General features: G+C 37.5%; 1 pseudogene; it reads right to left on the reverse strand.

The window, feature by feature from the left end:
- Positions 1 to 22,712: 22,712 nt before the first annotated feature.
- LOC149173631 (subtilisin-like protease SBT5.3) lies at positions 22,713 to 80,578 on the reverse strand (annotated as a pseudogene).
- Positions 80,579 to 144,179: the final 63,601 nt, after the last annotated feature.

Here is a 144,179-nt window from a genome sequence, read left to right on the forward strand (position 1 = left end):
TGTTTCCTTGATTCCTTATATTGTGGATATCTTGTTTTAATGTAGTGAAGGGACAATATTTATCTGGTTGTTCTTCTTATATGAGGTAGAGTTTATAGGAGAAAAATAACAAATTGCAAGAAAAATCCTATTGGTATTAGAGTCAGAGATTTCAATCCAAACATACTGACTAAGGGGTTCAATATTATGAAGATGAATGTGGGAAGCATTGTTATTTTTTATATAACAGGATATACCACTAATGCCTCTGCGAGAGGATTTCTTGTTCGAAGCAGAGCAAAGAATGAATCCATCGATGTGGGGGACCCTAGATTCGTCATGTTCCCGAGTTTCAACTAAGAGAATAAGATCAATATCACTCGGAATCTAACTTAACATAGGAACTTAACGCCATGGAAAATCAGGAAAATTCCAAAAGAGGACCTGAAATGTTCCTAATTCATATTTATAACTTTTATTTTGGACTCTATCTCTAATAATAGATTTCTCATTTCTAATCATTGCCCATTTTCCTTCCTTTCTTGCCCCTTTTACCTTTTGGACCTCATTTATTAGTTCAACTTGGTCTTCTTGAATAATATCTTCATTTATAAATATTCCTGACCCTTTTAGACTTGGATATTTTCTAATTATATCTAATTTGTGGTCACTACAACTTATCTTAACATGGATTAGTCTATGCTTATGTTCAAGAATCTTTCCCACCCTTTACGCTTATGTTAGATAAGTCGCTTGAATTTGTGAGTAAGTTTTCAGTTGTTATTTGATTAAGACTTATGCAAGAACACAACAATATACAAATATAAACATAAACATAGAGATGCCACAAAAATAAAACTTTATTTCATTAATATTAATGAACTGAAATATGCCTACATACAAAATAGAAATAAAATAGCTCGGGTGATGGTGGCTTATCTTTGAGAAGAGATGTGGTGGATACATGCCTGTTAACTGTGTTATAATCAAGGGCCTTTTTATTATTGAACAACAAAGGAAAACCATAAAAAACTAAAACCCTAACCCCAGGAGATGAAACACCAAGCTTTTGTAGGCCCCATTGGGGTTAGCTGGGCAACCAACTTCCCGGGGTTGTAACTTGGTCATATGATCTTTGTTTGGCGTATACGATACATTGTTGGAAATGTCTCTCCGAGTACTACAAGATTTGTCACATACCCCTACCTATGAATACAAGCCTGCTGCAGACCTAAAAAAAATGTTGTTTAGGGGGTCAAAATAGTTCTGGAAGGTAAGGACCCAAAAAACTACTAAAAATAGTAAATGTTGCTATAATCAAGGAAAATGATGAAACTGACTGGAGATCTAGGTGGAATAGCTGGGTGGCCACCAATATCCACCTGGATCATTCCTCCCCCCTTAGGAAGCAATGGTCTCCATTGCGTGCAAAGCCTCCATGAGGTGAGGAAATTTTTGTTGAATCTGGTCCCTGGTGAACCACTTGCACTCGTGAAGGATTTTGACTTCTTTGACAACTCGATATAGCTAGATCCTATGATGGTGAGTGTTATTGATCTATGTGTCCATGACCTTGTCAGTTGTGGCCTGTTTGATTTAACTTGGGTTGAGCTCTGTTGGTGTCAGTTGCTCAACAACATAGGATGTGTCCAACAATGGAGGAAAGTATGGTCGCAGCCAGTCCACATTGAATACTAGGTGTAGACCAAGGAACGGTGGAATGCTGAGCTCGAAGGAGTTGTCCCCTGTAGCCTTGGTGATGGTGTACAACCCATATCAGAGCAAGAAAATCTTACGGTGGGGCCCGATGAGACACTTTTTGCAATTGTAACCAAACTTTGTTGCTCACCTGGAACTTATGTGGCACACAATGTTGATCATGACACTTCTTGTACTTGGCATTGGATTTGTCCAATATTTTATGGACTCGCTGGTGGATGTGTTGAGTGTGCTCAATAAATTTGTTATCTCGGTCAACTTTAGACTTCACATGAGTCGAATTTGCTTGAGTAACTATAAATGGTATGGCAACATCGATGGGACATAGTGGATGGAATCCCAACCCCACCTGAAACGGGGTGTGGCCAGTTGAGCTATGGAGAGATTTGTTGTAGTTGTGCTAGACATAGGGAAGGCTCTCATCCCATGTGCATGGATTCTTTGAGTTGTACATGCGTAAAATGTGCATGATCATCTTGTTGACGACCTCTGTTTGGCCATTAGTTTGGGGGTGGAAGTCTGTGGACTTAGTGATCTTGGTATCCAACATTGACCAGAGGCTTGACCAAAATGTACTCAAGAACCTGCGATCCCAATTTGAGATAATGGATTGTGGGATCCCAAAATGTACCCACACTCATTCAAAGAAGAGCTTAGCAGTGGCTTTTGCTATGATACTCTTCTTGCATGCAACTAGAATGGAAAACTTAGAGAATCTATCGACGACCACAAACACACAGTCGTTGCCATGCTTTGTAGAAGGAAGGCTCGACATTTAATCCATGGAGATGGATTCCCAAGGCCAACTAGGATTAGGTAGAGGAGTATATAGGCCTTGCTTCTTGATTGTTGGTTTGGAAATGGCATAGGCAGTGCAAGATGTGATGTACTTCCCAACGTCCTGTCGAAGGTTCGAACAATAGAAATACTTCTACAACACTCCCATTGTTTTCTCTACTCTGAAATGTACAATGACTAGATTATAGTGCACCTCCCATATGATATTGGAACACTCTTTTGTAGGAACACAGAGGTGTCCCAACTGCCATAATAGTGCAGCCTAAAGGTGAAAATCTAGAATTTGATTTCCTTCCAGGAGCATCTGGTATGTGTTTCCAAATTATGGATTGCTCTTGTAAAGATGCGTCCACCCCGAAGTCTCATCTCCATAAGATTCGAGCACAATGGTTAGCACCATAACCAGTGGTCGACTGAGATAGTTTGCAACATTATTGGTGTTCCCATTCTTATACTTGATGTTCAAATGGAATTCTTGCAGATATGTGGACCATTTTTGATGGCAATCGTTTTGCAACTTCCCCTGTGTCTATATGAATTGCAGGGGTCGGTGGTTTGTGTGGATGACCATTTTCTTCCCCCAAATGTAATACTTCCATTGTCGGCATGCCTACACAATAGAATGCATCTCTCTGTCATAAGTGGGATCCTTTCATACTGTATCTAAAAGTGTCTCACTGTGATATTCCATCGGATGCCCCTACTGGGTAAGAACTGCACCAATATCATAGTTAGAGGTGTCTATCTCAATTTCAAATGGTTACTGTAGGTCTCGTAATGTGAGCACTGATGCAGAGTAGAGGTGGTGCTTCAACTCGACAAATGATTTCTGTCGGGATTTCGACCAAAATAACTTTATTTTTTCTCCACCCTTAGTGAGTTGACTCAAAAGGCCAAGTGATATGAGAGAATCCCAACATGAACATGTAATAGAACTTGGCAAGACCTAGAAAGCTACAAAGCTTTGTTAGAGTGATTTGGGTTGGCCAATATCAAATCACTTGTATCTTGGCTGGGACCAAATGCTCACCCCACTCATTAATGATGTACCCCATATATTAAACCTGGGTCATACCAAAAGTGATTTCTCCAAGTTGACACACAATTTGTGTTGTCGTGGGGTTTGGAGGACCTGTCGAATATGGTGTATGTTCTCTTCCCAACTCTGGCTGAAGATCAGGATGTCATCCAAGTACGCTACCACGAACGAGTTGGTAAATGGATGAAATATGTCATCTATTAACCACATGAAGGTTACGGGGCCATTTGTCAACCCGAAAAGCATAACCAACCATTTGAAATATCCCTTCTTGGATTTGACGACAGTATTCCACACATTGGAGGGTTCAATTGGTATCTGGTGATACCTAGAATTCAAGTCAATCTTGTTGAAATATTTGGCCCCCTTGACCTTGTCCAGAAGGTCATCAATCAGTGGCATTGGATACCTATTCCGTACAGTGATCTTATTCAAAGCCTGATAGTCAATATAGAGTCTCTAGGTGTCATCTTTCTTCTATACCAGCACGATCAAGCTCCCACAGGGTGATGAACTTGGCCTGATATACCCTTTATGTGACACCTCTTGAATCTGCCTCTTAATTTCATCATTCTCTAGAACATAGCACTGGTAGATTTGCTCGTTCAGTAGCAACATGCTCGGGGTCAGATAGATGGAGTGCTTGACTTGACAGTGTAGGGGTACCCTTGTGGGTGAGGTGAAGATGTCCCTGTACTCTTCCATGACCTTGTCCATCTGATACTACCATGTGGAGGAGCCCTATTTGGAGGTTGTGGATGTGGCCATAATCATCTTCTTTCCCTGAGGACAAATCATAAGGAAGAAAAATTTCCCAATATGGGAAATGATCTTACTGCATTTCTCCACAAAGATCAAAGAGATGGTGGTAGGCGGTGCTACCTCTGGTATCTTGTATAAATTGTTTCCCAAAAAAATAATGACAGTGCAAGGCCTAGACTCATACATAACATGGTGCTTCCACAAGTATGGTTGGCCTAATAATACATCATAAACTTTAAGAGGAGAAACATTACACAATACCTCATCTATGAAGGGCTTCATGTTGTAGGGAAGATGACATTGTTAGCTGATGCGGAGATCTCGCCCTTAGTGAAGCCACCCGATGGTGTACGACTACGAACTTTGTAAGGGTTAAAAATTCTTTGTATGGGTTAAAACAATCACCAAGGATGTGGTATCATAAATTTGATACATTTATATGGGGACTTGGCTTCCCCATAAGCAAAGCAGATCACTATGTGTATTTTAGATTAATTGGTGACCGTGTTATTTATTTGGTCTTGTATGTGGATGATATGTTGTTGATTGGAAATAACAAATAAACTATCTAGGATTTGAAGACCCAGTTATCCTCCAAATTCGACATGAAATATCTTGGTGCTGAAAACTATATTTTGGGCATGGAAATTAAATGAGATTGACCAAAGATGAAGCTCTGGTTAAACCAGAGGAAGTATGTCGAGACAATACTGCAGAGGTTTAATATGCAGGATATTAAACTGGTGAAGGTTCCTATTCATGTAGTTGTAAAGTTATTTGTTGAACAGTTTCCCAAGACACAAGAAGAGGAAGAGGACATGTCCCGTGTTCCATACACAAGTGTAGTGAGTAGCTTGACGTATGCAATGGTCTGTACTAAACCATACATTGCACATAGAGTGGGAGTATTGAGAAGGTTTATGTCAAAACCAGGGAAGGAGAATTGGATAGCAGTGAAGCAGTTTTTCAGGTTTTTTTCCTGGCACTAGTGATTATGGCCTATGCTACCAAGGAAGACTAGGATTGGACATAGTTTTGGACATACGTGGCTTTGTTGATGAAGACTGGGTTGAAGATCTAGATCAGCGAATATCTATAAGTGGATATGTGTTTAAACTATTTGGAGGTGCAGTTAGTTGGATGAGTAAAAGATAGTTTGTAGTGGCACTTTCAACTACAGAGGCAGAATACATGGCACCCACTCATGCAAGCAAGGAAGCAGTTTGGTTGCAGAGACTGTGTTCAAGTATGGGGTTATTACAACGAGCTATAAGGATAGACTTTGACATCCAAAGTGCAATTTTCTTGGCAAAGAACCCTGCTTATCATTTAAAGACAAAGCACATTGATGTTCAATATCACATTGTAGGGGCTATAGTTGAGGACAAAAAGGTGTTGCTAGTAAATGTGGACACTTTGAAGAATACTATAGATGCATCAACAAAGTTTGTGAGCATTGAGAATTTCTTTTAGTGTAGAACAATAATGTGCATTGTAGGGCTAGACTAGTGACTAAGCTCTCATGTGACCCCCTATGTGGAAAAGAAAACAACAAGTGGGAGAATGTTGGGTGTGTGTAATATTATTTCCACAACTAGCCCCATGCGTGAAGCAGAGGGGGTTAGAAGGGGGGTGACCACTGCCCCCTTCGTTGTGCGGGGCCTGGGGGGGTGGTCATAAGGGAGGCGGTAGCCCCCCCTGTCAGGGGTTTGCATGGGGGCAGTAGCCCCCCTGTGTGGGGTCCAGGGAAATGCCCCAAGAAAAGTTTTTTGGACCCTATATTAGGTGGGTGGACCTACCTATGGTTTTGTGCATGGATTTCACACATGATTTTGGGCATGATCGTTTTCTATCCATCGTATTTTATAGATCTGTTCAAGGGAACTATGGTTATGTTCTAATCTAGGGTTATTGGATTCTTTGGCATGTATATATATGTATTGTAACGTTGAAAGGAATATAATGAAAAATCAATTTGGTAGCCCCAATTTCAGGATCTAGGGGAAAATCTTTGTGTATATTTGTTTGATGTTTTATGCTCTTGCCATTATTTATTTTCTTGTTTTTAATATTCATATGTAGGTAATTTCTGTACAGTATTAAAATCGACACGTTCATTAATAAGAGCAATCACACATACACAAATATAATGGTTGCATTCTGTTCAGGAGATCACAACAATCTCCTATAAAATAAGATCTAAATATAAACTTAGAAAACAATCAAAACAATCAAAACAACCTTTCTCCATTATTTCTAAGTTTCCCCCTTAATGGAGAAACGATTAATCTCCACACCTAAGATCTCCCTAAACAATTCAAGTTTCATCTTCCCAAGGGGCTTTGTGAAAATATCAACACCATTTTCACAAGTATTACAATATTCAAGAAAGATTTCTTTAGATTGTATTTTCTCTCTAATAGAATGAAACTAGGCATCATCATGCCTTGTCCTTGCTTGAAAGATTGGATTATTTGCCAACTTGATTGAGCTCTGATTGTCACACTTTATCACTATAGCCTTCTTTTTTTCTTCTCCAACATCTTAAATAACTCGCATCAATCAAACAACTTCACAAGTTGTTGCACACAAATATTTATACTCTGCCTCTATAGATGACAAAGATACAGTATAATGCTTCTTTCTGCTCCATGAAACAATCCCGAATCCAATACTGAACGCATAACCTCTAGTAGATCTTCTATCATCCCAATTACCGACCCAATCTGAATCTGAGTAACCCGTCAGCTCAACATCAAATCAATCAGTATATTTAAGACCAAAATCAATTATTCCTTTAATTTAACCGAGTAATCCTTTTGTTTCTCTCCAATGGATTTCTAGAGGTCTCTCCATAAATTTACTTAACACACCAACAAAGTATGCTAAATCTGGTTTGGTTGTAGTAAGATAATTCAAGCTTCCCACTAGTTGTCTATATAATGCACCATCTACCTCCTTTGAGCCATCATCAAAATGTAGTTTCACATTCTGCTACATTGGAACAAAAGAAACTTTGTATTGATCCATATTAAACTTTTTGAGCACTTCTCTGACATACTTACCCTGAGTAACAAAAGTTTGACCAGCATCTCTCCACACTTCAAGACCTAGATAGTAATGTAACTCACCAAGATCTTTCATTTCAAATACTTGTGACATCTACACCTTAATTTCATCAATCAATTTGACTGAATTTCTTGTAATAATTAGATCATCAACATACAAAGAAATCAATATTACATGTCCCTTTGCATCAAACTTGGTATACAGATTTGGATCACTTTAACTCCTCATAAAATCCCGTTGACGAAAGAAGGAATATATATTTTCATACCATGACTTAGGGTCATGCTTTGGCCCATACGAAGCTTTGTTTAATATGTAAACTAAATGTTCCTGCCCCTTTTTCACAAACCCTTCACGTTGTATCAAATACACCTCCCCCTTTAAATCACCATTCAAAAGAGAATATTTTACATCTAATTGGTGCAAATTCCAATGGTACTTTGTAGCTAATGCAATTAACAATCTAATGGTATTAAATTTAGTACAGGTACAAATGTTTATGCATAATCAATGTCCTCCTTTTGTGCGTACCCTTTTGCCACAAGTCTAGCTTTATATTTATCTATACTACGATCTTCTTTAAATTTGGGTTTATACATCCATTTGCATCCTATGGGTTCTTTTCCTTTAGGCACTTCAGTCAATTCGCAGGTTTTGTTTTTAATTATAGATTCATATTCTTCCTCCATTTCTTTTCTCCACTCTTCATGTTCATTAGCCTCATTAAGACTCATGGGTTCTATTACATTCAAAACTCTAGTCATGAGGGCATAGTCCTTATACCTTTCAAGTAGTCGAATCTGCTGAGTAGATCTTCTTCTCACTTTATTGTTTTCACTTATGTTCTCTGAAAGTTCTTCTCCATTTTTGGGTGGGATCTGACTGTTGGTGATGTCCATATCACTCAATACTTCCTAAAGATTTTATTCATCACTATCTTCTTCTTTTGCTTCTACTGTATTTTCTCGAACTTTAGGAAGAATGTGTCATATTTCATAGTTGTTATCCTTGTTGCCTTCGTCTGTTTGCTCATGAAAAATTACATCTCTACTTCTAAACGCTTTGTAAGTAGAGGGATCAAAAATTTTATAATCTTTAAATTATGAACAATATCCTACAAATATGCATTTAATGGCTTTAGCATCAAGCTTCTTTCTATTCTCCTTCAGAATATGTGCAAAGGATTTACATCCAAACACCCTCAAATGATGAATTGCTAGTTTAAAACCATACAAGGCTTTGAATGGGGTCTTAAGATAAAGATAACTTATTGGACTTATATTCTTTAAATAAACAACAGTACTAATGGATTTTGCCTAAAAATCATTTGAGAGGTTCTTACCTTTGATTATGCTCCGTGCAAATTCCACCAATGTTCTATTTTTCCTTTATGCAACATCGTTCTGCTGTGGAGTGTAGGGTACTATGAAATCCTCCACTATTCCATAATCCTTGCAATACTTGGTGAAGTTCCCCATTTTTTACTCTCCCCCTTGATCTAAACGTAGGATCTTTATGAACTTACCTATTTTCTTCTCTTCCATGTTTTTGGATTCTTTGAGATACTAAAAAACACCACTCCTTTTCCTGAGGAAGTACACCCAAGTGTACGTTATGCAATAATCAATAAACAATAAAAAATAGTAGGCACCTCCTGGGTTTTGGTTTGCATGGATCCACAAACATCAGAGCGCACAAGTTCTAATACATCTCTTACTCTCCTATCAGAATTAGAGGGAAATTCATCTCTGTGAATTTTTCCTAATGCACAACCTTCTCAAGCAACATATTCATTTTTTAACATAGGGAGTCCTTCAACCATACTTTATTTCTGCAACAATAATAAATCATGATAATTGATGTGACCATACTTCTAATACCAAAGACTTTTTGTTAACATAGTTATAGAAGTCAGTGCTTGATGACTTTTGCTAGTAACATCAAGCTTGTACAAGCCTCCAACTCTGACTCCTGAAGCAACAAGTTTACAATGATCCAACAAATCTTTCACTATGCAATGTGTTTTGAAAAATTCAACCTTCAGATTTTGATCTATAATTGTAGACACAAAGATCAATTTTTTCTTGATCCCAGGCACATACATAACATTATGAATGTGTTTGACATTGCCATTTGGAAATGTTATAGGAATATCCCCACATCCCTTGATCTGATGTGGGTGATCGTCTCCAAGATAGATATTAGCACCATTGCATACCTCCTTGAAATTATCATACCAACTCTTGTTACATGTCATATGAATCGAAGTTTCAGAGTCCACAAAATATATATTTGCATCATCCATTTCAGCAACCAGCGTAACATTAGACACAAATAACTTTAAGATTTTTGAGATCAGAATTTAGGGCTTCTGTAGTATACCTAGGGGGTATATTATGGGGTATGGGGTATAAAGGGAGGTACCCAAGGGAATAAGGTAATGAGGTGATGGGCCATAGTTAATAAATAAAGTGGTTAACTCGCATCATGTAAGGGACCACTAGTAGTTAGGAATAGTGTAAGCCCATTATATTAGATATATGGTATTGAGAGACCCATGGTAATGACCCAGGGTATTGTATGTATGAATCCTATATAGAGGCTAGACACTCCCCATTGAAAGGGGTCAAAGACTATTGTATTGGCAAGCATATGGTTGTGGAGTGTTCTCCTTCCTTAAGGAGTAATTGTATGGTGTTACCCTACCTTAAGGGTTTTGATTAATAAAGAGAAGCACTTCTATATTCAGATCTTGTTATTTCTAGGCATATTTCTATTTTCATATATTTGCAGGTCAGATCTGCTACAAGTGGTATCAGAGCACTTTCTTGGGCAAAGATGAGAGATTTTTTATTTTTTGTAGGAATTTTTGGGGCGACACGTTTGCAAATCATATATGAAACTTCTGGTGAAAAATTTTTAGAAACAAATTGACGATCTGGATTCTTTCCGAAAAAATACCCAAATTCAAAAAAACAATCGGCCGAATCGGAGTCCGGATGAGGGAGATATCACTAATTTAAAAATTCGTTGTGTTGTAGAAATGTTTCTGACGACAATTCGTGAACGACCGATATCCAGTCAATTTTTGTGGGGAATTTTGAGAAACTAATTTCATATATGAGATCCTCTTGCAATATTTCCCAATTTGAAAAAAACAATCGGTCGATTCAGAGTCCAGATGAGGGAGATATCGCTGAATTAAAATCAGAGTTTTTTTTTTTTTTTTTTTTTTTTTTTTTTTTTTTTTTTTTTTTTTCAGAAATTTTGGACAGCGGGACAGCTGTAGAGGGAATTTTAATTTCCAGAGTGCCTAAATAGAGATTTATATCACATAGGAAGATGCAGAATGGTTGTTCCATTTCCAAAAATAGGTTATCATAAGGATTCTGAGCCATATTGATCGAGTTGTGTCCATTTTAAATTTTCACCAAAGTAAGTGATTTTCTTCAAAACCCTCTTCATGACTTCTAGCAAGGAATTTCTTTTTACAGGGAAAGGTAATGGTCCTACTATTGAAGAATTCATAAAATATCTTAAGAAAACCTCTCTGAAACATTGGAAAGGCTTAGTATGGCTTTTTGTGAAAGATGAGGTTGCCATATGGTGGAGCTCACTTGACAACAAGAAGTTGTCCAAACTTTCGGATGAAGAATTTGAAAAACTCCTTTTGGACAAATGGTCTCATGCTACACAATAGGAGAATGAAACACGGAAAGGGTTATTTTCTGATGATATCTCCTTATTACAAGTTCATGGATGTATTCATAAAGAGAAGATAATTGTGTCTATCAATCCTAATAGCAAGCATAATTTTATTAATATTCATTTGGCTAAAAGATTACAAGTCTCAGCCAAACAAATGGAGCACACACAGGTTAATAATGAGCATATGCAAGTTTATAAAGATTTGAATATTTCTATGGATAAGTATGTATTACATTCTGATTTTTATGCTTTAGATATAGCTAACGTGGATGTTGTTTTGGGATACCCTTGGATGGAATATGTTGGTACTATCAATATTAATGTGCAGAAAAAATTACTGAAGCTCTATTATAAAAAGAAGAAAATTACATTACAGGATATTTCCATCAATAAACAAGTAGATTCTAAAGAGGCTGAAGCAGAAAATGTTGCAGGTATTGATACATCATATGAGGAGTCTGTGGTTGAAGTAATACTGGAAGATAAGCAACAATTGCAGGTGCCACAACATGTACCAGATACCAATCAGGTTCCATTAGGTGGTGAATTAAAGAAAGATACACCATTGGTTAAAACTTCAGCATATCACCACCCACATCACCCAACAAGAAAACAACCAACAAGATGGCAACAAATTAGCAACAAGGACAACAACCCCCGCACAACAAATAGAGAGGTGCGAAGATCCAACCACAACACATCAACACAAAGGAACCGCTAGGATCAACTCCCATCTCAAGCGAGCGAGGCACCAGCTAGATCGAGTAATCACTTGTCTCTAGGATGGCTAGATGCACGTGCATGGTACTAGTGGACTACTCTTTTGAGTAGATCTTATTATTTGTGTTCTTCTTATGTTTCGGGGACGAAACATGTTTAAGGGGGTGGAATGTAGTATACCTAGGGGGGATATTATGGGGTATGGGGTACAAAGGGAGGTACCCAAGGGAATAAAGTAATGAGGTGATGGGCCATAGTTAATAAATAAAGTGGTTAACTCACATCATGCAGGGGACCACTAGTAGTTAGGAATAATGTAAGCCCATTGTATTAGATATATGGTATTGAGAGACCCATGGTAATGACCCTGGGTATTGTATATATGAAGCCTATATAGAGGCTAGAGACTCCCCACTGAGAGGGGTCAAGGATTATTATATTGGCAAGCATATGGCTTGTGGAGTGTTCTCCTTCATTAAGGAGTGATTGTATGGTGTTACCGTACCTTAAGGGTTTTGATTAATAAATATAAGCATTTCTATATTTAGATCTTGTTATGTCCAGGCATATTTCTATTTTCATATATTTGCAGGTCAGATCTACTACAACTTCTCATGAAAAATTTCCTTAGTGTCTTCTATGTTTATGCCTAGATTCATCACTTTTCTTCTTATAATAGTCTCTAGCAATATACCCACTTCTACCATAGTAAAATGTTTTTATTCCTAAATCATTTTTGACAGATGACATACCTTGATTTTATTTTGGAAACTGCTTTTTCTAAGATGAGCTTCCACCTTTGTTTGCTCCTCTTTGTTTCCCTTTGAATAATTTCTTCTTTGCTAGAATGTCCAACATAGATTTCGTGGCTTCAAATTCTTGTGCCTCTCTTCTTCCTGCAACAATATACTTGTCAATTCCTAAAAATTTGGTGCTTTCTCCCTTGCTACAAGACCTGTAATAAACATCTGATAGTCCTCTGACATTCCATTTAAAGTGATTGTCACAAGATCAATAGAAGGTATTGATTCTCCTATATTTCCAACTTATCTTTCAAATATTTAATTATGGAAATAAAGGCACTAACAAATTCATTCTCTTCCATTTTAATATACATGAGCTTACTCTTCAGAAACAAGACTCGATTTGTATTCTTAGTTTCATACAACTCCTTCAATGCATTCCAGGTCGCATTAGAGGTCTGACAATCACGAATATAAGGAATTACATTATATTTAACATACATCCATAATAATAATTTTGTTTTCTTCTCCCTCTTCTCCAAGTCCTGGATCATTGTAGCTGTCGATCCTGCAATAGGTTTTGCTTCTTCTCCCTTTGTGATAGTCCAAGAGCCATAAATTTACAACTTGAATTTCCAATTGATGTAATTTGTGCCATCCAAATTATTTGCTTCATTCAAGTATGCCTTTGCAAGTGGATTGACCATCTTCTCACAATGCCTTTCAGGAGGAGCTCAAACAACTTAAAAAAAAAAATTGGCACCCCTTTGCAATGGAGGGTGCCACTCCATGTGCCTTTTTAAAAAAAATATGTAAAAGCCCCTTTTTAAAGAAGAAAACAACTAATGTCCTTTTTTACTACTGTTGTTGACTAACTCCAATACATTTTTCGAAGGAGGAGGGGAGAATGTAGAAATTTCACCGTAGATTATACTGATTATGCAATGTACTAAAGAAAAATACTTAATCTACTTCTACAATCAAACTTGTGGAAGCTTAATAGATTATGAGCAAGATCAAATAGAACACATATAAATGAGATGAGAAAGCAATCACGCATGAACATAGAAGAATACTCCGAGGAAAGCCTCAGCTAAAAACCCCAATCTCTGTAATATCATACAAGTGGAAATATGTCTGGATTACACAAAGCTTTAGCTCACAAGCTATCCAGCTCTCAGTACAATCCCTCTGCTGCTTATAGACAGTCAAAGGCTTCTCACAAACCTTCTCCTCTACCCTCCAAGCCTCCTATTTCCTTGCGCAGTTTCTCTTGGGGTCCAATGTTGCCACCTGTGTGAATTTACCTCTCACACAACACATTAAACTCAAAAGTAACTGCGCAGTCCTGAAGGAGATAATTCCTTCTGCATGGATGAGTTTCCTATATAAGAAAAATCCTCCAACTGATAGTACATTGTCCCTTCCTCTGATCTCAGTTGAGTCTCTGACTGAATTGACATGCATGAGTTATTTATGAGAGAATATTTAGTTATCTGAAGTGCAACAGTTACATGCATGCATGCATTAACTAACTGAACTCACAATCAGTTCCACAAATTGTTGGAACTAATCTAACTAGACTTAACTTAGATAACTGAGCTAACCAATTACAACTCAAAGTACAACTCATCTTGATATCCTTAATCAAAGGATAACTTCCTCAATCAATGGAGAAACTGTTGCATGTCTTCACATAGACTTCATGTTTGATTTCCTACAACTAATTAACTCAAGATGAATTAATTAATTAATTTTCAAACAGATACTAAAATCAAATTCGAATTTTACTTCTCAATTTTAGTTCAGGGACTAACTAAAATTGGAATCCATCCCAAATTTCTATTTATAGCAATGCTATTTTTAGCACTTCCATTTTTCATTCCTTATTGCTATGTCCAACACTGGTACCTGAGATGCTATTTATAGCATTTCTTGTTGCTATTTTCAACATTCCCTCTCAACAAGAAAGGCATTCAACTCAAACCCAATCCTGAACCTTTGGAATGTTTTGCATGCAACACTTCTCCGAAGTGTTATTGTTCCAGCAACTCTAGAAACAAAAAAAACTCCCAACTGACCTCTTCGTTGGGCTAGAAATACCCTCTGATGCTGAAGCTCCCTCTGCCGCTGACAAGTGCTCCCTCTCTGACTTCTGAGCTGCTGTAACACTCCATGCATCTTGCACCGTTGCACACCTCTCTGTGCCATCCTGCACTGGTGCAACACTCCTGTGCTTCTCGCATTGTTGCATCTTGCTAGCTCTGCACAATCTTGGGACTCCTGCACTGTAGCTCTCTCTGCCGCTCCATCCACATCTGTCTCTACCCACTCAGTGAGTCATTCTGCTCCTCGTCGGGGCTCCCGTAGAAAGTTCTAATCAAAGAGGTTGGGTACCTCAATGATCCTGCCCCTATTCCAGCCTTCTTGGGACTGTCACTCCACATCGCCCCACCTCCTACTTGGAGGTATGGATGCATGTGATCCCTCTGCCCACTTGGCTCGAAATTTCCCCCTACTAGAGGTCTCTGCATGAATGGATGCCTCCACTCAGTCTCCTACCAGCTTCTCTAGTTTTGGCTACTCGACAACCAAGCTGCTTCACCAATTGTGAGCTCCTCCACAATTGTCTGAGACTTCTTCTAGCACTACATGTTGAGAGGTGATGTACTCTCCCTCTTTACCACCAAGTCTCCAATAGTTGCCTTGCTCCTCAAGGCTTTGCATGCATCTTGAACCTCAAGTGCATATAGGTTCTTGGCTAGCACACCAATATGTTTCATCTTTCCCGCCGTCACGAAATTTTTTGGAAAAAGAGCTGATTTTAAACCAGTGATATATCCCTCATCCGAACTCCGATTCAACCGATTTTTTTTTTTAATTTGGGTATTTTTTCGCAAGGAATCCACATCTGCTATTTGTTTCTGAAAATTTTGCACAAAAATTTTCAGATTTGCTCTGCAAACTCACGGCCCAATTATTTTTTTTTACTTCAATTTCTCTTCTTCATATACTGTTCACAGCTCTAATCACCATTGCTCCGAAACCATGTAGAAATTTCACCGTAGATTAAACTGATTATGCAATGTACTAAAGCAAAATACTTAATCTACTTCTACAATCAAACTTGCGAAATATTAATCGATTATGAGCAAGATCAAATAGAACACATATCACTGAGAATGAGAAAGCAATCACACATGAACACAGAGGAATACTCTGGGGAAAGCCTCAGCTGAAAACCTCGATCTCTGTAGTATCATACAAGTGGAAATATGTCCGGATTACATAAAGCTTTAGCTCACAAGCTATCCAACTCTCAGTACATTCTCTCTACTGCTCATAGACAGTTAAAGGCTTCTCACAAACCTTCTCCTCTTCCCTCCAAGCCTGCTATTTCCTTGCGTAGTTTCTCCTGGGGTCCAATGCTGCCACCTGTGTGAATTTACCTCTCACACAACACATTAAACTCAAAAGTAACTGCGCAGTCGTGAAGGAGATAATTCCTTCTACATGGATGAGTTTCCTATATAGGAAAAATCCTCCAATTGATAGTACACTATCCCTTCCTTTGATCTCAACTGGGTCTTTGACTGAACTAACATGCATGAGTTATTTATGAGAGAATATTCAATTATCTGAAGTGCAACAGTTACATGCATGCATGCATTAACTAACTAAACTCACAATTAGTTACACAAACTGTTGGAACTAATCTAACTGGACTTAACTCAGATAACTGAGCTAACTAATTACAACTCAAAGTACAACTCATCCTGATCTCCTTAATCAAGGGATAACTTCTTCAATCAATGGAGAAACTGTTGCATGTCTTCACATAGACTTCATGTTCAATTTCCTACAACTAATTAACTCAAGATGAATTAATTAATTATTTTTCAAACAGCTGCTAAAATCAAATTCGAATTTTACTTCTCAATTTTAGTTCAGGGACTAACTAAAATTTGAATCCATCCTGAAATGCTATTTATAGCAATGCTATTTTTAACACTTCCATTTTTCATTCCTTGTTGCTATGTCCAACACTGTTACCTAAAATGCTATTTATAGCATTTCTTGTTGCTATTTTCAACAGAGAGATGCAACCCAAAATATCTAAGATTCATAAGTTTACCCTTATCAACACATGAGCTCTTAGCTGTTGAATGTGTTGATAAAAAAATAAAAATCAGATCACATTTCTCTAGCTGATGCATTTAGCAGATCTCCATAGGGATTCGCTGGTGTTGTTGACCCATCACTGCATTCACTACACTACTCTCTTCCTTTCACCTGTGCGACCTGCCTGATTCTAATATGTAAATGAGCGTCTCAACACTGGCCACCAACAGATGGAACTGCAAAACAATTAATAGTAACACTCTCTGCAGTGAGCACTCTTCAAACAATTGAGAAAGACACATAGGTGTATGCACTTGTTTCCAAAGGTCGTCGACACTCCTTCTAAGGTATGAACTTCAACAACACTCCAACAACGATCAACACTAACTGCAGTTTCACTGCACCATCCAACTATGCTCTCCAAATTCTTCAAACACTCAGAAAACCGGCCTCTTAATCAACCTCACCAACCACAAATCGACTGTTGGAAATAGCAACAAGAAATATTAAAAATAGAATCCATGAATTCCAATTTAATTTTTCCTTGAATTAAATTGTGAATTAAAATTGTAATTCTTTTCTCATAGCAACTTGTAATAGTTAACTAAGTTAAGTTGACTTAGTTAACTTGGGAATTTCAAATTTGAAGTCTTTTGGAAGTCATGTAAGTGTTATCTCTAAATTTTAGGGGTCCAAGATGAGTTTAATTGTGAGTTGTAATTAGATAACTCAATTTATTGAGTTATGTTAAGTTAAATTAGTTCCAAAATGTTTGTGGAACTAAGAGAGAGTTAACAGTCAGCTGGTGCACTAGTGCATCCACAAGTGTCACTCTAGTTAACTAAAGATTCCCTCATCAGAAACTCATGCATGTCGGTTCTGAGAAAGACCAAGCTAAGACTAGAGTGTAGGGATAGTGTACTATCAGTTGTATGATTTACTGAGTTGTATAGATCATGCATGCAATCAGGAAGTCAACCTAGATTGAATTGCGCAGTTTTGGAAGCATTGGATTCCCATTAATATGGGTTATTCAACCATAGGAATTGCACAAGGAAATAGGGGCTTGGAGAGCAGCAGAATAGGCTAAGGTTTAGCTTGAGCTAGCTTATGAGTAGAGAGTTGATCATACTTGTGCGTGAATTGTTCTAGTGAGAACAAGCTTTGTATTTTCACTCAGATTTCTGATTAATGCAATATAGATAGTAGGGGTTTTGAGCAGTGGCTTTCCTCGGATAAATATTGCGTTATGTGCCATTGGGTTATCTTCTTATTGTTCATATTGTTTTCATCCATCTATTGGCTTCCTCTGGTTGAAATTAGATTCTTGTCCTGTGTTTTAGTACTTTGTATGAGCTTATGAATCTACAAGATTTTCTACATGGTATCGAAGCTGAAGACAATATACTAGAGGAGACTTTGAAGTTTTGGGTTTTGGGTTACATGTGAAATTCGAATTTGCAAAACATACTTCAAGATCAGCTAATGACATTCTACGGTTTGCGACTCGAGTATGCCTTGGATGGAAACTCAAATTACATAGCTTGGAAGGACAAGATGGAGGTCGTGTTGGAGGATAATGGCTTGAAGGAATTCATTGATCAATACATTCCTAAGCCACCAACAATATCTGGGAAAATGTAAGAAGTGTGTGGCAAGGTCGAGGTAGATAATCCTTGAGGGAGTTCGAGACCACATTGTCTCAAGTCTTCATGGGAAGGAGACTCCGTATGCTATGTGGAAAGCATTCACAGACCTTTTCCATAACAACAATGATCATTAAAGTTGGAATTGAAAGATAAACTTCGAAAAATCAAGATGGAGGCAGGTGACTCAATTCCAAATTACTTGACCAATTTCACTCATTGTTGAGATGAGATTGGAAGTGTTGGAATCACTAGAGTTGAGGATGATATGGTGAGTCTAGCTCTCCTAGGACTTCCCAAGAGTTGGCATAGTTATCAGGACTCTGTCAATGGGAGGGAGAAGTTTCCAGATTGGGAATGAGTGTGGTCAGATTTGGTACAAGAGGATTTTCGACGAAACACCAAAGATGGGACCTCTTCCAAGGAAGTGGAAGAGGATTTTGCCTTAGCAAGTAAGGAAAAGAAGGCCAAGGGAAAGAAGTCCCAAGGCAAGGCAGGCTGAAAGAAGATGGACTTGTCGAAATTCAAGTGTTTTCACTGTCATGAGCACAGGCACTATGCCACGAATTGCCCACAGAAAAAAGAAAGAAAGAAGGAGCCTGCAGTAGTTGCAACAAGTGAAGCTCTAGCTTCACAATTTGAACTTGATTTCACTCTCATTGCATGCATGGCCAACATTATCATGGGAGCTGTGTGGTATCTTGACAATGGTGCCTCGCTCCATATGACGGGGAATAAAGATCTCTTTAGTGATGTTGAGGAGAAAGACCTCAAGCAAAGCATAAAGTTTGGAGATGACGGGAGGTATAGAGCTACCGGGATTGGCACAGTTACCTTTCAGAGGGAATTTGGCTCCCCTATCAGGATCACAAATGTGATGTATGTTCTAGGACTAAAGAAGAATCTTGTTTCAGTTGCGATATTGGAAGACCATGGCTATGATGTGATTTTTAATAAGGGAAATGTTTTCCTTAGACACATCGCCATGGGACAGGTAAAACAAATCGGTGCATGGGTCAAGAACCTATATGCTCTTGAGGTACAAGATGCATGCAAAGCCTTGAGGAGCAAGGAAAATGTTAGAGACTTGGTGGTTGAGAGGGAGAGTGAATTAACTCTAAACATGCAGCCCTAGAAGTAGCCTTAGAAGCAATCTCGGACAATTATGGAGCAGCCACAATTGGAGAAGCAGGGAGAAGACTGAGTGGAGACATCCACTCATGCAGAGACCTATAGTAGGGAGAAATTTCGAGCCAAGTGGGTAGAGGGAGAACATGCAACCATACCTCCAGGTGTGAGGTGGGGCAATGTGAAGTGATAGTTCCAAGAGGGTTGAAATTGGGTAGGGTCCATTGAGAGTTTTTATCTCATGGATCATACCTTGCTATGGGAGCCCAAAGTACATAGTAGCAGGAGGAATCAGTGGCGGTTGATGTAGTCAGAGATGAAAGTGGCAGATGTTAGAGCAATCAGATACTGAAGAGCACATAGAAAGGTTGACAACAATGCAGAAAGCAGAGTTAGCAGAAGCACAGAGTTTTCAGTCGACAAAGGTAGTAGAAGTTAGAAAATTTGATGACAGATGCATCATACTGGTTCAGGTTGGATGCTTTTTTTAGTTTCAGGAGTTGTTGTAGAAACAACACTAGAGAGATGTGTTGCATGTAGAAAATTCCAAAGGTTTAGGATCGGGATAGAGTTGAAGTCCTTTCTTGTTGAAAGGGAGTGTTGGAAATAACAACAAGAAATGTTAAAAACAGAATCTAGAAATTCCAATTAAATTTGTCCTTGAATTAAATTGTGAATTAAAATTGTAATTCTTTTCTCATAGCCACTTGTAATAGTTAATTAAGTTAAGTTTACTTAGTTAACTTAGGAATTTCGAGTTGGAGGTATTTTGGAAGTCATGTAAGTGTTCTCCCTAAATTTTAGGGGTCCAGGATGGGTTTATTTGTGGGTTGTAATTAGGTAACTCAGTTTACCGAGTTATGCTCAGTTAAATTAGTTCCAAAATATTTGTGGAACTAATAGAGAGTTAACAGTTAATTGGTGCACTAGTGCATCCACAAGTGACACTCTAGTTAACTAAAGTTTCCCTCATCAGAAACTCATGCATGTCGATTATGAGAAAGACCCAATTGAGACTAGAGTGGAGGGACAATGTACTATCGATTGTATGATTTACTGAGTTGTATAGATCATGCATGCAATCAGGAAGTCAACCTAGACCCAATTGAGACTAGAGTGGAGGGACAATGTACTATCGGTTGTATGATTTACTGAGTTGTATAGATCATGCATGCAATCAGGAAGTCAACCTAGATTGGATTGTGCATTTTTTGAAGCACTAGATTCCCATTAATATGGGCTATTCAACCATAGGAATTGTGCAAGGAAATAGGGGCTTGGAGAGCAACATAAAAGGCTAAGGTTTGGCTTGAAATAGCTTGTGAGAAGAGAGTTGATCATACTTGTGCAGGAATTGTTCTAGTGAGAATAAGCTTTGTATTTTCACTTAGATTTCTGATTAATGCAATATAGCTAGTAGGGGTTTTGAGCAGTGTCTTTCCCGAATAAATATTGTTTTATGTACCATTGATTTATCTTCTTCCTTTTCATATTGTTTTCATCGATCTATTGGCTTCCACTGGTTGAAAGTAGAAGTAGATTCTTGTCTTGTGTTTTAGTACATTGCATGAGCTTGTGAATCTACAAGATTTCCTACATCGACCTCTCTGAAACTCGACCTCTGGTGCTCCACGACCTCTAGGCTCAAGACTGTGGCCCAAATAAATCGTGGCACAAATAATTTAATGGATAGGCTCTTCATTAGTAAGAACAACCTCCAATGCTTACACACAAATGTTATCTCCTGATGCCTCCATGGGCTTCACGAGGTGACTCTTCACTACACTCTTTCAGAATATTGAATCAGTGGCTTTACAGGTCTTGCAACAACTCAACACAATACTGACAACAACCTCGTGCAATAGAAATCTTAGCATAACAACAGCCTTCAGTGACTGCCTTTTGCATTTTCATAATTTCTATGCTGCCCCCACGCTAGTACTCACAAACGGCAACTCTCACAGCATGTGATGTGAATGAAAAATCAAGGATCGAATCTGGATCGAACATTGATCTCAACGATCTATTTCGACGAGCATTAACACAAATACATAGACTTCTCTACAAGCAGGCCGACCTACTCTTCGCACTCACAACAAGTAGTCAAAACACAACTTTATCTCCTGATGCTCTGATACCAACTAAAAATAATAGGAAGGCAAATTGAAAATGAAAATGAAACCCACCACACTCAGGTGAGGAACACCTGAGGCTACCACAATGTTGCTTTCATTAATTAGAGCAATAACATATACACAAATATAATGGTTACATTCTGTTTGGGAGATCAAAACAATCTCCTACAAAATAGGATCTAAATCTAAACTTAGAAAACAATCAAAACACCCTTTCTCCATTATTTCTATGTATCAAGTGTAGTTAAAAGCTCAACATGGATGGTTGTCGAGTTAGTTTGGCAGATGTGGATCTAGGGAAGGATACCTCATTTGTTGAAGACTCGAGAGTTGTCTTCTAGTGAAGTTATGCGACAGCGTGGGATGTGTTCAGTAATTGAATTCGGGAAATCCGAGATTTGGGAGTTCAAGAGTGGAACTCAGGAAGCCAACTTGCCAACTACACCTTTACGAGGCCTAAGAGACAACTCGATGGAGTTAGTAGTCTAGAATATTTTGAAATTATTAAGGGAAGTTGATGAAGACGTTACTTGATTGAGATCAAGAGAAGTACTTGGTAAGGGAGAGACTTGGAGATTAACTCTTACTTGTCTTGTGCATCTTGAGTGATATTCCTAGTCCTTAAATGTTATTGTTGTGTGAGTTGTGTAAGTGTTAATTAGTTAGATTGAGAAATCTAGTGTTTGGTTGAGATATTTTCTCAACTTATTGATTGTATAGTTAAGATAGAATTTCTATTTTCAACCAATGACTGATGTATTTATAGTGTGATTAATTTAATGTAATATAAATTTTGATGTGCAATCTGTTTTACAATTCTTGGAGATTCTATGCTGTTAGGTTTTATTTCATGCCAAAGTAATTAAAAAATGTAATTATCAAAAACTAATGTAATAACCTTTTATAAAAAAAATAAATTGGAATCAAGAAAGATTTGTAACAAATTGCATGTTTTAATGACACTCGATATGACGCTGTATACTTCAAAAACAAAAAACAAATTTAATTAATATAAATCATGCTTGAAATTTTATTAGGTTGCACGGCTTACCGATTCTACAAAAGAGAAACATTCAATGACCCTTTTACAAATTTTCCGTGAATAAATGAAAAGCAATAGCTGGTTAGTGAGATATTCACTATCTTAACTCACACTGCTTACCTTCACAACAATGGGACTTGCAACCCAATTCTTGGCATTTCTCCATGTAAGGTACCCAAATACGTACTGACCCTTAGAACTCTTCACGGCTTTCAGTGACACATTAAATGTTTTCCTTTCCCCGCTGGTAGAAAAGTGAAGCTCTGCAAGCTCAACTAAAACTGAAACTCCAACAGGAGACTGCACTTTTGCTTTATAAGTCACCGGTCCCTCTGCTACATTTGTCACAGTTCTTCTCACAGTTGCTGACCCTCTCAGTGCCGAGACAGTGATGGAAGGATAGTTGAGGTTATAGATGTTAGGGGGTCATTTAGGACAAGAGAATGCCCTTCCTGTTATGGCCTTGAGCTGGGTTGAATTATAATGCAAGCTGCAAAACAATTTGTTGTAGTCTCTGATTGATAGATCATAGACTAGGCCAGGATCTCCAGCCTTATTTAGATACACATGACCTGCACCATACTCGAAAGGACTTGCTATTTGCAGTGAGTCGTCTTTAATTGTCGTTTTGGTGTTGTCCAATTTTTGAGTTGTCATTTAAAAATATTAAAACATATTAAAATGGAAAGAAGGTTAGCAAATATATAAAATGTAGCAAAATAAAATATCTTTTATTTATTGGAAAATTTTATAAAACTTATCATGCTAAAAATTATAGTATTTAGATTAAGTATTATTTGTATTTGAATATCCAAGTTTTAACATTTTCAAAATTATAGTGTGTATAAAGTTTTCTTAAAACATATTAAAATGGAAAGAAGGTTAGCAAACATATAGAATATAGCAAAATAAAACATCTTTTATTTATTGGAAAACTTTATAAAACTTATCATGCTAAAAATTATAGTATTTAGATTAAGTATTATTGGTATTTGAGTATCCAAGTTTTAACATTTTTTAAAATTGTCATTAAAAACAAGTTTTAGTTATTTTTAATAGATAAATAAAATATCCATTAAAAATAAAAACAAAAACAATTAAAAGTATAATTTTAATTGTTCTTGATTCTAGATATTTATAGAGGTTTCGAAAACACCATATACAATTTAATTCCAAAAATGCTCAACTTAATTTCAAAACAATTTAAGTGCGTCAGTGCATCATTGATATTATTTTCCAAAATTTTAAAGAGAAATGTATTTTGAAGTTTAAAAATTTTGAGTATTTTAATGAGTTTTTACTATGTAAATTATAAAACGTTCGAGAATATTTTTGTAAAAAGTTAAATTTAATTTCTAATAATTTTGTATAATATTTGTAAAATTTTGAAAATTTTAATTAATATTATGTATGGAAAATTTTAAGAATAGAAGTTTATCTTAAAGTTTATAAACTTTGGTGAATTTTATTAGTCCTTAATATACAAAGTGTGAAATGTTTGGTGATATTTTGGTAGAAATATTAGTAGATGTAAAATTTTGACAATTTTTAAGGTAAAATAATTTTATACTATAAAATTTGAGGGAATTGGTTTTAGAAAAAAATGGAAACTACCGTAATATTAACCCTTTAAATTTTCCCTCATAATTTTTTATAAAATATTTGAAAATCCTTTTATAAAAGAAAATCAAATTTCTAAAAAAATATTTTATTAAAAAAAATAAATTCAAATTTCTAAAATTTTTATATGATATTTACGAAAATTTAAAATTTTAAAGATATAATAATTTTATAGTTTTTGGCAATATAATATTGGAGGTCCTGTCCTCATCCCCCACATCCACAAGCTTTTCAATCAAGTAGTCAAGCAAGGGTTCCCTAAACCTTGGACTGAGAGCCTCATTATCCCTATTTTTAAAAGTGGGGATACAAATAACCCCTCTAATTATCGGACAATTATGATCAGCCCTCTCTTAGCCAAGTTATATGGTAGTATTCTGGAAAAGAAGTTAAGCATATGGCTTGAAAGTGAAGGTAAGCGAGCTAAAGGCCAAGCAAGTTTCAGAAGGCATCACTCAACAACAGACCACCTTGTTACGCTTAGGATCATTGCGGAGGAATGTCGTAATGATAAATCCAATTTATTTTGTTGCTTTGTGAACTTTAGAAAGGCTTTCGATACGGTTCCTAGATACAACCTTTGGAATAGGTTAGAAGAGCTAAAGGTTCCTCTTGAGTTGAGAGCTGCTGCTATAAGGTTATACGAGAATGTAATTGCCAAGCTAAAGAGCAATGAGGGGTGGTCGAAAGATATTAAGTGTAACATCGGAGTTAAACAAGGTTGTCCCCTCTCCCCTACCCTATTTGGCATTTACATCGATAAGCTCGAAGGCTATTTAGAGGAAGCAAGATGTGATGGCACAATCTTAGCTGGGATAGTCGTTATCCTTCTTCTCTATGCTGACGATATTGTTCTTTTGGCAAGGTGCCCATCTGATCTTGATAAGCAACTCAAGCTTCTTAAGGATTTCTACTCTACCATGGGTATGACTGTTAACACTGACAAAACAAAAGTTATGATTATCAAATCCGAGAAGGACACTTACGCTAATTTTATGTATGACAATAATAACTTGGAGGAAGTGTATTCTTACAAGTACCTAGGAATTGATATCCATCACAAGCTCAACTAGAACCATAGCATTCAGAAAAGGATTAATGGGGGGTGGAAAGCTTATTTTGGTCTTGAAAATAATTGTAAAACAGCAAACCTCGTAATGTGGGATAAAAAGAAGTTCCTCTTTGAAACTTTAGTCACTCCTGTTATCTTATATGACTGTGAGGTTTGGGGTTGCAGCATCTCCAGAGAATCATGGAGAAAGATTGAGCAAATCCAGAAGCGTTTTATAACTTATAACCTGAAAATTAAAAGTAATACACCCTATCCTATTCTCTTTATAGAAGCAGGTCTTTCCCCTATTGAGAGCCTAGCTATGCTTAGGTTTCTGTTGTACAAGCACAAACTCAATAACATAGACGATCATAGACTTCCTAAGCTAGCTTTAAATTCCAGCCAAAACCACCTACGGCTCAATCGAGGGTGGCATAAAGACATGAGGCCCTGGTTAAACTATTGGGAGATCAACGAGAATGATGCATTGCAAAACATAAATAACATTAAAGATATTGTTACTTCTAAATTCAAAGAAAAATTGTGGTGTGAGAAAGATTTAGCGGCTAAAAGAAAATTAAGTTATTATAAGAAGGTCATCAACCCCACCCTAGAAGATCAAAAGTATCTCTCTATTTTAACTAGCTCAAAGAAGAAAATTAATATAGCAAAGATTAGAACGAATTCTCATGAGCTCCATAGTGAAACAGATCGGGCAGTTCCTAAAACGCCATGGATGGAAATGATCTGCCATATATGTGAGAATAGGAGCATCGAGGATGAAAACCACTTCCTCTTAGAGTGCCCCGCGTACAACCACATTAGATCTCAGTTTCACAATCTTTGTTACAATACTGACCTTCCTAGCCTTTTACAACGTCAAAATTATAGTGAGCTCGGGAGGCTTCTCTCCAAGCTTTTTGAGCATAGGAATAAAATTTTAAATCAAAATAAATAATTTGTTTATTTAGGTCCGATAGATCATTGTTTGGTCTCAGCGGACGTTAACCACCATTATCGTCATCAATATAATAATTTTAAACAATAAATCATTTGTTAAAAATAGAATGCAAATTGGCAAAAATATATTTATAGAAAACATGGAAAAATAGCGCCTCTACTCATGTTGGTCCCAAAATTTCGGCAGATTGGAATATATGCCCGCTCAAAATGAAAAATCTTTCAAAACTTTGTATGCATACGCATAAATAGATACAGATACCTGTAGTCATAATGGCAGCTGCTGAGCTCCAATGAGGATGTGCACTCTTCAATAAAGCTGCAACACCAGCAATATGCGGGCACGCCATAGACGTGCCAGAATCTAGAGCGAAAGGTACAGCTCTATTATCAAAGTTCAAATCAGTTAATGGTGCTGCTTCTGAAAATGCCGCAAGGATGCCCACCCCTGGAGCTGTAATATCAGGCTGCACCGGAGAAACAGTTAACAACTTTCTTTTCAAAATATTAAGGAAGATATCATACCAATGGAGTTGTGGGGATTGAATTATAAACCTTGAGTATGTCTGGAGTAAGAGAATTCGGACCCCTAGAGGAAAAGTTTGCCATAGTCGGAGCTGGCTCGGAGCTGGCTTTACATCTAATTGAGTTCTTGAATAAATGAAAGCGACAGGGGACCTGAATGAGCATAATTTAATTGGGCATTAGGGTTTTTCATGCAATAACCAGGTTTTACTACACGTTGAAAAGCTTTATATCTAATTGAGTTCTTGAATAAATGGAAGCGACAGGGGACCTGGATGAGCATAATTTAATTGGGCATTAGGGTTTACTACAAGATGAAAAGTCGCATTGAAATCCTACGCTGTTGATTTGATGTATTGAAAAACTGCCGCTCCATCAGTTGCATTCAAATGTGCAGCAGGAAGAAAATGAAAGTCTTCATCAACGTCTGTGTCGCCTCCGGGTGCATTGGCGAGAATCACGCCTACTCCTCCTGCTAATCGAACGGTTAAACCTTTCTCAATTCTTTCACTGATACCACGAAGGCAGGCAACGATTTTTCCTTTAACTTTGCTGGGATCTAATGATCCCGGGAAACAGAGTTGCCTGAAAATATTAGCGATTGAAACTGTTAAAACACAATATGACAAAGAAGTGTGACTTTGATGGATTGAAATACTATTCCTGTCCAAGTTTTTTCGCTGGTAATTGGGTAGTAGTATGTAGCATCATACCCAGCTGTCGTATTCACATGTGGGGCTTTCACTCTTGCTGATGATACCAGTGGATATAACTTTCCCTTTGGTAATTGGAACTGGGCTAGGCTTCGTCCCTGGCCTCAAACAAAAACACAGAGAGTAACAAAATGATTTTTCTAGCAAACTGCAAGGGATCCGAACACAGAGAGTAACAGAATGATTTTTCTAGCAAACTGCAAGGGATCCGATTTATTGAGAAACAAAGGGAAAATTTCAATATGCTTTATTGCCCTCTTGAAATTTTGTATGAAAAGATATCTCTACAGCACTCACAATTATCCTGATAATCAATAAACCGTTAAATCTTACAATGCTTTCGCAAAAACTTGCAACATAAACATAATGAAATATGTATAAGCCTCTCGGCCTATTTAGCGGTTCCATGTTCCAGGGATTAATTTCCACCCTTAGGGGAATACTGGTAAATCGAATTTCATAAAATGAATTCAGCGCTCTTCCATACTTAATTAGAGAAGAGGTTAGAGAGCACCAATAAGCCGGTAGTAGTGTAACTGTTCTACGTTTTGAGGTATTTTTTGGGTCAAATTTATTGAAAAATTGATAGAGATTTGTTGAAGTGACATAATTGAGTTGTGAATTTTTTTGAAAAAAATGAGTGTCAAGTTTTTTTTTCAGGGCACTGAATGTTGGGTTTACCTGCAGGTTTTAGTAAATTTTTAAACCCTTACCATTACTTTGAATGAGTGGTTAGTCCCATGTTCCAGGGTGATTGTTATTGATGTGTTGGGATCACAGATTTATGCTGTGAACTTTGGAAAATATGAATGTTATAGGGGTTTTCAAGGCGAGCCCTGAATGTTTTCAAGGCAGTTAGTCCCATGGTTCTGCAACACTCCCACTCTGACATGAAACAATGGAATCTCACTTTCAGCCAAGGCTATAATATCATGTTGGAGTTTGACATTAAACCAAAAATTGCAGGTCATAGTAAATTTCCAGACATCTATTTTGAGTGGGCAGTTAATCTCATGTTTCTAAAGTAGTTGTTAATCCATCACATCAATTCCTAAATATAATACAATTAGTTGAACACTAAATCAATTTTCACATTCAAAAATATATTTTAAATAACAAAAAAATATAATCTGAATCAAAAAATAATTTAACCATCTTAAAAAAATAAAAAAATAATGATTAAAAGATGCCAATAAGCCGTACTTACTATATATGTTATGTTGTTTCCAAGATGAACACTCGAAGAGTATGCGCTGTCGATGCTGCTTGCTCCCACCGATATGACCCTAGGTGCCACATTTGCAACCGTTGCCGGAAGTGGACCAGAATTTGAGGCGGAACAGACGACAACCCTCCCTCTTTGAACTGCATGGAACGATCCAATTGAAATTGCATCTTGAAAATAATCCCAAAGAGGAGGCTCACCTCCAAGAGAAACTGAGAACACATCAACTCCGTCATGTATCCCTGCATCGAAAGCTGCAAGAATATCTGCATCATAGCAACCATGGTACACTAAATCTATAGGCCAGCAAATTTTATAACTTGCAACTCTAGCATGAGGGGCTCCTCCTTTTGCAACCCCTTCTGCATGTCCATATATACTTGCTTTTTTCACGAAATTTCCCCATGCTGTAGACAGACTATGAGTTCCATGTCCAACTTTGTCTCGCGCAGAGAGAAATTCCCTTGTTTCAGAGAGATTCAAAGGGTTAATTTCAGCATCACGCCCCTTGATGAAATACCTTCCTCCAATCAATTTCCTGTTGCAAACAGCAATTTGGAGGGTGAAACTTTGCTTCCATTGTGAAGGGCTTGCTCTCCAATCAACTTGTTATTGCAAAACACTCGAGAGTGAACCATGATTCCAAGAATTGAATACTAACTGTTCCACTTTTCGGGCAGGGATATCTTACAATGCAGTTGGCTTCTATTATACACCAACAAACAAAGAAACAAATACAGAGATTGAGCATTCTCCAACAAGCAAGTTCAAAGTGTTTTTCTTCCCAGCAATGTCATGCAAGAAATAATAACTGCAATAGACTGCAAGCATTACAACAATATCAAATAAGAATGCAGGGGCACTTTACAAGCAAAAAACATGTATTATTCCGTTACAACCCATCAAGGTAAATATTGAGTATCTCTACAATTATCACTCAAAATTGTGTTTGCGTCAGTGAACTTCCAAACAGTTACCATTATCTTAAGTGGAAAATTAATCTCAATTTACCAAGGTGGATACTAGCGTGGCCGTTAATCCACATTATCGATTCTCAATGAAGTGTGTGTGAGAATCACTCCAACACTTGGCCAAAGCTCTTATTCCGTGTTGAGGTTCTGGGTTACACTAAAATCTCCAAACAATGTTAAACTTCTAAACCCTTACCACTATCTTAAGTGGGCAATTAATCTCATGTTCCCAAGTGAATCTCGGGATCATATGATCTATTCCCAATGAAGTGAGTGTGAGAATTACTCCAACATTACTTACCTCAAAAACATGCTTAAACATCAAAGTGCCAGATTACTTTAAATATAACATATTTACAAAGATCTAACCATTACTGTTCCAGGATTTCTGGCCTAAGTGCTTAAAACTGGCCATCAATAAACACTTACAAACCATACTACTCCAAAAGAATACAAAACTCAAACATACTTCTGGGAAATTGTAATGTTTTATAAAGAATTTGAATTACAAAACTCAAACATACTTCTGGGAAACTGTAATCTTTTATAAAGAATTTGAAATTCTTACTGTTCCAGGATTTCTGGCCTAAGTGCTTAAAACTGGCCATCAATAAACACTTACAAACCATACTACTCCTAAAGAATACAAAACTCAAACATACTTCTGGGAAATTGTAATGTTTTATAAAGAATTTGAAATTCTTCATCTTCTCTGGCCTTGTGTTTAACCTAGAGAGGTCATCCTTATTTAAATGGTAAATGCCAAAATATTCTTGAAATTTGATGTACATGAGAAACTGTTTAACTTCATTAATGTCTATCATATTATTGGAGAATCTACAATTTAATTACATAAAAACAAACTTCATATCTCAGTCTCTAGATGGATATAGATAGAATCCTTTATCACTAGCAAGAAAAACTTTGAGCTAAATATCTTAATTGAATGTTATCCGATATGCAAATATCGTTTAACAAATTGAAGGCTACTCCGACCCCTCATTAGCGCACCTGTTGCAGTGTTCTGGACCAAATTTTGTTCCCTTTTGGCAGAACCCCTTCCATCGAGAAGGAATAGGCCCTATATTTGTGTCATCAAAACTTGTAGATTCTGGCCATACCCCTGAATGCAAAAGAAAAATAGTATCAGAATCAAATAACATATAAAATGAACTCACCTAAAGGAACACACAGAGAACTATTTCGAAGGCTACTGAGGTGGCTTGCTACCAGTATCTGTTAAAATAAGATAATTACTCCTGCATGAGGAGTTGGCTAAACATAGAGAATCAGTTAACTGAGTGATTGAGTGGTTGAGTGTTTGAGTGTTGAGTCGAGTTAAGTGATAGACGACTTTGAGTGTGTGATTGCATGTGGTTGCATGTCAAGATATTTTAGGCAAATAGTTAGTTGGAAAAGGTTTAAATACCCTTCACCGGGTTCATTGTAATCATCAAGTTTTGTGTGATCAATAAAAGAGCAACAACTCGTGTTTTGTGTGAATTCATGCTTTGTCTCCTCCGCCTTTCCAACAAATTGGTATCAGAGCAAGGTTTAAGACAGAGAGATTCTACAACCGCACCATGCATGTGCGAGTAATAAGATAGTCGGAAGTTTCTCAGCCGTTGTAGCCAAACTCGTTTGGTTTGTAAACAACATAGATAGAGTTTCTTGAAAAAGCAGCCGCAGCTGCCGTGAACACCTGTCGCCTGGGAAATTGATTAGTCAACGAGCAAGCCGTCGTTTAGCAGAAAAATTAGCGTTTGTCGCAACTCAATACACAGTCAACATATTTGAAAGTCGAAAGGCATAATCACGTAGGCTTTAAAAGTCACGTGATCTTTTAAAGTGAAGTGGAGAAATTTTTGGAGAAAGATGGCTTTCTCAAATTTCCAGCCCCAGTTCCCATTGTTTACAGGGAAAGATTATGATGTGTGGGCCATTAAGATGGCGACCATGTTGCAGGCACATGATGTTTGGGATTATGTCAAGTTTGGGTTTTCAGAACCTAAGAACGAAGAAGAAGAACAAGCTCTCAGTAATACAGAGAGGGAACAATGGAAGAAAGACAAGAAGAAGAATGCACATGCGTTGCAGCTTATTCAGCAGGGAGTGGACCGAGCAGTGTTCCAGAAGATTATGATCACATCTTCAGCAAAAGTAGCATGGGATACTTTGGCAACAAACTATAAAGGTATGGCCAAAGTCAATATTGTTAAGTTGCAGAATACTATGAGAGATTTTGAAAGTCTGCAGATGAAGGAGACAAAGGACATCGATTCTTTCATGAATCAGGTCATAACTATCATAAATCAGTTAAAGATTTATGGTGAAGATATAAAAGATCAAAGAGTGGTTGAGAAGGTCCTCAGATCTTTGTCTACCAAATTTGATGTTGTGGTAGCAGCCATAGAAGAAGCCAAGGATTTGGCATCATTGATAGTTGATGAGCTGATGGGATCACTTCTATCACATGAGGCAAGGATAGACAGAAATAAGGATTCCACTTTAGAGACCGCTTTCAAAAGTCAGGTTTCTATTTCAAGAGATAGAGGTCGAGACAGAAGTAGATCGAGAGGCAAAGGACAAAGTGGAAGATATGGTGGTAAGAAAGATGGCCGAGAAGAGCATGAACATGCAAGTGGAAGCAACTACAGAAGCTTCAACAATAATCAAGGGGTTGGCAAATCAAAGGTGAGATGTTATTATTGCAATAAATTTGGTCACTATGCTCGTGATTGCAGGAAGAAGATAGCTAATCAAGGGAACCAAAGAGCTAATGTCACTATAGAGAGTTCTAACTCCATGTTCTTAGCTTGCCATACCATGCATGAACCTTTTGCTAGTGTGTGGTTGCAGTAACCACATGACAAGCAACAAGGATTTGGTTGCAAATTTCGATCAATCTGTGAAAACAGAGGTAAAGTTGGGGACTGACAAGACTGTGGAAGTAGATGGCAAAGGAGTGGTCAACATTCTGACCAAGCAGGGGAGCCGAAGATAATCTCAGAGGTATATTATGTTCCTAGTCTCAAACATAATTTGTTAAGTGTTGGTCAATTGACATAGAAAGGATACAAAGTTATCTTTCAAGGTCAAGAATGTGTTATATATGACAAGCCCCCAAGAAAGCAGTTGATAGCAAAGGTGTAGATGACGAGGAACAAAATCTTTCCTCTAATTTTGAATTACAGTGGTCAGGTGAGTTCTTTTACAGTTGCATGTTCTAATGATTATTGGTTATGGAACTTTTGATTTGGACACTTGCACTTTTCTGGTTTAAGATTGTTGCAGCAGAAACAGATGGTCAGAGGATTACCTCCCATTAAAGAACCTGCTAGTACTTGTGAGTGTTGCATCTTGGGAAAACAACACCGTGAAAGTTTTCCAAAGGGAGTTGCATACAGAGCAAAGAAACCTCTTGAGCTAGTGCATACAAACTTGTGTGGACCTATGAGGACACAGTCGATTGGTGGAAGTTGTTACTTCCTCACTTTCATTGATGACTACAGCAGAAAGACTTGGGTTTACTTCTTGAAGCAGAAGTTTGAAAATTTTGCAAAGTTCAAAGAATTCAAAGCCTTAATAGAGAACCAAAGTGATCGACAAATCAAGGTATTGAGGTCAGATCGTGGTGGAGAATATGACTCAAAGGCATTCCATGATTATTGCAAACAACATGGGATTAGAAGACAATTTACAACCAGGTACACATCATAGCAGAATGGTGTAGCAGAGAGAAAGAATAGGACAATTATGAACATGGTAAGAAGCATGTTGAAAGGAAGAAACTTGTCTAATGAGTATTGGGCAGAAGCAGTTGCATGTGCTATTTATGTGATCAACAGATCTCCTACAAAGAGTGTGATGAACAGAGTACCAGAACAAGCATGGTTAGGTATGTATTGCAGCATATCTCATCTCAGAGTATTTGGATGTGTAGCTTATGCACATGTACCTAAGGAGCGAAGAGGCAAATTGGATGATAAAAGTGAAAAATTCATATTCACTGGTTATAGTGAGCAATCAAAAGCTTACAAATTGTATAACCCTATCACAAAGAAGACCATAATTAGCAGAGATGTTGTGTTCAAGGAACAAGAGTCATGGAATGGAACTGTAGACAAAATAGTTGATGCACAAGTGCCACTGATGGAAGAAGATGATGTAGCAGAAAAGGAGCAGCAAGAATCACAGGTGAAGACACTAAACAGAGACACACCAACAAGGACTCCAAGATTTTCAGAGAAGCATGGATCCTCAAGCAGATCAACAGATCAAGATTCTCCCAGCAATCAATCAGGTGATGAATCAAGCAATGGTAAGAGAAAGATGAGAAGTTTGAAAGATATTTATGATGTTTTGGATGTTAGTTCAAATTTTGCATTGTTGTCATTCCAACCTTCTTCGTTTGAAGAAGCAATCAAAGATGAAAACTGGGTGCAAGCCATGGATGAAGCTATTGAAGCTATTGAAAAGAATGACACATTAGATTTGGTTGATTTGCCAAAGGACAAAAATCTAATTGGTGTGAAGTGGGTGTACAAGACAAAGTTGAATGAGAAAGTTGAAATTGATAGATTCAAAGCGAGACTTGTAGCAAAAGGATTCTCGCAGCAACCGGGAATATAATTTGGAAAAAAATTGTTTCGTTAGCCAGATTGGATACTGTAAGAGCAGTTCTAGCCACAACAGCTCAGAACAAGTGGAAAGTATAATTAGCCTTCTTCTAGAAGAATAAATTTATGTGCAGCAGCCTCCATGATATGAAGTTGAAAGTAATGAAGAGAAAGTTTACAGGTTGAAGAAAGCGCTCTATGGACTAAAGCAAGCGCCTAGAGCTTGGTATAACAGAATTGATAGCTACATGATCAAGAACGGATTTTACAGAAGCAACATTGAGCCTACATTGTACACAAATGCAAATGAGCATGGACAAATTTTGATTGTTTTCTTATATGTTGATGACATGATTTTTACAGGTGATTTTGAGATAGATGAATTTAAAGCAGCCATGATGAAATAATTTGAGATGACAGATCTTGGTCTCATGAAATATTTTCTTGGCATAGAAGTTGAGCAATTTGAAAAAGGAATTTTTATTTGTCAAAATAAATATTCCAAATATTTGTTGAAAAGATTCAGGATGGAAAATTGCAAACCTGTCCCTACACTAGTTGCAACAGGTACAAAGTTAAGCAAGGATGATGAAGGATCAGATGTCAATCCAACTTTATTCAAAAGATTGGTTGGTAGCCTCATGTATCTCACAGCTACAAGACCGGATATCATGCAAGGAGTGAGTTTGATTTCCAGATTTATGGAGACTCCAAAAGACACACATTGGAGTGTAGGAAAAATAATTCTGAGATACATAGCAAGAACTAGAGATTGTGGCATTATGTATGCAAGCATAGAAAAGAAGGATTTGATTGGATACACAGATAGCGATTTTGCAGGCAGTTTGGATGATAGGAAGAGCACTTCTGGTTTTGTGTTTCACCTTGGTTCAGTTGTGTTTTCATGGGCATCTAAGAAGCAGCCTATTGTGACACTTTCGTTAGCAGAAGCAGAATATGTAGCAGCATCATTAGCAGCATGTTAAGCAGTGTGGTTAATAAGAGTACTTGATGAACTCAAGCAGAAACAACAAGGATTAACAACAATATATTGTGACAACACCTCAGCGATTGCACTATCCAAGAATAGCGTGTTTCATTAGAAGAGCAAGCATATTGATACTAGGTATCACTTTATTAAAGAACTTGTGAGCAATGGAGAAGTTCACTTGAAGCCTTGTAAATCAAGTGATCAATTGGCTGATATATTTACTAAGCCATTAGCACAAGATGTGTTTGAGTTTCATAGAAGAAACTTGGGTGTTGTAAGCTTAGCTGAGACATAGACCAGCAAGCGTGTTTGAGTTGTCATGAGTCATGTTTTAGTTTAGTAGTTGTAATTAAGGGGGGGTGTTAAAATAAGATAATTACTCCTGCATGAGGAGTTGGATAAACATAGAGAGTCAATTAAATAAGGGATTGAGTGGTTGAGTGTTTGAGTGTTCAGTCGAGTTAAGTGATAGACAACTTTGAGTGTGTGATTGCATGTCAAGATATTTTAGGCAAATAGCTAGCTGGAAAAGGTTTAAATACCCTTCACCAGGTTCATTGTAATCATCATGTTTTATGTGATCAATAGAAGAGCAACAACTCATGTTTTGTGTGAATTCATGCTTTGTCTCCTCCGCCTTTCCAACAGTATCGAGGTGAGCAATAATAACACCCTTTCCTAACTGCCCCTTTCTCCATAGCGATTTCAGAAAAACTTGTACATTCTCAGATTTTCCAGCTCCTACTTCTAAGCCAAGGAATCCCCATGAATGAGTTGTGTGTAGACTTCTTACTCGGTTAGGAAATACAAATATACCTGAGGGTGTTCTGAATAACAACACCAATAGTAGCGACACCAAATTCAGTAAGAAAAACTATCGAAAATTCTATGTATCTATGAGCTTCACATTCATTCAATGTGAAAGAGTGAAAATGAGCATTAAAGGTGAGTAATTTACTTGCGAGAGAAAGAGCATGTTCTTCTTCAAGAGTAGCAACAAAACCATTCACGTTTCTGGTGTATGAGTAGTAGATGGCCTCCTTGCTGCAAATTTTTAATGAAAAAATATACAGGAAAGCTTAATGAAAGCCTAATCAATATGTTTAATAGAATAAGAATAATTGGATTTGGTTCTTGATGATGGATCTGAAACGTTGGACTGAATAAATCGTTACATAATTCTTTTGGGCAAATCATCAACGACAATAATCATGTAATTTAAGGTTTTAAGTTGTAGCCTGGTCACATATTTTTGTTTATGGACAGGGAACTTAAAGAATGTTACCTATATATATATATATAATTTCAATTGAATTTATAATATATATGATGCAAACTCTTGTTCTTTATTTTTATATTTATCTGTGTTAAAATATTTAAATTAAAAGTTCAACCTTATATATTATTGAGTGAAAAATTAAATTGTCAATATCTTTTTTTTTTCTTCAAATATAAATCATGGTGTTTACTGGGGAAGAAATACCATACCACGTGCATTCATATTGGGGATCTATATTAAGGAAAAAAATGACATAAAACATCGGGGGATATATATGGGGTAAAAGGTTTTCATATTGGCAGGTATAAAAAATGGAGGTCAAACTTAATGAAAAAACATAAAGAGGTATAAAAAATGTTAATGAGAAAATGGATACCTGCAATATCTATTGAAAGTAGGGTTTTCTAAATTGGGAAGGTGTATTGGGTTTATATTGGTAGGGGGTTAAAATATGTGACTTTGGTAGGTATTTTCCAATATATAGTCAAATTAAAGTTATTGTTTAATATACCACTAACCTGTGATATGTCAAAGTTCATTGAATAAAATAACCATGACATAAATATAAATTATAAGTTTAAAAAATTTAAGTTAATCAATGAGATTTTTCAAAAAATACTATAGAATTACAATTGCATTTCATCTCATAAAGTGGAAGGTATTTCAAAAATATTATAAAACTAAAAATAAATACCAAACAACAAAATAAAGGTACTAAGAGAGCCATGTAAAAATAGACGTTCCTTATATACTGATATGATGATCACCCTCTGAGTGACACCAATTTAAAGTTCATTAAACAAAAGGTACTACAGACTCATGTGCCGGTGTGTGTTCTATGTTATTTAAGCAACGGATCGATCAGATTTCCAATACACAAACATTTAAATGGAAAGAAAACAGAGAAATGAAGTAAGCAACCACAAAGACACAAGCAATTTTAATAAGGAGTTCACCCTATTCTCCAGGGCTACATCTCTGGTCCAGCTTTCAGTGGTGGCCTTGTTTTATTGTCTTTGAGCAGAGAATTACAATACAGGGACTCAATGTGAGTTTTCTTGAAGCAGGTTTTGCTTGGTAGGGTGGTTCCTGGATTTCCCAGACCACTGGAGTACACAGACTCTTCGTCCTCCTACCAGCTCTGTGACCTTCTGGTCTACAGTGGCAAGAGCCCAACGTGGTGCTCAGCCCGGACAGATTCCTTTATGGGATGGCTTGAATCTCTCAAGCTTTGGTGCTCGACGCTGTCGCTGGTCAGCTCGGCCCTCTGTCTCTTCCTGTTGTTGCTTTACTGCCCTTCTTCTCTGGTTTCTGTCTCTCGGTGTTCAACTGTGTATTATGTTTCACTGTTCATGGCTTTTAGCCATTCAAACTCATGCCGGTTCGGTTCCTCTCCCACCTTTGTCGATTCACCTTCTGCAGCTGTGCTTGGAGTTCCCTGTTCGGCGTCAGTACGAACGCTCAGGGAGTTGCCACGTGTCCCCATCTAAACAGCGCCAACCTACTTGTCAGTTCGTTTCTTCAGTTACGTCGTGGATGCGTTCTTTCTCCATCGTGGTGGTCAAACAGACCTCAAATCTTTACAAACGTGGCTTAATCCTTCGTCGATTCCGCTTCCTCCATCGGGCACAATCTCAGCCGTCCGATCTGGGTCCCCTAGATCCAACGTCATATGCACGTCCCGCACGGTTGACCTGCTCGACCGATAGCGCACGATCAACGACGGTTTTCTCTCACCTCCGCCACCACGCGTCAATCGTTGAGTGGGATCGCTCTGCTTTCTCCAAAACCATTTACCGTTTGAGGGCGCCCCGATCAATACTGCTGGTTTCCAGAGCGTGGGTCCCGCCTTGTACGATTAGCGCTTTTTTTCCTTTCCCGCCCACGGTTCTCCAGTTCACCATGCGTCCAAGTGCTCAGGCTTCCTCCACTTTGGCCCTGTTCGCCCAGCGATGGCGCTAATCGCGCATCAAAAATCACCTCCTTTTCTTGATCTGGGGCTGCCAGGGGCTACTTTGACCTCCTGCGCAGTCGCCATGGGCCTCGATCAGCGCGCTTTGACCGAGGTCCTCGTTGTTCCATGCTGGCTGCCATTGCCACTGGTTCAGGGTGTTTTTGATTACTGTTTTGGATTCTTTAGAGATTTGTTTCGTCCTGACCTGATACAGTCATGGTTCTTTGCCAGTCTTTGATGGATCCGATTCGGATCATGGCCTTCCCACTGAAAGAGCTTTTGGACCACCAAAAGTTGGTTTTCAAGCATCGACTAAGTGAGGGTATTGCTTTCTCACTTGTCCAATCTCAATCCACTTCGCACTGCTTGGTTTCGAACCTTCGAGCCCAATCCTGAGGTATTCCACTTGTCCACTATGCGTTGTCCTTACCTTCCTGTCCAGCACTATGTCTTCCCGTAATTCATTAAGATATTCAGGTAGCAGGTCATCAATAGAAGGTAATTGACTCTGCTCTTCAGGGTCCTCAATCATTGAAGGTTCAAACAACCTCAAGCAATCTGTGTTTACGACTGAGTAGATGTGCATGTAAGCTGGTAGATCAAGGCGAAAAGAATTTTCACCAATCTTCTCAAGTATCTTGAAGGGTCCATACCTAATAGGTTTTAGCTTTTTACCTTCACCTTACATCCTGTCCTTGCTGATATACAACCAGATTTGGTCTCCAACTTGAAATCTATGCTCCATCCGATGCTTATCATGCCTAGCCTTATACTTGGCCTGGCTCTTTTCCAGTTGTTCCTGTACTGCCTGGTGGATCTCCTGGATCTGTTCAATGAACCTAGTTGCGTTGTCCACATCACTGTGTCTATCAACCATGGTATCTTTACCAAAGACAAAATCGAAAGGAGACCTTGGTATGAATCCAAAACAGGTCTCAAAAGGAGATCTCTGTGTAGAAGAGTGTTTGGCTCTATTGTAAGCATGTTGCACATAACACAAGTGTTCATCCCAAAGCTTAGGGTGTTTGCTGTAATATCCTCTCAGTAACTGAATCACCGTCCTGTTAACAACTTCTGTCTGGCCATCTGTTTGTGGATGAAAAGCTGTGATTTTCTTTAATTTGGTTTCCATTAGTTCCCACAGACTTGACCAAAACTTCCCCACAAATTGGGTGTCTTGATCAGATACAATAGAAGTGGGTAAACCAAAATGAACCCATACATGTTCAAAGGACAATTTTGCAGTTTGTTCAACTGTAATCTGTTTACTACAGGGTATCAAAATACACATTTTGCTGAACCTATCCACAACAACATATAGATAATCATGGCCTTTCCTAGATTTAGGTAGTCCTCCAACAAAATCCATGGAAATGCTTTCCCAAGGGTGAGAAGGAACTGGCAATGGAGTGTACAAGCCTAGTTTTCTATTGCCAGGCTTGCTTTTAACACACATAGCACACCCCTTCACATATCTAGAAACTGTGTCATTCATTTTCGGCCAATAGCAGAACCTTTGTAGCTGTGCAACTGTTTTACTTACCCCAAAGTGACCTGATATCAGAGAAGTGTGTGCTTCCCTAATTATCTTTACTCTCTCAGTTTGTGGAATGCAGAGTTTCCCACAATGATATAAGAGTCGGTCCTTCATGTGATAGTCCAATTCTTCTATTCTTTTGCCTTCACTCAAAGTTGCGTATACATCTTTAAAGTCCATGTCCTGAGCATACTGTTCTATGTAGCTTTCATGCAGCACAGAATTATGCTTAAGTATTGTAGATGCATTTATAATGGGTCTAGATAACATGTCTGCAACCTTGTTATGTATGCCCTTTTTATATCTGATGACTAAATGGAACTGTTGTAGAAAACCCATCCATCTGTAATGTCTTGATTGCTGCAACTTAGTTTGGGAGTGTAGGTATTGATGGCTGGTGATCAGTATGTATTACTGTTTCTTTGCCCATTAAGTAATGTTTCCACTTTTTCACACTCTGAACTAATGCATACAATTCTTTATCATATGTAGGATAGTTAACTACTGCAGGATTAAAAGTCTCAGAATGATAACATATGGGTTTACCGTGCTGTGTCAACACTACTCCCATGGCATAGTCACTGGCATCAGTTTGGATCTCAAATGGTCTTTGTAGATCTAGCAGTGCTAGTACAAGTGTTGTACTAATCTTTTCTTTCAAGGTGTTGAAGGCTTTCTGTTGTTTGCCTCCCCACTGAAACACCTTGTTCAATCTTGTCAAGGCATGTAAGGGAGCTGCAATTGAGGAAAAATTTGAAATGAACTTCCTCCAATATTGTGCTGCTCCTAAGAAGCTTCTCACTTCTGTAGCAGACTTGGGTTTAGGCCAGTTTACAATGACTGCCACTTTAGAGGGATCTATTTTCAATTCACCTCCCCCTACTATGTGACCCAAATAATTTAGAGAGGTTTTGCCAAATTCACATTTGGAGAGTTTAACATAAAGTTTTTCTCTTTTCAAAACATCTAATGTCTGCTTAACATGCCTTAAATGTTCTTCCCACGTTTTACTAAAAATCAGAATGTCATCCAGATACACAATAACAAAATCATCAAGAAAATGTCTGAGGTCATCATTCATTAATCTCATGAAAGTAGCAGGAGCATTAGTTAGGCCAAAAGGCATAACCAGCCATTCATACAATCCCTGCTTTGTCTTGAAAGCAGTCTTCCATGCATCTTGCTATGCAACTCTGACCTGATGGTATCCACTGTGCAAATCTAGCTTGGTGAAATAAACAGCTTCCTTCAATTGATCTAAAAGGTCATCTATGCGAGGAAGGGGATAATGATTTTTGATTGTTATCTTATTCAGTGCTCGGTAGTCAATGCAAATTCTCCACAAGCCATCTTTCTTTCTCACCAAAACGATCGGTGACCCACATGGTGATGTGCTAGGCCTGATGAACCCTTTCTCGAGCAACTCCTGCACCTGCTTCTTGATTTCAGCATTCTCTAAAGCAGACAACCTGTACATCCCAATGTTAGGCAATGGAACATCTTGCTACAAAATAATATCATGTACTATTCCCTTTTTGGGTGGTAGACCTTTAGGTTCTTGGAACAAGACATCATATTCTGAAACAATATTTTCTATATCAGCTTGCTGATCAGCATTACAACCCTCAAATACATTGGTTTTATCAGGTTTCTTTTCCTTTACAACCATCAGTAGGAACTGTTTGCATGAATTTATCATTCTTTTCATCTGTCCTGAGTTTATGAGAGTATAATTATTCTTGAGCTTGTGAGCTCTTACAAAGTATTCGATTCCACCTTTAACAAGTAGATACTTGTTCTCAGCTCTATAGAAAATAGCCTTTCTATCATACAAGTAAGGACTTCCTAAAACAATTCCACATATATCCAAAGGAATTACATCTAACTCAACCTCATCTACAAATGCTGACCCAAAAGAAAACTTGAGTTTGCACTGTCTAGTCACTTGTAGTTGTGCTTTATCATTCAACCATCCTAATGGGTATGGTTTCTTATGAGGTGTAGTTACTAATCCCAATTTCTTTACAATTGCTTCAGAAATTAGATTTACTTGTGAGCCACTATCAAACAAAGTATCAATCTCTTGATTTTTGGAAACAACTCGAATATGGAAAAGCATGTCTTTTTCTCTCATGTTCTTCATCAATGACAGATTGAGTAGAATTACTAGTAGATGCTTCATAATTCTTACCTTTTATACTTGTGGCTGCAATGATTGTTTCATCTCCCGAGTCTGACCCCAAATCTTTCTGAATAGCTGCAGCAGTCTTCTTCTTCTTGCCCTCAGACTTCTTAGGTCTCAACTCTGGATACAGAATCCAACAGTGCTCATCATCATGCCCATCCTTTTTACAGTGAGTGCATGAAGCTTTGCTTTTCTGTGCAGTGTTAGCCTTCCTTGCTTTCCACTTCTACTTTCTTTTCTCCTTGCTCTTGCTTATAGTGGGTTGGGATGGTCCCCCAACTTCAAGATTTCCATTCTTTCCTCTAGCTTCTAGATGAGTAGCTTGTACAGATACCTCATCTATACTAGTGGGATTAAACATGAGGATGGTATGCCTCATGTAGCTGTGTAGACCACCAATGTACTTCAAAAGAGTTTCTGGTGAGTCTAATGAGATACCCAACATCAATGCTCTCTTTCTGAATTCTTGAGTATACCCTTGCACACTTTTCCCTTTCAACTGCCGAAGAGTTTGCCAACTCATCATGGCTTGTTGCATGTAGGCCAATGGATAGAACTGCTTTTTGATTGCAGCAACAAATTCACTCTAGACAGAGATGGTCTTACCATGCTTCTTCATATCAGCTTGGGTTCTTCCTTCCCACCAAACCAAGGCAGTGCCTCCTAGGCGTAGGCTTGCCAGCTAAATCTTATTCTTGTCTGAGTCTATGTTTTGTACCCTGCAATATACATCAATTTGTCTAATCCAATTGTCCAACTTTTCAGCATTTAGCTCTCCATCATATATAGGAAAATCAAATTTAACATCTAACTTAATCAAAGATGCTTTCTTATTATGCACAGGGCTATTAGGAGGTGTGAGAAAGCTTTCCTCTTTCCCCTTTCCTTTTGAGTGGTCATGGGAATGAGACTCATCTTTTTCTTTATCTTGTTTAGAACCTGATGAATCTTCATCCTTATGCTTTCTAAAGTCCCTATACATTTCTTCTACCATAGACTTTATAGCTAGGAAACTTTCTATGAATTAAGGGTCTGGCCCCATAGAACCTTCCTCTGACATTGTCTTCTGAGGATAGACTCTCCCAATTTCAGGATTAGTTTCCACCAACTCTCCTTCTCCTAATTTGAGCTTTGATCTAGTGAGCATTCAGAGCTAAACCAACACAAGCTTGTCTAACCTTACAACCAAGCACTCTGATACCACTTGACCTGATGATCACCCTATGAGTGACACCAATTTAAAGTTTATTAAAAAAAAGGTACTACAAACTCATGTGCCGGTGTGTGTTCTGTGTTATTTAAGCAACGGATCGATCAGATTGCCAATACACAGACATTTAAATGGAAAGACAACAGAGAAATGCAGTAAGCAACCACAAAGACACAAGCAATTTTAATAAGGAGTTCACCCTATTCTCTAGGGCTACATCTCCGGTCCAGCTTTTCGGTGGTGGCCTTATTTTATTGTCTTTGAGTAGAGAATTACAATACGAGGACTCAATGTGAGTTCTCCTGAAGCAGGTTTTGCTTGGCAAGGTGGTTCTTGGATTTCCCAGACCATTGGAGTACACAGACTCTTCGTCCTCCTACCAACTCTGTGACCTTTTGGTCTACAGTGGCAAGAGCCCAACGTGGCACTTAGCCTGGACAGATTCCTTTATGGGGATGGCTTGAATTTCCCAAGATTTGGTGCTCAACGCTGTTGTTGGTCAGCTCGGCCCTTTGTCTCTCCCTGCTGTTGCTCTACTGCCCTTCTTCTCTGGTTTATGTCTCTTAGTGTTCAACTGTGTATTATGTTTCACTGTTCATGGCTTTTAGCCATTTGAACTCATGTCGATTCGGTTCCTCTCCCGCCTCTGTCGATTCACCTTCTGCAGCTGCGCTTGGAGTTCCCTGTTCAGCATCAGCATGAATGCTCAGGGAGTGGCCATGTGTCCCCATCTAAATAGTGCTAGCCTGCTTGTCGGTTCGTTTCTTCAGTTACGTCGTGGATGCGTTCTTCCTCCACCGTGGCGGTCAAACAGACCTCAAATATTTACAAACACGGCTTAATCCTTCGTCGATTCCGCTTCCTCCATCGGGCGCAATCTCAGCCGTCCGATCTGGGTCCCCCAGATCCAATGTCATACGCACGTCCTGCGCGGTTGACCTGCTCAACCGATAACGCGCGATCAACGATGGTTTTCTCTCACCTCCGCCGCCATGCATCAATTGTTGAGTGGGATCGCTCCGCTTTCTCCAAAACCGTTTGCCGTTTGAGGGTGCCCCGATCAATACCGCCAGTTTCTAGAGCGCGGGTCTTGCCTTGTACGATTAGTGCTTTTTTGCTTTTCCCGCCCGCAGTTCTCCGGTTCGCCATGTGTCCAAGTGCTCGGGCTTCCTCCACTTTAGCCCTGTTCGCTAATCGCGCATCAAAAATCACCTCCTTTTCCCGATCCGGGGCTCCCAGGGGCTACTTTGACCTCCTGCGCAGTCTCCATGGGCCTCAGTTAGCGCGCTTTGACCGAGGTCCTTGTCTTTCCACGCTGGCTGCCATTGCTACTGGTTCAAGGTGTTTTTGATTACTGTTTTGGATTCTTTAGAGATTTGTTTCGTCCCGACCTGATACAGTCATGGTTCTTTGCCAGTCTTTGATGGATACAATTTGGATCATATACATTATCAAATGTGCTCATGAGTTTAACTATTGGTAAGACAAATCCCATATTATCTAAATGATCAAGAGAGTAAAGGTTTGTATTTTATAGTTGAAATTGTTAAATGAGGAGGATGTCTACCTTTACATTTACATGCACTTTTCTCATGATTATAAGAGAATAAAGGTTTGTATTTTATATTTGAAATTGTTAAATGAGGAGGATTTCTACCTTTACATTTGCATGCACTTTTCTCATGATTATAAGAGAGAATAAAGGTTTGTATTTTATAGTTGAAATTGTTAAATGGGGAGGATGTCTACTGATGGGACCAGCCCAACACTTTACAATCTGTCGTAATTTAAATGATTATGTTGAATGTTTATTTGTTTGGTTGTATCATTTGGTGGTGATTGCACGTGGGAGGAATGCACCGGCGGATATTTTGGGTTTGTATTATGTGGCATTCATTTACACTATAATGAATAGGTACTTGCCTCGGATTTCATATTCCCACTCATTCCTATGCTTGAACCCTTTGTTTGTCGTTCACTTTGGTCATTTGCTATTGGCTTGTCGAGGGTTTGCTCCGCTGTGCTCTGCAAGTTTTGGTGGGCAGCTTTGCTGCGAGCCTTGGGCGCGCCTCCTGGTGTTTCCTGTAATGACTCTCTGCTGTGAATGTGGTTATTCTTAAACCTTGGTTTGTTGGCAGTTGTGGTTTGCCCTGTAGTCGCCTGGGTAAGTAATACTTCGGTTGTGGTTTGTTTTCCTTCCACTGTTGGTTCAACAGGTCGCCGTATTTCAAGCTATATGTTGGTATTTTCTCGTTCTGGTTGGCAACTTAGTGTTTTGCTTGTATCCAGGCTCAGTTCGATGGCCTTCTTCCGTCCTCGGCTTAATACATAGGTAGTCTTCCTTCTTTGTTTCAATTTATGACTCTTTTTCCACAGTTTCTGACCTGGTCCGCTCCTTTGTCTCCACAGTCAGTTGGAACCTTGGGTGGAATGCTGGTCTTCGGTCTCACTGCAAATTCTCTGGTAAGTTGAATGCAATTTTCATTGTTTTTTTCCTTTCCAGCTCTGTACTTTCACTTCTTCTACAAGATATTTTCCTAACACCTGTATGTCATTGCTGTGCAGGTGTTGAGGGTTTGCGGTTGGAGGGTTTGGTGTTGTAGGCCTCGGTCTTGTCCGGTAGGCTCTGCCTCTTCGAATTTCCTTTGTGCTCGTTCTAGTTTTTAACTTGTGCCTTCTGGTTGCATGGGTTGGTCACCCATGTTACTTGTCGTTTGGCTCACACTGTGAGTGATGTTCTGTTACTTTGGAAATATGGGCTTCCACTGTGTCTTGACTGCAATCTTCTGTTTATGGGTGCAATTTTCTTTCGAAACCCTCACCTAGGGTTTGTCATTCAAGGGTCTGCGTGTCTATAGCTGTGTATGAATATGTGTTTGAAACCCTCACCTAGGGTTTGTCGTTCACGGTTTGAGCGTTCACGGCTTTACTTTTTTTACAGTACTATGATGTAACTGCTATTCACTGGACTTTGCAATTTTGAAAGAAAAATCTTTCAGGAAAATATAATAAGATTTTGGTTGATTTACCTGAATGTCATTTGCTTTGGTTTGCTCTGAATTCGTAGCCTGAACTGCTATTATGATTCTTCAGTTTGCTTGTGATTATATGAACATGCACGAACGCTGTAGATGCACTGGTAATTTTGTATGGCTGTCAATTGAAATGTATGTGGAAGTTTTCGTCCGGCCTATGGGTGCTTGGCCTGTACCGAATTCTGGTTGTATCACTCTTGGTCTATTTTTGCTGTTTGCTTCAAACGAATTATAAACCCTCGTATTGTATCTGCTCTTTGGTCTCGCTATGAGAACTGGTTCTCTCTCAGGAAAACAAAAAGAATTTATTTCAAGAATCTGTGTAGAGTTAGTTGCATGCTCAGATAGTCATCAATTAGAAAATATAATAAAGTACAGTAGACATACAGATGGACAGAACTTAATTTCTCTGTTATTGTTATTATTCGAGTGCGAGAGGTACTGAACCCCTTACATGATTTGTCCTGTTACATTTATATGTTTCTTGTTCCAGTTAATGAAACTGTACAGTTGCTTTTCAGTTACAGTCTTTACAGTTACATGGTTATTAGTCATTTGTTCTATCCTTATGACAAGATTTTCCTTTTAGACACATTTGTCTTTTTCTTTTTAAAATAATAGGACAATCATTAATCCATGACTTATTAACAACAGACAAACAAATAACCCTAACTGATCAAACTACCCTTGACTAATTAGAAATTAAGATAAAAATAAAAATCCTACCTCCTATTCTGTCAACCAACATAAAGACAAATAAAAAGTAAACTCAACTCTTTGACCTGGCAGAGACCGACACGCGGTCATGGTGCCTGAGCTGGATGCTCCTACATCATCTACCTTTAAATTTGCATGCACTTTTCTCATGATTATAGGAAATCAAGAAAGATAATATTTTAAATTATATGATACATATTCATAAATGTATTGAATTAAATAATTCATGGAAAATTATAGAACATTATCGTAAATGACTTTTTCGTGAAATTATTTGCCAAAATTTTAGTAAACAAAATAACTAAATGGACTAAAGAAAATAATCTTATAGATCCTTCATCCACTTGTTTTTGGTATAAGCATTCAATCATTACCATTGGTATATCATCATGGTGAAACTAGGATGTATCTTTATCTAATATCATCAGATTTATGTATAGATGACTTAGAAGATTAAATCACCATGGTTAGGAGAAGAGAAATACATATTTAAATAATGTGGTGTTAATCGCAAAACAAAAAAAAACTTTCCAAATAAATCTAGATGCCTTGAACAAATTTTATGTATAGATGATTTAGAAGATTAAATCATCAAGGGTTAGAGAAGAGAAATACTTATTTAAATAATGTGGTGTGAATGGCAAAACACAAAAATACATTCCAAAAAAATCTTACACTTAAATAAATTTTACACTTAACCAGAATAAACAAAGAAAGATGCCTTGAACAAATTTTATGTATAGATGATTTAGAAGATTAAATCATCAAGGGTTAGAGAAGAGAAATACTTATTTAAATAATGTGTTGTGAATGGCAAAACACAAAAATACATTCCAAAAAAATCTTACACTTAAATAAATTTTACACTTAACCAGAATAAACAAAGAAAGGTAATGGTAATAGTTACTTTTTAATATGATATCAACATTAAATTCAATAGTGACAAATTAGATACATTTCTTTTCAACTAAGTATTATTAGTTGGATCACTAGTGTGGACACGTGTAATAGGGGCATGAATGCCCTCTTTTTTTTTAAAGAAAAAATTCAACCATCTAATTCAAAATTAAGAAGTTACTCTTCAAATATTGGTACAAATAATAAGTTTATGTGGTTGTTCTAGCAAATGGTGATTCTTTGTAGTTTGCATGCTTAGGGTTCACATCTCTCTAAAGAATCTTGGAACAAAGTTGAAAGATAAATAAAAATCCTTTAAACTATGATGACTAAAAAATATGTTTACAAACATATCAGTAATGCAAGCAAACAAATAAGGTTTATTACTTTGACAAGAAGATATGGATTGAAAAAGAGAGAATTGAAGAAGCCTACTTACAAGATGAAGCACGAGCCATTGGAGACACAGTACAAAAAATGGGTAATAAAGGAATTATGTTAAGAGTTGAGAAAATGATATTTTATCAACATGAAATCAACCTAATGATTAACACGTCTTCTTAAGTCATAATTGTTGGTATTGATTAGTGATAGTAGTGGGTTAGCAATGTGAAATCATTATTACAAAAGTTGTAGAAGGAGGAGTGGTGGCAGTAGGTAGGTGACTATAGGGATGATGGTAGGAGGTGATGAAGAGGTGTTACTAGAGAGGTAGTGGTAGTGAAGTAGGAGAATAAAGGCTAATATTGTATGGAATTATAAGGACTAGATTAAAATGGGAAGTGGTTATTAGATCGAGTGTGATCTTCCACCTCTCTATCTATTTTCTGAATAAATATTTCTATTGACATAATTACTTATACGAAACAATATCGTATCCACAAGTAAATCTCTATATACAAAAAAAAAAAATACATTTTCTTTATCAAATTAAAACTAAATCCTAATTATATGATTGAAACAAGAATGATGATAATGATGGTGACAATGATGGTTAACGTCCACTGAAACCAAACTTTGGTCTATCGGACCTAAGAAATGAATTATTTAGTTTGATTTAAGATTTTATTCCTATGCTCAAAAAGCTTGGAGAGAAGCCTCCCCAACTCACTATAATTTTGACATCGTAAGAGGCTAGGAAGGTCAATATTGCAACAAAGATTATGAAACTGAGATCTAATGTGGTTGTACGCGGGGCACTGTAAGAGGAAGTGATTTTCATCCTCGATGTTCATATTCTCACAGAGATGGCAGATCTTTTCCATCCATGGTGTTTTAGGAACTGCCCAATGAAGAGAGTTCGTTCTAATCTTGGCTATATTAATTTTCTTCTTCGAGCTAGCTAAAATAGAGAGATACTTTTGATCTTCTAGGGTGGGGTTGATGACCTCCTTATAATATCTTAATTTTCTTTTAGCTGCTAAATTTTTCTCACGCCACATTTTTTCTTTGAACATAGAAGTAACAATATTTTTAATGTTATTAATGTTTTGCAATGCAACATTCTCGTCGATCTCCCAATGGTTTTAACCAGGGCCTCATGTCTTTATACCAACCTCGTTTGAGCCTTAGGTGGTTTTGAATGGAATTTAAAGCTAGCTTAGGAAGTCTATGGTATCCTATGTTATTGAGTTTGTGCTTGTACAACAAAAGCCTAGTCATAGCTAGGCTCTCGATAGGGGAAAGACCCACTTCTATAAGGAGAATAGGATAGGGTGTATTTCTTTTAGTTTTGAGGTTATACGTTATAAAATGCTTATGGATTTGCTCAATCTTTCTCCATGATTCTCTAGAGATGCTCAATCTTTCTCCATGATTCTCTAGATGGGCACCTTACGAGAAGAACAATACTATCAGCGTAGAGAAGAAGGATGATAACTATCCCAGCTAAGATCATGCCAGCACAACCTACTTCCTCTAAACAATTTTATAGCTTGTCCAGACAATTAATCATAAATCTTTCTCTTTGCCTCTCAATAAAACGAAAGTAAAAGTCCATACAATTAATAAAAAATCATTCTCTTTATCCATATTCTCTTATTTGTAGTGGCAATTGTGAAATACCAAATTTAATAAAATAAATTAAAAAATTCCAAATACTCTATTAATTATAAAAGAAATAACAAATAATTAATATTAAATTGAATATTCATATTTTTTTTTACATTTTATAAATTTTTAAATTTTCACTTACAAATAACAAAATGGGGCAACATATAATTCTCTATGAAACTCAAAGTAGACACGTTTCTGTTGATGTTAAATATTTGGAGGATTTAATAAGAATTTATAATGTCTTTGGAAAGGTTATAATAAGAGTTTATAATATATTTTATAATAGAGTTTCTCTGTTACACATTTTGGTAAATAGTGTGGCTATTAATATTTCTAAGAAAATATTTGTTAAAGGTAATGATTTTTTATCACATTCTTTTATAAAAGTGTTATATAAGTTTAAATGCTATATTTAAATAAATTTGAAATATATATAATTTTTATAATATAAATAATAATGCCATTTTATAAGAAGTGTTATAAGTTTAAATGTTATAATGAAATAATTTTGAAAATATTAATAAAAATTATATATATAATTTTTACAATATAAATAATAATAAAATTTTATAAAAGAATTATGTATGATTTTATAAAAAATGTGTATAGTTTATTAAGTAAATATACAGATAAGTATATTTACATTTTTTTTCATTTTATTAAGATAATAAAACAGAGTAAAACATAATTTAGACCAAAAGGACATTGGAACTCTCCAAGCCTTTTACAATGTCCCCACTAAAATTAACACTCAAACGTGCACGTCATGCGAGGTAGTTTTGAAAATATTAATTAAAATTATATATATAATTTTTATAATATAAATAATAATATAATTTAATTAAAAAATATTTATGATTTTATAAGAATTTTGTATAGTTTATTAAGTAAATATATAGATGAGTATATTTATATTTTTTTTCATTTTATTAATATAATAAAACACTGCGAAATATAATTTAGATCAAAATTACAATGGAGCCCTCCAACTCTTTTATAATGTCTTTATTAAAATTAAAACTCAAACGTGCATGAGTCGCGCCAGGGAATCACTGGTGGCCGAGATGAAAGCTTTAGAGTCAAATGCATGTTCTGAATCTCAGTCAGAACCCTACAAGGGGAAACAAATTATCGATGTAGAGCTCAGTGCCACCATTGCCGCCACCAAGGTTAAGATCCAGAGGAGGGGGAGCGTGTCTTCCACTCACATATGTGGGTGAAGGGTTCTTCGTCGCAGTTCATTGCAAATAGTGGGAATTGAAAGAACCTCATTTTAGTTGAGGTCATGAAGTGATTGTGTATAAAGTTGTTTTGAAGATAGATTTGTTGGAGAAAATTGTTGTGATGCAAGGCAAGACTCCATAATAGCAAAGGAAAGACTCCATGACACACAAGACAAGACTCCATAACAGTAAAAGAAAGGATGTTGAGACAATGATAGGAAGATGTTAGGATGCAAGTCCAAAGAAAAGGAAAAAATGTTGCAGAGATTATTGTCAAAATTTTGTTATTGATCATGAGGAATGAATGCTCAATTATATAGTCATATGTTATTTCTATAATGTTACAGGATGTTGGCATTATGTTGATGAATTTGATTATTACATGTGGATGAGGGTGGAGCATTTATTTTTGTATTCTACTATTCAAAATATGAAGAGTTTGGAAACGAATGAGAGGAAGGAAAAGAGTTAAGCCTATTCATTTCATATTATTATGTGGGATACAAACAACCAGCAAACAATTTTTATAAAAGATGTGATTCTCAAAGGCATGAGTGGTTAAACAGTTGGAGAATGTGCGAGAGATTATTGACGTGTTGTGCATTAGTTATCTGGCACATATGAAGCTTATGTGAAGCAGATTTGAAAGGAAGATGAGGCATAAATGAAGATGGAGATATGCATAATTTATGACCTCGTAAACCAACACATTGTTGTTTCTTGTTTGCATCAGGGGATTGTAGTCTCCTTTCAAATAGTGGTTTGAGAAATATCAAGTGGGAGCCCGTTCAGGTAGGAGCCTCATGTGGGTTGTAGCCTACAAAAAACGTATGGGATTCAGATTTTCCTTGCATGTTGCATCTTGCAGAAAATTGAGGTAGCAGCCTCCGGTAGATTGGAGCCTACAGAAAATCAGATGTAATAAGGGAGTATGAGCTTGCCTTTGCATAAAAAAAAATAACAAAATAGTGGTTTTATCTATTTATGGGTTTCCACTTATATCTCGTGTCAATATGCGTTGTTATTATTGTTGAACTCACATGGAATGTAAATATCGAATGTGAAAGATAAGCATTAGATTGCATATATTATTGACATGATATACACTTATAGTAGATGGTATGACCTTTGGATTCATATTCCAAGTGGTCTCTTGGACTCCAATGGATGTTCACAATTCCACAACAACCCATAGAGGATTAGATGTCCAACATCACCCCCCTTAATCCGAAGGGATATGTATGAGTCCAAGAAGAGAGTTGTAATAGAAAATGTGCAAAAATATGGATGACAACACTAGGCTGAATGTTCTCTCTGAAATGTTGGTATGAGGGGGGTGGTTTAAGGATGACCGCCAAGACTGGAATGCTTAGTGCAGTTCCCAGAACTCTTCCAATTCTAGCAAGATGCTGAAATATTTTGCAAGAGGAAGTGTCCCAAATGCTTTGGAGAGGGAGACATTCAACCTGAAAAAGGGATGTCTACAACTTACAATGGTTTAAGGATGACCACCAACTTTGGAATGCTTAATGTGATTCCTGGAACTCTTCTAAAACTGCCAAGAAGCTGAAGTATTCTGCTAGACGAAGTCAAGGCTAATTTTCCATGCCTTTTTCAATTTTTTTTTGCCAATTTCCATTTTTTTCTCTAAAATAATTCCTCCAAATTTTACAGTACACTATTATTTTTCCTTAAAAATCGCCAAAATATTATATCAACTAATATAAAATCATTGGAAATCTAAATATTTCTACAAAAATATCATCAAAATTTTTATTATGGACTAGTAAGATTCGCTAAGGTTTCTAAACTTTAAGATAAACTTCCATCCTTAAATTTTCCCTGGAGGAAGTGTCTCCAATTCTTTGAAGGAAGTCTTAACCCCACATAGATGTTTTAAGGCTGACCACCAACTGAAGGCATGCTCAGTGGAATCTCTATCTTTGGCTACAACTCTAAATTCAGTATTGCAGGTTGTGGCTTAGGCTCGCTTGATGTGGCTTTGAAACTTGTAAATGACCATCACTTCCCCCCTTGTCAGATACAAGGTGAGAAGATGAAGAGATCTCGGCTGCAAGAATTTTCAATATTCGATAACAAATCATGTTGTATGAGCAAAATATCTTCTTGGTTATTGAAGCCCATTGCCAAGAAGAGATACATCCAAGATGAATCTTTGTTCTTGTAGGAGGCTTGTTTTTTAAGCATTTGTGTGAAGAATGAGTACGTTGACCACAATGCTTACATAGATGAATATCAAAACAATGATCTTTCATATGGCTGATTCGATCACAGTGTTGGCATTTAACATTGTGTTGTTGTTGTTGTGGAACAGGAGCAGAAACTGGAATATCTAAAGGTGTACTGTAATAAAGGAATCTAGCACTCTGAAACTGAATGGGCTTTGAATAATATGGAATGTGAAAGGACACATTATTTTCATATCCAAGACCGGTTTTGTGTTTGTTATTTACAAGTTCTTCCCAAGATCTCATGATTGGCTTGGAAAGTGCAGGTTGAATTTCTACTTCTGCATGCAATTTTGCTGCTTCATTGGGTACTTGATCTGAATCAACTTGCTGGTTATGGGAGTCTGTTTCAATGTTATGAACAGAAACAAGTTTAGGATGATGACTCTTTTGTTTTAATTCATTTTGCTGAAATTGAGATTCGAACTGCAAAAATTCTAATTTTCTTATGCATTATGCAGACAGCTCTGAATGTCAAAGAGAATGTCTTCGCTGATATTTTCCATCTCATAAATAGTGAAATGCATTAAAGTATTCAACAACTATATTTCATCATCAATCCTACCCATTTTCTCCAATCTTATAATTAATACCTTAGGCTAGAAATTGCACAGAATTCGTTGGACTATAGTTGCAAATTACAACCCTTTAATCGCTGCTACACAAACTCAATGCATATGCTGTAATTTAAAAATGGAGAGACATGCCAATACATATAATAATTTCAATGCAAGATTAACTTGCTCAACTAAATTCCATGGGCATTTAATATCAATGCATACCCATCACACCTCACAAAGTTGCACTAACTATATTCCACATCACATATAATTTCATTGCATCGAATGTGTGCACAATATCCAATAGATGCACAGATATTATGATTAGTGATTCCAATGCGCAACCTCCAAAAAAGAACGCACAACCAAATTATTGTTGAGATTTTCTGTTTGGGATGAAATAGGCAAAAATCTCAGCTGATGACAACAATAGAATTCAGGTCCTAGATTAACTCCAGTTTGTTGGGAGGGAGTTAATGCCTCTTATATTTGATGTGAGGGAATTAATGAGGCTGTTAGATTCTCTGTGTTATATAACAGGCAACCATTCGGATGTTTGCTAAGAGAGTGTGAGGATTTCTTGATGTAATCTCCAATTTGATTAATAAATTCCTGATGCCTATGTTTGGTGGACGTAGCCCAGATTGGTTGGGTGAACCACGTTAAAAATTGTCTCCTATGTGCTTGATTGTTCTGTTGTGTTAATTCTGTGTTTATTTAATTTTGCTGTGCACCTGAACCAACAATTGGTATCAGAGCAATGTTGGAGGTGCTGAGATTGCATGCTGGAGGGTGAATATCACTGCTGCGCGGTAGAGACCAGACCTGCGTGCTGGAATTGGGCGCATAATTGAATGCTGGTGCGTTTGCTGTGCGTGGTGAGGAGCAGCCGCTGAGGTGAATGCTGGTGCGTTTGCTGGGCAGCCCTGGCGTGGTGAGGAGCAGCGCGCTGATATACCTGGTTAGAGTTGCAGCAGGTTATCGAGGAATTGAGACGAGTAAAGGTTCAAGCCTCGGTCGATCGGCACAGTGGAGAATAATTTTGAGATCTGGAAGGTGAAGATGCACGATCTGCTGGTTCAACAAGGTGTGGCGAAAGCACTGTTGGGGAAAAACAAAAGGCCTCCTTCCATGACGGAGGATGAATGGGATGAGATGGACGATAGAGCTCTGAGCGCAATTCGGTTATGTCTGGCGGACGATGTTTTGTTCAACATTGTGTTAGAGAAATCCGTCGCAGGCTTGTGGTCAAAGCTTGAGAAGCTCTATATGACGAAATCTTTGACAAATCGGATTCTCCTGAAACGGCAGCTTTACGGTTTGCGAATGAAAGAAGGTACCTCAATTGCTGATCACCTGAATGTTTTTAATACCTTATTGGTGCAATTAGACAGTCTAGATGTGAAATTTGATTCAGAGGATAAGGCAATAACTCTATTATGTTCATTGCCCGAATCCTGGGATCACTTTGTTACTTCCATAAGCTTTAGTACATCAGATATCCTTGAGTTTGATGATGTTGTTGGAGCCTTGTTGGCTGAGGAGACGAGGAAGAGGTCGAATGCAGACACCTCTACATCAGAGGTAATGATGGCCAGAGGTCGCTCACGAGAGAGACACTCCGGGGGAAAGCATAGCGACTCTCGTTCGAAGTCCAAAGGAAAGAAGCCCAAGGTGAAGTGCTGGCATTGTGGCAAGGCTGGACATCTGAAAAAGGATTGCTGGAAGCGAAAGCAGGCTGCTAAAGAAGGCTCTTCGACAGAAAAGAAGGAAGCCAACACCACGGATACAGGTTCAGTATCAGGTTCAGGTATGAGTGATGAGGTATTGTCAGTTAATATTTCAAAACATGATCAACATTGGTTGTTAGATTCCGGGGCATCTAACCACATGTGTATTCATAAATATTGGTTTAAAACATATAGATCAGTTGATGATGGAGTCGTGTACATGGGTAATGATGTCACTTGCAGTATTGTTGGAATAGGAAGTGTACAACTACAAATGTTTGATGGGACAACAAAATTATTAACTGATGTGAGGCATGTACCAGATTTAAGGAAAAATTTGATTTCATTAGGAGCACTTGATTCAAATGGATATAAAACTGTAATTCAAGGTGGAGTAATGAAAATTTACAAAGGTATCTTACTAGTTATGAAAGCTAAGAAAGTAGGAAATCTATTTCAGTTAGAAGGTAGAACTGGGTCAGATCATGTGTCTGTGTCTGAACATGACAGTAGTTCCATACACTTATGGCATCAAATATTGGGGCATATGAGTGAAAGAGGATTGAAAATTTTGGCTGACCGAAAGTTACTTCCTAATCTAAGATCTGGAAAATTAGATTTCTGTAAACATTGCTTGTTTGGAAAACAAAGTAAACAAAAGTTTAAAACAGGCAAACATACTAGTAAAGGGATACTTGATTATATTCATTCAGATGTTTGGGGTCCAGCTCCTACAGCGTCGTATGGTGGCTCATCGTATTTTGTGTCGTTTATTGATGACTTTTCTTGGAAAGTATGGGTCTACATGTTGAAAAAGAAGTCTGATGTTTTTACAGTTTTCAAGCAGTTTAGAGCATTGGTAGAAAACAACACTGGTAGAACTATAAAATGTTTAAGAACTAACAATGGTGGTGAGTTTTCCTCCAAGGAGTTTGACAGCTATTGCAAGGATGCAGGGATCGAGAGACATAAGACCACGGTTTATACTCCTCAGCAGAATGGAGTTGCTGAACGCATGAACAGGACTCTTCTAGAGAGAGCAAGGTGTATGATGAGTAACGCCGGGTTGCCGAAGGAGTTGTGGACAAAAGCAGTGGCAACAGCTTGTTATGTGATAAACCGATCTCCATCAACGACGATAGGCTGCAAGGTTCCGCAAGAGGTATGGAAAGGACACCCTTGTGACTACTCTAAACTCAGAGTGTTTGGTTGTGATGCATATGCTCTAGTGCCTAAAAATCAGCAAACTAAATTAGATCCGAAATCTAAAAGGTATATCTTTGTTGGGTATGGTGATGGAACAAAGGGATTTAGATTGTGGGATCCTACTACCCGCAAAATCATCATCAACAGAGATGTAAAGTTTAATGAATCCTCTCTTGTACAGTTAGATGTAGATAGAAGATTGAAACAGGATGATGTATCTGATTTCCAGCATATTCAGTTTGACAGCATTTCTAATGATAGTCATAACGACCATAGTTCAGATTCTAGTCATGAACAGGTTTCAGAATCATATTATGAACAGGGTTCAGATGGAGGACATGAACAGGTCTCAGATGGCGATCATGAAGAAGTTCCTTCAGTTGATAGACAGCCAATTGTGGAAGCACCAGAAACGTTCTTAAGGAGGTCTACAAGGATCAAACGCCCTCCGAGAAGGTATGATGATCATGTTACTTCAGTTGCTTTGATCGCTAATGATGATGAACCTTTGTGTTATCAGGAAGCTGTAGAAGGTTCAAATAGTGACAAGTGGAAAGCATCCATGAAGGAAGAAATGATGGCCTTAGGTAAGAATGGCACGTGGGATCTGGTTGAACTTCCAAAAGGAAGGAAAACTGTGGGATGCAAATGGGTGTTCAAGGTGAAACGGGGTGTGAATGATACAGAAGACAGGTACAAAGCGAGACTGGTTGCAAAAGGGTTTTCTCAGAAAGCCGGTATTGACTTTCATGAGATTTTTTCACCAGTGGTTAAAATTGTTTCAATTAGAATCGTGTTAGCATTAGTGGCTTTGTTTGATTTAGAGTTGCAGCAGTTAGATGTTAAGACTGCATTTCTACATGGTCACTTAGATGAGGAAATATATATGGAACAACCAGAAGGGTTTGTTTAGCATCGCAATGAGAAATTTGTCTGCAGGCTCAAGAAGTCATTATATGGCCTGAAGCAGTCGCCTCGGCAGTGGTATAAGAAGTTTGATTCTTTCATGTTGAGTCAGAAATATGTAAGAAGTGAATATGATCATTGTGTTTACTTTAAGCAGTTAAATAATGGCATGTTCATTATCTTAGTGTTGTATGTTGATGATATGCTTTTAGCAAGCAAAAGCATTGAAGAAATCAACAGGTTGAAGACTCAGATGGCAAGGACGTTTGATATGAAAGATCTAGGAGCCGCAAGACAGATTTTGGGCATGGAGATTTTCAGAGACAGGAGCAATGGTAAGCTATGGCTATCACAACAGAAGTATGTTGAGAAAATACTTTTGAGGTTTGGTATGAACAATGTGAAGCCTGTGTCGATCCCTTTAGCTTCCCATTTTAAGCTTTCTTCGAGTTTATGTCCTAATACAGATGAAGAAAAGGATTATATGTCTCGAATTCCTTATGCCAATGTAGTAGGATGTTTGATGTATGCGATGGTGTGTACGCGACCAGATATTTCTCATGCAGTTGGGGTTGTCAGCAGGTACATGGCAAATCCGGGTAAAGAACACTGGTCAGCAGTGAAATGGGTGCTTCGGTACTTGAGAGGCACAAGTAGTTATTGTATTTCTTACAATAAGAGTAGTGAATTTGTTTGCGGATATGTTGATTCTGATTTTGCAGGTGATTTGGATAAGAGAAGATCAACTTCAGGGTATGTCTTTACTCTTGCAGGTGGAGCTATAAGCTGGATGTCAAAGCTACAAAACATTGTTGCTTTATCCACTACTGAAGCAGAATACATTGCTGCTTCGCATGCTTGCAAAGAGGCGGTTTGGTTGAAAGGTTTGCTTGGTGAGTTTGGTAGGTTACAGGACAACATCAGGTTACTTTGTGACAGTCAAAGTGCAATACATTTGGCTAAGAATCCGGCCTATCATAGTAAATCAAAGCATATTCCAATCAAATATCATTTTGTAAGACATGTTATCACTGAAAGGGGAGTCTCTCTTGAAAAGGTGCATACAAAGGAGAACTGTGCAGACATGTTCACGAAACCAGTTTTGTTGGAGAAGCTACGCTGGTGTTTGGCTTCTCTTGGCTTACAGAAAAAATAAAATAATAATAACAGGGCATCAGGCGAATTGTTGTCAAGGTGGAGATTGTTGAGATTTTTTGTTTGGGATGAAATAGGAAAAAATCTCAGCTGATGACAACAATAGAATTCAGGTCCTAGATTAACTCCAGTTTGTTGGGAGGGAGTTAATGCCTCCTATATTTGATGTGAGGGAATTAATGAGGCTGTTAGATTCTCTGTGCTATATAACAGGCAACCATTCGGATGTTTGCTAAGAGAGTGTGAGGATTTCTTGATGTAATCTCCAATTTGATTAATAAATTCCTGATGCCTATGTTTGGTGGACGTAGCCCAGATTGGTTGGGTGAACCACGTTAAAAATTGTCTCCTATGTGCTTGATTGTTCTGCTGTGTTAATTCTGTGTTTATTTAATTTTGCTGTGCACATGAACCAACAATTTTAATGCATTTTACATGGCAATCAATTAACACATCACCAAAAATCAAGTAGGATTTGAACACACAATGAAGGATTTCCCAACCGGACTTCTGCCCACCAGTGTTTTTGACACTTTCAAAAGATGGCGATGTTATTGAGGATGTTACTCATCAACGCCAATTTTCTCTTGACCGTTTCCTGTTCAGCGCTTAATGCATCAACGACCTCAACAAATGGAACAATGTTGTTTTAATGCTCTTTTGAACTCTGCATCTTCTCCACTATTGGTTGTCATGGAACTAAACGCCTTCCGTACAAATCCCTCCCATATGTTAATAGCGATGAATAATTAAATTTAAATAACAACTCTTCCGCTTCAGAATAGATCCATGATTAGAGGCCACAATTATATTCGCATTAACGTATGCCATATAGGAGTCACTTACTCTGATATGATTTTATGGGTGATCTGAATAGGTTGAAACCAAACTAACACAATCATTAAAATCCCATTTGGGAAGTTAGAGGTTGCAAATTATTTATTTATTCCTTCTTTGCTCATAATATGGCCCAAAATATTTCCTTTTGATACTGCAAAAAAATGGTTCCTTCGATTAAGAGATATGCCATATAATCTACAATGTTGGAAAACTTGTCTCAAATGCATGATATGTCGCTCCCTTAATTTTGAATGGAGAGTAAGATCATCATGGTAATCTTCCATGAACTTACCGATCATCTTTAAATGCATAACCCATATGTCCTTCTAATGTAGCTCTAGCATTTTTTAATCCAAAGGGAATCCTAGCATATGAAAATGTCTCTCATGGGGTTACAAAAGTAGTCTTGTATTGATCATATTTGGCAATTAACACCTGATTCTATTTGGTGGACCCATCATGTATTGAAATTAAAGCAAAACCAACAACTTGTTCAATGAGGAGAAATTATGTATTTATTAGTGGATAGTTATCTTTCACGGACACTTTATTAAGATCTAAAAACTAAACACAAATCTAAATACACCGTTCTTATTTTTTACTACTAGAGCATTGGAAATCAACTTAAAATCTTTGTTGGAAGTATAATACATGCCTTTTTCATCTTCTCAACTATGATTTTGACTAGTGGCTTCAAATTTGGATCTATGGATCTAGTGTTTTTCCTGAAAGGTTTTCCACCTTCTTTGAGTGGTATCATGTGCTAGAAACTAGATATATCATATTCTTTCAAGTCATAATAAGCCCATGCAAAGACATCTTGAAACTCATTGAATAAATCAAGGTATTATTGAATTTATTTTTAGGCATAGTTGGTTTACAAGTTTAGATATTTTGGATTTTCTTATATACCAATATTAACCTTTTGAGTTTCTTGAAATTTTATTAAATAATATTCTTTTTTAAGATTCTCATTATGTGATTACTAATTTCTTGTAAATAAAGACTCGAAATTGATATATCTTTTTGGGAGAGAGGGGATTTTTACATCTTTGATGAGGATTGTGTTTTTATGGTCCACATCATCTTGGGGATAATTAGAATCTTGATATTTTGATAGCATTTCTTTTGCATGATACATGAATTCTTTGGCATGCTCATCATTTTCGAAGAATTTCCACTAATCCACAATACCAGGTATTGATGGTAGTAGATGTTCTCTACATGAAAAGAAATTTGAGGTATGTGATCATCTAGATTGAAAAGGGATCATTCCAAGTTACCAAGGAGTCATCCATTTGATTTTTTTCTAGTGGAACAAGTATTATGTCAAAAGGATTGAAATTTTTGAAGAATATCCCAAACCCTTGTAGCATAACATTCCAATCGTTGCTTGTTTATATTATACTTTTTCTTGATTTGATTTATGATCAATTCAAAATATCCTCTCATAACTAAATCTTTAATATGAATTTGAATGGTTGGTATTAACCCTTCAGTTAGTGCCTCATATTCTGCCTATTATTTGTGCAAGGAAACTCTAGTCTAAAAGCATAAGATAAATATGAGAGCTTGGACCATGAAATACTTTCCTGACTCAAATTCCATAACTTAAACAAGAGTCATTGAATGACATTTTCCAAAATCCTAGAAAAATATCACTTTGACAATATTTATTTAGTGTTATATTGAGGATAGCATCATTTCCTATCCCTAAATATCGACAATTCTGAACAACATTTGATTCCTTTTTCTTAAATAAAATGGGTTTCCTTTGTTCTCTTGGGATTATAGTAAGGGTTCTTTGTTTGACAATATCATATAGTTTCCATAATTCATGATATATCCTCTAATCCTAGAACGCCAATCATGACCAAGAACAACTCCATAGGAAGCTTGGAGATCGACAAAAACTATAGTGAATACTATGGTTATATGTGTTTCCAATCTTATCCATACACAAAAGTCTTTAATTTCAACATAGGAAAGGACTTTTCTTGAATCTATAGCACAAATATTTTCTCTAACTTCATAATATTTAGTGCATTCTAACCCCAAGGATCCCATTACTGAAAGTGGCATGATATTATTTGTGGCTTTGTTGCCTACCATGCAATTATGCACAATAAAATTGTGATTTTCAATAGGAATATAAAAAGGAGAAACCTTTCCTCTTACTCTTTGTCAAAATTAATTGGGTATTTCTTGACTACCATCCAAAGCTACTTATATTCTTAAATTTGATGGACCCATGTTCTACAAGATTTTAATAGGTTCTCCCTTTTTGACGCAGTCAATAAGAGACATAGTGATTTGTAGCTTCCTAAATTCATCCAATATTATAAGGTATTTCTGTTTTGGTGTTATCTTGTTCCTTTATCAAATATGGAGTGCCTTGTTGTGATGTTGATTGAGGAGAATTATTAATATTTTTTCCTTTATCGACCTAATTATCTTGTTTGAATTTTCTTATTTGATCTTTTTTCTAAACCAAATTTTCTTAGTATTCTTTAGAATTTTCTAGTTCAACAAAGTCACCTGTAGTAAGAATCTGCATATTTTCTTCATATTGCATTGATTATAAGATATGAGGTTCTTAAATTATTTCAACCATTAATGGATATAAATATTATTAAGTTTCTTCAAACACATCGTATTCTCCTAATACAACTGCATTTGGATATATCCTCTAATCCTAGAACAACAATCATGACCAGGAACAACTCCATAGGCAGCTAGGAGATTGACAAAAACTATAGTGAATATTGTGGTTATATGTGTTGGCAATCTTATCCATGCACAAAAGTCTTTAATTTCACCATAGGAAAGGATTTTTCTTGAATCAATAGCATAAATATTTTCTCTAACTTCACAATATTTAGTGCATTCTAACCCCAAGGACCCTATTGTTGAAAGGCATGATATTATTTGTAGCTCTGTTGCCTACCATGCAATTATGCACAATAGAGTTGTGATTTTCAATAGGAATATAAAAGATAAACCTTTCCTCTTACTCTTTGTTGAAATTAATTGGGTCTTTCATGACTACCAACTGAAGCTACTTCTATTCTTAAATTTGATGGACCCATGTTTTCTAAGATTTTAGTAGTTTCTCCCTTTTCTGAGGTAGTCAAGAAGAGACAAAGTGATTTGCAACTTTCTAAATTTATCCAATATTGTAAGGCAATTTTTTTGTGGTGTTATCTTGTTCCTTTATCAAATATGGAGTTCCTTGTTGCAATATTGATTTAGGTGAATTATTAATATTTTTTCCTTCATCGACTTAATTATATAGTTTGAGTTTTCTTGTTTGAGCTTTTGTCTAAACCAAATTTTCTTAGTATTCTTTAGAATTTTCTAGTTCAACAAAGTCATCATGAGTAATAATCTGCATATTTTCTTCATGTTTCATTTATTCTAAGATATGAGACTGTTAAAATATTTCAACATTAATGGATATAAATATTCTTAACTTTCTTCAAACACATCATCTTCTCCTAATACAATTACATTTGGATTTCACATGCAGGGTGCTTTTGGTCTATTTTCTTCAAGTATTTGACTTCTATTAGTTCATTATCTAGGGTTTGGTAATCATCATTCTTATTTCATGGGACATTTTTTGTGAAATAATATTATCACTTCTCTTGATACATGTAATCTCATTTTGCATTTGTTGCAGTGTGTAATTAATCTACACAATGTTTTCCTCTTGTTGTGTTCTTGACACTTTGTATACAACATTTCTTATGTTTGGAGGTTGTCCTAAAAAAATATCTCATCGAACTCCTTGGTCTTCAATGTTGGGGATTTTTCTGTTAAAATCCGAAAAACAAATTAAACTGAACACACAGAGACAATGCTCTGTTTCGTTATCCCGGATCTTAGCACAGGGAAGCTTTAATTTATTTCTGAGAATAGAGTATTACACACCCATAAAAGGATTTGTATTCATTAAAATAAAATTCCTGATACAAAATTCATCCTCTTTCACTCAGAGGGATTCACCAAAGAAAAACATACGTTGTACTACTCTATTCATTCCTTTCCCATTACATTCAGTATACTACGTTGCTGCGTATTACTAACATTCATTCACTTGCACTGCTGCGCTTCTCCCTTCACTCCCACTCTCTCAACCTCTCAACAGATAATAACACACTCAAAAAAAACTTACATACTAAATCTGAATGAATTTTTTTTAATGAACAAAAATGGAGTCCCATGCTGCGAACTGCTCGAGGCTGTCCTTCTCGTCCTTGACTGAGCTGAACTTTAATTGCAGCAGCTGAGAATTCAATGTGCAATAGTTGGATTGCAACCTGCTTCCTTCTCGGCCATACTATGAATTGAATGCTTCTGCGTGCTACGTTGTACTGCTCCATGCTTGCTTTAACCGGCTTCGCACCATTTAGAAATCCTGCCCACCTTGTCTCATTTGAAACATCAAAAGTTCATTCATGCATATTTTCTTCATCGGGTCCGCCTTTCGGGTCGCATTGCATATCGCAGCCGGCCGATCCTCTGTTTCTTCATATATTTCATTATATAACAAAAATGCATAAAATACATTGAAAAATGACTTAAGCGCGGACCTGAAAATTTATCAAAAACCATTTATAATGCTATCGGGTCAGATCCATCGGGTCAGATGCATGCCTTATACAAAAGTCCCGCTCCTTTGGTTTCGCCGATAGCGAAATGCCGATGCGATATCCGCCGATGCAATATATTATAACATATGCCTGAAAAACATTAAAACACGGGAAAAAGGGCCGCTGCGGAACTGAAATAATATGAAACAAAATGTTAAACACCCGTCGGGTCCGCTCATCGGATCGTGACTATATATGTGAAAAGGCTCCGCCATATTGATAATGCCGATAGCGATACGCCGATGCGATATCGGCGATCGCTCATCGCAACATATAAATGCCTCTTTGTAAGTCCTCCACTGCGACTTCGCCGATGCGATATCGGCGATCGCTCGTCGGCGATGTTTCCATGCTGCTGCACGGCTCAACTGTTGCGCAGTTGAAATTACATTTTCAACACTCCCCTTTAATTTCAACTGCTGGGCATTCAGTCATACCCAAACACTTCCTCAAAAATTCGAAGCTTTTCTAATCCAATGGCTTTGTCAAAATGTCTGCTACCTGTTCCTGAGTCCTGCAATGTTGTAAAGTGATTTCTCCATTGCTTACCAATTCTCTGATATAGTGGAACCTGGTGTCAATGTGTTTCGTTCTCTTATGAAACACTGAATTCTTTGATAATGCAATAGCTGAGCTATTGTCACAAAAAATCACTGTTGCTTTTGCCTGCTCTTGGCCTAAGCTCCTTAACATTCTTCTCATCCACACTGCTTGACATGCTGCTGCTGTAGCTGCCACATATTCTGCCTCTGCTGTAGACAATGCCACGATAGGCTGTTTCTTAGAAGCCCATGAAATGGCTCCTGAACCCATGTGAAAAACATAACCGGAAGTGCTTTTCCGATCATCTCCACTTCCAGCCCAATCACTATCAGTGTATCCAATTAAATCTGAACATTCTGAAAGAGTATATAAAATTCCAAACCTTTTAGTACCTTTGACATACCTCAGAATTCTTTTTGCTGCCTGCCAATGTGCTTCTTTTGGCCTCTCCATGAATCTGGAAATCAAACTAACAGCAAACATTATGTCAGGCCTAGTTGCAGTTAAATACATAAGGCTGCCAACTATGCTCTTATATAAGCTAGGATCAAAATCCTTGCTGCTGTCCTCTTTGCTGAGTTTTAATCCCATTACCGTGGGAGTGATTGCTGCCTTGCACTTTTGCATATTAAATCTTTCCAATACTTCATTTACATATTTTGCCTGTGAGATAAAAATCCCATTTTCATTTTGATCTACTTCTATTCCTAAGAAGTATCTTAGCAAACCCACGTCAGTCATTTCAAATTCCTCTTTCATGACTGATTTGAAGTTTTCAATGAGGTAGTCATCATTACCTGTAAAAATCACATCATCAACATACAACACTACAATTAAAATTTTACCATCCTTTTCTTTGATGTAGACGGTGGGTTCTCCCTCACATTTGTCAAATTCATTTTCCAGTAGATAGGAATCTATCCTACTGTACCATGCTCTTGGCGCTTGCTTCAGCCCATAAAGAGCTTTCTTCAATCTGCACACTTTGTGCTCTTGGCCTTTCTTCTCATAGCCTAGAGGCTGCTCAATATAAACCTCTTCCTTTAACACTCCATTTAGGAATGCTGACTTCACGTCCATTTGGTAAACTTTCCATTTGTTTTGTGCTGCTATGGACAGCACTGCTCTCACGATTTCCATTCTTGCAACCGGTGCGAAAGTCTCCTCATAATCTCTCCCATACTGCTGCTTGTATCCCTTGACAACCAGCCTTGCCTTGTGTCTTTCAATTTTGCCTTCAGCATTGCACTTGGTCTTATAGACCCATTTGACTCCAATGACTTCTTTACCTTTTGGTAGCTCAACTAAATCCCATGTCTTGTTTCTTTCTATGGCATTCATCTCCTCATCCATAGCTTCTATCCATTTCCTATCTTTAATTGCATCTTCGAAATGAATAGGGTCATCAACATGACAATACAAAGCAAACAAGGAATTCATTCCTTCATCATAAATATCACTTAAGTTTCTGAATTTCTTACCTCTTTCATTCGGTGTGCAAGTGCTTGAAGATGCACTTGAATTTCCTCCTTGTGGTGTGCTTGGAGAAGCACTCTCATTTATCCTCAAGGGTGTCTCTTGCTGTCCTTGTGTTGGTGCTGCTGTTTGGGGATGTATTTCAGCCATCTCCTCATCATCTTCATCATGAGACAAACAATTTTTAACATTAACTGTTTTCTCTATGCTTGCATCCCAAGCTTCCTCTTCAATAAACTGAACATCTCTTCTTACAAAAAACTTCTTGGTGGATGGGATATACAACCTGTAAGCTTTGGATTCCTCACTGTATCCAATGAAAATACATTTCTCCCCTTTGCTGTCCAACTTCCTCCTTAGTTGATCTGGAATGTGTGCATAGGCCACACATCCAAAACTTTTCATGTGGGTGACTCCCTGCTTTCTCCCACTCCATGCTTCTTCCGGCACTTTGTTCATCACAGCTTTTGTAGGACACCTATTCAAGATATATACTGCACAGTTTATGGCTTCAGCCCAATAATCATTTGGCAAATGCTTTGCCTTCAACATGCTCCTCGCCATATCCATAATGGTCCTGTTCTTCCTTTCAGCAACTCCATTTTGCTGTGGGGTGTACCTTACTGTAAACTACTTGTGTATTCCATTTTCTCTACAAAACCGTAGGAATTCTTTGGAGATATACTCACCTCCTCTGTCAGTTCTCAAAACTTTGATGCGCAAACCGCTTTGATTTTCCACAAGTGCTTTGAAATTTCGGAATTTTTCAAACACTTCACTTTTGTTCTTCAAGAAATAAACCCAAGTCTTTCTTGTAAAATCATCAATAAATGTTAGAAAATATTGGCTGCCAGCTAAAGATGGATTTTGCATCGGTCCACACAAATCTGAGTGGACAATTTCTAAGGGTGCTTTTGCCCTTATGCTTTTCCCGCTTGGAAAACTTTCTCTGTGTTGTTTCCCCAATATGCAACCTTCACAAAGGCTGTCTGGTTTCTCTATCAATGGTAATCCTCTTACCATTCCTTTTCTACTCAACAAGTTAAGACCTCCAAAGTTGAGATGTCCAAATCTCAAGTGCCACAACCAATTTTCATCCTTTGGCACACTTTGGAAAGCCTCTTGGGAAACTGCTGCAATTACTTCTTTGTTTTTCAATTCTGCTCTTATTCTGAGAGGGAACATCCTGTTCCTTGTCATTTTTACTTCAGCAATGCATCGCTTGCTGGGTGCTCTATCCATGATGGTGCATACATCATTCTCAAAGAAAACATTGTAACCTTTTTGAACAAGCTGTCCAATACTCAAGAGGTTACATCTCATTCCAGGAACATAATAGACATCTGCTATGGTTTTCTTTTCACCTTTCTTTGTAAATATTTTAACTTCTCCTTTACCCATAACAGAAATTTTACTATCAGTCCCAAGTGTGACTTGTGACTTCACACTTTGATCTAGAGCAGAAAACAGGGCTATGTTTCCTGTCATATGGTTACTACAACCGGAATCTAGAAACCATATATCATCACTGTTTGTTTCAGCCATATTACAAGCTAACAGCACATTATCTTGGCTGATATTTTCTCTAGTGATATTTGCATTAGATCTATTACTCATATCATGCTGCTTCTTCCTACATTCATTGGCATAATGCCCATATTTTTTACAGTAATAACATTGGACATTGGATTTTTCATACCTTTGTCCTTGAGCATGATGTTGTCCTCTTTTTTGGCTGCTGCCTTGGCCTTGGTTCTGATTTGGGTTGTTTCCTCTTCCTTGAGCATTTGCTGGACTATTCCTTCCACCTCTGTTTTGGCTTCTGCTTCTTCCTCTCTTGTTTCCTCTGCCTTGACCTCTTCCTCTTCCAAAGGACATCTGGGTCTTAAAGGCTTGCTCTAGAGATGAGTTTTCATTTCTACTCAACCTCTGCTCATGTGTTATCAGTGATGCATGAAGTTCATCAACTGAAAAGTTTGAGAGATCCTTTGTCTCTTCTATGGTGGTGACTATCACATGGAACCTTGAGGGTAGGACTCTCAATATTTTCTCCACAATCCTCCTTTCTTCAAGAGTCTCTCCATGAGTCCTTATCTGTGTGACCAGACCAATTACATGTGTGAAGAATGAGTCAATATTGTCTGACTCCTTCATGCACAGATTCTCAAAATCCTTCCTCAACAACTGTAGTTTTGCTGTCTTCACTCTCTCCATGCCTTGATAGGCTGTCTTGAGAGTTTGCCATGCTTCTTTGGATGTCTTAGCTGCTGCTATCCTTGGAAACACACTCTGGTCCACTGCTTGATACAAAAATACAAGGGCTTTTGAGTCCTTCTTCCTATTTCTCTTCAACAGATCCTTCTCTGCCTGAGTTAATCCATTAAACTCATTTTCATCTGTTGGTTCTTCAAAACCATCCTCAACTAATTCCCATAAATCTTGTGAGGTAAACAGGGCTCTCATGGTTATTTCCCAGTAGTCATAGTTTTTCCCATTAAACGGTGGGAGCTGGGTATTAAACATACCCATGTTAGTGCTTGTGCTGGCCATTCCTTGCATTCTTGACTCGATTCTTATGCTGAGTCTTCACGCTGCTAGAGAAGTTGCTTCAGCAAGAAACCTTCCTTCAGCTTCTTTGACACCTTCAAAGAGCCTGAACCTGCTCTAATACCACTGTTGGGGATTTTTCTGTTAAAATACCAAAAACAAAATAAACTGAACACACAGAGACAATGCTCTGTTTCGTTATCCCGGATCTTAGCATAGGGAAGCTTTAATTTATTTCTGAGAACGGAGTATTACACACCCATAAAAGGATTTGTATTCATTAAAATAAAATTCCTGATACAAAATTCATCCTCTTTCACTCAAAGGGATTCACCAAAGAAAAACATACGTTGTACTACTCTATTCATTCCTTTCCCATTACATTCAGTATACTACGCTGCTGCGTATTACTAACATTCATTCACTTGCGCTGCTGCGCTTCTCCCTTCACTCCCACTCTCTCAACCTCTCAACAGACAATAACACACTCAAAAAAAACTTACATACTAAATCTGATTTTTTTTTTTTTTTAATGAACAAAAATGGAGTCCCATGCTGTGAACTGCTCGAGGCTGTCCTTCTCGTCCTTGACTGCACTGAACTTTAATTGCAGTAGCTGAGAATTCAATGTGCAATAGTTGGATCGCAACCTACTTCCTTCTCGGCCATACTGTGAATTGAATGCTTCTGCCTGCTGCGCTGTACTGCTCCATGCTTGCTTTAACCGGATTCGCGCCATTTAGAAATCCTGCCCACCTTGTCTCATTTGAAACATCAAAAGTTTATTCATGCATATTTTCTTCATCGGGTCTGCCTTTCGGGTCGCATTGCATATCGCAGCCGGCCGATCCTTTGTTTCTTCATATATTTCGTTATATAACAAAAATGCATAAAATACATTGAAAAATGACTTAAGCGCGGACCTGAAAATTTATCAAAAAACCATTTATAATGCTATTGGGTCGGATGCATGCCTTATACAAAAGTCCCGCTCCTTTGGTTTCGCCGATAGCGAAATGCCGATGCGATATCCGCCGATGCAATATATTATAACATATGCCTGAAAAACATTAAAACACGGGAAAAAGGGCCGCTGCGGAACTGAAATAATATAAAACAAAATGTTAAACAACCGTCAGGTCCGGCTCATCGGATCGCGACTATATATGTGAAAAGGCTCCACCATATTGATAATGTCGATAGCGATATGCCGATGCGATATCGGCGATCGCTCATCGCAACATATGAATGCCTCTTTGTAAGTCCTCCACTGCGACTTCGCCGATGTGATATTGGCGATCGCTCGTCGGCGATGTTTCCATGCTGCTGCACAGCTCAACTGTTGCGCAGTTGAAATTACATTTTCAACATTCAAAACTAATTCTCACAATTCCTTGATATTGTAAAATTCCTCTTCCAATTGATTGATCTTGTATCAACCTTTACGAGGAGTAAAGTTGAGAAGATAGTGTTAGCTTAGATGCTTGCCTCTAGACATGATGCCTACAAATTTCAATGATAACATTTGAGGTAACAACATTCCCCCCCTTGTTTTTATAGAGAGGTCACTCCCCTTTAACAAACAACTTTCAAATTCAAGAAAATATAGAAAATTGTAGAGGCTTGAGATAGGACCAAACATTAAATATTCAAAATGATATAATATACATTGATATAGGAATTAAATAAAGTTTTGAAACCAATAATTTCCAGCATAATTTTGAGTAAATAATCAAACATTTTGACATAAGAAATTAATTGCGGGATGCATTTACAAATAAATTTAAAAGACATTTTCATTCAGAATCATTGGGATGAAAAGAGTTACACTCTTGCAATCTTCAAGATTAAAAGTCAAATTTGAAATATTACACTAGAGATGGACTCTTGGTAGTTCTTAAGGGAACCTCTAAAAAAATATACAAGTGTTTAAATAAGGTCTATAATATTCTAGAAAATTAAAAATGCATTCATCCATTTAAGGATAGGGATGGGGCTCCCACTAACCATATAATAAAGAGAAAATAGTGTTGGAAAAACCTCTATTTTGTGTTCAATACTTCTTCCATTTAAAATACTTGATGTGTGCCTAAAACCTAACAATTGATATTGTCGATGAGTTATCTTGAAGTCACTACCTTCTTTAAAGTATCTTTGTGTGATTACCCAATGGAATTTTGTAAAGGTGCAATGGTGATTTCTTGTTTCACTCGAACTTGAAGTAACTCATCTTGAATGTCTTTTAAATCGTAACCAACTTGATGTACTATGTCAAATTGGTATTTCTTGCAATTAATCACTTTTCAATATTCTCTTTCAGGGAATCAACAAGTTTGTTGAAGTCATTCACTCATTTGATCCTCGCTATAATGGTTATTTAAGTCAATGAGAAATGTGCCTAATTTAATACCATATATCTTAAGTCACATGAAGCATGTGTTGGCCTTAATGATCTAATGCATCTTGAAAAAATGTCAAGGGGAGAATAATGAATACGAGAATTGAATATCGGATGTTACCAAGGAATTCCTCTAGTATCTACATGCAACAAGAGAGAAAGTGTAGGAATGCCTAATTAGGGAATAATGTGGGAAAGACTACAAGGTAATGTAGGAGGAATTCACGTGAGAGGAGCTAATGCAGGAGGAGAAGTGAAGAAAATGCCTGTTGTAACTTGCATCAATGATAAAATGGGTAAGTATAGGAAAAGGTATGATTTATATGTTGTGGAAATGAGGGTACAAATTTCAAAACTGGAGATGTTGGTGCAAGATGACTTGAAGAAAAACAGGGTATGCAACCTACATACACAAAAGCAACTAAGTGTGGTGGATTTTCTGGGTTGTGATTAATGCAAGAGGGATAACATAGAAAAGAGTTTGACACCACATAAATGTAAAATTTATTAAATATCACAAAAAAGGAGAGAGTTGGCAGTAATATAGAGTGAAAGAAGACACGTACAACTTATCAATAATTGTTAGTCAATAGGACTCTTAAACAAAAGCATTGTCGAGATGAGAATGCCAAAAATTAGATAATTGAAGTGGGGTAAACCAAAAAGGAATGAAAAATAGAATGAAATAAAGAATAGAAGCATTCTCGTAATACCAAAAAAAAAAAAATGTTTGGTTCATAATAGATCCACATATCTTCTCTAACATAATAGTGATATATTATTTTCATTCATTGTTTTAAAGCTATCAAATGATGTAATTACTTCTTCTACCTACCAGGCATAGGTATATGGCGATTAATATCACCTTGATGACTTGATAGATATCACACTCACAACCTATTAACTATTTTGACTTATCTTTATATCACTCATTTAACCAATTTTTTTTTTTACAGTCAAGATAATTTTTTTTATATTTTAAAAAATATATGTAGAATACAATCATGGAGGTTTGGAATAGCTATTTGTGGACAGAAAAACATGAATGTGTTAAGAGAGAATTGGGATACCATTTTCCCATGAGAGGGAACCCACATGGTCTCTCAAATAGTTTTGAACAAAAAATGGTAACTTAGAGACAAAAAAGTAAATTGAACATGACTTAAACAAAGAGGACAAGAGAAAAATTGGGGAGACCAACTTCCCATGAAAAGGAAATCAGACGCTCTCTCTAAGAGTTCAAAGCCATAATGGTGATAAAATCACACCAAAACAATGTAAACATAATTTGAAAAATAAATAACATGAAAAATTAACACTTTGAGAAAGATTATCTAGGGAATTTAACATGCATGTTTGGGCGGTTCCTTTCCCTCATAAGTCTTGGTTTTGGTGAGATGCACTTGCTTCCTAGGAACCTTACCTTACAGAGTTTTTTCCTTCCTAGCCAATTTTTGTTGTTTCAGGTAGAGGAAGGGGTTATCGTATCCTTTAGGAATCCAAAGGGAACACTCCCATTCGATGAATGCTCCCCCGGTGTATGATTTTACTTTTCTTTTTGAGGGATCCCCTTTGTTTTTTCCCTCAACACCGAATGCGGTAGATAAGTTCATCGCTTTCTCGATTGGTTCAGGTGAGATGTGACTGTCGACCACCATTTTTTTATTGGCTTGAAGTTTTGTGTGAGCTAGACTGGAAAGTCTTTTCCCTTGATTGGAGGATTCCACTTCTTCAATCCCTATATTCGAATTAGACAACACTAGAGGAGGGGGAGGAGGGGAAAGGGAAATTCCATTTCTCTAGACATGTTTGTTAAGGCCATTTATGTGTGAACTAGAAAGGAATTGAGTTCAACAAATCTTCCTTCGGATCTCTCCCAGGCTTGTTCCTAATCAAAGAGTTTTCTGCAAAGAAAATTACGTATGAGCCAGTGGCCATTCCCTATATTTAGTCTCTCCTCAATGTCCATGGAAACAATGAGGTGGTGGATATGAATAGGCATTTCCTCATCCAACTGTTCTTTCCTTGACCATGCAGGGGAGAGAGAGGTTGGAACCCATGACCTTCGCCCCCACATCTAGCTCGACTACATTCCCTTGCTAAGATGAATAGACCAATGAAATCTCTTCCAAAGACCTGAAACAACCTAAGTTTGATTGCTACTCCTGAACCCCATTGACCATCCACTTGCAGAGTAGAGAGGATAAAAGAATGAATGTTGGAGTGAATGTCAGAATCCACAGTAATGGTGGAATGCATGTCATGCTCTAATCTTAATGGCCTTGTCCTCATCTAGACCTCCTTCAACTGGATGCAATGAATGTGGTTTGTGGTAAGTTCAAGGAATGGTTGCCACCTAGCTATTCCCATTAAGACTTCGTGCAGAGGCGGCATGCGAAAACTACCCCTCCTTGTTTCGCTTGTGATTACCCAAATTTGGGGAACCAAAGTTTCTTTTAATTGTATTTAAAATAATTTATTTTTTATAAATATTTTTTGATTGGGAAAGAAAATAAATGTCTTATTATGGCCTTCACTATTCCCAACGTATATTTTTCTTTAAAAAGTTTACATTAGCCTAAGTCCTGGAAGTGTGTATATTGCAATGGATATTGCATTGACTCCAAATCAGTTGTTGTGACTTATTTTTTCCTTTCCACTGGCTACAGCTTCCACCACCACACCACTACCTCTCTCCACTGCCTAAACCCATCGCTCGATCTCCCTTCCTAAGAAACTTGCTCCCCCTCTATAGCTCTATATAGATATATAAGATGAACAATCTTCTTGAATCACCACCTGCACAACACTACTAATACCAAGGATTCATCCCCAAACTAGGGGAAGGGATACCAAGCAAAACTATATTAGGCAAACTAAGAGCTAAGCCATACTTGATTCATTGCAAGAGACTTAATTTTGATCACTAGAACTATGATAAACAAGTGATAATACAATCCTGGCTTGGTCTACCTCAAAATCATCTCACCTTGATTCCCAACGTCGTATCACTGAATTAGGAGGGAGGCAAGATGGACTATTAACTTTGGAATATCTGAAAACATTGAATAAATATAAATTTCACTATATTCACTATAATATGGATGATTTTTTTATATTCTTCAAATACTTAAGGGTGACATATTTTTTTTTTTTGACAGAAACAGTTATGGAGTATTGATATTCATCTTAGCCTGAATGCCGAAAATCTGATTACATTGAGGATGTCTATATCCTGTTGCATCTCACTGCTAAGAATGAGAATGTAGCTGAAGCTTGAAGACTTCTTCCTTTATAAGGAATCTATAGATTCGATTTCAGAGATTTTTCCCCACTTGAAGATACAAACAAATTTATTTAAGAGCAAGTAGTAAAACATGGCAATAATCAGCTTATGGGATGGGTTCCCATGATTCTTCTTCATCTTTCATCTTGACCCCGACAGAGAGGAGGGCAACTTTGTTGGCTTCAATGTCCGCCTCTTTATTATGAGTTCTCAGCACATGGTAGTAATTCAACTTCTCAAAAGCGTTTTCCAAGCCCTTAATTCTAGATATCAGCGTTGCTAGTTTAAGATCCAAAGCTGGGGAATTAGAAACCATTGCGTTTATAATGATCTGGGAGTCACCTATAACATTAGCTTCATTTATATTTAAATCTTTGAGAATCTTGAGGCCTTGAAAGAGGGCCAAAGCCTCAGCTTGAATGCTGGATGAATGTCCAAGCCCCCAAGCAAAGGAATGAATTTTTTCCCCAATTGGATTTACAACAACACCTCCTGCACCAGCTTTGCCTGGATTTCCCTTTGTTGCCCCATCAAAAAAGAGAGAGTGCCTTGAGTGCGATTTGAGCCAGTCTTCAAAGTCAGTTTCAGATTTCCTTATTTGCCAGTCTTTAAGAGTAGGGACGTTTCTAACTGCTGATTGAAATTACAAGTCAAGGGATGATCCCCAAGCAATGTCCTATTGACTGAGATTAGAATCATCTTTTATATTAGTCAAGAACTCCTTTAATGACATTTAATCTTGATTTCTAAGGCCTTGTGATTCTGATTAGTATTTCTGAAAATTCTTCTGTTTCGTTCTAGCCATATCTGCCAACAGATAACCTTTGGAAGGACAGCGCATGTAGTTTTGATTATCTGATTTTTAGGAGGTGGGCCAGGATATCTGATTGCCCAATTAGAGAAAGGATCAGCAGTGGAACAAGGAAGCAAGAAATTGGGATCCTAATTGTGAATAAAGGAGAACCAGATCTGCTTAGAGAAATTGCATTCAAGGATTAAATGCACTGCTGTCTCTGCATTTCATTGCACAGTGAGCAGATGGAGGGACCGTAGAACCCTTTCCTCTGCAAAATGTCATACGTTAGGATTTTGCCATGGCAAAGAAGCCAGGCAAAGAAGTCGACTTTGGGCCATGAAGGAAAACGCTAGACACCCTGCCAAGGTGTTGGGTCGGGGGGGACCTATGGCCTCTCATTCAGCTTGGCATATCCCATAGAGACAGCGTAGCCTCTGGCATTCAGCCCCCAGCCTTTTGAATCTCTTTTCCTCATGTGCGTGGGCGCCAATCCATGAAGGAGGTCGAGCAACGTGGACCATTCGTTGATCAGATGAGCTGGCACCTCAATACGTTTCCAACCTGCCCAAACAGAATCGCTCCAGAGAGAAATATCCCACAACGAACACAGCCCCTCTCTATCCATCCAGCATCGTAGCGCTCTAGTGGATGCTTTGTCTTCAATTGGGTCCATATTCATGATTTTATCAGTCTAGATGTTGATCTTTTTGCCATTTCCTGGGATCCAGTAGGAGTGCGCATTGATTAAAGGAGCAGATTTAACATACAGTTTAAGGAAAGACGAGTTAGGCCAATGAATCACATTGTCTAAACAGCTAGAACGAGGACCTCTAAAATACTTTTTCCAGAGAGCCAATTGGGCCCAACCAGGCTTGGGTGCAATGATCCTCCAGATAATCTTAGCTGCCATAGCCACATTTTGCTGACAGAGGTTTTTGAAATTCAAACCACCCTCCCACAGTGGCTTGGAGATGGTTTCCCATCTGATAAGGAGAATCTTGTTTTCATTCTGTTTTCCTCCCTTCCAAAAGAACCTCCGCATGAACTCTTCCATTTTTTTTAATATGGTTGCCGGAGTGAGAAGCCCAGCAAGTTGAAATAGAAGGAGGCTGGTAAGCATAGATTTAATTAGGACAGATTTGCCAGTAGTGTTGAGCCAGGAGTAACTCCAGGCTTGGATCCTAGTCTTGAATTTTTCAAGCTGAGGGAGCCAGTGTTTGCTTACAGGTCTCTTATGAAAAACAGGGAGGCCCAAGTATTTGAAAGAGGTCCAAGAAGAGGAGGCTGCAAAATCCAAACATCTAGAAATAGCGGAGAGCAATCTGGGCGTAGTGTTCTAGCTGAAAATGTGACATTTGTTCTTATTTACAACGCTCCCTGAGGCCTCACTGAATTCATCCAAAACTGCTTTAAATTTAGAGGCAGAGGAAAGAGAGGCAGTACCCAAAAGCAGAGTGTCATCCGCAAATAAGGCGTGATTTATGTTTTTGACCCCTCTTGCAATACACAGTCCATTAATATCTTGATCTTGCATATTTTTGTCTAACAGGAAGCTGAGAACAGAGGCTTGGATGACAAATAGTAGAGGGGAAAGAGGACACCCCTGCCTAAGCCCTCTCGAAGCTTTGAAAAAATCACTGGCTCTTCCATTTACAAGAGGAACAATCCATGGATCCAAGATGCATGCCCAGATCCATTTAATGAAGTTTGCCCCAAAACCAAACTTGCTCATGAATTTTAAAAGAAAGCTATGATTTACTCGATCATAGGCATTTTCTAAATTGAGTTTAATCACCATACCTTGTTCTTTTAGAAGAAGACTTGAATGAATTGCCTCTTGAACAAGGGTGAAGTTGTCCACGATCTACCTTCCTTGGATGAAGCCTCCTTGATTCTCCAGAATTATTTTGGGAAGAATGAGCTTCAGTCTATTTGCAATTACTTTGGTGATTAACTTGTACCCAGTATTGCATAAGGAAATCGGACGGAATCTGCTGAAGTTGTTGGCACCTTTTTCCTTGGGTATGAGGGCTAAGAAAGCGGAGTTTGTGCTGCCTCCTATTTTCTGAGTATTTTGAGACTTTTGAACCATTTTGAGAAGATCCTTTTCAACAATCGGCCAACAAACTTGGAGAAACCTGGCAGAGAAGCCATCCGGCCCAGGGGCCTTATCCGGATCCATATCAAAAAGGGCCTTTTTAACTTCATCTTTAGTGACTTTGGCCTCAAGGATCTCGTTCATACGAGGAGAAATTGTAGAAGGAATAATGTCTAACAGATCTGAGTATTGGTGCGGATCCTTATCTTCACTATACAAGTTTTGAAAGTGAGAAAAGGCTGCTTTCTTAATGTATTCAAAATCCTTGTGAGTGTCGTTATCCTCCTTAATCTCAGAAATAGAGTTGAAGCATTTCCTGGCCTGGGCTTGTTTGTGGAAAAAGGCAGTGTGCCTGTCCCCTGCTTTGAGCCAGAGATTTCGAGATTTTAATCTCCAATATTCTTCTTCAGCTAAGCAGGCCTTATGAAAGCACTGTTGCAGATGAGCCTCTTGATCTAACAACTCCTCCGTGACTATAGCGTTCTCCATACGAGTTTGATGAGAGACAAGAGAGGCTTTAATGGCTTTTCTTTTTGTATCAGGGTTGGACAGGGTTTTGACCCATCATTTTAGAACACCTTTTACCCTTCTAAGCTTTTCCTCCCAGATAAAGAAAGGAGATCCTTTGACAGGCTGACTCCAACATTCCTTGATTGTTTGCAAGAAGTTTGGCTCCTTGACCCAGAGGGGACTAAATCTAAAGGGAATAGGACCCAAATCAAGATGGGCTAGGAGCTCTAGCTTTAAGGGCTTATGGTCTGAGATGATGCTAGCAAGAATGTGCATTATGGGTTCTAAACCTAGTAACAGATAGGAGCTTTGAATGAAAAATCTATCTAATATGGCAGCAATATGACCAGGGCCCACTCTTTTGTTAGACCAAGAGTACTTACCGGAAGAAGGTTTGATATCCAGCAAGTCCCAGTCTTGCATAAGATCCTCCGCCCATTCCCTTGCCGAATCTCAGACTGCGCTGCCTCCCCTTTTTTCAGACGAGTGAAGAGTGAGATTGAGGTCTCCAGCAATAATTATATTTTCCAGGTTTATCAAGTTTGCTTGGTGCCTTATAGAATCCCAACAATCCTTTTTTTCCCCGACATTGACTGGAGAGTATACATTGAAAAGGCAAAAGATTTCCTTAGTATCTAGATTTTGCATTTTCAGCAGCAACCAGTGAGTATTCCTAGCCTCAAAGGTGACTGCAAATTTGCTAGAGTTCCATAGAGTGCCAATCCCTCCCGAGGCGCCCCGGGCAAAGATTGCTCTTGCTTCACTTTTAAACCAAAGTTTCTTGCTTGCTTGCAGGAAGACTATGTCTTCCAGCTTAGTCTCCTGGACGAGAAGTATGTCTGGAGTTTCTATTCTTATTAAGCTTCTCATGGCTTCTTCCTTAACTTTACTCCCCATACCTCTACAATTCCAGGAGATGACCTTCATTATTTATGTTTTTGGTGGGCTCCCTTGGAGCCTTGGGGCTGATTTTTCAACATCCTAGGCTTTGAGGCTAGCAGTTTTTCCAGAGTTGGCTGGCTGCCCTGTAGCTTGTCTTTGTAAGTCTCCTACTCTCTTTTTTCCCTGTCAGTTTTATGGCCTCTTGTAGATCTTCTTACCGAGGTTTGGGACTCTCCTATTTCTCCTTCCTCCTCTGACTCATCCATTTCCTGCTCTTCTTCCTCATCTTCTAAAGTCATACCTTTGGGATCTTCAACACTTGTTCCTTTAAGGGAGGCTGAGGGGGTACCTTTGCTTGGAGAAACTGGTTTTTGGTTCTCGATCTCTTGAGTAGCTTCTGTCTCCTTTTGGACCACGACCTCCTGGGTGTCCTCTGGTTGCGAGCTAAGAGGATCGAACTTATTTTCTGGAGCAGGCTTGGGCGGGATCTGCTGAGCAGAGGCCTGGTGAGGTCCTTTGCCATTAGGGCCTCCCGACTTCTGTGTCTTGAGATAAGGTTTGGAACGCTTGACTTGATTCCATCCGTCCTCCTTCCCCTGCACAGCTTCATTGTTAGTTGGGCAGCCTCTGGCGAAGTGACCATAAACATGGCATTTCCGGCATTTGAAGGGTAGCTGCTCATAGTCTAGTTTCTGCAAGTGCGTCCAGCTTCCGACATTTATTTTGATGGCCTCTGGTAGCCCCACCTTTAGATCTACTTCTACACAAATCCTGGCGTAGTCGTATTGGTCCTTATTGTTCGCTTGGTCTATAAATTTCCCCAGGGCATTTCCAATGTGCCTCAAAGAGCCCAAATTCCAACAATGCACTGGGAGATTTGGAAGTCTAACCCACACCGGGACTGCTTTGGGCACATCTGCTGCTGGATCGAAGTCCGGAGTCCATTTATTCAGATACAAACCTTGAGGGCCCATGAAGTAGGGGTTGTTTTGGAAGATCAGATCTTTGTCATCCTTTGATGTGAATTCAAAGAGGAAGTATCCTCTCCCCAGAAAGTAAGAGGTAACACTTTTTTTGATCAACAGCGCCCAGTTTCTGTTGACCCAGCTCTCAGTGGATTTTGGGGACGGCCATAGCCTAGTGAACTGGCCGATGAGAGCCCGTTCGACCAAAGACAATGCAACTTGGATCGGGGTTTCTGGAGGAAGGGAGATCACAGGAATATCATCCAGCTTTTTTACAAATTTCGCAGCTTCAGAATTCTTCTTCTTTGGGAGCCCTGCCAAGAGCCGATTGAAGGCCTCAGAAGGCGAGAGCGGCAGAGGAGAAGGTAGAGGCGCCTGGGGAGTGCCCAGCACCTCCATGGTCGCAAGCCCTAGGGAACGGGCCTGTCAAAAGCTAGCAGGCAGCAGCGCGGTCCTCCATGAACCAGTCCGACCGCAGTATGAAGGAGAGCCCCAGGCGGACACGCCCGCAGGGATCAGGGCGGCAGAGAGCGGGCGCGCTCGCTGTCTACAGAACATGCGAGATGCGGATCTCGAGGGTTTGCAGAGCCGAAAAAAAAAATCAATTTCAGGTTCCAAAGATTTTATTGTAATACTTAAGGGTGACATATTAAAGAAAAACCTTAACGCAATAACATGATTAACTCTATAATTATAATTGATTTTGTTTACTTACCTATGGTTGGCTTTGTCGTATTGTTTCCATTTCTAATGTGCTTGGATTACTTGTAGAACAACAACATAGCCAATATACGTAAGACCTTATGAGATAGATTGACATCAAATCAGATTTGAAGTATTGGCATCATAGAAGTCAAATTTGTAATATTAGCATCATAGAGATCATTAGCAATGAAAACCCAACTCAAAATGAATTGAGTTGGTTCATCGTGAACCAACAAACAAACCATTCGTACTACTAACCCGGGCAAAGATTCAAAATGGGGCTTCGAATAAGAGTTGATTTAGTCAAATACAAAATACCAAAAAACGAATAATTGAAATCATTGGCATCTGGGATCGTTTGTGCTTATTTTTTCTTCAATCTCTAAAGCAAAGCAACGAGTTTCACCGAGATTTTTTATATTGAAAAAATCACAAACATGTTCTGTATTTCTTCAATTAACTTCGACCATGTGTTTCGAGAAATCTTGAAATTAAAGGTATACACATGCACAGGCTCTGTGGAAGATGGATGAACATAGTAAGAGCAATGCGCTCGGCAAGTTTTCCAATCCTTTGACCAAGTTCTAGCGAGATTTTCTTGGTGGGCTTTTGGGTGGGATAATCGATGTCGAAAATCTCTGCAATCTCTTGAGAACTTCATCCTGCTTTTGTCAGATAATTTGACATCAAATCTGAGAACTTCATCCTACTTTTTTCAGATAATTTGACATGAAACTAGAATGATTAGAACAAAATCATAATTATGACATTTTACACATTTCCCTAAATTTGCAGGTATATTTCCTGATAACTGGTTATGGTTAAGATATAAATATCTTAGCTGCTGGAGGTTGGCCACAAAATCAGGGATTCTTCCAGAGACATTATTCTTTGAGAGATCTAAGAGCCCCAAGGTTTTTAGGTGCCCAATTTCCATAGGGATGTTTCCTTGTAAATTATTGGAATCCATATATAACCTCTCCAACTTCTGAAGCATATTAACTGAAGAAGGGATTGACCCTGTAAAAGAATTACTTTCTAAACTGAAGAATGTTAAACTAGTTAGGTTTCCAATCTGTGGAGGTATTCCTCCAGCTAATTCATTGAAACTCAAGTCTAAGGAATAGAGATTTGTAGAGAGGTGGCCTATAGAAAACGACAATTTCCCTGTGAGATTATTCTCGGATAAGCCTACATCTTGTAGATTGGAACAGTTACTAAGAGCAGGAAGAATGGGGAATCTCGTGGTGCTGCCGCTAATCAGGTGATTGTCGCCGAGGAAAAGAGTCCGCAGATGTGTCAATTTACCCAACTCCATGGGCACTATTCCGCTTATTGTACAATTGAAAAGGAAAGAAGGAATGCTGCCACTCAGCTGATTAACATCCAGAGAGAGAACTCTGAGCTGGCTTAGCATACCTAACTCCAACGGAATGTGTCCCGTTAGATGGTTAAATCACAGATTAAGAACGTTGAGTTGGCTTAGCATACCCAATTCGGAAGGAACACCGCCGTGAAGGTTGTTGTCACCTATTTCTAAGTACTGCAAAGAGGATATGTTTCCCAAGCAGTCCGGGATTGTTCCCGCCAAGTTGTTAACTCCCAAGGCCATGAATACTAAGTTGGGGAGAGTACATAGTTGGGGGGAATGTTTCCTGTGAGATTGTGAGAAAAAGTATTCTCGGAAATGTTTTCGGCATCTTCCAGTTGGGAAAATTTAAAAAAGGAAGACGACGCTCGTATTAATTAAATATTTCTGTGTGTTTAAAGTTTGAATAAATGACGCTGAGCGTAAAAAATAATACGCCATTTTGAAAAAATTAATAAAAAGTATTGATTGCACTTTTCAGTGGGGTAGAATTAGTTAGCACTTTAGTAAAATCAATCAAAAGCCTTTCGACTAAACAAGTCTATAAGTCTTTCGATTAAACATTAAAGTCAATGATACGTAAATGTAAAATACGGCATTTATAGAATGGAAGGTCTATTTTATTATTTTTTGTTTTTTTGAGAAAAAGGTGTTTTATTTAAATGAGTTTAAAAATATTAATAAAAATCATGTATACTTTTTACTATTTAAATAATAAAAATAATATAGATTTATAAGAAATATGTATATTTTTAAAAGAAATGTTTACATTGTATGACGAAAGTTTATATAAATATAATTATATTTCTTTTGATTTTATTAAAATAGTAAAGTAAAACAAAATATAATTTGGATCAAGGAGATAATTTTAGAGGATAGCATTTTAAGGATAATTTTTTTTTTTTTAATATTTATGCTAATAGGTAAACTTAGTTTATAGTTAGAATGGAAAATAGTCTAATCCTTAACATTTAAATGAGGCTATCTACCCTAAAACTAAAACCCAAACACACTAATGAAATATTTATTTTCATATAGTGAGTAATGATTGTGGATTGATTATAGGCATTTGATTTGATGTAGGTGTATTAGCCATAAATTACAATCAAGCCCAAGGCTATGAATACACCACTCAATATTTGAGGAATTATCAAAAGAATGTGAATGTAAAATACGACAATTATAAAATAAATTTTAAATTTTAAAATTCTAACTTTCTTCAAAAAAAAAAAATGAAAAATGATTGATTTGATGTAGGTGTATTAGCCATAAATTACAATCAAGCCCCATGGCTATGAATACACCACTCAATATTCAAGGAATTATCAAAAGAATGTGAAATGTAAAATACGACATTTATAAAATTAATTTTAAATTTTAAAATTCTAACTTTCTTAAAATAAATTAGAATTCTAACATTCTTAAAATAAATTTAAAAACTTTATAAAATTAATCAAAAATATTTCTCGTTGCCTTGGAAACTTTTCCTTTTAAACATTAAATGTGAAATATTGCAATAGGAGAAAATAAATTAAATGTTTGCTAAGACATGGAGTGAATGTTTGGACTCAATGGGCAAATCTCGTATGGGCATGGTGGTTTCCAAATTAAAGGTTTTATAGGGGAGTCTGTAAATGGATAGATCAAAAGAAGGCTCAACACAAGAAGGAACTTAAGGAGATTGATTTTGAGATGGCCCTCATTGGAGATCCATATTCAAAGGACTTTTTATCTACATATATGAACCATAGACTTGTGGAGCTTGAAACTCGCAAAAGACACATATTACTTGTGCAAGAAAAACAATGGAGGTTGAAAAGTCGTGTGATTTAGATAGCATGTGGAGATAAGAACACTACATTTTTCCATAAGTTAGCTACAAACATGAGACAACACAATAGAACATGGGAGATTGAGGATGGGATGAGTGTTAAAGCATTGAAGAGTGAAGAGATTCATAAATTGGTGGTGCGATTTTTTGAGAATTTTTATAAAGCCAATGATTTTTCTGAGATAGAGAATCAACTCTCATTCATAGAACATTATCCACAAATTTTCTACGAGTAGGAAGAAAGGTTGGTTGGAGCCCCCTCTCACTCACAGGGCCTTCACTAGGGGAGAAATACCATACCATGTGGGTTCATATTGGGGGATAATTGAGGAAACAATGGCATAATATATTGGGCGATATATATAAGGGGCAAAGGATTTTTACATTGGCAGGTATAAAAAATGGAACTCAAAGTTAAAGAAAAAATATAAAGGGGTATCAAAATTGTTAATGAAAATTTGGATACCTACAATATCTAGTGGAAGTAGGGGTTTTTTAAATTGCGAAGTTGTATTGGCTTTGTATAGGTAGGGGGTTAAATAATGTGATTTTTAGGGGTATTTTCCAATATGTAGTCAAATTAAGGGTATTGTTTAATATGCCATGAACGCAAATGATAGGTCATCGGTTCATTGAGTGAAGCCCCCGTGCTCTCACTATGGAGGAAATGTTTAAGATTCTTAAATCTTTCTCAAAAGATAAGTGTCTTGGCTGTTAGAAAATTATATATTATAGAGCAATGGAACACATAAAATATATTGCAGAAATACAAACACAGAAAACACATAAAACAAGAGAGACACAAATATACGTGGTTCACCCAATTTGGGTTATGTCCATGGAGAAACAACCAGTCCTTCCTTTTATATTATCCAACAAACTAAAGAGATACAACCTACAACAAATCCTCTGTAATTCCCTCTTCGCTCTCACATAATCTACTCTCTCTTTCTCTCTCAGAAAACAGATCTACATAGATACAATACAATTCCCTCATATATAGCGAGGGTTGCCTTCTAGGGAAAAAAAAACCTTAAATTAAACATAACTTCTACCATAAGATCTTATGCATACACTATGTGGAAGTGTCGAACCAACGTGTATACGCGCCTTCACCAAGGCGAACCAACGTATAGATCTGCAAATAATAACTTATAACTTCGCAACTATTCCAGACTTTAGATATACCCATGTCATAGCATTTAAAGGACAAAACATTTGTTAGCACTCATATCTAGCCTATCCATTATCATATCACATAATGATATGTCATTTCAGGTCTTATGATCCCATCCATCATCAAACACTTAGGTGCATACTTAGTTTAGATCAAGCAAAGCATCAAAAACCGATAACATGCATATTTTATTTTGATCTATCTCTTCATAAGATATGCATTACTTGCACTCCTTCATACTTTGATCTTCACCTCCTTATATACTTAGAGCCTTTTTCAATACCTCAGACCGAAACAACACTTAGAACCTATCGTATTCTTAGACGCGATCAAGTAATCATTATTCTGCTCAATATTGTGGGCTAAGACCATGGTATGGATCCTTAGTATTTATTAACCTTAATTTTCCATCCCATACGTGTTTTCCCTCTTGTGAAAGTGCGTGAATACGTATATGCTCATTTTGTTCCGTGAACCCACTTGTATACGCTACTTGGACTAGGTGAACCTGCGTATACAACTTAATACAACTTAAAACATTCTTTTTCTTCAATTGCTTGATTCTGATTTGTAATCCTTTGTTCCATCATCATGTTCTTTTGTGCCATTACTTTGTTACCTCTGAACAATGTGAGTTGTCATCATACATCACTTCTGAACTGATTCCTTTGAACTGTCCTACATTTTGTCACAGCTGTAAACACAACTGCCATGTATTCTGTCACATCCTGTTTATACCTTCATCAAGTAGTCCATTCATCAAGTAGGTTGTCATCAAGGAAAACACTAACACAATCTTCTTGTATCAAACCTTTAACCATTATTATGTTCCATCATTCTGTCACCTCTGATATCTCTGTGTTCCATCATTTTGTCACCTCTGATATCTCTATGTTCCATCATTTTGTCATCTTTGATACTTGTCCTATAGATTCATCTAGTTACCATATACAAGTGAGTTTCCATCAAGGACAACACATGCATTATAACGCCAACAATATTCCAATCCTTAACATCAAATTGAGACTGTCCACCCTAAAACTAAAACCCAAACACACTGACAAAGCATTTCACTCATAAAATGAAATATTTGTTTTCACATGGTGAGTAATGATTGTGGATTGATTATAGGCATTTGATTTGATGTAGGTGTATTAGCTATAAATTACAATGAAGCCCCAAGGCTATGAATACACCACTCAATATTCGAGGAATTATCAAAAGAATGTGAAATGTAAAATACAACATTTATAAAATAAATTTTAAATTGTAAAATTCTAACTTTCTTAAAACAAAATAAAATTCTAACATTCTTAAAATAAATTTAAAAACTTTATAAAATTAATAAAAAAATATTTCTCGTTCCCTTGGAAACTTTTCCTTTTAAACATTAAATGTGAAATATTGCAATAGGATAAAATAAATTAAATGTTTGCTAAGACATGGACTGAATGTTTGGACTCATTGGGAAAATTTCGTATGGACATGGTGGTTTCTAAATTGAAAGTTTTAAAGGGGAGTCTGTAAATGGATAGCTCAAAAGAAGGCTCAACAAAAGAAGGAACATAAGGAGATTGATTTTGAGATGGCCCTCATTGGAGATCCATATTCAAAGGACTTTTTATCTACATATATGAACCATAGACTTGTGGAGCTTGAAACTCACAAAAGACACATATTACCTGTGCAAGAAAAACAATGGAGGTTGAAAAGTCGTGCGATTTAGATAGCATGTGGAAATGAGAATACTACATTTTTCTAGAAGTTCACTACAAACATGAGACAACACAATAGAACATGGGAAATTGAGGATGGGATGAGTGGTAAAGCATTAAAGAGTGAAGAGATTCATAAATTGGTGGTGCAATTTTTTGAGAATTTTCATAAAGCCAATGATTTTTATGAGATAGAGAACCAATTATCATTCATAGAACATTCTCCACGAATTTTCTACGAGTAGGAAGAAAGGTTGGTTGGATCCCCCTCTCACTCACAGGGCCTTCACTAGGGGAGCAATACCATACCACGTTGGCTCATATTGGGGGATAATTGAGGAAACAATGACATAATATATTGGACGATATATATAAGGGACAAAGGGTTTTTATATTGGAAGGTATAAAAAATGGAACTGAAAGTTAAAGAAAAAATATAAAGGGGTATAAAAATTGTTAATGAAAAATTGGATACCTATAATATCTCGTGGAAGTAGGGGTTTTTTAAATTGGGAAGTTGTATCGGCTTCGTATAGGTAGGGGGTTAATTAATGTGATTTTTAGGGGTATTTTCCAATATGTAGTCAAATTAAGGGTATTGTTTAATATGCCATGAACGCACATGATAGGTCAGAGGTTCATTGAGTGAAGCCCCTATGCTCTCACTATGGAGGAAATGTTTAAGGTCTTAAATCTTTCTCAAAAGACAAGCGTCCTAGCCCAAATGGTTCGACAATCGAGATTTTCATTCACTTTAAAGAGATTATGGGTCTTGGCCTATTGCAGATGGTGGAGGAATCCAAGATACAAAAGAGAGCTTCTAGTGATGTTAACGTGAATTTTATCACGTTAATTCCCAAGGCTTCAACCCCTAAGACATTCAGGGATTTCAAACCCATTTCACCTTGCAGCATTATGTATAAGCTGATCTCAAGAATTATTGTTAACAAGTTGAAGGGGTATCTCTCAAATCATATATCCCTTAAACAACTTGGATTTTGCAACAACAAACACATACAAGAAGCGGTTTCTATTACATAGGAAACTTTACACACTATCAAAACTCGCTGCAAGGATGCAATACTTTTAAATCTAGATCTTTATCGAGCATATGATAGTGCGAATTGGACCTTCTTGAGGTTGATCTTACATAATATTGGACACTTTGTAAAGGTAGTTGAATGGATTATGGCCTGCATTCAATCTGTGTCATATGTAGTTATTATAAATGGTGTCTCATCTGTTTTGTTTTGTTCATACAGAGGCCTTAGGAAGGGGTGATCATTATCTCCATTGTTGTTCTTACTAGTCATTGACGGCCTTAGCAGGCAGATTCTAGTGGAAAAAGAATGTGGTCTAGATTTCAAGGAATTAAAATCACGAGACACGTATCTATTACACATTTAATGTTTATGGATGATGTTTTATGTTTTGTACATGTTTCTATTGAACAATAGACACATCTACAACATATTATCATGTCTTTTGGGGATGCCTATGGTTTAAAAATGAACTCTTCCAAATCAGAGCTTATATATGCTTCTGATGAGCTGGAATGGGTCATGATGATTTCTGAGATTTTTGGAGTCAAGACACTCCCTTTGGAAACAAGTTTCAATTATTTGGGTTTCAGGAAGAAACCTAACAGATACCTCCTGTCGAACTGGAAATGGATCATAGACAAATTCAAAGCTAGATTACATATGTGGACTTACATATGGTTGTCTATCGGTGGAAGATTGGTCCTTGTCCAATCTGCTTTACAAGCTATCTCAGTGTACTAGATGAACATGCACAAACTTCCTCAGGCGATTATAAAACATAGTGTTTCAATTATAACTAATTCTATATGGTTTGGTCCATTGGGAAGTAGGAAGATTCTCTTGATTAGTTTGGATAATATTTACATAAGGACATCTGTGGGTGGGTGGGGTATTAAGTGAACTGAATTTTTTAGATGGGCTTTGTTGTCGAACAATTTCTGGAAGGTATTTTCTGGGTCTGGTATCTTGAACAAGGTTATTATTGGTAAATATTTAAATAATAGGAGGACTATGGATTGAATGAGATAGGGTTCTATTTCCATAAAGAATGGATCATACATTTGGAAAAGTATTATGTCGAGCATGTGGTGGACTATTGAGAATATCAGGGGGTACATTAGATCGGGTTCAAATATCATGATAGAAATAGACCTGACTTATGGTATGATGGACTTAGATAAGCTGCTTATACAGACCACTGAATTATTACATGCGAAGGGCATCTTTTACATTACTGATATCCTAAAGGGATTAGATCCCTTACACTTATATCCCATTTGGATGACTGCGGAGGATCTGGGAATGTGATCTAAAAACTCGGTCCGATGGAATATATATATATATACAACAATTGTACATGTTTGGCATTTCATTAAATCAAGGTAAAGATAGTCTTTGCTGGCAGGTGGGCACAAGGCATGGGAATAACTTAGTAAACAATATAGAAAATTATATCTCAGACACTCTCAGAGGTTGATAAGGAATTTGTTGGTTTGACATGGTTTGGACATGGCATATGCCCAAAAAAATCTCTCTTTGGTTGGATTGTTTGTAGGAATAAAATAATAACTTGGGATAACTTGGGAAAATGTGGTTTATATGGCCCTAGAATATGTTGTTTATGTCAATGCTTTGATGAGAATGCTCTACATTTATTCCTCAAGTGTCCTTATGCTACGGGGACATGGATTTATGTTTCCCAAAATATCAGGATTAATATTAATTGGGACTTGCCTACAATTGAGGAGGGCTTCAAACACTGGATAGTCTCGACACAAGTTGGAAACATACTACCTTTCCTTATTTTTTGGGGAAACTAGAAAGCGGGTAATGCACCCATCTTTGATGATCATAGATATAGCATTCAATATATTTGTTCCAAAATATATGCTTTGTACCGTGAATATAGGCAGACCAATGGTTACATGATGAACAATATTATAAAGTCTTGACCCTCACAGACCTCTTTTCCTATTAGCCATTTCAATGGGGCATCCCAGAATCAATGTTGTGGTTGTGGAGTTTGTATTGCTACTAGCGCAGATCTCATGTATCATTTTTGTTGGAATGGAGAACATGGCACTAACAGAGTGGAAGTTATTGCATTATGGGGTTTATTGTATTGTGTGAAGTGATTGAACCTCGATTTTTTTCATATCTTTGGCGATTCTTAGATAACCATAAATTGGATTACAATGGGACTACTTTTTCCCCTCCACATTTCGTCCATTGGATGCATCAAATAAACAAGATCAGAGGACTTTTCCAACAAGTCATCTTTTCACATCTACATAGGGAATTCAATGTTGTTGCTAAGAAGTTTTCAAAGAAAGGAATTTCAATGAATCTAGGTTGCATCAAATTTTCGGTTTACTTGCAAGGACGTCACATTAGTACCAATTTTTTTCCCTTTGAGCTCATGGGAAAATCTATCTCTTTTGTTTTTATTTTTGGGCCATAATTCCTCGTATACTGCCACATATTTTTATGGGAGTTTATATTTTCATCCAATTGTTGTTGGCCTTATATGATGAATTAGTATATGATTATTTTTTGGTAGGTATTGGAGGCAACTAATTTCAAATATTAGAGTTTGGGCTAGTATTGGTTGTTGTTGACTGCTGATTAGGTGTTCATGTGGCTATATATATGATGCTAAATTTTAACAATATGTTACATGTAAACATGGCTCTCTTATTAATAAAAACATGTTCAATTTTTTATGTCTTGAAAAAATAATAAATTAAATAAAAATCCAATATTTAATAATAATAATAATAATATTTTAAAAAACAATCATATTAAAAAGTAGTAAAATTAATATTCATATTTATTTTCACATTTTATAAATTCTTAAATTTTCACATATCATTAGTCAAGAGGGGCAACATAATATGGTAGTAGTAGAATATAATTTTCTATCAATCTCCAACTATATTTATATACATAATATTTCTATTGTTTGTAGAATTTAACAAGAATCTGTAATATTGCTTGAAAGATCCAATAGGAATTTATAATTTGTCTTTTGATTAACAAAGGTAAGTAAATGTTTTAATATTTCTTCAAAAAAACATTTGTTAAATACAATATCTCTATTAGCGTATTTTTTAAGGAAATGGTAATTATGCAAAGAGTTATAAGTTTAAATGTTATATTTAAATGTGTTTAAAAACAATTGCAAAAATTGTGTATAAAATTTTCATTTTATAAATAATAATAATATAGCCTTCTAATAAAGGTGTATATTTTTATAAGAAATTTTTATATTTTATGAAAAAAATATAGATATAAATACTTATATTTCTTCTCATTTTATTAAAATACTAAGATAAAGGGAAACATAATTTGGATAAAAAACAATTTCAGAGGATAACATTTTAATGAAATTATTTCTTGTAATATTTATGCTAATAGGTAAATTTAGTTTATGATTTAAATGGAAAATAATCCAATCATCAACATCCAAAAACTTGTTTTCCAACATTGAGCGATGATTATGGATTGATCATAATTATTTCATATAGGTGTATTATCCACAAATTATAATCAAGTCCCAATGCTAAGAATACATCACTCAATATTGGAGGGATTATCAGAACGTGTAGGATAATCTACATAATATGAGACAAAAAGTACAATGTCCAATTGTTATTCTTGCCAATGATGATGTAACAAAGAGTACATGTTTCTTCCTTGCATGTTGTAAATATGAAAAAATGCTTTAATGTTTAACAAATCTATAAATTGGTGTTATATATCTAAAATCATTGTTTAGAAGCTAAGAAGAGAGGGAAAATGATACAAAGAATCTTCGGTGTGAGTTGAGCCTTCATACCCATTGTAGGAGGTTTTCAACATGTTTTCAGAATGGGCCCATTATAACACCCATATCTAATGTCACAGTTGAAGATTGCTTAATGAAGTACATATTCTCATTGGATCTTTGATATTAAGTTAGTTGCATATTCTCCATATATCATTTGGTGCCATATCCTAGCATGATTGTTATAGCTTGTTGATTTGTAAATTAACAATTTATGACCTACTCTCTTTACCAACATGGATTTTCTATAAAAGTCTCTTCTTGCACTTTTTTTCATTATTATATAAAGAGATTTATATTTTAAAAGACTAGAAGGTCCATGTACGTCCTCTGCCCTTTACAAAATTCTCAACCATTATTTATTCTTCTCTATTTACAATCTTGCTTGCACACAATACAACCAACTAGCTTGCACACCATACAACCAACTAACCAACAATAGTAAAAAACACATAGCTTTTGTACCATACAACCAACTGACCAGCAATGGTAAATAACACACAACAATTCCAATGAGTTAGAAATCACTATATCAAATCTCGAACTTTAAATAGTCTATAATTTCCATAAAATTAGTGACAAACCATTGGTTGCATAGGCCATTGGGGTAAATTTAGTCATGAAAATACCACTCTTGCACAAAATTAGTCACAAAGTATTCTCAGAAGGCTAAATTTCATAAAGGAAGACTGCAGTCAAATTATTTAAATATTTCTGTCTTTGGAGTTTGAATAAAAGAGTCTTCAAGAATGATGCTAAACACCTACTTTTATGGTAAAATAAAGTAAACACCTACTTTTCGGGTAAAATAAAGAAAACAATATGGTGTTTTGATAAAATTAATCAATAAATATTGGTTCCATGCCCTGGTGGGCAAAAATGAGACCAAAAAAATCTCACTCTCAGAAGATCAATCAAAAGTCATTTTGTGTCTCTGAGTGAAATTTACATGTTGAGAGATCTTTCCGTAAAAACCACGTAAGAAATTTTTAGTTGACTTGTTTCGAACCATCTAGTGTGGTTCATCTTCAAGACAAGATAGTTAGAAATTGTCGACTAAAAATTTCTTATATAATTTTTACCAAAATATTTCTCAACATTTATAATATAGATCACAAAAACTTGAATTCAAAAAATTTATACAATTAAATAAAAAAATAATACAAAAATAATAAAAAAATCTTTAGTCACATCTTAGTAACAAAATAACAAAATATCTAATGCTATATAATAATCAAATCTTAGTAACAAAAGATCTAATGCTATATAATATCGTTGGTATATTGAAGGTAAATTAATGTCTTTGATATTAGTTATAATAGTTGTATGTCTTCGTTGGTATATTGAATGTAAATTAATGTCTTTGATATTAGTTATAATAGTTTTAGGTCTTCCCACGTAAATTATTGTGTAAAACTAAATCAATAATAATCTTGTGAGTTTTAACATTTTCTTTTTCGCTTTAAATATTCACTTACCAAGAATGAAAATGGGGCAACATATAATATGAGACTAGTAGAATATAATTGTCTATGAAACAAATGATGCCAAATACTTATATTGTTAGTAGGATTTAACAGAAAATTATAATATTGAAAAACCTAATAATATAAAACACATTACATAATTTGGTAAATGGTATGGAAAATGTATTAGTATTTTTAAAAAGATATTGGGTAAATGTAATGTCTTTTTTGTTATATATATATATATATATATATATAGAGTAGTGTGGAAGTGGCATATAATTTTAAATGTTATATTTAAATAAGTTTTAAAGTGTTAGTCAAAATTGTCTATAGCCCACAGAGCTTTGGATTGACGGTGAATGGGTGCACTGTTAAGGCACTCCTTGTGATAGGTCGTTGGTTCGAATCTCCCGTGGGTGCTTACCTACCAAGAAAAAAAAAAAATTGCCTATAAAATTTTATCTATAGAAATGATAATACAGTTCTATAACAAATGTATATATTTTATTAAGTTGTTAAGAATATATAATGAATATAATTATATTTTATTTTTATTAGTTCTTGTTTTGCTATGGAATATAACACTTGTCTTGTAGTCAAAGTCTCTTGACTTTTGATTATTTTGAGAAATTTCAACCAAAGTTTTAGGAAATGTTAAATATTCCTATTTTTCAGTACATTCAAACATAATTTTTAAATTATGGAAATATTATTTCTAATTTTCTATTATTTCATCAATCCTTGATGTGACATAATTCCGTTAGTGGAGGACTTTTTATTTTCGGTAATTGTCAGACAAATCATTTTAAACTAAAAAAATGCAAATTTTGTAAGTGGCCATTTCGTCGGTGAGTGTTGTGACACTAACACTACCAGTGCCTTGTGCAATCATGCCAAGACTAATGGATTTGCAGGTTTCTTACGTAAGTAAGAGGGTCGGGTGAGGGGTTGAATAAGTATACGAAAGAAGCTCGATTAAGTGCATTTCTTATTTGACATTTGTCAATTAAATTGTTATTATCCAATATTAAATGAGGTGCCTTTGCAATGCGAATGAGAAAGAAGTGTGGTACGGGGGAACAGATGTTTCGAACAAGGAACATAAACTTTCTCCCTCCTACACACATCTACAACACGCCTACCTCTTTCATTGTGTAGAGTGTGGAAGTGCAAGCGATGGTAAAGTTAAAAATTTAATATATTTGATTATAATATTTGTGCAGAGGGGAATGCATGTGGAAGGAGAAAACTTATGGACATTGATATTGAAGGGAGTCCTAGTGCATTTGTCTTGTTTTTTTTTTTCATTTTAAACTTTTACAGATTGAGATGTGTGGGAGAACAAGTGTATGGAGCCATTAATGTGTGCGGAAAAGAGGGTATGTGTGGGAGAACATGTGTAAGGAGTCATTAGTGTGTTGAATAAAGAGTGCGTCGAAGAGAGGGTATGTGCAGGAAAATAAGGATGCAAATGGAACTTTGCATCCCAATATCAAATAAAACAACACCGCATTGACATAACCCGATATACATGTAAACCCAGATCGAAGGCTTTAATTGTTTAAAAGCTATATCAAAGTAGAAACAATGAATCTTGGTATTCACAGTTCCTGAATATTATATGCATTAATGATCTCACATTTCTAAATTAAATACTTGTTATCTAATATTAAATGACGTGTCTTTTAATGTGTGTTAGAATGAAGGGTTGTGAAGGAAAACATGTGTGCAGAGTAAGGAATAGAAGTTTTCTTATGGCATGTTCTGTTACACTGCATACCTTCCCCCTTTGCACACTTCTTCCCACACCAAAGTACATAATAATCAATTAATTATTGGTTTTGGCTTATTAAAGTTTGGGGAATCAAAAGTCTGGTTTATTGTGTTTTTGCAATGCAATGTGGGGAATGTGTGCAAAGATGTGGAAGGAGAAACATGGACATTGACATTGACATGGAGTCATTAGTGTCTGTGGAATGAAGAGTGTGCGGGAGAATAAGTGTATGGACCCATTAATTTGTGTGAAACGAAGGCTGTGCGAAAGAGAGGATATGTGCGCAAGAACGAGGGTGTAAAGCGAACTTTTTTCCATAGACATGAAATTATTTTAACTTTAAGAAGAAACTTAGAATACAATATTAAATTAAGTGTCCTTCTAATGTGTGTGAGAAAGAAGTGTTGTGCGTGAGAACGATTGTTGATTTGAAATCACCCCTAGGTGACCTCAGGAAATTAATGAAGGTATTACAGACTCATGTGTTGGTGTGTGTGTCTATGTTATCTTAGGCAATGGATCGATAAGATTGCAAAATAAACAGACACTTGAAACAATAAGAGATCACAGTAAGCAAAACAGAAACACAACAAAATTTAATAAGGAGTTCACCCAATCCTCCTGGGCTACGTCTCCTGGTCCAGCTTTCAGTGGTGGCCTTTTTATTATGTTTTTAAAGTAGAGTCTTACAATAAGGAGCTCAATCTAAGTCTCACTTGATAGAGGATGATCAGTAGGATGGCACTTGGAATTCCCAAGTCCTTAGAGTTCACAGACTCCCCTTACTGAATTTTGACCTCAATTGGTCTCTGTCTGCTCGATGATGTCCTTACTCTGATGGTCAGCTAAACTTCTCCGTTCTCTGCAATTTTGCCTTTATTTCTGTGTCTCTTGGCCTTCGACTTCTTCATTGCTTCTCTGCCTCACTATCTCTCTCTCTGTCTTGTCTCTGTCAGCTCGTGGCTTTAAATCCAGTTCGTTTCTTCGATTGTTCGCTTCGTCTTCCCAACTCTCTGAATTGCCTGCCTCTATCCGTTGGGACTTCTCTACCCTGCATTATCATTGCTGCGTAACGCTTCACAGAGAGGTGGTCACCTGTCTTCTTGCGAACTGAGTGCTAGTTCTTCCTGAACGGTCATTTTTTCCATTATTTCCCGGATGCCTGCGAAATGGATCCTTTTGTTGACTCATTGGTCAAATTGGACTTCAAATCTTTATGCACCATAGCTTATTTCTCCCTTGGGTCTGGTCATCCATCGGGTTGAACCCCCACCGTTTGATTTGGAGCCCCCAGATCCTATGGTCTTTGCTGATCTCGCGTGGTTGAGTTGCTCGACCGTTAGTCCGCAATGTACGTGGTTTTTCTCTCTCCCTGCCAGACACGCGTCACTCAGTGTATGGAATCGCTGGGTCGCTGGCCAAACCCACTTACCGCCCAAAATGCCTCTGATATTCCGCTGGTTTTGAGCGCAGGACTCGCCTGCTGGTTTTAGCACTTTCCCACGGTTTTCTGGTTTCCCTTGTGATGGAGTGCTTGGGGCTTTTCCTTCTCGAGGGGTTTTGCCCAGGGATTGCGCTAACCACGTATCAAAAACAACCTCTGTTTCTAGGTTTGAGCTTCCCAACTGCCATTTTTGCGCCATGCATAGTCCCCATGGGCCAACGGTCAGCGCGCTTTGACCGAAGGTCCTCGTTGCTCCATGCTAGCTGCAAATTACCATTATTCAGAGGTTATTTCTGATAGCTATTTCTTGAAGTCTGTCATCCATTTGTAACAATCATGGAATTGTTTGGGGATCTAATTTGGATCACGACCTTCCCACTAAAAAAGCTTTTGGACCACCAAAAGTTGGTTTTCAAGCATCGACTAAGTGAGGATACAACTTTCTCACCTGTCCAATCTCTATCCATTTTGCACTGCTTGGATTTGAACCCTTGAGCCCAATTCTGAGGTACTCAACATCTCCCCTACGTGTTGTTCTCACCTTCCTGTCCAGAACTGTGTCTTCCTGCAATTCATTAAGATATTCAGGTAGCAGGTCATCAATAGAAGGAAATTGACTCTGTTCTTCAGGATCTTCAATTAACGAAGGTTCAAATAGTCTCAAGCTATCTGCATTGACAACTAAGTAGATGTGCATATAAGCTGGCAAATCAAGGCGAAAAGCATTCTCACCAATTTTCTCAAGGATCTTGAAAGGTCCATACCTTATTGGTTTCAGCTTTTACCTTCACCTTGCATCCTGTCCTTGTTGATATACAACCAGACTTGATCACCAACTTGGAAACTATGCTCCATCTGATGCTTGTCATGCCTTGCCTTGTATTTGGCCTGGCTCTTTTCCAGCTGTTCCTGTATTGCCTGATGGATCTCTTGGATTTGTTCAATGAACCTAGTTGCCTTGTCCACATCGTTGTGTCCCTCAACTGTTGTGTCCTTACCAAAGACAAAATCCAAGGGAGACCTTGGTGTGAAACCAAAACAGGTCTCAAAAGGAGATCTCTGTGTGGAAGAATGTTTGGCTCAGTTGTAAGCATGCTGCACATAACACAAATGTTCATCCCAAAGCTTAGGATGCTTGCTGCAATATCCCTTGAGCAACTGGATCACTGTCTTGTTGACTACTTCTGTCTGGCCATCGGTTTGTGGATGGAAAACTGTGCTTTTCTTCAGGTTGGTGTCCATTAGTTCCCACAGACTTGACCAAAACTTTCCCAGAAATCGGGTGTCTCGATCAGATATAATGGAAGTGGGTAATCCAAAATGAACCCATACATGTTGAAAGAACAATTTTGCAGTTTGTTCAGCTGTAATCTGTTTATTACAACGTATCAAATAACACATTTTGCTGAACCTATCCACAACAACATACAGATAATCATGACCTTTCCTAGATTTAGGCAGTCCTCCAACAAAGTCAATGGAAACACTTTCCCAAGGATGAGAAGGAACTGGTAATGGAGTGTACAAGCCTAGTTTTCTATTGTTGGGCTTGCTTTTAGCACACATAGCACACCCTCTTACATATCTAGAAACTGTATTGTTCATTTTTGGTCAAAAACAAAATCTCTGCAGTTGTGCAACTGTTTTACTTACCCCAAAGTGACCTAATATTAAAGAAGTGTGTGCTTCTCGAATTATCTTTACTCTTTCAGTTTGTGGAATGCATAGCTTCCCACAATGATATAGGAGTCGGTCCTTAATATGATAATCCAATTCTTCTACTCGTTTTCCTTGACTTAAAGTTGCATATACATCTTTAAAGTCTATATCTTGAGCATATTGTTCAATGTAGCTCTCATGTAACATATAATTATGCTTAAGTATAGTAGATGCATTTATAATGGGTCTAGATAACATATCTGCAACTTTATTGTGTATGCCCTTTTTATATCTGATGACTAAATGAAACTGTTGTAGAAAACCCATCCATCTATAGTGTCTTGATTGCTGCAACTTAGTTTGGGAGTGTAGATATTGAAGTGGTTGATGATCAGTATGTATAACTATTTCTTTGCCCATTAAGTAATGTTTCCACTTTTTCACACTCTGTACTAATGCATACAATTCTTTATCATATGTGGGATAGTTAACTACTGCAGAATTAAATGTCTCAGAATGATAACATATGGGTTTACCGTGCTGTATCAACACTGCTCCCATGGCATAGTCACTGGCATCTGTTTGGATCTCAAACGGTCTTTGAAGATCTGGCAGTGCTAGTACTGGTGCTGTACTAATCTTTTCTTTCAAGGTGTCGAAGGCTTTCTGTTGTTTGCCTCCCCACTGAAACACCTTGTTCAATCCTGTTAAAGCATGTAAGGGAGCTGCAATTAAGGAAAAGTTAGAAATGAACTTTCTCCAATATTGTGCTGCTCCTAAGAAGCTCCTAACTTCTATAGCAGATTTGGGTTTAGGCCAGTTTACAATGACTGCCACCTTAGAGGGATCTATCTTCAATTCACCACCCCCTACTATATGTCCCAAATAATTCAAAGATGTTTTGCCAAATTCACATTTTGAGAGTTTAACATAAAGTTTTTCTCTTTTCAAAACATCTAGTGTCTACTTAACATGCTTTAAATGTTCTTCCCATGTTTTGCTAAATATCAGAATGTCATCTAGATACACAATAACAAAATCATCAAGAAAAGGTCTGAGTACATCATTCATTATTCTCATGAAAGTAGCAGGAGCATTAGTTAAGCCAAAAGGCATAACCAGCCATTCATACAATCCCTGCTTTGTCTTGAAAGCAGCCTTCCATGCATCTTGTTCTACAACTCTGACTTGATGATTTCCACTATGGAAGTCTAACTTGGAAAAATAAACAGCTTCTTTCAATTGATCTAATAGATCATCTATGAGAGGAAGGAGATAATGATTTTTGATTGTTATCTTATTCAGTGCTCGGTAATCAATGCCCATTCTCCACGAGCCATCTTTCTTTCTCACCAAAACGATTGGAGATCCACATGGTGATGTGCTAGGTCTGATGAACTCCTTCTTGAGCAACTCCTGCACCTGCTTCTTGATTTCTGTATTCTCTAAAGCGAACAACCTAGACATTCCAATGTTAGGCATTGGAGCATCTTGCTGCAAATTAATATCATGCACTATTTCCTTTTTGGGTGGCAGACCTTTAGGTTCTTGAAACAAGATATCATACTCTGAAACAACTTTTTCTAAATCAGCTTGCTGTTTAGCATCACAGCCCTTAAATACATTGGTTTTATCAGGTTTCTTTTCCTTTACAACCATCAGTAAAAATTGTTTGCATTAATTTATAATTCATTTCATCTGCCCTGAGTTTATGAGAGTGTAGTTATTCTTGAGTTTATGAGAGTGTAGTTATTCTTGAGCTTATGAGCTCTTACAAAGTATTCGATTCCATATTTAAAGAGTAGATACTTGTTCTCGACTCTATAGAAAATAGCTTTTTTGTCATACAAGTAAGGACTTCCTAAAACAATTCCACATATATCCAAAGGAATTATGTCTAACTCAACCTCATCTACAAATGCTGACCCAAAAGAAAACTTGAGTTTGCATTGTCTAGTCACTTGTAGTTGTGCTTTATCACTTAACCATCCTAATGGGTATGGTTTCTTGTGAGGTGTAGTCAGTAATCCCAACTTCTTTACAATTGCTTCAGAAATTAAATTTACTTGTGAGCCACTATCAAACAAAGTATCAATCTTTTGATGTTTGGAAATAACTCGAATATGGAAAAGCTCATGTCTTTTTCTCTCATTTTCTTCATCAATAGTAGATTGTGTAGAATTGCTAGTAGATGCTTCAGAATTTTTACCTTTTATGCCTGTGGCTGCAATGGTTGTTTCATCTCCTGAGTCTAACCCCAAATCTTTCTGAATAGCTGCAACAATTTTCTTCTTCTTGCCCTCTAACTTCTTAGGTCTCAGCTCCACGTGCAGAATCCAACAGTGCTCATCATCATGCCCATCCTTCTTACAGTGAGTGCATGAAGATTTTCTTTTCTGTGCAGTGTTGGCCTTCCTTGCTTTCCATTTCTGTTTTCTTTTCTCCTTATTCTTGCTTGCAGTGGGTTGGGATGATCCCCCAACTTTTGGGTTCCCATTCTTTCCTCTAGCTTCTAGATGTGTAGCTTGAACAGATACCTCATCTATACTAGTGGGATTAAACATGAGGATAGTGTGCCTCATGTAGCTGTGTAGACCACCAATGTACTTCAACAACGTCTCAGTTGAGTCTAATGAGATTCCTAGAATCAAACCTCTCTTCCTAAATTCTTGGGTGTAACCTTGTACACTTTGCCCTTTCAACTGACGAAGAGTTTGCCAGCTCATCATGGCTTGCTTCATGTAGGCTAGTGGATAGAACTGCTTTTTGATTGCAGAAACAAATTCACTCCAGACAGAAAGAGTCTTACCATGTCTCTTCATGTTAGCTTGGGTCCTGCCTTCCCACCAAACCAAGGCAGTGCCTCCAAGGCGTAGGCTGGCTAGCTGAATCTTGCTCTTGTCTGAATCGATACTCTGCACGCTGCAATAAACATCAATTTGTCCAATCCAATTTTCCAGCTTTTATGCATTCAACTCTCCATCATATATTAGTAAATCAAATTTAACATCTAGTTTAATCAAAGATGTCTTCTTTTTATGTTTAGGGCTATTAGGAGGTGTGAGAAAGTTTTCTTCTTTCCCTTTGCCTTTTGAGTGGTCATGGAGGAGAGACTCTTCTTCTCCTTTATCTTGTTTGGAGCCTGATGAATCTTCATCTTTATGTTTTCTAAAGTCCTTATACATTTCCTCTACCATGGACCTTATGGCCAGGAAACTATCTATAAATTGAGGGTCTGGCCCCACAGAACCTTCCTCCGACATTGTCTTCTGAGGATAGACTCTTCCAATTTCAGGATTAGTTTCGACCAACTCTCCTTCTCATAATTTGATATTTGATCTAGTTAGCATTCAACAGCTAAATCCAACACAAGCTTGCCTAACCTTAACAACCTATAGCTCTGATACCACTTGAGCTAAAATCACCCCTAGGTGACCTCAGGAAATTAATGAAGGTATTACAGACTCATGTGCTGGTGTGTGTGTCTATGTTATCTTAGGCAACAGATCGATAAGATTACAAAACAAATAGACACTTGAAACAATAAGCAAAATAGAAACACAACAAAATTTAATGAGTTCACCCAATCCTCATGGGCTGCGTCTCTTGGCCCAGCTTTCAGTGGTGGCCTTTTTATTATGTTTTTAAAGCAGAGTCTTACAAAAAGGAGCTCAATTTGAGTCTCACTTGACAGAGGATGATCAGTAGGATGGCACTTGGAATTCCCAAGTTCTTGGAGTTCACAGACTCCCCTTACGGAATTTCGACCTCAATTGGTCTCTGTCTGCTCGGTGTTGCCCTTACTCTGATGGTCAGCTCGACTTCTCCGTTCTCTACAATTTTTCCTTTCTTTTTGTGTCTTTCGGCCTTCGGCTTCTTCACTGCTTCTTTGCCTCACTGGCTCTCTCTCTATCTTGTCTTTGTCAACTTGTGGCTTTAAAGCCAGTTCATTTCTTCGACTGTTCGCTTCGTCTTCCTGGCTCTCTGAATCGCCTACCTCTGTCCGCTTGACTGTTAGTCCGTGATGTAAGTAGTTTTTCTCTCTCCCCGCCAAACACGCATCACTCGGTGTATGGAATCGCTGGGTCGCTGGCCAAACCCACTTACTGCCCGAAATGCCTTCGATATTCCACCGGTTTTGAGCGCGGGACCCTCCTGCTGGTTTTAGCGCTTTCCCACGGTTTTCTGGTTTCCCTTGTGATCGAGCGCTCCGGGCTTTTCCTTCTCGAGGGGTTTTTCCCAACGATACGCGCTAATTGCGTATTAGAAACAACCTCCGTTTCTGGGTTTGAGCTTCCCAACTGCCATTTTTGCGCCATGCACAGTCCCCATGGGCCAACGGTCAACGCGCTTTGACCGAAGGTCCTCATTGCTCCATGCTGTCTGCAAATTACCATTATTCAGAGGTTATTTTTGATAGCTATTTCTTGAAGTCTATCATCCATTCTTAACAATCATGGAATTGTTTGAGGATCCAATTCAGATCAATTGTGCAAATATAGGAACATAAACTTTGATTCATAATGCTCTGCATTTTTGCATACATTTCCCCTTTGGGGCAGGAAAAGTTTGGTTTCCATGTATATCGGGTTATGTCAATGTGCGCTCTTTTTATTTGATATCGACATGCAATGAAGTTATAACAACATTGCTTTGTTGATGATTCTAAGTGTGGTTTTCAAAACTATGTTTGAAGGGTTTGATTGTTTAAAAATTGTATCAAAGTAGAAACAATGAATCTTGGTGTTCACGGTTCTCGAATATTATGTGCATTTATGATCTCACATTTGTGAATTAAATACTTATTATCCAACATTTAATCAAGTGTATTTTTAATGCATGCAAGGAAGAAGTGTTGTGCAGGGAAATTGGTGTGTGGAGCAAGTAACATAAACTTTCTCTCAGTGTGTTCCATGACTTCGCATACACTGCCCCTCCACACATTTCTTTTGCATAGCTCCATTCGCACAACTCTACATATTAATCAATTAATTAGTGATCTTGGCTTATTAACATTTGGGGCATGAAAATTTTGGTTTAGATTTACATTTTAATTGATATCTAGATGCAAAATAGTTATGGAAAAATGACGAATCTTGGTATTCATTGTTCTTGAATATTAATTTCTTTCATAATGTTTTGTATTCTCACTACATATTTATCAATTAATTGTTGGTTTTGTCTTATTAAAGTTTTCGTGCAAGGAATAAATGTTGTGCAGAGAACAAGTGTATGAAGCAAGGAATGGAAACTTTCTCCCTGAATGTTTTGTAACTCCACATACATTCCCCCTCAACACACTTCTTTTGCATATCTCCTTACCGAACAAGACTATATATTAATAAATTAATTAGTGGTTTTGATTTATTAAAGTTCGGGGCATGAAAAATCTAGTCTACATGTATGTTTTATTTTATATCGGGATGCAAAAGAGTTGTGGCAAAATGACGAATGTTGGTATTCATGGTTGTCTAATACTAGTTTCTTCCACAATATTCAGTATTCACACCACATATTAATCAATTAATTGACAATTTTTCTTAGGTTCCTAGAATACTAGTGTAGCCTCTTTATTACTATTATTAGTGTATTCCCTGTATTGTTATTATTAATATAGCCCCCTATTGTTAGTGTTGTTCACCCATAGAAACCCATTATTGTTATTGTTGTGCTCTTACATTATTATTGTTATATAAGCTTTGATTATATTATGACCCTTATTAATATAGCCCCCTATTGTTAGTGTTGTTCACCCATAGAAACCCATTATTATTATTGTTGCTCTCTTACATTATTATTGTTATATAAGCTTTGATTATATTATGACCCCTTAGACTCCTATATATACGAAGAAAATTTTGTCATTTGAATTATCTAAAAATTGTTCATTTATATAATATATATATATTTTTTTTAAATACAAACCTAATTTCTAAAATCTGATAATATAGCAGAAAATAGAGTTTCGTAATCTACCTATATAGCAAGAGCATTGCTGGAAAAATCTTATATTTCAGATATCTTCGGTTAATAAATTCCCACTTTTCAGCAAAAGTAAGAAAGTGTATCACATCTCCATAAAATTAATCACAAAGCATTGAGATAAAATTAGTCACCGAAAGGCAGCCTTGGCATTAGATTGATCAAGAAATATTCTCAGAAATCTTTTAATAAAAAATTATTCTCAGAAATATTTTGGCTAAATGTCTAAAAGGAAGACTGCACTCAGATGACTTGAATCTTTCTGTGTTGGCATTATGACACAGGTTTGGCACTATGGCATAGGTGTTGTCCTTGATGGCAACTCACTCAAATAGAAGATCTTAGTTCATGCTCTCAGAATGAAAGAAAATGAGGTATACGCAAGTTCCTCTTAACAAAGTCGCGTATACATGCAGGATCACTGATCAAAACGTGCGTATACATTTGCACGCACTTTCATGCAAAGAAAAGTGCGTACATGTGGGAAAGTTTACGTTTGGTCCATGGTATTTAGTCTAACATATTTGAACCTATGGTTTTTGTCCTTGGTATTGCATCCAAAGTATTGAACCTAGGTATTGGGTCCCTAGTATTGGTTCTCAATGGTTTTGGACCATGGTTTGAGTAAGGCCTAAGACTATAAAAAGGGAAGGGGATCATTTGGCAAGGGTATCGATACAAGTACTGAATATCTTAAGAAGAGCGAGATCTGGAACACTGGTGTTTGGTTTATGGTGCATTGCTAGATCAGAACCAAGGAGGAACCTGAGCGCTAAAAGATGGATAAGTTCTATTGATGGATCAACATCTTAAGTCTTGAATAGTAGTATCATTGTGTGATTTTTGATCTGTCATAATTGGCGCATGATTAGATCTATAAATCTAATAATCTGGGTATAAATGATGTCTGATTAAATGAAAAAGGGTAAATTATCTTTTATAGATTTGTACGTAGGTTCGGCGCATCAGAGGCGCGTATACACGCAGGTTCAGCAAAGATCAGACAACGTATACGCAAGTTGGTATAGATACAGCTACGTATGTACGCAGGTTTCTACATTGTGAAGTAGAATACGTCTCATGAAATATGCTTTAGCTGCTTCTGTTTATTGCTGCAGTGCTCTGGGTTCAGAAATGGTGTCTGGCTACTGTTACTGTTTTCTGGTTACAGCATTTTGAGAAGTGATTGGTTGAATCTATATCGGTTTGTACAAAGGAGATTGATTGATGCATATATACTTGATATGTGATTGAAGTTATTCATGGATCCAGTCTGGAAATTTATGAAACGTGGTCCCTGGAAGAAAAGAGAAGGTTGTAGCCTTCTATAGGTCAGCACCTAAGTACTAGTACCTGAGCTAGTACAAGAGTTAAGGGGGTTGTAGCTCCCTTCCAGGAGAAGCTGGAAAACGAGAGAAGGTTGTATCCTTCTGCAGGTTGTAGCCTGCGTACTGGTATCAAACTGCACCAGTACAGAATCATTGTAAAAAGAAGTTTCTAATTGAAATAAGATAGAGACAAATTGCAGCGGGTGGTTTTCACCCACATTGGGTTTCCACCTTATATCTTGTGTTCTTGTGTGTGACTGTCTGCACTATTTTTTTGTTCCTGGTTAATGTTTATATGGTTCTGACACACATATTAAAGATCAACATTAAATTATAAGTCTGTAAGTTATACGCTACTTTCCTTAAGTGAAGTTGAGTATTTACGCTGGTTTCTATAATCTAAGTAGTGTATACAAATCTGTGTATGAATTGAAAAATAATTGACCTGATAATACTGATTCACCCCCGCTCTCAGTATTATTTCCAACAATTGGTATCGGAGCAGGTCCTTCAGAAGAAGCTTGATCGCTTGTAGGAAGACCTATCATCATGAGCAACTATGAAAAGGAGGCATCGATTAGGCCACCAATTTTTTATGGGAGCAACTTCGTCTATTGGAAGGTAAGAATCATAGCCTATCTTCAATCTCTTGGTACAGAATTTTGGGATATCATAGAAATAGGATACACATTTCCATCAACAACTCCTACAGATACGGCTGGTAAAAAGCAGTATGAAACAAATGCTAAGGCTGTCAATACTCTATTAGGAAGCCTATCTCAATCAGAATTCGTCAAGGTTATGTAGCTCAAAACCGCTAAAGAAATATGGGACAAGATCGTTCTGAGCTATGAAGGAGATGAACAGGTAAAACGAGCAAAACTACAAACTCTCAAAATTCAATATGAAAATCTCAGAATGCACAATGATGAAAGCGTGGCTAACTATTTCCTACGTATAGATGAGATTGTTAATTGTATGAAAAACTTAGGTGAAGAAATAAAAGAAGTTGTTTTGGTTGAAAAGGTTCTAAGATCTTTGTCTCCTAAGTTTGATTCAAAAGTTTCTACCATAGAAGAAAAGCAGAATCTACAGAGCATTACCATGTCACAGCTGCACGGAATCCTAACTGCTTACGAAATGAGAAAATGGGGACCATCAGACAGGAGAGAAGCTGCATTCAAAGCCTCAGGAAAAGGAGATTACAATGAGTCAGGACATATGTCAGAAGAAGAGGAAGAATCAAATTTTGTCAAGAACCTTCAACGGGGAACTGGAAGATTCAGAGGTAAGCTGCCTTTCAAATGCTTTGCTTGTGGAAGAGTCGGTCACTATGCTGCCAAGTGTCCTCATAAAGATAAAGGTAAGGAACCAGTTAGATGGAACATAAAACAGAATGTAAGTAAGAAGAGCTATTATACTCATGAAGATAGTGATGGACTTTCAAATAGTGATGAAGATGAACAAGGTAATGATGATAGACTTCTGATGGGTTTTGAAGATGATTATTTCTTGGATGCTATAAATGAAGAAGGTCTTTATGAAGAAATTTCTAAACTTAAAATCTGTTTAGAGGAAAAGAATATGATCCTAGATACTTTGACATTCCAACTTGCTGAAAGAGATAAACACAATGAAGAGTTAGAATGTGAAATTGTGGGACTTAGAAAAGAAATTGAGAAAACAAAAGCCCTTAATCTTATATTTGCTAAAGGATCTGAAACTTTAGATGAGATTATCAAAGTGCAGCGTTCTCCTCTAATCAAGATAGGTCTCGGATATTCGGAAGAAGCGTCTCAAGAACAGAAGCAAGAACAGAAGCAATCCACTTCCAAAAGTTATCTTGATGCAGCAAGGAGAAGTGAATAGGCTGACAATCGACAGCAAAAGCATAATGCAAATCAACAGGTAAATCAGGGACCATTTGCTTCAATAATGAACAAATATTACCAAGTAAATCAAGGGCAATCTACTTCAAGGATGAATAGAAGCTTCAACCAACCACAGGTAAATCATTCACAATTTACCTCAAGAATGGGTGTCAATGGAAACTACAATCATTTGGTTGGTAGGTTTGATAATGGCAGGAATTTCTTCAATGGCCAATGTTTCTCTTGTCATAACTTTGGTCACAAAGCTGCTCAATGTGTTGCCTACAAGACCATCATGACTAGGGAAGCTCAAAAACAAAGGAGTATGACTGGGATCATGAAAAGAACCTACAATAACTTTTCTTCTCTTGAAAATGAAATACAATGTTCTATTTGTAACAACTTCGGTCATGAAGATTCTGAATGCAGGAGTAGGTTTTGGCAAACAACTCAGAAGGAGCAAGCTTCATTGACTCCCAGAACATGGAGAAAGAAAGAACCAAAACCAGAAAGATGTGGGATAGCCTTATATGCAGAAGGACAGGAAAATCAGTGGCACATCGATAGTGGATGCTCGAAACATATGACAGGTGATAAAGAAAAACTTCAATCATATAGTGCCTTAGAAAAGGAAAAGAAGGTCTCATTTGGAAATGATACCCCTGCATTCATAAAAGGTAAAGGCTCTGTTCGTTTGAAAGAGAAGGTAAAAGTTGGAAATGTGATGTATGTTGATGGCTTAAAGCATAATCTATTGAGTGTCAGTCAAATGTGTGATCAAGGAACCGAGGTAATATTTCGGTCAAATGGATGTATTGTTCGTGAGCTTGATACATGAAAAATAGTGATCAAAGGCATAAGAACTCCAAATAATTTATACGTACTCAAAGGAGGACAACAACAATGCTATCTAAGCAAGAATGATGAACACTGGCTACGACACAGAAGATTGGGGCATCTAAGCTTCTCTTAGATAAGGAAAGCATGCAAATATCAGGCGGTTCATGATCTCCCTGACATTATAATTCTAGACAATACAATATGCAAATCATGTCAATTTGGTAAGCAAACCAGAACTAATTTCCCTGAGAAGGAAGGATCAGCTAGCAGGCCACTTGAACTTGTCCATACTGATATATGTGGTCCAACTAGGAATAGGTCACCTCGAGGAGAAGAGTAATTCATATTGTTCATTGACGACTTCTCAAGGATGTGTTGGATAGGACTTATGAAGTATAAAGATGAAGCTTTCGAAAAATTCAAAGCATTCAAAGCCTTGGTTGAAAACCAATCAGATCGCAGAATCAAATGCCTCAGGTCTGACCGAGGAGGAGAATTTACCTCTGATGAATTTTTTGATTTTTGTGAAGAACATGGAATAAGAAGGGAATTCTCTGCTGCAAGGACTCCTCAGCAAAATGGAGTAGTGGAAAGGATGAACATAACGGTTAAACAAATGGCTCGTGCTATGCTTGATGAGTCTGGAACTCCTGCAACCTTCTGGGGTGAAGCTGCATTTGCTACAGTTACTATTCTCAATAAGACAAATGTCCAGGTAAATATCACTCAGACTCCTCATGAACTTTGGTATGGTAAGACTCCCACGATAAAATACTTCAAAATTTTTGGAAGCAAATGCTACATCAAAAGGATTGATGAAAATCTTGGCAAGTTTGAACCTAGAGTAGATGAAGGCATTCTCCTTGGTTACTCTCCCCACAACAAAGCATATAAGTGTTACAATAAAAGACTTGGAAAAATTGTTGAAAGTATTGATGTAGTGGTTGATGAAGAAGAAAACACTCCTAGGCAAGTAAAATCTGAAGATTTCGAAGATGATGCAGACTATTCTTCAACATCAAATCAGATTCAAGATGAAGAAGAAACCCATGAGGCACCAGAAGAATAGATAAGGATAGAAGAAAAGACTCCATCCAGATATGTCCAGAAGAACCATCCAGAGACTCAAATTTTGGGACAGAAAGAGGCAGGTGTACAAACAAGAAGAAGTATTTCTAAAGCTTCAAGCTATCTAGCATTACTCTCCTCCACTGAACCACAAAATGTAAGAGAAGCATGTAAAGACGAATGTTGGGTCAAGGCCATGGATGAAGAACTTGAGCAGATTGAAAAAAATAACACTTGGGAGTTGGTTCCTAGACCAAAAGATAAGAATGTAATAGGGACAAAATGGATATTCAAAAATAAGCTGAATGAAAATGGAGAAGTCATTAGAAACAAGGCCAGACTCGTTTGTAAAGGGTATGCACAACAAGAAGGTATAGACTTTGAAGAAACTTTTGCACCAGTTGCTAGACTAGAGGCTATAAGAATGTTCCTTGCTCTTTCTAGCTTTCAAAAGTTCAAAGTATTTCAAATGGATGTGAAATCTGCCTTTTTAAATGGGGACTTAGAAGAAGAAGTGTATATTGAGCAACCAGATGGATTTATCCTTGGAAATGATCCAAAACTTGTATGCAGACTTAAGAAGGCACTCTATGGTCTTAAACAAGCTCCAAGGGCTTGGCACTATCGTCTGGACAAATACCTCCATCAACAAGGTTTCTCAAAAGGATCAACATATAGCAATCTATATATAAAAATTGATAATGATAAATTGCTAATACTTGTTGTGTATGTTGATGATATCATCTTTGGCAGCAATGAAGAAGCCATGAGTCAAACATTTGCCTTGGTGATGCAGAAAGAATTTGAAATGTCCTTGCTTGGTGAGCTGACATATTTCCTTGGTTTACAAATCCAACAAAATAAAGACGGTATCTTTTTATCTCAAACCAAGTACCTAAAGCGGATCTTGAAGAAATTTGGCATGGAATACTCGAAACCGGTATGTACCCCTATGGTAATAGGATGCAGCCTCAGCGCTAATGATGAATCAACAGCAGTACATCAACCAACCTATAGATCCATGATTGGTAGTCTGCTCTATCTGACAGGTACTCGGCCAAACATCATGCATGCAGTGGGAATAGTTGGAAGATTTCAGGCAAATCCAAAGGAAGCACACCTTCAGGCAGTTAAAAGGATTTTCAAATATCTTCAAGGAACACAAAACTATGGCTTATGGTATCCTAGAAACGCAGATCTCACACTTCATGCATATACAGATGCAGATTGGGCAGGAAGTGTGGATGACAGAAAAAGCACTATTGGTGGTGCATTCTTTATGGGTTCCAGATTAGTATCTTGGTTCAACAAAAAAAAAAGTTCAATTGCTTTATCTACAACTGAAGCAGAATATGTTGCTGTTGCATCTTGTTGCACATAACTTCTTTGGATGGTGAAAACTTTGCAAGATTTTCAAATCACTTGTACTCCACCTATCTCCATCTTTTGTGATAATACAAGTGCAATCAGTATTTCAAAGAATCCTATCATGCATTCAAAGACTAAGAACATACCTATTAAGTATCATTTTCTTCGGGAACAAGTGCTTGAACAAAAGGTAAAATTGGAGTATGTTCCCTCTAAGGAACAAGTTGTTGATATACTCACCAAACCACTGCCCAGGGAGACATTTGAATACCTCAGACAAAAGCTGGGGGTATTTGATGCGTCATCTTGCTGCTGAATCTTGTCTATTTTAGAGAAAAGTGGTTGTACGCTAGTTTCATGAGAAGGATCCGCGTACATACTCCAGTTCATGAAGATACAGTCGCGTATATTTCAGTTTAAAGGCAAAACAATGGGCCAGGATTAGGATGAAAAGAGTCTGATATGGGTCTGGCAGAGACCATCTGGCACAGGTTCAGGGGGAGCATATATTCTTCTAATAATGCATTGTTGGCATTATCTTAGAAGATCTTGGTTCACAGTTGTTTTGATTTCAGGTGGAACAGGTGCAAAGGGAGAGCATGGTTGCTGGTCTGAATGATGATTGACAGATGCTGCTGATGATAGTTGTTGATAACCTTCATAATCTTGCTGTAGATATTTTGCCTCTATGTCATGTATTTCTTTTCTTATCAAGGTCATGTAACGGCCTATCTTGGTTTCCCCACTATGCCTGGGATGGATGAAGTAATGTTCTTGTTTTATCGTATGTAAATTCTTGGTGTATCCCCACTTGGTTGGGAAATTGATGATTGTATGAGTCTTTGGTGTTAGGAAGGTCATTTATAATGTATAAAGTCATGTTTCTTTTGTAGAACACCTTCTTGCAGACCTTGCCTACAGTCAGGGGGAGCTTGGACAACATAGCAGAGCAGAGATTTCAGCATGTATTCAGGGGGAGCATAACCCTTTGCCCTTGATGTCAAAGGGGGAGAGAATGACTTTGAGTGACTTGGGGTTGCCATCAATTCCAAAGGGGGAGATTGTTGGAATTATGACACAGGTTTGGCACTATGACATAGGTGTTGTCCTTGATGGCAACTCACTCAAATAGCAGATCTCAGTTCAGGCTCTCAGAATGAAAGAAAATGAGGTATATGCAGGTTCCCCTTAACAAAGTCGCGTATACACGCAGGATCACCGATCAAAACGCGTGTATACGTATGCACGCACTTTCATGCAAAGAAAAGTGTGTATATGTGGGAAAGTTTATGTTTGGTCCATGGTATTTAGTCAAACGTATTTGAACCTATGGTTTTGGTCCTTGGTATTGCATCCAAAGTATTGAACCTAGGTATTGGGTCCCTAGTATTGGTTCTCAATGGTTTTGGACCATGGTTTGAGTAAGGCCTAAGACTATAAAAAGGGAAGGAGATCATTTGGCAAGGGTATCGATACAAGTACTGAATATCTTAAGAAGAGCGAGATTTGGAACACTGGTGTTTGGTTTATGGTGCATTGCTGGATCAGAACCAAGGAGGAACCTGAGCGCTAAAAGATGGATAAGTTCTATTGGTGGATCAAGATCTTAAGGCTTGAATAGTAGTATCATTGTGTGATTTTTGATCTGTTATAATTGGTGCATGATTAGATCTATAAATCTGATAATCTGGGTATAAATGATGTCTGATTAAGTGAAAAAGGGTAAATTATCTTTTATAGATCTGTACGCAAGTTCAGCGCATCAGAGGCGCGTATACACGCAAGTTCAGCAAAGATCAGACAACGTATACGCAGGTTGGTATAGATACAGCTACGCATGTACGCAGGTTTCTACATTGTGAAGTAGCGTACATCTCATGAAATATGCTTTAGCTGCTTCTGTTTATTGCAGAAAATGCTCTGGGTTCAGAATTGGTGTCTGGTTACTGTTACTGTTTTCTGGTTACAACATTCTGAGAAGTGATTGGTTGAATCTATATCGGTTTGTACAAAGGAGATTGATTGATGTAGATATACTTGATATGTGATTGAAGTTATTCATGATCCAGTCTGAAAATTTATGAAACATGGTCCCTGGAAGAAAAGAGAAGGTTGTAGCCTTCTATAGGTCAGCACCTACGTACTAGTACCTGAGCTAGTACAAGAGCTAAGGGGGTTGTAGCTCCCGTCCAGGAGAAGCTGGAAAACGAGAGAAGGTTGTAGCCTGCGTACTGGTATCAGATTGCACCAGTACAGAATCATTGTAAAAAAAAGTTTCTAATTGAAAGAAGATAGAGACAAATTGCAGCAGGTGGTTTTCACCCACATTGGGTTTCCACCTTATATCTTGTGTTCTTGTGTGTGACTGTCTGCACTATTTTTCTATTCCTGGTTAATGTTTATATGGTTCTGACACATAGATTAAAGATCAGCATCTGAAGAATAATTAAATTATAAGTCTGTAAGTTATACGCTAGTTTCCTTAACTGAAGTTGCATATATACGCTGGTTTCTCTAATCTAAGTAGCATATACAAATCTGTGTATGAATTGAAAAATAATTGACCTGATAATACTAATTCACCCCCCCTCTCAGTATTATTTCCAACATTCTGTGTATTTGAAGTTTGAATAAATTAAAAAAGTATTCTTAGAAATGTTTTCGACATCTTCCCTTTGGGTAAATTTCAAAAAGGAAGACAACACTCATATTGATTAAATCTGTCCGTGTGTTTAAAGTTTGAATAAATGAAAACATTTGGTAAAGACAATTTCTTTTTTATCATATTCTTTTATAAAAAATGTTATATAAGTTTAAATGTTATAATTAAAAAAAATTGAAAATATTAATAAAAAATATGAATAAATTCTTTATAATATAAACGATGATGATGATAATGATTAATGTCTACTAAGACCAATATGGTTTACCAGATTTTAAGGAATGAGCGATTAATTGAGATTAGTTAATATTTTATTTTTGTGATCAAAAAGAAGGGAGAGAAGCATTCTAGGTCAGTGTAGTTTTGCTCACTAAACAAGTCAAGAAGGTTGGTAGTGTGGTAAATGTTTTGAAAACGCATGTGAGTAAAGGTTGGACAATCCAAACGAAAGTGTTTTTCATCTTTGACTCTCTTAGTATCATAGAGAAGACAAGTTCTCTATAATTAATAATAATAATTTAATAAATAATAAATAATAATTAAGATATATCTTCTAATAAATTCTTACCATTGACTTTATTAGTTACAATTTCTTAATCTGAACATCCTTGTAATCTGAACAGAGACAGCGGTTTGGAAATTAGCGAAAGTTGGCTTCCACTAATCAGTGAAATCAAGAAGCGTATGCCAGGCCCCAGGTAAGTTGTCAAATAGGTAAGATGAGTAATATATATATCTAAATAAAAATAAAAGTCTACATATGAAAATTATAGAATAGGCCTTATTGAAACAAATTAATTATAGAATAGGCTTTATTGATATAAATTCTTTTTATATTCTAGGTTAGATAGATTCTAGGTTAGATTATTATTAAGGTTCTAGTGATCTTGTTTTATAAAACATTTAGTTTCATAAACATTAGATTAAAAAATTTTAATGTGATATAAATATTAGGTTTTATGTTATTATTATTGTAATTTATATTAGTGTTAAGTAAGTAATATTATAGTTCAATATAGTAAAATTTAATATAGTTTAATATTAATATAGTGTAATATATATAGTGTAATATATATAGTTTAATATTAATATAGTGTAATATATATAGCTTAATATTAGTATTAGTGTTGAGTAAGTAATTTTAATATAGTTTTCAGTTATATAAAAGTTAAATCATAAAGATTATTTAATTGATATTAATTTATAAAGATTAATTATTTGATAGAAATTAATTAATATTAATTTATATAAATAAAAATAATAAATATTAATTCATAATTATATAAATAAAAATAATGAAGATTAATTCATATTTATTAAAATCAATTTTAGGTTTCTTTTTATTATCTCTCTTGCCGACCTGTGCTGATCCTTTATATATTTCCCTCATTAGTATTTATCTCTTCCATCTGGCTCTTCTTTTTATCATATTCGATCATCTTTCTCTCGCCCTGATGATGGATCCCATTTGGGATTCGAAACGTTGGTGTAAAAATTCTATCACTGTGGATTCTCCGGTCAAAAATTCAAAAAGCACAAACCACAGATCTCTGAAATACAATTTCTTAGCTGAAATCTAGCCATTATGGTCATTTTTTATTAAATAATATTATATTCCTAACGACTAATTATGGAACTTGATGCATCACATCGCTATTTAATCCCATTGATTGATCTGTTTTTTTTGCCTTGGTCCTGAAGAAGAACCTCATCAATAGGTTTGAAACGTCGACCAGAAATTTTTTCTCTATGATTAATCTGAAACATAGTCTCAAACAATCATTATGGATCACAAAAGTCTGAGATCAAAAAATCTCTAGATATTGTAGCCCCACACCTCACATCCATTTAAAATAACAATGGTGATGAGAGTCTCAAAGAGGAATTGTTTTTTACTCCAAATCCAAAGATCAATTGACTTACAATTATTTTCGAGCTCATAAGAAGCTTTCCAACCTCCTACGATCCTTTTCTCAATGTTGTAGTTCCAATTGAGCTGAAGGTGAATGTCAATACCTAAATATTTGTATGAAGAAACATTTTCTAAGTAATTGTTATCATAAATGAAATTATCTTAGTTAACCATTTTGAATTTAATTATCATGACTTTAGTCTTGTGAATATTAATAATCATACATGCCTTGGAGCAATAATCATGGAGTGTTTTAAGTTTCTTGTTAATATCATCAGGGCTTCTAGCAAGAAGAATGATATCGTCAGCATAAAGCAGAAAGGTAATAACTATACCAACGAGCTTGGGTCCATCACATCCAACACCTTCTAAACAATCTTCAACCTTGTCGATGTAATTTCCAAAAAGGCTAGGGGATAGGGGACATCCTTGCTTAACACTAATGTTGCATTTAATCTCTTGAGACCAACCTTCGATGATCTTAACCTTGGAAATAACGTTCTCGTATAACCTAGTGACAACAACCTTTAGCTCGAGAGGAACCATTATGTCATCGAGTCTTTGCCATAACTTTTCCCGATGAATTGTGTAGAAATCTCTTCTAAAGTCAATAAAACAACAAAAGAGATTAGTTTTCATGTTGTGACATTCCTCAACAATGGTCTTAAGAGTGACAAGGTGGGAAATAGTTGAGTGATTCCTTCTAAAACCAACTTTTCCATTTGGCTCTTTTACCATGGATTTAAAAGCTAAGTGATAATCTTCCTTTCCAAAATTTGCCCATACAACTTGAAAAAAATGTGGCTAATCATGATAGTCCTATAGTTAGAGAGAACATTTTTATCCTCACTTTTAAATATATGTATAATAAGGCTTTGTGTCCATAGCTTAGGGAAACTGTGCTTTATTGCCAGGTTGAGGAGTTTGTGTAGATGCGGGATGAGGATGGACCTTCCCATTTTGAGAATCTCATCTTGGTAACCTTCAATATCCCTTATTTTCCCATTAGCAAGCTTCTTAACCCTAAACTCCATGTCTTCCAAAGAAAATTTTGTTGGAACCATGATTGTCATTACACCAAAACCTGCAGGTATTAGTAAATGGATGCATCACTAGAGTTAATGGATCCACGAGAGGCGGTCAAGCACATGTCACAAAACACACATGGAACGTTGGTTTATCCAATGTCAAACAATCTCCTCCCAACACGAGCCAAGTGTGATTCGAACTCGAGACCTTTAGCTCTAATACCACTCATTGGAATCACAATTGGCGTTACACCAAAATCCGCATGTATTAGTAAACTAACACATTTCCAGAGTTAATGGATCCATAAGAGGTTTCTAAGCACATGTCGCAAAACACATGAGGAGCATCAATTGATCCAATGTACAACAAATGTATATTCTTAGAAATGTGTGTTTCTAGTGTTTCATATGGTGTCTAGGGAGTCATAAAGTTTGTTAAGATATATATCACATTCCTTTAAAGGGATCAAATTGTTATCTTTCGATTTACAGACAAGAATATTCCTCCAAAACTCTCTAGGCTTAACTTTAGAGAGGTTGAGAAGTTGGTCTTGCCTTTTATTTATATAATACCTTTTATTATTTTTGATAAGGGATTTGTACACATTGAATTTTTCGCACTTAATTGTTTCGTTAGGAGGATATCTAATTTCTTTTCAGGCAGACTTACAATCATTATCATACCACAAGTTGGAAGTTCTATTGTTATTTTTATACTATACCATGGTAGATAATTTTCTAATGGTAGTGGAAAGGATAGTAGTAAAATTTTGGTATATGTGATTAATGTTATCATTATACGTTAGGAAACCTAAATCCCTTGTTAAATATTTTAAGAAGAGATTGTTTTTTCTATTGTCAAGGGAGATGTGTCTTTGGCACTCACCATTCTTTTCCATGTGGTTGGTGTACATATCAAGGTTAAGGGTTAAGGAGAGAGGTATGTGGTCAGAGTCAGGCTCATGGTTATTTATGAGATTAAAATTAAAAATACGGTATGGGTATCAGATATCACATAGTCCACAACACTATTGCCACACCTATGAATACAAGTAATTTTTCTAGAGGTAGGCCATTTGTTAATTCCATTACAAATAATAAATTCTTGAGAACAACACAACTTGATTAGATCAGTAGCAAAAAGGTTCTCGATAGTGTCTTTAGAATTTCTTTTGAATTCATTAGCTAAGTCACAATCCTCATCAAGCCACAAGGGGTTAGGGTTAGAGTTATTACTTAATAGGGTGGCTTGGTTAGTAGCAGTTCGAGCATTGAAGTCTCCAAGTAGTAGGATGTTTCCTCCATTCCTTAGACTGTGGATATCCTGTTCTAATGTAGCGAAGGGATATTTTTTTATCCAAGTTCTTCTTCTTATATGAGGTAGATTTGATAGGAGAAAAATAACAAATTGCAAGAAAAATCCTATTTGTATTAGAGCAAGAGATTTCGATCCGAACATACTAACTGAGGGGGTCAATCTTATGAAGTTGAATGTGGGAAGCAATGATATTTTTTATATAATTGGCTATACAACCAATGCCTCTACGAGGGGAATTCTTGTTCTAAGGAGACCAAAGAATGAATCCATCAATATGGGGGACCCTAGATTCGTCATGTTCCTAGGTTTCAACTAAGAGAATAAGAACAAAATCATTCAGAATCCAACTTAATGTAGGACCTTTATGCCATGGAAAACCACAACAGTTCCAGAAGAGGATCTAGAGTGTTCCTAACTCCTATTTATCAATTTTAATTTGGACTCTATCTCTAATAATAGCTTTCTTATTTCTAATCATGGCCAATGTACCTTCCTTTCTTGACTTTTTTACCTTTTGGACCTCTTTCATTAGTTCAACTTGGTCTTTTAGGATAAGATTATAATTTATACGTATTCCCGACCCTTTTAGAATTGGATATTTACTAAGTATATATAATTTGTGGTCACTGCAACTTACCTTAACATGGATTATTATATTCTTATGTTCAAGAACCTTTCCCGCCCTTTGCAGTTATGTTAGATAAGATGTTTGAATTTGTGACTGAGTGTTCAATTTTTATTTGATTTGGAATTATGTAGGAACACAACAAAATACAGATATAAACATAAACCTGTCGATGCAGTAGAAATAAAACTTCATTTCATTAATATAAAGAATTGAAATATGCTTACATACAAAATGGAAATAAACTAGCTTCGTCGATGCTAGCTTATATCTGAGAATACATGTGGTGGTTACATGCCTATGAATTGTGTTACAATGAGGCTCAAGGGATTTTATATTATTGAAAAAAAAGGAAAACCCTAAACAACCAAAACCCTAACCCCAAGAGATGAAACACCAAGAGTTTGTAGGCCCTGTTGGGGTTAGTTGGGCAACCAACTTCTTGGGGTCGTAACTTAGTCATATGATCTTCGTTTGGTGCATATAATAAATCATTGGAAAGATCTCTTCGAGTACTTCATGATTTTCCACAGAGCCCTACCTATTGATATGGGCCTCCTGCAACCCTCAAAAAGATTTCATTTAGGGGGTCAAAACAACTCCAGAAGTTCAGGACCCAAAAAAGATAAAATAGTAAATGTTTCTATAACCAAGGAAATAGATAAAATCGATTAGAATTCTAGGTGGAATAGGAAGGTGGCCACCAATATCAACCTGGATCAGTTTCCCCCCCCCCCCCCCCCCCTTAGAAATCAATGGTTCCCATTGTGTGCAGAGCCTCCATGAGGTGAGGAAAATTCTATTAAATCTTGTCCCTAGTGAATCACTTGCCCTGGTGGCCTGCTATGACAACTCAAATAGCTAGATCCTCTAATGGCGAGTGTTCTTGATCTATGTGTCCATGATCCTATTAGTTGTGGCTTGCTTGGTGTAGATTGGGTTGAGATTTTTTGTTGTCATCCACTCAGCAACATTGGATTTGTCCAACAATGCAGGAAAGTATGGTCGCAATTGGTCCACATTGAATACTGGGTGCCGACTAAGGAATTGTGGAGTGATGAGCTCAAAGGCATTGTCCCCTACAACCTTGGTTATGGTGTATGACCCATATCGGAGCAGGAGAAACTTGCGGTGGTGCCCAACAAGGCGCTCCTGCAAATGTAACCAAATTATGTCACCCACCTAGAACTTATGTGTCACACGATGTTCATCATGACATTGCTTGTATTTGGCATTGGCTCTATCCAATATGTCATGGAATTGTTGGCGAATGTGTTGAATGCACTCAATGAAGTTGTTAGCTCGGTCAACTTCAGACGGGACACGAGCCAAATCTGCTTGAGTAGCTACAAATGGTATGACCACATCAATGGACATAGTGGATGGAATCCTTACCCCACCTAAAAGGGGTGGTAGCCAGTTGAGCTATGGAGAGCTCTATTGTAGCTATGCTAGACATAGGTGAGGCTTTCATCCCATGCGTGTGGATGCTTCAAGTTGTACATGCACAAAATGTGCATGATCATCCTGTTTGTGTACTTAGTGATCTTGGTATCCAACATCGACCAGAGGCTTCACCAAAATGTACTCGGGAACCTGCACCCCTGATTTTAGATAATGGACCGTGGGTTTCCAAAATTTACCCACAAGCATTCAAAGAAGAGATTAGAAGTGGCTTCTGCTATGATTCTCTTCTTGCAGGCCGCTAGAATGGAAAACTTAGAGAATCTATTGACGACCATGAACATGCAGTCGTTGCCATGCTTAGTAGAAGGAAGGCTCGACATGTAATCCATGGAGATGGATTCCCAAGGCCAACTAGGAGTAGGAAGAGGAGTGTATAGGCCTTGCTTCTTGATTGTTGGTTTGGAAATAGTTTAATGTACTTCCCAACCTTATGTCAAATATTTGGCAAATAAAAATACTTTTACAGCACTACCATTGTTTTCTCTACACTGAAATGTCCAGATACAATAATATAGTTCACCTCCCAAATGATATTGGCACGCTCACTTGTAGGAATACAAAGGTGTCCTGGGCGGCATAATAGTGTGCCCTGTAGGTGAAAATATGGAATTTTCTTGCCTTCGAGCTTCTGGTATGTGTTGCAAAATTCTAGATCATTCTTGAAAATATGCGGCCACCCAGAAATCTCATCTCCACAAGAGTCAAGCACAGTGGTCAGTGCCATAACTGGTGGTCAACTAAGATACTCTGCAACAATTTTGGTGTTTCCCTTCGTGTACTTGATGTTCAAATGGAATTATTTCATATATTTGGACCATTTCTGATGGCGGTCGTTCTGCAACTTCCCTTGTGTCTATATGAACTGCAGGAGTTGGTGGTCTATGTGGATGACCATTTCCTTCCCGAGAATGTAATTCTTCCATTTTCAGCATGCTTGCATAATATAATACATGTATTTTTCATTACTGGGATACTTTAAAACTATATCTCAAAGTGTCTCACTGTGATATGCCACTGAATGCCTCTGCTGGGTAAGAATTGCACCAATAGCATAGTCAACAGCATCTGTCTCAATTTCAAATGGTTGTTGCAGGTCTGGTAATGTGAGCACCAGTGTAGAGCAGAGGCAATGCGTCAACTTGACAAAGGCCTTCTGTTGGGATTCATACCAAAAGAACTTTTCTTTCGCTCCACCTTTGGTGACTTGACTCAAAGGCAAAGTGATATGAGAGAATCCCAAGATGAACCTGCGATAGAAATTAGCAAGACCCATAAACCTACAAAGCCATGTTCGAGTCGTCGGGGCTAGCCAATCTCGAGTCACTTTTATCTTGGCTGGGTCCACATGCACACCCTACTCATTAATGATTTACCCAAAATATTCAACTTGGATCATACCAAAAGTGAATTTCTCCAAGTTGGAACATAATTTGTGTTGTCACGTGGTTTGGAGGACCTGCTCGATATGGTGTATGTGCTCTTCCAAAATTGAGCTGAAGATCAAGATGTCGTCCAGGTACACTACCACGAACGATTTGGTAAAGGACCACAAGATTTTGTACATCAGTCGCATGAAGTTTGTGGGGGCATTCATCAACTTGAAATGCATGGCCAACCATTTGAAAAGGCCCTCCTTGGATTTGAAGGATATCTTCCACACATCGGAGGGTTCAATTGGTACTTGGTGTACCATACTTCAAGTCAATCTTACTGAAATATTTGGCACCCTTAAGATGGTCCAAATGGTCATCAATCTGTGGGATTGGATACATATTCCGAAGAGTGATCTTATTCAACACTCTATAGTCAATACAAAGTCTCTAGGTGTCATCTTTCTTCTGTACCAGCACGATCGGTCTCCCACAGGGTGATGAACTTGGCCTAATGTGCTCTTTCTACAACAACTCCTAAATCTGCATCTTAATTTCACCATTCTCCAAAACATAGCATCAGTAGATCAGCCTGTTGAGCAGCGACATGCCTAGGGTTAGATCGATGGTGTACTTGACCTAACAGTGTAGGGGTACCCTTGTGGGTGAGGTGAAGATGTCCCTGTACTCTTCCATGACCTTTCCAATCTGATGCTACCATGTGGAGGAGCCCTATTTGGAGGTTAGGGATGTGGCCACTGTCTTCTTCTTTCCTTGAGGGCAAATCATAAGGAAGATAAATTTTCGGGTCTGGGAAATTATCTTAAAGCATTTCTTTACAGATTTCAAAGAGATGGCGATAGGCAATGCTACTTCTGGTACCTTGTATAACTTATTTCCCAAAGAAATAGTTAAAGTGTGAGGCCTAGACTCATACATAGAATGACACTTCCACAAGTATGTTTAGCCTATAATACATCACAAAATTCAAGAGGAGAAACATCACACAAGACCTCATTTGTGAAGGGATTGATGTTGTAGGGAGGGTGACATTGTTGGATGATGCAGAGACCTCGCCCTTGGTGAATCCACCCGATCGTGTACAACTGCGAGTGTGGTGTGGTTTGTGGGACCAAAAAATTCATGAACTTTGCGAAAATGAGGTTCTTTTGGGTTTCATTTTCAACAATGAGTTGCAATGGAGAACCCTTCACCCATATCCGTAAGTAGAAGAGACGCTCGCCCTCCTATGGATATCCAGGCTTAATCTTCTGGATGTTGGTGGTGGAAATTGTGGCACTAGGCTCTACATCAATAATCTGCTTCCCTTTGTCATTCCCCTTGTTGGTTTCTGACTCAGAGTCGGAGCATGTATCTGATTCGGAAGCCTTCATCTAGGCCACCTGTGACTTCTTGGCTCGACACTCACTTGTGTTCTGAGTGGGTTTCTTATGGAACTCACACCATTTCCCTATGTCCTTCATTATCTTCATGGTAATTTTCTTTGATTGCAACTTCAACGGGTTGTCTTGGGTCACCCTGCCTTGGATTTGTCAATTGTTCTGTAGTTTGGGGGCACCTTTCCCTTGCTTCGGATTCACAGATCTAAAGTATCGCTTATTCTATTTAAATTTCTACTCGATCTTGATAACATATCGATAAGCGGTGCCAAATGAGGAGATATGCCAGAACCCCATGTTTTCCTAGATGTACTTGTGTATACAAGTATGGTACTTGGGCACCAAATGTTGCTTAGAATCCTTGATACCCAGCTTCATGCAAAGGGTATGAAAAATATTTGTGAACTCTGACACATCTTTGTCTCTTCCTTGTCACAGTGTGGTCCACTTTATGTATTTATTTCATAGTTCTCGACAGCGTAATATTGTTCCTTGATGGCATCTCATAAAGAATCCCAAGTGGGTGCAGCTGAAAATAGTGAGGATTCCCTCTCATCCCTTTTTCCACAATAGGTTGCCCACGTGTCCTTGACATGGGGAGTCGATTTGAGGAGTGAAAAAGTAATATTTTCATGTCTGGACACGTCATGAATCACAAAATTTTCTTCCAACATATTTAACAATCTATCTACATCGTCTGCATCTATCTGGCCTACAAATATGGGAATGTCAAAATTAACTTATAACTTAAAAGGAGTGGTGCCTTTAGAGTGGCTTCTAGATGAAGATGTGTCATTGGTGGGTACCCACCAAAGGATCTAGGAAAAGTTATCCATCATCGCATTCTTCTATCATTCGAGGGCTTCGTCGAGAAATATTTTAAAGGATCTCCTGCTCCCTCATCTTTATTTTCTTCCGCCATGGGAAGTTGTTGAGGTTTACGAGGTTTTTCTTGCAATGGTTCAACCGGTTTTAGCCCTAACTCCTTATACCCTGCCCTTGTTGGGGACATGCAAAGAAAAATAGAGAAAGAACATACTGCTCTGATACCACTAATTCAGACTTATGCAGGAATGCAACAAAATACAAATATAAACATAAACAAAAAGATGCAACAGAAATAAAACTTCATTTCATTAATATTAAAGAACTGAAATATGCTTACATAAAAAATGGAAATAAACTAGCTCGGGCAATGGTAGCTTAACTCTGAGAAGAGATGTGGTGGCTACATGCTTTTGAATTATGTTACAATGAGGCTCAAGGTTCTTTTCATTATTGAACCTAAATCCTTAACAACCAAAACCATAACCCCAGGAGTTGAAACACCAAGAGCTTTTGGGCCCCATTGGGGTTAATTGTGTAGCCAACTTCCCAGGGTCGTAACTTGGTCATATGATCTTTATTTGGCATGTACGATACCTCGTTGGAAAGATATATTCGAGTAATAAAGGATTTTTTTCCCTTTCCTATGGCTGTGGGTTGGATGAAAACCTCAAAAAAGCGTCGTTTATGGGGTCAAAATAGATCCAAAAGTTCAGGACCTAAAAATCTGCTAAAAATAGTAAATGATGCTATAATCAAGGAAACATATGAAACCCATTGGAGGTCTAGGTGGAATCGGCGGGTGGCCACCAATATCTACCTAGATCATTATTTTACTATTTCCAATGTGTCCTTGTCTTTTTTCTCGTTTATACCAACAATTATAAGGTTCAGGGATCTTTTGTGTCGTTCATGATCTAGTTCAATTAATTTGTTCATTTCCTCTTTTATGGGTTTGATATCTAGTTGATGTGTTGTGCTATGTAGGTTTGAATTATTATCTAGGTTTTCTTTTAATTATTATTTCATCTTTCAAGGTACAATTTTCTTCTTCCATCAATTTTTTTTTGTCTTCTAAATCTTGCCTCCTATCTTTCATTCTTTGGATTTCAGTCTCGAATGTAGCAATTTTATCTTCTAATGTTTTTTAACTATTTCTAAGAATTCTAGATAATTTAGCTTTATGTTTTGTAAGAATTGTAGACAATTCTTGCTTGTGTTTATTTTCCCTTTCTTCTCTTCATTTTTCTAAAGGTTCAATGTATTCATATAGACTTTCTAGGGTAATTTTTCTTGTGTAACACCCTCCTCCCACATCCACTGAAGTAACTAGGCCAACTAGGGTAAACATGAGATGAGAGGCTAATATGATCATATTAGACCTCCTATGTGACCTTAAATAAGTGGAATTGATGGAACATCACACACAATCATTGAACATCATCAAGAGAAACCTTAGGAGATAAGTTAACCACTCAGAAAGCATATCCATGGGTCCCACTGTTGTTCTGGACCTCTTAGGCCATAGTCTCTCTCATGTTATGGGAAAGGGAGGGACCAAAAACCTAAATTCGCTCTCATATGCCTGTCTGCTAGCGACTAGAGACCCAAATTTCCAATTCTATGCCAGCGACCCTGGGATTTAAGCCACTTTTTCAGGCCCAGAACCCAGGCCATTGCCCAAAATGGAATGATAGCTTAGAATAAGGAAAAATATAGGGAAACAATGATGCAAAAGCAATAAGTTGATCAAGACCTTAACCAAACCCCTACTATCCATAACAGACATTTCATCAAACATATCATCAATATGTAACCTATAGGTGTAAACAACATAATTAAGTGTAGGGATCTCATACTTATCTTAGAATAACTATGAACTATTGTTTCCTCATGTCATTTGTTGCATATTCATCTATTAGGTCATAGACACGTTAACCATTCACATACAAGTAAAAACATGTTGAGAGCCATGCATAGTTGTTGTCATAAAATGTACATATAACCAACATAATAGGAACATAAATACAATAAACATATCAACCATAAAAATCCATATATACACCAGTACATTTACATTTGAAAATCAAGGGAATGAATTTCTCATTAATGAATGTAATGAACCAATTGGTGATGGACTACCACGTTCCATCTGACCATAGATCGGTTGAGCCAAGTCTCTCTTCATCCAATCAACCCCGTGCCATATTCCAAGCATGAATGTGGGACTCATAGAAAACATAAAAAACACCAATCAATGTAAATTCCATCGAAGTGCTCCGCCTACACCGTGAGGAATTTGAGTGCCTCCTAGTTTCTCAGGATTTACCATGCATCCACAGTTCGATCCAAGGATCACTAGGCCTTACACCAAAACATACCCTCCAAGATTTACCATGCATTCCATCCCAGAACCACTAGGCCCAACGAAGATAAAATCCACGTCTTGGCTTTATTGTATATGCCGCCATTCACCATCAAGGATTCCTAAGCCCACCGAGGCACACAATCTGGCTTTACCATAACCCACAATCCGGTTCAAGGGTTAGTAGGCCAGTGGCTTCATGATCCTCAGTCCGGTTCAGGGACAACTACACCATGTGTTTGTCAATTCATAGATCCACCCCACTCAACTTGGAATCTAATCCGGCCATCCCACATAAACCGAATGAGAGAACCCATCTCATCAAAGCTATCACGAAATGGAAAGAATAGGCTGAAAATGTTGTCATGCCTAGAAAATCCCATGCCATGGCAGAAAAGAAACACATGAAATCCCATGCATTCCAAATCTAGCAAGGAAAATACACATGCAAGTTGATACCTGCAATGAAGCCTGTTGTAGCTGCCTGATCCTACCTTTCCCTACTTGATCTTTGCTTCCTCTTATCTTCTTGCCTTTCTTGCTCCAATGACAAAGTGCTCCAAGAAAACTCTAAGTGTCCAAGAGTACGAGAGGGAGAGAGAATAATGAGAGAGCTCCAACACTTAACTGAAAAAAGGTTACCAATTGATCCTCAGAAGCCTTTTTATGGATGAGGCCTCTATTTTCATCATGTTCCATTATTTTCCTTCATTTTCCTCCTTACATGTAACCTGTGAGCTCTCACCTTCTCTTTTTCCTAATTTCCATTATTTGCATAAATAATTGTGCAAAAAATGCCATTTTTCCTTTCCAAAGCCTTAGCCATTTACTTTGGCAATTTCCTTAGCCATAAACAACCAAATGACGACACACTAGGATGTCTTGCCCAACATTCAACTTTGAATAATTGTCCCATCGACAGTGGTTATTGTTTTTAACTTTTATTACATGGAATTTTCACCAAGGCTATTACAGAACCCTCCCCCTTGGGGGAACCCTCCTTGTTGTTCAATCACACATATACCTCAACAACTTGTTGAAATAAGACATATTTCTCATGGATATTTATAACAAAACTTGGTACAATTTTTACAAAAATACACACATATGCACATTTTCTCAACCAACAAATAAAAGGATACGATGCCTGCATCTGAAACAAGGGAATCCAGAGGCTCACACCTCTACCCTCAAAGTAATACTAGGATTCACCTCCTTCCTAGGAAGTCCATAATCCACTGCAAAGTCAAAGCTACATCCAATGTCCAGCGCTAAATCGTGTGCCACTTGTCCTCTTAGTGAATAGTTACCGACTCATTGTTCCAAGGCACACTCCCAATGTGCATCTGATTCCATATGGCAATGCCAATGACAAAAACAAATCCATCTATTGAACGATGGAAAAGGTATGTATTTACCATTTATTTCTTTATCTTTTTCTTTGAATCATAACTCCTTTACATTCTAAGATGGTAATATGTTAAATAATTATGATAGAATTAAGGAGATTTGTGATTGATACAAAATAACTAATTATTGTCTTTTTCTATACATAAAGTGAAGGAAATAGAAAATCACTATTTGGGAGGAAAAGACAAAGCAGAAGCAATTGCTGTCCCTTCGACAGAAAGCTGTATCCAGACAAGGAGATCAAGATCAGAGCACATGGTCTAGGAAAAGGAAGAGAAAACGTGGCCTTAGCGCAAGAAGACAAAATGATAAACTGGAGATTAGAGATATAGGGATCGCTGCTTCAAGGCTTATCTGTACTCTTGATACTTCCACCCGGCCATTATAAAAAGGGACAACGCTTGTAGCCTAGGGGGAGAATATTATTATCAATTTGTAGAACTTACTGCTATAATCTCAACTTTTATCATCGACTCTCTTTGAAGAGCGATAGCTGTAAACTTTGACATGTATGATTAATATATAACTCAGTTGTTGTTCCATTATCTCATCCTGGAGTAAACTCAGCAGTGCTTCACTAGTGGCTAAGGGCCCGGCCCTAGTGGATCCACTTGCTTCTTGTATCACTATTTTACAATTACAGTTGTGTGTGGTTTGATTTCCTTTGCATTTCCTTAACTCGCTTTATTCGTTAATCTTCTGTTTCTAAACATTTCACTGAATTGCTCTGTTATACCGAAATCGTAATTGGACAGCAAGATTATTATTCATAACCTAAAATGTCATGCTGTTCATTCTAAAATAATATTGCATTGTCTAATTTGGATTCTGTTGTTCATTTATAGTTATGATTGCTGTTCACTTAACTATCGTTCAATTATTGCTGTTCATTTAACTACCGTTCAATTATACTGCGATTTATGTTCCTTTACACCTGTGGTTAATGTTCATTCTGCTAGGATAACATTGCTACTTCAATTTAGCTTACAGTCGCTATGTGTTTCCATTTAATTAGCTTTACTGTTCCGTTATATTTCAGATTGTTGTTCAATTCATTTCTGTTAGATTAAGCTTTACTGTTCCGTTTTCCAATAGACTTAGTCGTTGTTCCTTTTCTACCAGGATTTTCTTTCATCTTTTAATTGATAGTGCAGCAAGTGTGTTTTAGTAAGCATTTCCAATTGAATTTCCATTTCCAGTGATTTACTCGTGTGGATTGAAAGGTCAATAACTGTAAAGAACATTAACTATCACTGTCTAAGTTCTCAAATTGGAGATCTTGTTTATGATTGATTTCATTTATATCAGTTGACAGAGGAAAGAGTTATCATTACTGCATCCTTGATTGATAAATTGCTGTAGTTTTCTGAATGAATGAGTTAAGTTTCAAGAGCATTAAGGCTTCTTTTAATTACAAGTAGAGTCTTTTTCTAGCATTCCTTTACTCTTGTATTTAGCACTGTACTGCAAACTAGAAAACATTACTCTTTAATGAAGTGACCGCCTCAGATTGAGTACACTCTTGAGATAAAAAATCATACCTGGATTGATAATTAATGTAGGATAAATAGGGGTTAAAAAGACACCTTTTATCACTCAACATTTTGGCGTCGTTGCCGAGGAGAGTGTAGCCATTTGTTTTTTAAAGAAGAGTAGTGTGCATTTGATAAGTGCCTACTAGGAGAGAATTGGGTATTAAAAACGGAAGGTAAGAACCTGCGTACGGAGCATGTAACAGCCCTGCTCCCCCGCCCGCTTTCCTGCAGATTTGTTGATTACTTTGGGTAGAAATAAGTATTTGAGTTGTGTGCATGACTAAGCAGAAAAAGCCTGAAAAGAATCCAAAACCACTACCCAAACCTGATAAAGCTAAGGGACCGGTGACCCTTGGCCGATCGACCTTTATAGACGATATCATTAAAAAAGCAGAATCTCAGCCATCAGTAGGTCCTAGAAAAGTTGCTTCTAGACAACCTACTAACTCCCTTTGGGCCACAGAATCACCATTTGTAGCCTTTGCTGAGGTGCACAACCAAACATAAGAGCAAGATTTTCAAGAAATTGAGAATTCTAGCCCAAAATATTTACAAGAAGGGAACCTTAGTAATCTCTGCGAAGGAGGAGGAGAAATAGGGGAAATAGAAGAACCAAGATCTCCTCTTGGAATAGTTCAACCACTAAGCAACCCAGATAAGGGAAGTGCTGTCAAAATCATCTAGAACAAAGCTGAAGAACCTGAAGAGCCAAGATCCCCCCAGATATTAGTTCAACAAGGAACTCTCATCATCCTAGACCAAGGAAGTGCTGTTAAGGCCATTCCTACTCCTTCTAGTTAGCCTAGGAATAACTCCCTAGAAATCCCAGAAGGATATTGGCACATATTTGATCAAATGGCCTAGAACCAGCAAACACCTCAAACCTCCACACTGCAATATCCCATTGTAGATACTGCAGTTAATGCACCTATGAAGGCCATTCCTCTCTAGCATATTCCTACATTCCATGGCCTAACATTGGAAGATCCAGATGCATTTCTATTTGAATTCGATGTATTATGCCAGGGGTATGACTATACCACCGATCCCCAAAAGCTAAAACTATTTCCCTCCACATTAAAAGGAGCAGCTTTATGATGGTTTATGGGGTTAGGTGGAGGTGTTATAAATGACTGGGATCAGATGAAAGGTGATTTTCTAAAGAAATATCAGGATTATTGTAGGTCTAGAGAATTAAAGGATGAAATATTTCAGATGGTAGCTAGACCTAATGAGACACTAGAAGAGTATGTTGAACGTTTTCAATATAATCTTCAGAGATCTCCTTATGCATCATTACCCTTACCTGACAATGTGTTAAAAACTACATTAATTAAAGGAATGAAGGAACAATGGGTTGAAACACTAAATATTATGGGTAAAGGTGACATCTATCAAGAAAATTTTGCTGACATTATTGATTTGTGTATCAGGAGTTCAAGAGGCAGTACAAGGCTAAAACCAGCAAAACATGACATGCTCCCAAGGGACAACAAGATCTCCGGTGGAGGAGTAACCCGCGCAGAAATCGAGAATTTATTGGAAGATTTCAAAACTAATATATTGGGGACTCTAACAATGTAGCTCAATATTATGCAAGCTAAACATAAACAAGTAGAAGCAAAGAAAAATTTAGCAATATTCTGCCCTAGATGCAGAAAGAAACACAACCATAAAGAGTGCCCACTGGATGCAGTTCACGTCTGCGCTATTTGCACAAAAGACCACTCCACAGAGAACTGCCCCTCACTCCCGGGTTTGAAAGCAGTGTACAAAGAAGCGGAAGAAGAATCAAAACCAGTGTACCTACTCAATCAGTGCCATCAATGGCAGCCACGACAACCAAGTATGCCCTCCCATCCATCTTCTTCTTTCTAGCCTCCACAATATCATGCTCAGCAATATAATACAATGTGGCAAAATCAGCCACCCTTCCCAAGCTGGAAAAATCAACCACAACAACCATTTCCTTCATCACCATGGCCAAATCAAACAAGCAAAACTAATTGGCCAAACTTTCCCTACTCTCCACCATGTTGGAAAACAACGCATATCCAACACAATGGTCCCCTTCCACTTCGCAGAGTCAAGCCTGGCAGTCAAACTGGCAAAGACCGATGAATCAGCCAGCTGGAACCATCCCTCTCCCTCAACCCACACTGCCAGCGCCATATACATTACAACAAAATCCCCAGACCAACTTAAGACCGCAACTCCCAGCCCAACCCAACCCGAACCCTAATAATAGACTGGTTCAATCTGTTCAAATAATCGAAACACTAGAACTAGAAACCGACGTAAGGGAGTGCAACGACCTTCAATTAAGGTCTAGGCGCATAATAGAAACTGAGGGAGATAAAAATGCTTAAGTTGAAAATCTGTTACCGGTAGAACAACCACTACAAGAAGAGGACGTGGTCAAACAACAAACTCATGACCAAGCAACCATGTCTTCTCCCCCATTCCTAGAATGATTAATCATATCGCGCCCTATAGAACATCCTGACTTTGATCTTTTGGGGGAATTAAGAAATTTGTGTATAAAGATCCCACTCCTCCAGGCAATCCAAGATATCCCAATCTACGCAAAAACCATCAAGGAACTTGTTACAGGGAAAAGTGTCTATATAGAACTGCTCTATCCCACTAAGGTGTGACAGCTGCCTTAGAAACAAACAGCGAAAAGCTACTCTTGTTTTTCCTTTATGAATTATAGATAGAGAGGAACAGAAAGACCAACCTCTGTCTTGCGCTAATCCTTCGATTCGATCCCTCTCTTCTTTGATAGTCCTTAGCTACCTGCTCCCTTGCACGCCCAGCTTCACAAAGTACCTGTGAGATCACAGAAGCATAGCACTATACAAAGACATGGATCTATATTCATAAACAATCTAGGATCAGATGTAAATTGACCATACAAATATAACAAGCATCAATGATACAAAAGTATGGAGGAAAACTCAAATAGTTTTTATTGATAAACAAGAAAAGATCCAGGAGGAGTTACAACCAGTGGTTCCGACCCAGCATCAACCTCCCAGCAAAGAAGCCCCTCTTCACCTCAAACAAAGCATAGATCACCCAACAATATGATGTTTGTCTCAAAAAACCAACAACAATTCCTTACAATATGCAAAATTCCAGCCTCTGGATCTCTCGGATGAGGGATACATATATAGATATCTGTAAGGAGGGATGAGTCAGCTTGTGATTTGATTAGTGTCTTCTCTCTGATAGTTGTTGCTTCCACTTGGAGACTGATGGCCTCTTACTCATCCTTGGTCGAATTCAGTGAGGCAAGTGTCACAGGAGAAGATTCTGGAAGCTTCCATTGCCTCTCCACCTCGCGGAATGACACTGCCATTTGTCATTTCTCGCCCATCGCACCCCACAGAAGGGATTTTTGAAATGCAACGCACCCTCACAGTGTATTTAGGTGAAATGCAACGCGCTTAGCCAGTGGAGCAGCTGCAATGATCCTGATTTGACCAATTCTGAGTAATTTCTGGTGGAGAACTTCTGGGAGAAGCTGTAATCTGTTGACCTTGTTCCTTTAGGGGTTAGAACAACACTTTTAGGGACTTAGGAGCCCTTGGTTTATGGACATTTCATGCTTGGGGTTGTAGGGCCCAAAAATGTCTATAACAGTTGCCCCCTAAAGTATGAGGCCGTTAACCTTTTGGTGTTGGGTGAAATGCTTTATTATGAGGATCCGAAGTTCTTTCAATGCTGGGAGGAGACCTGTAATAAGATACAATACAATACATTATCTTCATACTATTTTCATGATCTAGCTGAGGCGGGCATTCCCATGCTCAGCTTTATAAATTCATTTTCATGTACATAGGACAGACAATCGTCTGAGTGTAGACTGATGATTCCGATAGAGCCATCATCCCTTTGAGTGGATGATTATCTGTGCAGCAAGGATGTACAATTAATGTCTTTACTTCCCTGAATATATATCGCAACCCAGATGGATGAAACTAGATCCGGGGTCTTCAATCTCGTCCAATCTTCACTCGAAGTACAAGTCGATCCATGTGAGAAATGTTCTGAAGTCGAACATGGAAAGACATCGCTTGATTACCAGTCAATGATGTAAACTGTTAACAAGCGCGAGAGGAATCACCGATAATGATAATGACCCTCAAGGTACTGCAGTACAATTCACGTGGTGTGAATAAAGGACTTGGCGTCGAAAACCACGCAAAATCTTTCGGTTGAAGGCCATTGATGTAAACCTGTCGCCGGAAGTGAGAAACTTGCCATTGAGGCATGCAAGCTTCAAAGTACTGAATGGGGTGTTCCTAGATCAACTTCTTGGATAATGAGCTGATGTCGACAAGAAGTGATCCGTCATAGGAGGGCCTTAATGAATCCCACATCAATGACACGGAACGGAGCAAATTATTTTAATGGAGGTGAAAAAAATTTGGTGATATAAGGTTCAGGGTGGCGATCATGAATGAATGTTGTATAATGTATGGTAGTGGGCGAGACATAGGTGAATTCACTGAATGACTTCTCTTGAACATATCAGCGACACTGATGTGATGGATTGGTATCATTAACCCCAAATGTGGATAGTATGGTGTGACCATGGTGATGTGACCGGTGAATGAAACAACCCAACCCGACTCGGACACGGAGTGGAAGTGTCATGTTCAAGAGCGACTTGCTACCAACAAAGTTTCTTTGAGTTTTCTTCCCATTTTTCCCCAGTCATTGCTGACCAGTACCTCTTTATTTTTGTCAAGCTTGAGGAGGATAACATATGCTTGTTCTATAATTTTCCCTTCGGGCAAACCCATCGCTATGTTTTAACGAGCCTAGCGATAGTGAAACTCATTCTCGTCTATAGACAAGTTTGTCGCTATTAATCTTTTTAACGAGTTTAACGACAAAGATAACTCGGTCCTTTTCAATTTTAGAGAGTCTGAAAAGGAACGTAAAGGAAACTCCAAAATTCCTTTTTCGTCATCTAATCCCTTAAGTCCGAAAAAGTATAAAACAATACAGAAGGGATGAATTTTCGATACTTTTAACGAGCCGAACAAGACAAGCGCTCGATCTTTTTGTGTAATACTCCCTCAGGTCCAAAAAGATTAAAATCTAGAGGAGGGATAGCACTTCCTGTCCCTTTAACGAGCTGGAGAGGCCAAGGACTCGACAATCTTTTCATATTTTACGAGTCAGTTGAAAAGAGCTTAAAGGAGACTCGTCTTTTGAGGAACGAGTGATAAAATGGGTAGCAGTTGATTCTAGGTAAGGTTTGGAATTTTCCAATCACGGCAGTGTCACAAGGATGGCTAGTGAAATCACTCTTTGTAGCTATTCCTCAAAATGGGTAAACAATCAAATGGAGGTGAATGATCGGCCAATGAAAAAGTGGAGGTGATGGTGCAAACACGACCAAGGCTTTAATGGCTGAAGTACTACATTCACGATGGTTATTTAACGGGAATTGGTTCATTTTTTAATGAGCTTAAACTCTGGAGGAACATGTGCTCATTGCTTATGTTTATTTTTTAACGAGCATGAAGTCCGCACTAAAACTGCTCAAGGCGGGTTTATTTTTTAACGAGCTTGAACCCTGCGGTAACACTGCTCGTGATAAGTTTGCATGCCCCCAGCATAATAATGCAAATCGAGGTGCATGCCCCCCAAGCTTCATTGCATTCAACATGGTGGTTGGAATGAAGGTTTACCTCCGAGATCTTTGAAGGTTTCGACTTGGAAAGGGAGTTGTTTCATTTTTTAATGAGGTTGACACAGTAAAAGAACTATCCTCATAATCCACCGTATTTATAGTATTTGATATAAAATCAAAAATTGAAGGATGATTAAGGTCATTGGAATAATCTTCGTTGTAATCCGGGAGATGGGAACGATGGTGGTGATCTTCCCATGGTGCCTCTCCTAACATCATTGACTGATTGATTCCTTTGTCTGTAGAATGTACATGCGACCAAGGATCTAAAGAGGTGCCATATTCCTTAGACCTATCTATCCAAACACTCGATGAGCGCTAATTTGGGTTTTCCCCCCAAGCCAAGAAAATTGATTGCTACAATATTTCTAAAATGGCGATGATCCATGCTGACAAAATGTTTAGGAATCTTCTGAATCCATTAGATATAGAAGATTTCATATTGCAGGTTTCCACTGTGGCCACTTCCGCCAAATTGCTCAGAGGCGGTAGGGCAAAAGTACCCATTAAGGTAGGGTCTTTTAGGAGGCCTACTCCAATATTTTGAAGCGAATGATTACTTCCATGGATCATTGGAATGCTTCCCGTAACTTGTGAACTGTTGGGGAGAAATGTTTGTTGGTCAACAATTGCAATTCTTCCTTGAAAGGGAAATGCAATCTTCCTGAAGTAGGTCGACACAACTGTGGCCATGGCATATATCCGGGGCCTTCCATGTAGGATGTTGTAATCGAGGTTTCCATCAATTACTTCAACATCAATTTCTATAGTTTTTCCCCCCAGTTCAACTTGCAAGTTACTTAAAATCCCGTATGGAGTGTATGATCGTCCATCAAATGCTTTTAACGTCGTTGACGATCTCGACAAGGGTGGTGAGCCTAAATTTTTCCAGCAACTCATCGACATAATACATGTAGATGCCCCCTCATCAATAATTGTTCGATGAACAGTTTTGTTGAGGGCTTTCACTTGAATAAGGAAAGCTAGTTGAGCTGGTAACTGAGGGTCATATCCTTTATGATCAAAGGCCACAAGATTGGAATCCATTGGGTCAATCCCACCTATTGCTGATAATAGATCCTGCTTTTGGGAGGGGAAATTTTGCGGTACCTCAAGTGTCGACATAGCGGACGACGATTGGGCCAGGTCCTCTACTATATTATAATTCTGTGCTACTTTGGCACGAGGATTAAATGTCGATTTGTGTACTACTCCCTTTGGCGGATTTATCATTGGCTCAGGAATGATGGGTGACACAACTTCGGTCAAAGTTGTTGTCGAACTACTAGGTTGTTCATTAGCCTTGTTATTCGACAGTTGTGGATTCCCGTAATCTTTATTCCTTATCAAAGCATCATTTTGCTGCTTTGAGATAGACAACATAAGCACTTGGGATCGGGAAGCATTTTGATTAGCAACCAGTTTGGTTCCTGGGCTTGGAAACAGATCAGTCAATACTGTTGAGGTTTTTGAACTCTTAAAAAGTTTCTTAACTTCAGCTTTATGTGGACAATCTCTCGTCCGATGATCCTCATCGCATATATGACACCCCGCAAGGGGTTTCCTTTGCCCAGAAGGGTTTGCAGAAGGTTTTTCAGGAGATGACTCATCCTGCTTCTTTTTTGTCCCTTTCTTTTTCTTCTTGCCCCCTGGTTTCTTCAGTTGTTTGCCCTTGTTGGTCGACACGACATTTACTTCCGAGGCAAGAAGTTCTTCATTTGCATTTTGATCAGAAATCTTACGGGCTTTCTTAGATGTAGCCTTTGTCGATTTCATGCTTGTCGTACCTATCACGCCATCACCGGCATGAGAGTCTTTGTTTGATTTAGGAGGGGGAGGAACAGAAAATTCCGGTCTAGGAGCATCAGGTATTTTATCGTAGAGCGTGCCAGACTGAGTATAGATCAAGTCTAGATATTGTGCACGAGCAATAACTTGCTCTTCAGTGACGACTCCTCCCTTTGCCACATCTTCTGTGATAGAAGGTAATAATGACTTAATAAACCATTCAGCTAGCAGCTGATCAGGAAAATATGTTTTTACCATTCTGCGACGACGTCGCCACTCATGAATATGATCAGATATGTGAGTGGCCGTTGTCTGTTTGAAATTGGTAAGAAGTTCCGTTCCCGTTTCGTACCTTATCGGTAACTGAAAATGGGTTAAAAAGGTTGTGGCTAGGGTACTGAAGTTGTCAAATGAAGCTCTGGGCAATTCGATATACCATTTTGTTGCCGAACCAGTTAACGTCCTCTGAAAAAGGCGAAGCCTAATCGAATCATCATTTAGGGTGTTTGATGAACACCACAGATGAAAGGTCATCACATGATTTGACGGATCTTCACCCGGATTTCCATTAAATTTAGGAATATCTGACGGAAGTTTATGCGGAATCGCTGGCCACCAAGGGGCATAAGCAATTGGATCATTTGTCAGCCGGTTTAGATCTGGTAATTCTAGAGTTGCTACAAAGGGCAACTGTTGATTCAGGTTAGGCGAAGCATACCCAGGATAAGATGGAATCGCCTGAGCAGTAGGTCGTTGCATACCAGCATAATGTATTTGATGCTGGCAACTTTGACAAGGTTGATGGGCATAACCATTATAATATGGTTGTTGATAACCGCTTTGGAAATGTGGTTGCCCATTACTTACAAAGACTTGTTTCTCAGGTCCTTGATATGATTGCTGGAATGGCGGTTGTTGAGATTGAACCAACCATAGTTGTTGGACCATTTGCTGATGCCCAATACTGGATAATTGACCAAGATTAGGAGTCATAGTACTTGTTTGAGCCCGAGTCGCTCCAGATAAGGAGGCACTAACCTGAGGTTGTGATTGAGTCGTTGAGACAAGAGGCTGTTGTATCACAACCTGAGAAACTTGGGGTTGACATACAACAGGTAGCGCTTGTACTTGCGACGCAGTCACCATAGCAGGTACAGTGGGAATATTTGACACAGGATGGACTGGTTGCATTGAATATGCAACCCTTGGTTGCTGAGGCAGTATTGGTACCCAACCGCTGGATGTAATTCCAGTTTGACCTGAACTTTGTTGTAAACTCCCATATGGTTGTTCTCTGGGAGGGAACAATGAAAAGGCATACTGCCCTCCATATGGTGGAAATCGAGTACTTAAATGGTAGATTGGCCTTTGAAGACACATTGGATCAATTTGTTGAGTTTCAACATAAGAAATACCAGATGATAATCCGGATGAAGAAATAGGAATTGACCATGTCGTCGAAACAGTCCCTGATTGGACTCCGGCTTGTTGTTGATAACTTACCGGGACAGATGGTATACCATTGAACATCGTTGGAGTAGCAGCAGGAGGCTCTACCACTGCTGTGTCGGCTGACACAGTCCTGGATGTCGACGGTTGTTCAGACATATCTAGTCTATCCAAAAGATTTTCTAGCGATTCTACAAGAACTTGCAATGAAGGGAGACTAACTTCGAAGACCAACGAGGGAAAGGTGATGATTATTCCGTTTAAAATAAATTTTAGACGCTTTGACACAACTTGTTTTTTCAATTTTAAAGAGTCGAGAAAAAACAAAAGATGACTCTAGTCGCCTTCGATTTTTAATGAGCCTGAAGTGACAAGTGCTCAGATGGACCTTTTCCATTAAAGAGTCTGAAAAGGAACGAAAGGGACTGCTCTTGAAATCTAGGTAGAGGGATTACCAAACCAATCGCAAAACTGTAGAATACTTTTTACGGTACGGCAGTCAATCTTCCTGAATGCTGTGTTCAGTGCATTGCGATCGATAGGGCAGCAGACACGACTTCCTATGGATAAAGGATTAAGCCTATTGTGGTCTCCCAAAATATACTCGACTGTACATGGGAGCACAAGTCCGTACTGGCACTTATCGACTCAAAGTGGAGGAATCACCCAACCAACAGTGAGAACAACAGTTACCAGGCTTTACGACGCCGGAATACGTCTCTAGCCTAGACTTCTAGATGTTGTGCGTTAGGTTCCAAAGCGTTGTTAGATTCATTGAATTTATTTTATAGTTGATCTTGTTTATGAAGTTTGCCTTTCAGGTTCACCGCGTGATGTATATACACAATTCCTAAAATGCAATCTAAGATGATAAATAGTCTTTTTTATCTTCTTTGTGCAATGAAAATCCTAGCTACTTAAGGAAATAAAGACATAATTCTTTCACAAAGAGCAAAGAGCACACTCTTAATGCACTTTCCTAAATCAAACCAATCAGACAGTCTAAATGCAAATGCACATGCATGTATTTGTTTTCGACTTTCTTAGTATATGAATGGTAAAAAGAAAGTTGATGCACAAATCTGAATTTCTTTTCAAGCGACAATTATCAACAAGTTTCTTTTCAAAATAAAAAATGGAGACAATCACAACACCTTACGATTTGGAAATGAATACCTGTTTTTGACACTAGAAAAACCACAAATTCAGACCAAAAAACAATAGTAACAGGATAATCGACTATCTACAGCAATCAAACTCTTTCCTACGATTGAAATCGACACTTGCGACATATTCAAATCAAAGGACGACAGTACGATTATGCTACTTTTGCAAAGGAGAACTGTAAATGACTCAACAAACACACAAAAACATCTATAGTTCTTTTGTACAAAGGAGGCAGAATAACAGCAAGGAAAAGGGGTTTCAAACAGACATATACTAATCAGAGGCAGCAAAATTTAGGAATATAACTGGAAAGAATGAGTCACAGAATCCAAAACTGCACAGAGCTAGTTTGATCAGCGCACCTGTAACACAGAGAATCTGAAATGCAGCGCAGGTTGTCCACTCGGGAAGTGCGCTGAAATTCAGAATCTCTTAACAGTACCTACGCTGGGCTAGAAACGAGACTCTGTTCGGATTCCGGGTCACAGTTTGTAGTTCAGTTCTTGGGTTTTGGCCGAGTAAAAAGTAATCAGTAATACAACAATCAGGGGTAGATCTAAAGAGGATCCAAGAGCTATCACAAGGGCAATCAGATAGTTTGTGAATCAATTGTTTAAATCATAAACAGATCCAGTGAATAGATTAGAGTAGCAGTTATCTACTTTGCATTTGTTATGGCAAATGCAATTCGAATGCTACTTGTAAGTTTATGAAATAAACAACAAAGAATGATAAACAAACAAACTAATTAGTTCCCCAGCAGAGTCGCCATTTTGTTACAGGGAAAAGTGTCTATATAGAACTGCTCTATCCCACTAAGGTGTGACAGCTACCTTAGAAACAAACAGAGAAAAGCTACTCTTGTTTTTCCTTTATGAATTATAGATAGAGAGGAATAGAAAGACCAACCTCTGTCTTGCGCTAATCCTCCGATTCGATCCCTCTCTTCTTTGATAGTCCTTAGCTACCTGCTCCCTTGCATGCCCAGCTTCACAAAGTACCTGTGAGATCACAGAAGCATAGCACTATACAAAGACATGGATCTATATTCATAAACAATCTAGGATCAGATGTAAATTGACCATACAAATATAACAAGCATCAATGATACAAAAGTATGGAGGAAAACTCAAATAGCTTTTATTGATAAACAAGAAAAGATCCAGGAGGAGTTACGACCAGTGGTTCTGACCCAGCATCAACCTCCCAGCAAAGAAGCCCCTCTTCACCTCAAATAAAGCATAGATCACCCAACAATCTGATGTTTGTCTCAAAAAACCAACAGCAATTCCTTACAATATGCAAAATTCCAGCCTCTGGATCTCTTGGATGAGGGATCCATATATAGATATCTGTAAGGGGGGATGAGTCAGCTTGTGATTTGATTAGTGTCTTCTCTCTTATAGTTGTTGCTTCCACTTGGAGACTAATGGCCTCTTACTCATCCTTGGTCGAATTCAGTGAGGCAAGTGTCACAGGAGAAGATTCTGGAAGCTTCCATTACCTCTCCACCTCGCGGAATGACACTGTCATTTGTCATTTCTTTCCCATCGCACCCCACAAAAGGGATTTTTGAAATGCAACGCATGCTCACAGTGTATTTAGGTGCAATGCAACACACTTAGCCAGTGGAGCAGCTGCAATGACCCTGATTTGACCAATTCTGAGTAATTTCTGGTGGAGAACTTCTGGGAGAAGTTGTAATCTGTTGACCTTGTTCCTTTAGGGGTTATAACAACACTTTTAGGGACTTAGGAGCCCTTGGTTTATGGACATTTCATGCTTGGGGTTGTAGGGCCCAAAAATGTCTATAACAGAACTATGTATAAAGAATCTAAAGAGGAGAATAACAACTAACCCAACTGTCCAAGTAGTTGGCACCATATCTGACTTACTATCAGGAAGAGAGGCACCCATAAAATATGAGGACCCAGGGAATCCTATAGTTACGGTGCAAATCAATGGACACTAATTTCCAAATCCCTTAGTTGACTTAGGAGATGCAATCAACATCCTAACAACCACCACTTGTCAAAAGCTTGGTATTACATCATTAGATCCAACCACAACCTAACTGGAGTTGGTTGACCGATCGATAGTCAGGCCAGAAGGTACATTACATGATGTAATGGTATCTGTAGACTCCTGGGAATACACTGTCGAATTTCTGATCATTAATTCCAAAAACCGGCTAGATGGAAACCCTTTAATCTTAGGTAGACCTTGGCTAGCAACTGTTGGTACTTACATCGGCTGTCGACAAGGCAGCATGACCATAACAAGAGGGAGTAATATCAAGAATTTAGCCTTATACCCTCTAGCCTAGCCAAGTTTAACAATCATCAAAACAAAGAAACAACCTATATCATACTTGACTGAAAACATTAGATCACCATTAACCATAGAAGATGCCCTCGATTTTAAAGACCAAATAGAGGATGACATCATTAACAGTTTCATTAACCAACCAGAAACCAGATCCCATTTCCAATGTCACATGATAGAGGCAACATTTGACAATGAATTAGAAGAAGATCCCCTCAAAGACACCCATGATCAATCAATACCTACTACCTCTGTTTCAAACAGCAAAACTATAGAGATTGAGCCAGGAAAAACCTTGAACATTAACAAAAACCTGACTCCTGAACAAGAAGAAAAGCTGGTCCAACTACTGAGAAAATACAAGGAAGCTTTTGCATGGGACTATCCAGACATGAAAGGAATTGATCCCCAGCTGTGTACGCACCACATTTATACAGAAAAGGATGCTAGACCCGTTCGCCAACCCCAATGGAGACTCAACCCTCATCTTAAGGATATTGTGAAAGCTGAATTACAAAAACTTTTGGATGTAAACTTTATTTACCCAATATCTGACAGCAAGTGGGTCTCTCCACTAGTAGTGGTGCCAAAGAAGAATGGAAAGTGGAGGATTTGTGTAGACTACAGAGAATTAAACAAAGCAACCTAGAAAGACCACTTTCCCCTTCCATTCATTGATAAGGTATTAGACACATTAGCAGGAAAGAAATTCTTTTCTTTCTTGGATGGCTTCAGTGGATACAATCAGATTCAGATTGCCCCTGAAGACCAGGATAAAACTACTTTTACCTGTCCTTGGGGAACATTTTGTTGGGTCCCTATAATACTAGTGATTACCCCATTACTATTGTAGTTATACCCCTTATTAATATTGTTGTGCCCCTATTGCCCCCATATTGTTATTACTGTGCCCCATAGAATCCCTCTATTGTTATTTTCGTGGCTTTATATTATTATTGTTAGGTCAGCTGGATTATATTGTGACTCCTTAGACTCCTATATATAGAAAGGAGGTTTTGTCATTTGAATCATAAAAGAATTGTTCATTTATGTAATGTAAAGGAGGTTTCCCCCTCGAAGAGGCTGAATTCTAAGGCGTTGATCTATCTTTTCTTGAGCTGGTTTCATAATATTTGGTATCAGAGCTTTGGATTCTAGGGTTTCGCTGCTCCAAACAGGTGATCGTGGCATTTTCGCTATAACTTTTTTTCTGCGACGTTTCAGAAGTTGCAAAAAAAAACCCATTTGAGAAGAAATCACGCTGAACCTTGGGTCCAAATTTTAGATCTTTTAGCGCTATATTTGCGGAGATATGATCTGAGGAAGTTGGTCATTTTGCAGACTCTTGAATTACATTCCAAACAGGTGACCTGGGGAAAATCGTCATAACGTTCTCTCTGGGGATCGGATTGAAATTTCGTAAGAAGGTACAGAAAGAGGACGGACTGTAGTTTCTTATATGCAGTTTTCAGATCCAAAGGTCGAAACAGTGACTCGTGGCACATCGTACAAGTTTGCTCTACTGAACTAGTCTATAATCAAGTCACTGTGGGAGATTTCGCATAACTCTTCCTTGGAGAATCCAATTTGGGTCAGACTTGTGGCATTGGAAAGAGAACACAGAGGGCTACTTCAGGTCACAAATTCAGAACTAGATGATCAAAAAGTACAGAGATACATCAGAGGCAATATTGAGCTCCTACAAAGTGAAAAAAGGTGTGTAGATTTTCTTAAATTTTTGCTTAAGCTTGGTTTGAAAATTTATTTTGAAGGAATTCAAAGGGCATAATAGAGCATTATTATCGGTAACTGATGCCCCGAGGAAAGAAAATGAAAACACCTAGTAAGGAACCTGAAAGCTCTAGCATGACTCATGATGAAGAAGAAAAATGCTATATGATATATCAAAATTACAAGAACAAGTGCAACGAGTGTCACTTGCACAAAACGCAACAGAATCTAAAATGGATGGTTTAAGGAAAGATGTAGAAGCTAAGATGGATGGTCTAAAGAAAGGCGTAGAAGCTAAGATGGATGGCATGGAAGCTAAGGTGAATGGCATGGACGCTAAAATTGATGGCATGGATGATAAGATGGAAGAATTGAAGATAAATATGAATAAGTTGCTACAAGAAATGGTTACTAAGGGTGAAAGGGTACTAAAGGAAACTCATGATGAGAACAAAAGAAATGTTAATCATGATTCCATAGACTCTAATGTTGGATCGAAGACTCACCATGTTCCAAAAATCGATATGAGGAAGTTTGATGGCAAGGATCCCGCCACATGGATATTACAGATGGAGCAATTCTTCGATCTCAATAATGTGCAAAACACACAAAAGGTACGTATGGCAACTTTATATTTGGAACCAAATCAGTTTGTATGGTATCAATGGCTTTTCTCTCGTAAACAATTTATCACTTGGGCAATTTTTACGGAAGAATTGATAGCACATTATGAGGATACAAAAAGCAACACTTTTTTTAGCCAATTGATAAGTCTCAAACAAAAGGGTTCAATAATGGAGCACATTGAGGAGTTCCAAAAATTGAACATAAGGGTAAAAGATATTCCAGAGGAGCATAGGATTGATGTGTTCATAGGGTCTTTAAAGGATAATATCCAACATGATGTTCGCCTTTGGGAACCTGATTCATTAGAGAAGGCATTCAGGTTAGCAAGAAAAATGGAAAGCAAAATTATGGCAACCAGGAAGCATACCACTCACAACTATAAAGACGGAAGTGTTGTTGCCCCTAGTCTTCCACAACCTATAAGGTTGACACCACAAAAATTGGAAGAAAAAAGAGCAAAAGGGCTTTGTTACAGTTGTGATAGCAAATACACTAAAGGTCATAAGTGTGCTGAGAAGAAATTATTCTACATAGATTGTGAAGAGGAAGAAGAAAAGGAGCAAGAAAGGTCAAAAGAAGAGGATATACTCCAGGAACAAAGCATAGATGAAGAAAAATAAATCCGACCATATCTTGTAATGCATTGGCAGGAATTACCACTCCTCAAACCATCAAGATAGAAGGACAAATCAAGAAGAAAAAGGTAATAGTGTTGATTGATTCAGGAAGCACCCACAATTTTATTCATTGTAAGGTAGCAAAAGAATTGAATTGCTTCCTATATCCAGCACCAGAGTGTCAAGTGATGATTGCA

This window comes from Pinus tabuliformis, chromosome 4_2 (genome assembly GCF_031772625.1).
Source record: "Pinus tabuliformis cultivar Carrire ecotype Pingquan chromosome 4_2, CPIR1, whole genome shotgun sequence".
In the NCBI taxonomy this organism is placed as follows: Eukaryota; Viridiplantae; Streptophyta; class Pinopsida; order Pinales; family Pinaceae; genus Pinus; species Pinus tabuliformis.